Below are 109,633 nucleotides of genomic sequence, written 5' to 3'. Positions count from 1 at the left end.
GATGAAGCTAAGGCTTCTTGTTGTGCAAACCACTCACTAAAACCAGGCGATTTGCATTTAACTTGCCCCTGTAGATGCATTCTGTGTTCCAGAGCCAGATGACACAGCTTTAAACCAGACAGCCGAACCCCAAGCCAGACAACTGGTAAAGTCATCCACTCTGTAGCCAAAACTGGATCCTGAAATAGACTGACCGCGCCAGAAAGAGAAGCACTTCTCAATAAGGTGCATCGGCCTGTGGCAGTACACAGGCTTCTCTGTGTGTGAGCACCAAGGAGAGAGAAAACCTGAGCCTGTATTTTTATGAATTGACATCATAAGATTTCCTTCCTGCCACGGCAGCGTTTGCCAGAAAATAAGGTGGGAGGAATGGATCCAGAAAGGATCAGTTTGGGGCTCTGAGAGTCCTTCCATCTCAGTACCATTAAGACAAGGGGAGTCAGAAAGTCCTTTTAACACACACACACACACACACACACACACACACACACACGTTTCTACTTAGCAGATTATGAGCCCAGAAAGAGAACCAGAGTCAAATATTTTAATGAAGTTCTTCTCTTCACCTCTGGGCCTGTCCTGCCTGATAATTAGGTATGAAGAATCCCTGTCCCATCACAGGGCACTGGGAAAGAACAAGGTCGACTTCACGTTCAAAATCAATCATTAATCAGAATGAATCTCCCAGACCCTCTATTTATCCTTCACCATTTTCCAAGTCAAGTTCTATATCTGATGTAGAAGAAACTCAAAGTAATAGAATTGATGTTATAAAGGATTTATTAATAGATTAGCTTAGGAGACATTAAGTCACACAAAGTAGAATTTAGCTAAGGGAGCTGCCTCCAAAATACCCCAAAAGAAAGTTGTGTGCTAACCCTGTGTGAGATAAGTGAAATATTGGAGTCTAGGATGCAAATGTTTATTCACCAGAAGTCAGGAACCCTTAGGTTCCATTCCCATAACAAAGGAGACAGCCCTGACTCAAGAGCAGCCCATAGACTCAGCCTCTTTGTCTAGGCAGCTTTGAAACACCATGACCAAAAAGCAAGTTGGGAAGGAAAGGGTTTACTTGGCTTGCACCTTCTTCCACATTGCTGTTCATCAGGACAGGAATCAAACCAGGACAGGATCCTGGAGGCAGGAGCAGATACACAGGCCATGGCAGGGTGCTACTTGCAGGTTTGCATCTCGGGGCTTGTTCAGCCTGCTTTTCTTATAGAACCCAGGACCACCAGGCCAGGGGTGGCCCCACCCTCCATGGGCTGGACCCTCTCCCACTGATTATTAATTGAGAAAATGCCTTAGAGTTGGATCTCACGGAAGCATTTCCTCAACTGAGGCTCCTTCCTCTCTAGTTTGTGTCAAGTTGACACACAAACCAGCCAGTAGACTCATATCAAAATAATGCCTCTCATAGACAGCTCCAGGGGACAGCACAGGGTCACAATGCTGAATTCTGACCTGCTATAAAGCACCCAGTTCTCTTCTTGAGAAAAGCATAATTCTGCCAACTGGGTAAAATGATCTCTGGTAGTAGCTATTTGAAAAATAACAACACTAGTGTAGTTAAAATAATTCTGAAACTCTGCAATAAATATATTTTTGTTGTGTAAATCTTCCATCAGCCTAATTGAACAGACTTCAGACTCCTGTCTCTGTTTAAATAGTTCAAAATGTGACCTTGACATGGGGCCAGGACCTGAAGGAGAGCTAAGGGTGATTGAGTTCATGAAATGTGGAAGCCTGAAGTGTATGTCAGTCAGCAAAAATTCCTATTCAAGTCCGGCTTTTCTTCGGGCATTAGCCAGCGCCAGACACGTGCTATATTAAAGAGCCTTTCCCTACATTAATCTCTCAGCAGATAAAATGATTTCCCACTGGGAAGGCACATAAATTCTAGAACGAATCAACCTCTCTGCAGGGCATGGAAGACCCCAAGTAACAATGACCTGGCCTGTGCCCTGCCAAGTAGAAGGCAAGTGAGCTATCTGCATGCTGGGCCACCATGTGGTACAAACGGAATAACAGTACACACAGCCCCATACAGACTTTGAAGGTATCGGAGAAGAATATCTTTTTATGTAGGTGTGGAGGGCCAGTGGGGGGAACCTCAGCAGAGCACTTGAAGCCAAATTCAGAAAGGTGAGTAGGCAGCTAGAATGTGCTCAAGTTGTTGTTTTAAAATGCCTGACGGGAAAGGAGGAAGATTTATTTTAGCTCGCGGTGTCTGAGGTCCCCAGGTGGCTAGCACTGTTTCTGGGTCTGTGGGAAAGCAGAATAGCATGTTAGCTGGACTGTGTTCTAGAAAAAGCTCTAGCTTTGTGGTGTCCAGGAAGCAGAGAGGCAGAGGAAAGGGTCTAAAACGTGATGTAGCCCCGATGACATGCTTCATTGACCAACTTTCTCCAACACGTCCACCCCCTTCCATAACGCCAGTAAACCATGACTCTCTCAGTGAATTAAGCCATTAGTAAAGGCAGAGCCCCCATGAGCCGATCCTTTCTCAGTGATTGGATCCAGCTGGGGACTATACCGTCAGCATCTGATGAGCCTTCGGGAGCCACTTTATACTCCAGACAAGGAAGATCCCCCATTAGTTTCACAAGCTGACAGTCCAAGAAAAAAAATTGATCCTGGAGTGCCCTCAGCACTAGAAGATCCCACTGAGGCAAGAGGTCAAAGCTAGAACGGCACTGGGAAGATGGCGCTGTTGAAGGCAGCTCCTACATCGTCCTGCCCTTGGAGGGATCCCGCTTGTAAGGGAGAGGAGCAGACTCCAGGAAGACTGATTTTGGAAATAAGTTCCCAGACAAACAAGGACAAACCATCGTTCTGGCTCTGCAGCCAACCCTGCTGATGCTGAGCTACCCCAGGGTAGAGTATCCTCCACTCTCAAACCCTGGGACTTGATGGCTGTGTGGACCATGGAGTCTCTCTACTGTGTGCTCCTATGTGTCTGTGTGGGCTTGGATAAGGAAGCCGCTATTTTGTATCTTCACATAGCGGTGAGCTAGTGTTCTGCATTGTATCCTAACCTATTAGGAAGAGGGGATATGAGTAGCACCCTAAAAATAATGAAAAGAAAAGGAAGTCACACCAGATGCCAGAGAGAGGGGAGCCATGGAGACAGCCACCACGGTCTTGCTTTTTTCCTAACTTTGAACCTAAAGAATATTCTATAGAAATAAACACCCAGAAACATGTGGAGGCCCCCGAGGAATGTGTGCCAATGACCTCTTTCAGCGGTAGAGGTTGTCCTTGTCCCTCAGCCTCCCAGGCAGCTGGGCGGGGAGCACTTGATAGGCGGTGGTAGCTGGCAACGGTGGCTTCAGCTGATCAAGGTGCACAAGGTTGATGGAGAGATCCTGTGGAAAAGAATCCCAAGGATCCCAGGCGCCTGCTGCCCCTCCCCCAAGGTCAGAGCCCTACAAGTCCTATGGAGTGCCTTCCTGGGGAAGAGTAGAGGAAGAGAGATCCCCTGACGACCTGGAAAGACTAATGGTCAGAGGACCCTGTGTGGGCTGGAAGACCATGACGAGGAACCTGGTCGCTTAGAGTTGGTCATGGATTCTTTCTCTCCCCAAACACCCTTCAGGGTACACAGGCTAGCCAGGAAAAAACCACTCTGCTGCAGAGTTAAGTCATCACATTTTTAAAGGCACGCAAGCAGAAGCCTGAGTAAAATCCACCCTGGTGTCCTCAGCTCCTCCACTGAAAGCTGGCTGGACTGTTGGCTTAGTGCATCAAATTGACACACACTAGAGCCATCAGGGAGGGAGGAGCCTCAGCTGAGGAGATGCCTCCCTGAGATCCAGCTGTAAGGCATTTTCTCAATTAGTGATCATGGGGGAGGGCCCAGTCCATGGTGGATGGGGCCACCCCTGGGCTGGTGGACCTGGGTGGTGTAAGAAAACAGACTGAGCAAGCCAGGGGAAGCAAGTCAGTAAGCAACGCCTCTCCATGGTCTTTGCGTCAGCTCCGCCTGCAGGATTCTGCCCTACTTGAGTTCCTGTCCTGACTTCCTCCAATGATGGGCTATGATCTGGAAGTGAAAGCCAAGTAAACCCTTTCCACTCCAACTGACCTTTTGGGCATGGTTTTTTGTCATTCCGGTAGAAACTCTAAAACACCATCGCTTTTTGTTGTTGTTACCATTACCTTGAAGAGTTAAAATCATACCGACAGACGTCATAGAAATACCTTAGCAAAGTACCACTAAGTGAGTTTTGAGACAGGGCCTCAAAACCCTCCTGCCTTGGCTTTCTGAGCACTGAGATTACAGGTATATGCCACCCTGCGTGGGTATAAACTAGCTGCTTTGTAAACAGAGATTTATTCTTTCGCAGTTTTAAAGCTGGAAGTCCAAAGCCAGGTATCAACCAAGCTGATTCCTTTAGAAGTCCTGGAGGAGACATGGCCTTTGCCTGTTGCCAAGCGCCAACATTTTAACCCTTTGTTGGCTGAGGCGTGGAATCTGCACTCGCTTTTGGAATGTTGGCAGAATGTGCCATTCATTTCTAAATGTTCCCAAGTTTGTCTACTTTAAATAGTTATTGACAAATTTTCATCATGTAAGTTGATCGAGGGGGTTGGGGTGGTTTGGATGAGAAGGTGACCACAGGCTCATCTATTTGAACACTTGGTCCCGTTTGGTGGCACTGTTTGGGTAGGTCGTGAAACATCTACCAGGAGAAGTTATGTCCCAAGGACGGCTGTTGAGAATTGATAGCCTCACCCTAGTTCCAGGCTGCTCTCTGCTTCCTGTGTATGACCAGAATTGTGACGTCTCGGCTTTCTGCTCCCGCACCGTGTGACTCAGCGCCATGATGGCCACTGACCACTCCAAGATAGGCCTTGCTACCATGCCTGGAAGTCTGAGCCTAGTCCCCAAAGCCTGCTTGGTGGAAGGGGAGAAATGAATTCTCACACACTGTTCTCTGACCGCCACATGTGTGCCATGGTATTCAAGCATTCAGCCATACATACAGACACACCCAATAAATAACTGTACGTGCTTTAAGAATGCTGTTGAGCTTCATAAAAATCAATGAATTGTTACTTATGATTAGGGCAGAAAGGGGCCATAAAAATAACTTTTGCCTTTTTGTGTTACATATGTATTTGAGGCAGTATTCTCAGCAATAAAATTATAAAACTAAAAATATCAATCAGCTCTTAAAAATACCTAAAATATTCTTTCTACATACCAAGAATGCAGTCAAACTTTAATCTTTTATTATTAATTTACTGCAACAATTTCATTTATGTATATAATATAGTCTGGTCACAATCACCCCACCACCATCTCTAACCCCTGGCCACCAGCTCACCTTTCCTCCTACCTGGTCCCCATGCCACTTTCGTGCCCTGTTCTGATTTTGGTTTTATATTGTGGCCAAGATCAAACACTGGGTTTAAGCAGGATCACGCATGTGAGCATGGTGTGATGTTGTCCTCCTGTGATTTGACTCTTACCTTCTGTCCACTCTCTCTTCCATGAGCCCCGAAGGGAATGAGGTGAGGACCCTGTCTCATGCTGAGCACTTGACAGTCCCTTGTCCTTAGCGCTCGACCAGCTACGAATCCAGCAAGCTTCAATTCTCTGTATAAAAGTAAGCATCAATCCATACGTGAGAGAAATGCCTCACTACTCCAAGCATGTGGATGTTTGGTCTCCAATTGATAGTGTTCTTAGGGGTGTTGGCATGTGGATGTTTGGTCTCCAATTGATAGCGTTCTTTGGGGTGTTAGGAGGTGTGGCCTTGTTGGAAGAAGTGTGCCGCTGGAGGTGGATTATGTCCTCATGAGTATGGACTCTAATCCTCTGGAACTGTAAACTCAAAGTCTTCTATAAATTGCCTTGGTCATGGCGTTTTATCACAGCAACAGTAAAATAACTCATACAATATGTAAGCTCGCTTTCATATTTAATAAGTGGCAAAATGACATGTATATGAAAGAATTGTTTTAAATTAAGCTTCTTTACAGTCTTTATTAGTGACCGTTTGATTTGTGTATATACCAGCGTGCCTGGGGCTGTACAGAATTCCTCAGATGTAAAGAGATCTGAGAGGGAGAAGTCTGGGAAGTCCTGCTTCAGCTGACCCTTCAGGGGCACATTAGGCAACACTCTAGACATTCTTCGAGACTCAGAGCAGCATGGGGGCAAACCAGAAACCCAAGTGCAAGAGTTCTAGCAGGCCCTTTACCTGGCAACCCCAGACACAGATGCGTTCTGCTAAGCAAGGAACTGAAGTCTACAGCCTCATGGACATCTTTTCGTAGGTTTTCATAATTGAAACCTGACGTACATAAAACTGTTACTAAATCCCAACGCCCTCGAGGCAGAGCCCCAGAAAGAAAGGCATCGCCCTATCTGATCAGGGAAACTTTCTGGCCAGTTAAAGGAACGCAGATGCGGCTTCAAAGGGCCTCGAAGGGAGTGCCGAATTCTCACTAATAAAGCCATATCACTCCGAAATTAAACTTCTTAATCCTCAGGCTTCGTTTTCAGTGCAAGGTGGAACCATTTTTATTTAACCCAGCCTCGAATGTGGTGTTCCTCCTCCTCCTATTGATGCAGGTGTGACATTTTAGTGCACACAAGCAGCGGCTGTTGGATGGCCTCCTCCCATTGATCTGCAGTTTGGGTAAACAGGACCACCCTTCCCTGCACTTACCTCGGGATTGCAACCTTTCTTGTGCTTCAGTCACGTTCACTTGCTCTTACAGTGATTACACACTGTGGGGAATGGAGAATTCCCCATTGAAGAAATCCACATTGAAGGAGAATGCCCCCACAGGCTCACATGTTTGGATGCTTGGTCTCCCCATTAGTGGACCTGTTTGGAAATGATTAGGAGGGGTGGCCTTGTTGAAGTAGTAGTGTCACTGGGGTGGGCTTTAAGGTTTCAAAAGCCATGCCGCACCTAGTCTGGTTCCCTCTCTCCCTGTAACTTTTGGATCAGATGTAAGCCCTCAGCACCATGCCTGCCTGCTTGCCACCGTGCTCCCCACCATAACAGTGGACTCACCCTCTAAGAGAGTAAGCATGATTCCAATTACATGCCTTCTTTTACAAAAATTTCTTTGACCGTATTGTCTCTTCATAGCAATGGAACAGTAATTAAGACATACGCCTGATATTGTCAGGTAATTTTCGGATCTTCCAAAGCTTCCAAAACCCCTGGCTCTCCATGAACTTGCTATCAGCTAAGAACTAAAGGGAGGGACAATGCACAGAAACCTCGGCTTTTGAGCGCTGGCCACAGCTTCCTATGTGCCTTAAAAACACGGAAATGCCGAGGAGAAGGATGACGAGGCCAGTCGGTCCACCACCTAGAGAGGAATGAAGTCCAACCAGAGCAAATATACCTTACATATTAGCTTGGGTTTTTCTAGAACAAAGATATTGTACCCTTATTGCTTCCGTTATTAGGGGGTGGAGCTTAATTAACTGGTAAGCCAAAATGGATTCATCCCCTGTTCTCTCAGTGTTCGTTTTGCTTCTGTTTTTTGAGACAGAATCTCTCTATGTAGTCCTGACTGTCCTAGAGCTCTCTATATAGACCAGGCTAGCCGCAAACTCACAGAGATCTGCCTGCCTCTGCCTCTTGGGTGCTTGAATTAAAAGCATGAGGCACTAAGCTGTAGCATGGATAATAAAAACCCAGAGACAGATATAGGCCTTAAAGCTGAAGATCAGAGAAGCAGAGCAGTCAGCCACTAGAGAGACCTTTTACCTCTGCCACTGCTCAGACCGAAAGGGCGATCCTCAGACTGCCTAGACTGCACTGTGTCTCCACCAAACCTCAGACTACACACTCCAGTGAGTTCCTGTCTCTTCCCCTTTATATTCCTCTCTCTGCCCAGCCATATCACTCCTGTCTCCACATCTCTAGTGCTGGGATTAAAGGTGTGCAACTCCAAAACACTGGGATTTAAGGTGTGAGCCTTCACGGCCTGTTTTTGGATTGATCTTGTGTAGCCCAGGGTAGCCTTGAACTCACAGAGATCCATCTGCCTCTGTCTCCTGAGTCCTGGGATTAAAGGTGTGTGCCAGCACTCCCTGGCCTCTAGTGGCTTAGTTTTGTACTCTGATATGCAGGCAGGTTTTATTTATTGAAATGCAGGTAAAATATCACTACACTAAGTCCGGCTTCTCATTTCTTGACTCATCTTTTATGATGTGTAAAGAGGACAGAGCAGAATCCATGTATGAGAGAGGACGAGTGTTGTTTGTCCTCTAGGACCTGAGTTTTGTCGCTTAGAATGTTTTTCCAACTCCTTCCATTTCCCTGAAAATTTCATAATTTTTTTCTTTACAGCTGAGTAGCATTCCATTAGGCATATATATAGTCATATATATATATATATATATATATATATATATATAATGTTATATATATAATCTTTATCATTTACTCTTCAGTTGTTGGGTATCTAGACTGACTCTGTTTCTCAGCTGTCCCAAACAGGTCATCAATAAATATGGAAGTGCAGGTATCCCTGTCATGGAGTATAGAATCCTTTGGGTATGTGCCCAGGAGTGATATAGCTAGGTCATATGGTAGTTTAATTTTAGTTTTTCTGAGAAACCTCTATATTTATTTCCAAAACGGCTGCACCAGTTTACACTCCCACCAACAGTGTACAAGGTTCCCCTTGCCCCACATCGGTGCCAGCCTTTGCTGTTATTAGTTTTCTAGTCTACCTTATTATATCTGTGTGGATGTTTTTCCTGCATGTATGTGCCCAAGGAGGCCAGACAAGGGTGTCAGATCCCCTGGAACTGGATTTACAGGTTTGTAAGCTGGAAATTGAACTTGGGTCCTCTGGAAGAACATCCAGTGCCATCTAACTTATTAATTAACCACTAAGCCATCTCCCCAGCACCATGTTATTAGTATCCGTGATGATAACCATTCTGACTGGGATAAAATGGGTTCTTAGGAGAATTTTAATCTGTATTTCCCTAATAGCTAAACTAAGGCCGTTGAACACGTTAAAGTGTTTCCTAGCCATTTGTCTTCTTCTTTTGAGAACTTTTGCTTTAGTCCATTGCCCATTTTGTACGTGTGTACACCTTGCTGAGTCTGTTTACATTGTTTATACAGAGATGACTTCAAGGTTGACTTCAAGACTTTGGACAATTAATAAGAAAGCTCACCGTTAGGAAGGGCAAATCCTGCTTTTCCCAGCTGTCAATAACTGTCAGTGTTCTTTACCTAGGGATAAGACCCGATGAAATTTTACCCCTTCCGTGTCTCATGCCCACTGATATTACAATTCTTCTGGTCTTGTTTACGCGGCCATTTCTAGGAAAGACTGCATCAAAGCAGACTTCCTGGTATTCTGGCTCCTGCGAGCTCTCTACCCCCACTTCCTCTGTGTTTCCTGAGCCTCAGATGCATAAGTTATGACTTAGATGTATCTGTCTGGTCTATCAGGATGACTCTATGAGATACTGATTCATGCAGGAAACAGATGCATCCAGTTTCAGTATTCATACAAGTTTCACAATAGCATTCGAGTCCTCTTTGATTTAATTGAAAAGGTTTAAGCTCTCTCTGTTCCTGAAGATCTGATCTCTCAGGCTCCTCTCTAGCAGTGTGACAGAGCCCAACCCACAGCCTTCCAACCCCCATCTTCTGTGGATCCCACAGACCACGTCCACCTGGCCTCCCTCCCCCAACTCATTGCTGTGCCCCAACCCCCATCTCCGGTGGACACTCCCTGTTCAACCACAGGCCAACTCTGCCAGAAGATCAGGTAGGTTGCCCACAGAACTTCCCCCACTCTCTCTGTTTCCCCAGAATTAATCCCTCAGACTCCCCCCTACTGCTGCAACAAAACCCCAGATACAGCCTCCCTTCCCCCATCCATGTCTCCTGTGGATCCCATCAACCATCCCCTCCTGACTCTTCCCCGCCCCGTTCATCCCTGCATCCCAGACTCTAACACCAGCAAGCATTCCTTGTGAACACACCAGCCCAGCAGATCAGTAAAACAGGCAACATACAACCATCATACTCTCTGAAAATCTAGAGAGGAAACAGAACCCTAGGAACAAAATATCTACCAACCAAGGAAAAAAAGAAAAAAGAAAAGAAAAGAAAAACCAGAAGTCAAAGCCTAGACTTATAATAACCCCCAGCCCAGATGCTTAGATGCCAGCATAAGAACACAGTCTATAACAGCCAGGACAATCCAGCTCCACTAGAGCCCAGCTATCCTACCTCAGCAGGTCCTGAATATGCCAACATAACCGAAGCACAAGAAAAAGACCTTAAAACCAACTGTATGAAGATGATAAAGGTCCTTAAAGAGGAAATTAATAAATCCCTTAAAGAAATCCAGTAAATCACAAACAAATAATTGGAGAAAAATGAATAAATCCCTTAAAGAAAGCCGACGGGGAAAAAACACAAACAAACAGAGGAAACTGTTCAAGATCTGAAAACAAAAATAGAAGCAATAAAGAAAATACAAACTGAGAGAATTCTGGAAATAAAAAATTTAGGAATTAGAACAGAAATTGCAGAGGCAAGCTTCACCAACAGAATACAAGAGGTGGAGAAGAGAATCTCAGGCATAGAAGAAACAGATGTGATAGTAAAAAAAAAAAAAAAATGTTAAATCTAAAACTTCCTGGCACAAAACATCCAAGAAATCTGGGAAACTATGAAAAGATAAACCTAGGATTAGCATGAAGGAAAAGAACTCCAGGTTGAAGACCCAGAAAATATTTTCAACAAAATCACAAAATAAAATTTTCCTAACCTAAAGAAGGGCATGCCTATAAAGGTGCAAGAAGCTTACAGAACACCAAATAGATTGGACCAGAAAAGATTTAAGTCTCACCACTTAATAATCAAATACTAGACATACATAACAAATAAAAAATATTAAAAAGCTGTAAGAGAAAAAGAGTAAGGAACATATAAAGTCAGACAGACCTATTAGAATTATACCTGACTTCTCAAGGGAGACTCTAAAAGCCAGAAGGACCTGGACAGATGTGCTGCAGACTCTAAGAGTCCACAGATGCCAGCCCAGACTACTATACTTAGCAATATTTTCAATCACTACAGATGGAGAAAACAAAATATTCCATGGCAAAGTCAAATTCAAACAATATCTATCTACAGATCCAACCCTACAGAAGGTGCTAGAAGGAAAACTCTGACCCATGGAGATTAAATACACCCATTAAAACACATGAAATAGCCAGGTAGTGGTGGTGCACACCTTTAATCTCAGGACTTGGGAGACAGAGGCAGGCAGATATCTGAGTTTGAGACCAGCCTGTTCTACAGAGTGAGTTTCAGGACAGTCAGGACTGTTACATAGAGAAACCATATCTCAAAAAAAAAAAAGAAAGAAAGAATTTCATACCAATAAAACCAAAAGAAGGGAAGCGCACATACACAAAACAACAATAGCAATAAAAAACAACAGGAATCAACAATCATTGGTCATTGATATCTCTCATTATCAATGGTTTTAATTACTCAGTAAAAAGACACAGACTAACAGAGTGGATTGGAAAACAGAATCCATCCTTCTGTTTCATCTAAGAAACACAAATCAACATCAAAAATGATATTACCTCACAGTAAAAACTGGAAAAAGATATTCCAAGCAAATGGACCTAAAATGCAAACTGGCATAACCATTTTAATATCTAACAAAATACACTTCAAACCAAAACTAATCAAAAGAGATAGAAAGGGACACTACATATTATCAAAGGAAAAATTCACCAAGATGGCATTTCAATTCTTAATTGATGTGGGAGGTGGTGTATGCTGTGAATATGTTTTATTGCCATTGGTTAATGAATAAACAATCTGACTTGGCCTGCAATAGCGTAGAGTAGAGCTAGACAGAAAAAACTAAACTGAATGCTGGGAGAAAGAAGGCAAAGTCAGGAGAAGCCATGTAGCCCTGCAAGAGACAGATGCCAGGTACAGAATTTTACCTGGTAAGTCATAGCCATGTGGTGATAAACAGAACAGTGTAAATGGATTAAATTAAGATGTAAGTGCTAGTCAATAAGAAGTTACAGCTAATAAGCCAAGCAGTGATTTAATTAATACAGTTTCTGTGTGGTTATTTCGGGGCTGAGCAACCAGGAACAAACAAGCAGCCTCCTACAACACATAATATCTAAGTCCTGAACACAAGGGCACCCATTTTTGTAAAAGAAATACAACAACTTAAATCACATATTGACCCTCCCACACTGATAGTGGGAGACTTCAATACCCCATTCTCACCAATGGGTCATCCAGACAAAAACTAAACAAAGAAATACTGGCACTAACAGACGTTAAAAACCAAATGGACCTAACAGATATTTACAGAGCATTTCACCCAAACACAAAACAATACATCTTCTTCTCAGCACCTCGTGGTTCTTTATCCAAGATTAACCACATACTTGGGCACAAAGCAAGTCTCAGCAGGTATTAGAAAACAGAAATAACATCCCACATCCTATCAGACCGCCGTGGATCGTTAAAGCCAGATATTCGAAACAACATAAAGCTTACAAGCTCACTGAAAGTGAACAACTCTCTACTGAATGAAAAATGGGTTGACTTTCTAGAATTCAATGAAATGCACACACTGCAAACCCAAACTCATGGGACACAATGAAAACAGTGCTAAGAGGAAACTTTATAGCACTAAGTGCCTACATTTAAAAAAATTAAACCTGTAGAAGGCCGCAACCACACTCTCCACCATAGATGGCGCTGCACCGCCAGGTGAGCTAGAAAGCTCACACGTGTTGGTATTTTTCCACTACTCCCAAGGTTTCACCTGGGACTGGGAGCAGTTGACCAATCCAGGAATGACACGTCCAGAGCAGGGTCTGTTTCCTTTATAAGGGATGGGTTCCATCTTATCTGGGTCCCCGGCCATGTTGGCTTATGCTCTAGCTCCCAAGAGGATTAAAGCCATTCCTGCAGAAGGATCCTAGTGTTCCGCGTGGTTCTTGCTGGCGAGACGGTAGCGTGGGACATAAACCAATCTCATACTAGCAATTTAACAACACACCTGAAAGCTCTAGAACAATAAGAAGCTAACACATCCAAGTAGTGTTGATGGCAAGAAATCATCAAACTGAGGGCTGCAATCAATAAAATAAAAACAAAGAGAACAATACAAAGAATCAATGAAATAAAGAGTTGGTGCTTTGACCCCGTTCAGCCTTGTGCCCCACCAGTAGCGGGAGTTCTGCCACCACCACCAGAGGAGACTGGAGAAATGGGCACCTCCCACCAACCCGGAGGAGATTTCGCCAGTCAGAGAGCACAGCTACTTTTTCTGCAGCCTGAGCCCTGGACCAGGTCAGGCTTCCCAGCGTCCCTACCCTCCTGCCTCTACCTGGCTCCTCAAAGCTCTAGGAGCCTTGTAGAGACTCTGGTCTCTGTCTGGACGAAGGCTGAGATGGCATGGCAGACAACAACCTACTAACGGAAGGTCTCTAAATCTACAGGGAGGGCCCCTGTAGACCCCACAGGTCTGACTCCACAATCTATGTGCTGAGGGGAGGTGAGTGCAGTTTTCTTTTTTTTCCCTTTTCTGTGAGTTCTCATGTAGCCCAGGCTGGCCTTCAGCGCAGTGTGGCTGAGGATGACCTCAAAAGTCTAATCCCCCTGTCTCAACCCCTGGGGCACTGAGATTAAAAGCCTAATCCCTCTGTCTCAACCTCTGGGGCACTGAGATTACTAAGGTATACCACCACACCCATTTGTAGATTTTGTTTGTTAAATTTTGATGGTTTTTGTTTGGTTTCTGGCCTGAAATTCCCAGTAAGTCTCTGACATCTGCCTGCCAGGGACTGGGCTGTTCAACCACTGTTTTGAGATTGTGGTCAGTTCCCCACCCCACTCAGGCCCCCCCGCCCCCACCACCAGCCCCTGTGAGGTTTTTTTCTTCTAACAGTCACCTTATTTGGTATCTTTAGGTTGTGTTTTTTGCTTCTGTCTTAGGGTTCCTCTTGCTTTCAGAGGTTTAGCCCATGATCATCAGGGCGAGAATGACAGCATGCAGGCAGACATGGTGCTGGAGAAGGAGCTGAGAGTTCTCCATCTTTATCTGCAGGCCGCAGAAGGAGTCTGTGAAACTGATCTTGAACATATAAAACCGCAAATCCCACCCCCACAGTGACACACTTCTTCCAACAAGGCCACACCTACTCTAACAAGGCCACACCTCCTAATAATGCCCCTCTCTATGGGGAACATTTTCTTACAAACCACCACATTCCACTCCCTGGCCCCCATAAACTTGTAACAATACCAAAAGACAAAAATGCATTTAGTCCAACTTCAAAAGTCCCCATAGTCTATCACAGTCTCAACAATGTTTAAAAAGTTCAAAATCTCTTCTGAGATTCATGAAATCTCTTAAGTGTGATCCCCTATAAAATCAAAATCAAAAAGCAGATCACATACTTCCAACATATAATGGCACAGGATACATATTAAACAGGATACATTCAAAAATGTAGGGAAGCGAGCATTATGAGAAAATACTGGGTCAAAGCAATACCGAAAACCAGCTGGGCAAGCTCCAAACTCTGCGTCTCTATGTGTGGTGTCAAAATGCTCTTCAGCTTTCTTCGTTTCAGCTTTGTTGGCTGCAACACACTTCCGTCTTTTGAGCTGGTTCCACTCCCTGTTAGCAGCTCTCCTTGGCAGGTACCCCATGACTCTGGCATCTCCACTATCTTAGGGTCTTAAGGCAATGCAGGCTTCAACTTCACAGCTTCACGCAGTAGCCTCTCTAGGCTTCTATTCAGTCACAAGCCTGGTCTCAGCAACTTTCCTTAGTCATGGAGGCAAATTGCATAGCCCCTTACTTCTATCCTTAACCCCAGAACCACGTGGCCAAAGCTGCCGAGTTCTGCTGCTTACTGGGGCTGGAACACAGTCCCCTTGTTCAATTACATCTCCATCAACTTTCTATTTTCTTTTCTTTTTCTTTTTTTTATTGATTTTTATTGAGCTCTACATTTTTCTCAGCTCCCCTCCCTGCCTCTCCCCTCCCCGCTTCAACCTTCCCCCAAGGTCCTCATGCTTCCAATTTACTCAGGAGATCTTGTCTTTTTCCACTTCCCATGTAGATTATATCTATGTAAGTCTCTCTTAGTCTCCGCATTGTTGTCTAAGTTCTCTGGGATTGTGGTTTGTAGGCTGTCTTTCTTTGCTTCATGTTTAAAAACCACCTATGAGTGAGTACATGTGATAATTGTCTTTCTGTGTCTTGGTTACCTCACTCAAAATAATGTTTTCTAACTCCATCCATTTTCCTGCAAAATTCAAGAAGTTGTTAATTTTTTCTTCTATGTAATAAGTACTCCATGTGTAAATGTACCACATTTTCCTTATCCATTCTTCGGTCGAGGGACATTTAGGTTGTTTCCAGGTTCTGGCTATGGCAAACAAAGCTGCTATGAACATAGTTGAGCACATGTCTTTGTGGCACGATTGAGCATCCTTTGGATATATACCCAAAAGTGGTATTACTGGGTCTTGAGGAAGGTTGTTTCCTAATTTTCTGAGAAATCACCACACTGTGATCCATTTTGGATTTTGGTACATCCAAAAGGGTTGTACCAGCTTGCGTTCCCACCAGCAATACAGAAGTGTTCCCTTTTCCCTCTCAAGCATAAGTTGTCATCAGTATTTTTGATCTTGGCCATTCTTACAGGTGTAAGATGGAATCTCAGAGTTGTTTTGATTTGCATTTCTCTGATGGCTAAGAATGTTGAACATTTCCTTAAGTGTCTTTCAGCCATTTTAAGTTCCTCTGTTGAAACTTCTCTGTTTAGGTCTGTACTCCATTTTTATTGGATTATGTGTTCTTTTGGAGTCCAATTTCTTGAGTTCTTTGTATATTTTGGAGATCAAACCTCTGTCTGATGTGGGGTTAGGGAAGCCAGCCACATAAAGCCAGCCACACTGAACCGTATAGAAGAGAAAGTGGGGAATACACCTGAACGCATTGGTACAGGAGACTACTTCCTAAATATAACCCCAGCAGCACAAAGAAACAATTAATAAATGGGATCTCCTGAAACTGAAAAGCTTCTGTAAAGCAAAGGACACGGTCAACGGTCAACAAGACAAAACGACAGCCTATGGAATGGGAAAAGATCTTCAACTTTTTATTTTTAATGGTTTCTTTTTCTGCCTAAGCTTGGCTGTCCTGCAACTCACTCTTTAACCAGGCTGGCCTCAAACTCCGAGATCTGCACGCCTCTGTCTCTTGAGTGCTGGGATTAAAGACTTGTATCATCATACCTGGAGCTAAACTGTTAATTCCTTTTCACAATACGGAAGCTAAAAATGGATGTGATTTTGCCCTGAGGTCACCATTCCCTTTCTTCCACATCTTAATTTGTTTATATCCTTGAACATAGGACTAGACTCTATTCTGCTCCCTCCTCGAATTGTACATTTTATATTTTTCCTTTCTCAGTTTGTTTCTTTTCATTACAGCTCTGCGTAAGAGTGACCACTAATAACCATACGACAGAGTCAATACTAGGCTGTTTTGAGATTTCCTCTGCCAAAGGAGTTAATCCAAAGCGCTTCATTTAAGCCTCAGGCAGACTTTTTGGCCAAGAGCAAAAAGCAGTCACATTTTTCATCAAAATATCACAGGAATAATCTCTAGGCAACATACTAAAATTCTTCTCCTCTGAAACCTCTTGAGCCAGACCCCACAGTTCAAATCACTCCTAGCACTGCTGCCTTCCATGCTCCTATCAGCATGGCCCATTAGAAAAGCACTCAACTGCTTTCCTAATCCAAAGATTCAAAGTCCACATTCCTCCAAATAAAAGCACTGGCTGGCCTATCACAACAATGTCCTAGCCCCGGGTACCAACTTCTGTCTTAATTAGGGTTTCTATCGCTGTGAAAAGACACCATGACCATGGAGAAGGAGCTGAGAGTCTTGATCCACAGGCAGCAGCAGGGGTCTGTGAAAGTGAGCATAGCCTGAGAACATCTGAGACCTCAAAGCCCACCCCCACAGTGACACACTTCTTCCAACGAGGCCACACCTCCTAATAGTGCCACCCTCTATGGGAACCATTTTTTTTTCAAACCATCACAATTTTGCTGTGCTTTGTTTTGCCTTTGGAGCTCTTTCCTGCACCACCTAGCTCTGGTGTTAGTGGGTTTGTTATGCATTAATGTTTTCCAGATTGCTTATTAGGGACCCGTTGTGTTTCGTTTCTATTAGCTACAGATTGATAATAAAATTTTTTGGCCAGGCTGGTGGTGGCACACGCCTTTAATCCCAGCACTCGGGAGGCAGAGGCCAGTGAATCCCTGTGAGTTTGAGGCCAACCTGGTCTACAAGAGCTAGTTCCAGGACAGTTAGGACTGTTACACAGGGAAACCCTGTCTCAAAATATATATATAATATAAATATATATATATATATGTTGTATAAATATGTTAATTGAAAGGCGTATGTGATCTTTGAATTGAACAATGAGTAACTGTAAATAATTCTTCCCTGAGAGCTATGGTGAATCATGTGAGAACAGCAGAAAGTGAGAGCCAGCCAGGTCGTTTCCTAAAGAATGACCAGAGAAACAACCAGAAGAATGAGAGTGAACAAGGGCCAGGGAAGGAGGGGCAGTGAGTACTGATAAGAAATTTGGAAGGAAGGGAACAGGAAGAGCCTATGAAGACAAGAGAGAAGCCAGGCATGGAGTGCATTCCTCTAAAGCTAGCCCGGAGAAGGTAAAGGCGGGAAGAGCGGAAATTAAAAGCTACCCTCAGCTACACAGTGAGTTCGAGAAAAGTATGGACTACGTGGGAACTTCTCTCAAAAAGAAATGGGGGGGGGAAGAGAGAGAGAAGAAAGTAGAGGAGAAAATTGGTACTATAGACAATTGCTCCGATCATTTAGTAAAAGCACCAAAGGGGCAGCTGAAGAGATGACTCAGCAGTTAAGCACACTGGCTGCTCTTCCAGACGATCTGGATTCAACTCCTAGCACCACGTGGCAGCTCACAACCATCTGTGACTCCAGTCCCAGGGTATCCAACACCTTTCTCTGGCCTCTGCAGACATCAGGCATGCATATGGTACACGGAACAGTCATGCAAGCAAGACATCCAGACATATAAAATTCGAATTTTAGAAACCTCAACGTTAAACGCGACTTAGCTGGCTAGGAAAACTTAAGTAAGGCTTTTTCCTCTGATGTCAAGGGGAGTCCAAACGCAGTGCAATGAGAACCAATGAGAAAGACAGACAAACACACGGAGCCTCGTGGATCCTGGGCAGATCCAGCTGGGTAACCACAGCAACAGCAATGGCAATTAGCAAGTTTCCACTCGGCAAAGCCCTCTCCATGTGACGGAACCCATGTCTGACACTGCTAGCGTGGCCAAGAACCTGAGACTAGGTAGGTCATGGGCCTAGCGGAAAACTACTATCTTTCTACTAAAGGGACACAGAAATGAAGTGACTCCTAATGACACATTGCTCCATGCCTGCCCAACCCTCGTCAGAGAAGCTTCTTATAGTGGATGGCAATCAACACAGAGACATAGACAGCAGGCACAGAGAGTGAGATTTGGGAACACTCAGCCCCAAACGAGGAAGTTCACTTCCTGAGTGCCCGTCCATGATGGCTGTTGAATGGGAACCTCAGATTCTCTCCAAGTGAGTCTTAAGACTGCTTTAGAGACTGGCTTCTCCAAGGTGACTGATCCAAGAGACTGCGCAGAAACTGCAGGGTTTGGCCGCCTGGGCTCAGCTGGGGCACACCTTTGCCCTCACCATGGCAGTTTGGCGTTGGGCTCAGCTCTGATTCAGTGTGAGAATGTCACAGGGTGTGGGTTGGAGGGATGGGGATTTCCGGAGGTCATCTTTGAAGACAGCTACTACAAAGATAAAAGGACGTTCTATGCACACCCTAGGGGCTTCCCGGGGGAACGGAAGTAGGAGGGGCACTCTGCACTCCTGATCCATGGAACAGCAGGTGTAACCGTAGTGCTATGAGCAGGTCTCTGCCAGTTTGGTTAAGGGCATTGATTATGGGTAGAGGTCCAAGCCTGGGAAATGCTGATGGACACTGTAGGCCGCCTTGCACGTTTGAAAAAGGAGCACAAAGTTTACATCGCTGTAAATGGGATTACACGCGCTTGCTCGGCAACACGCAGACAGATAAAAACCCTAAAATGTCACAATGGAAGGCCTTCTCAAGGCTAACCTTTCCTCAAGAGACGGCTGCGTCCTGAAGCTGGACCCTTTGCGGGGTGACGCAATGACGGAAGCACACGTGTTCAGCGTCATGTGTTAGGAAGGCAGCACCAGAAATAGCGCGGCAGCCAGGTGGGAGAAGGAATGAATAGCTGGGAATGTCAAAGCAACATTTGAGTTTATTTCAAGGACTGGGCATCCTATAGGCTGATATAGAAGAGGAGAGATGCGAACATCCTCCAATAACTCGATGAGTAAGACAGGCTTTTGCGTTCATAACGGAGCCATATTTTTTTAGTTTATGGGGGGTTGGAATAGCTTACTTGTAAACGACGGGATGACTTCAGTTATATGAGCTGTTTTACGTCTTCCTATTCACGGTGTCGCCTTTTCCAACCACGAGCTCATTTGCTACTCCCTTCAGTAACACTTTCTCTTTTCTCTCTCTCTCTCTCTCTCTCTCTCTCTCTCTCTCTCTCTCTCTCTCTCTCTCTGTTTTTATTGAGCTACACATTTTTCAGTCACACTTTCCAAACCCACTCCCTTCTGAAGCCTTCCCGACACTGCTCTCGTAACATCAGACCGCGTCACCGGCACACGGATGGGAACTGTTGGTGCCATGTCGCGTCATGCTAATAAATAGTGCGCCCTGTCTTAAACCATTTCTTGAAACTGTGGTGGCATTTCCTCAGGTTGAGGTTCTAAATGCCCCATCATCCCACCCTAGAAAACCCAAGCATGGCCCTTAGCAGCAGGCAACACAAGGCAGAGCCGGAGAAAGAGTAGGGGACCATAGGATGCCATGCGATTCTTAAGCAGCAGACGGCTCCTCAGACCCCCAGAAAGGCTGTTTATGAGGGAGGGTGAATTCTGAGTCCCCTTTGATGCTGAAGGGAGCTTGCGCATGAAAGGCCCTTGGAGCCTGCACCTAGCAGAGCCACCAAGGGCTCAGACAAGAGGGAGAGCTGTGGGCTTAGTCAGAAACGTGGTATTTCTTCTGTCATTCCTGAAAGGGTGGTGAGATTGTAATCTCAGCTGGAAAGAATCTTGATGTTTTGTTTAATTGGGGGTCTTATTTTCTCACTAGTTTTTAATATTGAGATCAGAGTTGAAATAAAAATACTTTAACTGAGATCTTGATTAAGTATTAAAAAAAAAAAAGACAGCTTGGCTAATCTAATTTGGTAACGTCTGCTGTTGGTAGCAACTTACCTGATGTGGGAGGCTATCAAATCCTGAATCAGTAATAAAATGGTTCACAAGCAATCTTGTTTTTTCCACTATAATAATGTTTTTGAAGAATGAGAAGAATTTACAGATAAATCTTCACAACTTGAAGAGTGCGTGTTTTTACAAGATTTCTGCACAGGGGAGCATTGTCCCAAGCATGCTGCCCAGTTCCTCTTTTCAAGAAGATCATCAATCATTTTTTTCCAAGCCCCATAGAAAGGCTATTCTCAGAGTGTTGCTGCCATCTAGTGGACAATAGGAATAAGTACAGCTTACGGCTAATGCTCTCCACCCTCTCTACTTGCGTCACTGCTACCTTTTTTCTCTCTTATCTGTTCCTTCCTTTTTGCTCTAACACATGTAAAACAAAAACGGAAAATATTTTTATCAGTCATTGGAAGTTTCTTTGAAATCTGGAATCTTGGTAGTTTCTCAAAAATCTAACAATATTTCTCGCTAGCCAAAAACTTGTTAGAAACACATATGAGTCTGGGCGGTGTAGGCGTACACCTTTAATCCCAGCACTCAGAGGCAGGTGGATTTCTGTGAGTTCGAGGCCAGCCTGGTCTACAGAGCGAGTTCCAGGACAGCCAGGACTACACAGAGAAACCCTCACTCAAAAAACAGAAACACATAGAAGAGGAATTCAGAATGAAAGTGTTTTTGTACAACAAAATGAAAATGAGAAAAATAAAATGTGCTTATTTTTGCAAAGAGAAAATGCAAGAAATTTATGCAGAAACTAATGGGATTGGTGACTTTCAGGAAAAGGGTGCATAGTGTGCAATGCAGGCAAACGACAGACTTACTTTAACATACAGTTACTTTTAATCCATTTTAATCAAAATAGAATTGCATCACCTCCCTCTTTCCCTTGCCTCCCTCCAATCCCTCCCATGCCCCCTCCTTGTCCTTTCCCTCACTCTCAAATGGATAGCCTCTTTTCCTTTGATTATTATGGATGTGTGGTGTGTGTGTGTGTGTGTGTGTGTGTGTGTGCATGCGTACATATATGCAAAATATATAAGTAAGTCCATGTTTGTTGTTTGGGTGGATGAGATTTCAGGACTGACTTCCTTGCATTGGGTAACCACTTATGGGACCCATCCCAGGGAGAGGCTAATTCTCCCTCTCTTAGCAATTATTGTCTGTAGTTCTTTGCCTAGGGGTGGAGCTCCATGAGCTTTCTCCCTTCTGCATTAGCACATCTGCGAATATCGCCATTGTTCTGGTCTCTGCGCAGCCCTTTCTAGGGAAGACAGTCTCACAGCAGACTCCCTGGTATTCTGGCTCTTACAATCGTCCCACCACCTCTTCCTCCGCATTCCCTGAACCATAGATGCAGGAGACGCTGTGGATGTTTCCACCGGTGCCAGGAGTCATTGTGGTTTTCTGTGATGTCTCCATTTGCAGCAAAGAGAAGTTTCTCTGGTGGTGGTGGTAGCTGTGCTCATCTGTGGAATAAGGAAAAGATTTGGAATATAGTTAGAAATTATGCTGGTTTAGTAAACTGGTGGTACCAGTTTCTCTTCTAAGGCCCATGATCCCATTAGCCCCAGGAAGCTGGCTATGGAAGCTAGCCCACAGGAAGGAGGCTTTCGGTTTAGATCCAGTTCAAATGATGCTAGTCCTGTCCTAAGTGTGTAGTGTCTTCAGCATTAGGGACTCACTCTCAACCCCGAGAGGTCTCGTTGATAATCTGTATTGTTTCGGGAGTCATTTGCACTACTGAGCTCCTCTTAAAGAAGGTACTGGGGGTTGTGTTAGTCTATGGTTCTTGCAGTGAGCATTGTCCGCCCAAGTAGCATAACTTCATTTAATATATGTAATTTTAGGCGACTATAGAATGATATGGTTCCTTGAGGCTTTATCAAGCAACCGTAGTGTAGAATCTGTCACTCTTCCCTCTCCCTCTGTAGTGACCTCCCTCCCCACCCCAGTTGGCGCCCACTTCCTGTTTTGCCAGTTCCTCCTACATGTCACCTGTATTCTGTCAGTCCCGTCGAAACGCCCACAGGCTCCCTTGCCACCTTCCTGGTCTCTGTGATTGCTCCATATTTCATTCACATCTGAGGCCTTGGAGCCAGGAACCACAAACCAGAGGGAGCATGTGCTGTTTGTCTTTCTGGGTCAATATAACCTTTCGAGATCCACCCATTTACCTGAAAATTTCATGATTTCATTTTTCCTTAGAGCTGAATAGTATTCCTGTGTGTGTGTGTGTGTGTGTGTGTGTGTGTGTGGTGTGTGCGCGCGCACATGCGTGCATTTTCAGTGTCCATTAATCTGCTGAGGACATTTAGATTGTTTCCATTCTCTAGCTATCATTCACAGGGCAGCAATGACCATAGCTGAGCAAGAGTTTATGGGGTCAGATGGCGAGTACTTTAGGCACGCCCGGGAGTCATCTAGCTGAGTCAGATGATAGATTTATTTTTTTGTCTTTTGAGGGTTCTCCATACTGATTTCCAGAGTGGGTACACCAGTTGTGTTTTATCACACAGTGGGTGAGGGGAACTCCTTTCCCCCGGCCTCATCAGCTTTATTTTTTATTTTCTTTTGAGCTCTTAATTTAGATTCTTAGCCTATTTATATCTTTAATTGTTTCTTTTCTTTGAGATTATAATATAATTGTATCATTTCCTCCTTTCTTTTTCTCCCTCCAAAGCCTCCCGTACATTTCTCCTAGCTCTCTTTTAAATCCATGGCCTCTTTGTCATTAATTGTTGTTATATGAATATGATATATATATACATACATACATACATATGCATACATATTCCTAATTACATAAATACAACCTGCTCAGTATGTACAATGTTACTCATATCTATGTTTTCAGAGCTAAACATTTGAATAGCTAATTGGTATGCTCTTCCCTGGGGAAAACTGGTTTTCCTGTTATCTGCATTCTTTAGTTGCCTGTAGTTCTTTTCATAAGACTGAGGCCTCTGGTCTTCCCTCCCAGCTACATTAGCGTGTCTATTGTTGTCCTTGTCCAGCTCACGTTTGGGCAGTCCTGTAGATTAGATTTTTGGGGAGTTGGTTTAGTAAAGTGGTGGTTGTAGGTTCTCCTCTGAGATCTATGAATTCACTAGTCCTGGGTAGTGGCTAGGATTCCAGTACCAGAAATGATTTTCCTCCTGTGGAGCAGGCCTTAAGTTCAACTAGAGAGCCATTGGTTACTGCCAAGACATTTATGCCACTATTGCACCCTTAGGGTTACTGTGCCATGCTGGGAGTTGATGTGGTTCATAGGTATCGGCCTTAGTTAGGGTCTCTATTACTGCAATGAAACACCATGACCAAATAGCAAGTTGAAAAGGAAAAGGTTTATTTGACTTACACTTCTATATTGCTGTTCATCACTAAAGGAAGTCAGGACCGGAACTCAAACAGGGCAGGATCCTAGAGGCAAGAACTGATGTAGAGACAATGGATGGAGGGGTGCTACATACTGACTTGCTCAGAGTGCTTTCTTATGGAACCCAGGACAACCAGCCCAGGAATGACATTAATTAAGTGATCTGTGGGGAGAGTCCTTAGAGCTGAATCTTGTGGAGACATTTCCTCAGCTGAAGCTCCTTCTTCTCCAATGACTCTAGCTTACGTCAAGTTGGCACACAAAACCAGCCAGTACAGCATCATAGCTCGTTAAGACTGTTGGTTGCTTTTCTCCTTTGGAAGCTTGCTTGGTGCTTTCTGGTACCACGAAAGCTAGTACTTGGGGAGGAGACATTCAGCCCAGTTCCAGCTCAGGAAGCTCTGGGTCTTGTGTCTGAAGTTGATCGTGTCTTCAATGAAAGGAACTTAGCTCCCACCTCTGGGAGACAAACAAGGACAACAGTGATGGCATGCAATATTTTGGGAGTCTCTTGAGTAACTCTGACAAACAACTCAAAGCATGGCTTCTCATGCCTGATGCTGGGGTCTTTGTTAAATGATCTTTGGCTCTTGGAGGGAGCATTGTCAGTCCAGGTGAGATTTCATTGAAACTGTACATGTATATTTATATACAAGCTTACATGTATTATAGGCTTTTTAGGTAGATGGTAATAGTATGGTTCCTTAAGACCTTTGTAAACATCCTTACTGATGTTTTACGTTCCCCGCCCCTTCTTCTGTATTTATCTCAATGTGCAGGGAATAAAGGGGCTGTGGAATGCTCAGCCCTAAGTGGGATGTTCATGCCACACCTCTTCCCACAAGAAAAGGGGGAAGGAAAAACAGTAAGATCCAGAGGTGGTGGGTAAGTTCAAGGAAGCAGTGTTCTCCAGACATAGCAGGGCAGTTACACATATGAACTCATAGTGAGAGAGACAGTGTGCAAGTGATGGGCACAGGCTCAAACGAGACAAAAGCCAAGAAGGGAGGAGAAGAGGTAGGAGTGAACTCCCATCACTTGCTGAGGATACACTGGCATCTGAGAGCCGCTGGGAAGAGGGGGAGTCACTCTTCTTCAGCAGTAGGACCCCTGGGACACTGGCCACACTCCAAGGCAGGCCCCACCAAGAGTAGTTGAGCAACACATACCAAATAAAAAAAAGAGAGAGAGAGAATGAAAGGAAGAAAGGAAGAAAGGAAGAAAGGAAGAAAGGAAGAAAGGAAGAAAGGAAGAAAGGAAGAAAGAAAGAAAGAAAGAAAGAAAGAAAGAAAGAAAGAAAGAAAGAAAGAAAGAAAAACTCAAAGTTGGGTGGTTAAAGAGGTGAGGGTAGGTCTGAGAGGAACTGGAGAAGGGATAAATATTATCAAATGTACATTGTATGAAATTCTCATATAATTAATAAAAATAGTACTCAAAAATAAAACCTACAAAATTGTTCAACCTAAACATATTCCACATGAATAATGTAGATTGTTCAGATCAAGTAAAACAATTAATGGAAATCATTTTTGAGTGTGAAACTCTAACGTACACGCTGGAGAATATCCTGAAGATAATATTGTAAGATCTTTGTTGTGGTATAATCTCTATGTACATTGTGAAGATGTGTCTTTGCCAAGGAGCCTTCTGATTGGTTTAATAAAGAGCTGAATGGCCAATAACTAGGCAGGAGGAGGTTAGGTGGGACTTCCAGGAGAGAGAGGAACTCGGGGGAAGAACTCTAGGTGCAGGAGGTACCAGCAAGACACAGAGGAAGTTGGACACACAGAATGAAGGAGAAGTAAAACGTCATGTGGCAGAATGTTGATTACTACAAACAGGTTAGTTTAAGTTGTAAGAGACAGTGGAACAAGCCTAAGCTAAGGCCAAACTTCATAATTAATAATTAATTATTAGCAATAATTAATAATGTCATTATTTGAAGGCTGGCAGACCTGACAAGAATGTCTGACTACAGATCTTGAACTTTAGCTAAGGTAAATGTGTTGCTATCATTGTTATTGATAAAGGAACATTGAACACTGCCTTGTGCACCCTCGGATGTCAAACAGACAAATACAATGATGCCCCAGGTTTGTTAGCTTTTTAAGATACAGAACAGAGGACAAAGCAACCCCTGTGATCCTAGATTAGGTGATGGGAAATATTGTATTCCCTAGCTTTGAACCCTGAAAGAACCCAGTACAACGGCCTTTGCTGTGGCACACTACAGTGAGAATACAGCTGACAGAATCACTAGCTAACGCTCAACTTGCAAAGCTTTGGGAATATCTGCCTTCTGAATAGTCACTGTCATTTCTGTAAAACTCTTGTGAAGCCATAGTGCTCCCTTTTCTATAGTGGGACTCATCCCAAAAAAAAAAAAAACCCTTAGCAGTGTATTAATCAACTATTGGGCACAACTCCCTAATGAACTGTTATATTGAATGACTTGGATGACATTTCATTTGGCTGTAAAATTTTGATATATAGACTATATACTGGGTGCCTTGAAAAAGGACCCAGAGGAAGGAAATTCTTCTCCCTCCGTTGTCAGTGAGAAAGAAGATACTGCTTGGCCTAGAGGCTGGAAATGCCAGGCTCTGGAGTTTACACTACCACAGCTTTTCCCTTTGATCTAGCCACATTATCTCTGGGGCTAAGAGATTCCCTTTAATCTGCTAGCATTTGGAGAAAATACCAATGTGTATCAAGTGCCATCCATTTTTCTCTCACAGTTTATGCTGGTTGCCATGGCTGCAACAAATGCTGCATTCCCAGCCGCCATGGGAAGAGAAATGCTTAGAGAGTGCACAGCAAGGCCGCGTTTTTTTCTTCCCTTTTCCCTACATTTATCAATTACACACCTCTAGCTTAACTAATCACACAAATGTAGTTAGCGCATAAACTCCCTCTCCCCGTCTTAGAAATCATAGCTCCGTACTCGATTTATCCTTTACAGATCTGCCCAGGTCCTTCACAATCACGCCCCCTCAGAGACCTACGTAAGCTAACAGGCACCTGCTTTGTCAGCCTTGTCTGTCTTTTCGGACTCTGAAACGCGTGGCTGGTCTCCTTATTCCGTGTGAGGCACAGCGCTCACCATTCCCTCCTAGAGGACCCCACCCTTACTAAATGGCCAGAACCTCTGTCTTACCCCTCCAAGCTTCATGAACTATGAGAAAATAAAATTTTTGTTCTCTCTAAGTTATGTGCTCACAAGTATTCTGCTGCAGCGGGCACAAAAGCAAACATCACTGAAGTAAGGGAAATGTGAATAATGATGTATGTTAAATTTGATACTAAAATTGCATCCGTTTTAGATTTCTCAAGTGTTGTAACTATGACTGAAGAATATTCTTGTATTTGAGTGATATGTACTGAGATGGCACGGAGCAAAAGTATCATAATGTTACAACTATCTCTCAAACGATTCAGTATCGCTTCTTCCATAAATAATTTCCAATGGGACTCAGAAAGTGAACCTCTCCTCCTAAAAACAACATATGAGCCAGTCTAGCTTCCTGACAGAGTTCTTATCTACTATGTAGAGGACCCTGGTTTTGAGCAGAGCCCAGCCAAGAGAAGTAAATAGCAAATAGACTGCTGTTTTCAAAACATAGATGATGGGCAGAACCACTATCAACAGTTAGGTCTGATGCAACATGGAAAACTGTGATCATAATTCTGACACATGCTTGAAGGTAGCCTCGGAGGATGTTGTGGTTGATGGGTTAGGTCTGTCCTGGTATCCGTTTAATCCCTATTACTGTCTGGGTCATCACACCAGTGTAAAACAGATGAGGAGGTAAGCGCTGGTCCAGAGGGTAGATAGGATAGATGGGGGTCTAGTCTGACCTTAGATGGCTGACCTCTCTGCCTCTTGAGATCATGACTAGACCTGATTTCCTAGTACAATGTTAATATTACGATGAAACAAAAATCAAGGGTGGGATGCACACCCATGTGCCCTAAGCCTTGAAGAAGCTCTGGCTACGATTCAGACCACTCGTGCGGTGGGAAACAGCTACGGACAGGAGCTTGTTAGTGTCATCAATAATGAGTTCAAGAGGGAAGTTGTTTTAATGAAAACCTAGTTTATTAGAAGGAAATTCTATTACAGGTATTGAAACCGCAATTTCAAATAAGTAGATATGAGATAAAGAAATAGAAAGGGCGATCACAGAGACCGTGTTTGAAATGAGCATTCACATTACCAATGTCCATGATGAAAAAAAAAAATCTGCATGATGGAGAAATTCATACTTTAAAATGTACACAAGGGGCTGTGGAGATGCTGAGTAAGTGAGAATTCTAATCTGCAGTTATGAGGACCCAAGTTTGAATCCCCAGAATCCATGTAAAAATGTAATGGACACAGCTGTGTACCCCTGCCACCCCATCACTGTGGGCTGAGAAGACAGGAGAATCCTAAGAGTTCTCTGGCCAGCCAGTCTACCTGGAGCAGTGAACTTGTGTCTCAGTAAGTGACCCTGTGTGATGGCTATTCTTGGTCATCAACTTGACTACATCTGGGATGAACTACAATCCAGAAATGGAGGACACACCTGTGAGAGACTCTTCACTTGGTTTGAGGTGGGGAATTCCACTTCTGGTCCCAACCTTTGAAGTAGGAAGACACACACCTTTCATCTGGATCTTGAGGCAGAAAGACACAGCTTTAATCTGGGTCACACCTTCTGCTGGAAGCCTATGTGAGGACAAGGAAGAAGGAAGTTTTAGTTCTTTGCTTGCCCTCACCTTGCTCCCAAGTCCATGCCTTCCTTCACTAGCATTAGAACCTACTTATCCAGGATTCCAGTGTCTCCTGAAGACCAGCTGAGACATCCAGTCTCAGGGACTGAGCAAGCTCTGGATTCTTGGACTTTCCATTCGAAGTTAACCACTGTTGGACTAGTTGGACCACAACTTCTAAGTCATTCTAATAAATCCTCTTCCTAAAATATATATATGAGAGAGAGAAAGAGTTCATCCTGTAAGTTCTGCTACTCTAGAGAACCCTGGCTAATACATCTTGTGTCAAGGTGGAGGTAGAGAGCAATAAAGAAAGACACATGACATCTTGGGCTGGCCTCTGTGTACCCACACTCAGTCATGTGCACCGTATGTTCATATGCATGTAACACAAAAACATTTCAAGAAAACTTTTTAGAAACAGAGATGGGAGACTAGCAATATTTCTTTAAGACAAGGTCTCACTGTGTAGTCCAGATGGCAGGCATAGATTCACTTTGTAGACTAGGCTTGGCATTAACTCACAGAGATCCACCTGCCTCTGCCTCCCAAGAGCTAAGTGGCACCACCACATGCTGCTAGAAATTTAATTTTAATATAAAAGATTTTGTATAAAATTGAATTCAGTTAAAAGAATAGTTGTAAAATTAGTTGAAGTCCTACATGTCAGAATTCATGGCGCACATCTAAAGTAATAACACAATAAAAAGAGAAATTAGTAACTCCAAACACAAATCTGAACAAATAAAGAAATTAAATTAAACTTTCATCTGAAAGAGATGGGAAATACAGAACAAGTTTTATATTAGCACATGCTTATTGTTTTAATATGGTTTACCTCCCCTAAAGAGGAGTTTAATTCCCAATGTGAGTATCTTAGGGTGTTTAATTGCTGTGAAGAGACACCATGACCACACATCTTAAAAGGAAAACATTTAATTGGGGTGACTCATTTACATTTTCAGGGGTTCAGTCCATTATCATCATGGCAGGGAACAAGGTAGCAGGCAGACAGACATGGTGCTGGCTACACCTTGATCAGAAGGCAACGGGAAATCAACTCTGACACTGGGAATAACTTGAGTGTAGGAGAACTTTAAGCCCATGTCAACAGTGACACACTTCCTCCAACATGACCACACCTACTCCAACAAGGCCTCCTAATAGTGCCACTCCCTATGAGCTTATGGGGGCCAGTTACATTCAAACTCCCACATATGAGGTTTTAAGGAGGAGGCAGAAATAACTCAACAATGGTATGTAGAGACGGACCCTTTAGCATAAGACAAAGTCATCAGAGTGGGATTCCAGATTGAGTCCTGATGGTTTTATGAGAATAGGGAAGAGACAAGAAGACTCAGAAGTGCAATCTCTGTTTCCTGGGATGTGACGATGCCCTGAGCCACACTGAGACTCTGCCAGCAAAAAGGTCATCACCCTGAATGACTCTGTACACTTTGACCGGCACTGTGACCCAAAATAAACCTCCTCCTTTCACAATTGACCCCATCTGAGGTATTACGTAACTGGCAACAAAACAAACTTGAAAATACTTAAATAAAAGAAAGGTCAAGTAAAGACAGGCAGACAGACAGATAGATAGATAAATGGATGGATAGATAGGTAGGTAGATAGATAGATAGATAGATAGATAGATAGATAGATAGATAGATAGATAGATAGATAGATAGATAGACAGACAAATATAGATAAAAATTTTAGTAAAGTAAATAGAAAAAAATAGATCAAGTTAAAAATCTTAGTTTTCTAAATATAGTAGGTAGCCATAATCTAACTTAATAAGGGCAAAGCATGCTGGATCACTAAGAATATGCCACCTCAAAAAAATGGCTGTAGAAGACCAGAATACACCCACCCAAAACATGACTATTTTTAAATGCTATTGGCATATATTAATTATACATGATAATAGGTTTCAATGTGACATTTTCATACAAGTACATGGTATGCGTCAAGCATGCTCACTGCTTTGCCCTCTCTTGGACCCTCCCACCCTCACGAATCCCCTTCTTAACTAACTCTCTTCTACTTTCACATCTTTTTTTTCTTTTAACAGCCCAATGAGTTTCATAATGAGACTTACTGGAACATAGGTGAAGGTTTGTTTACAGAACCCAGATGCCTTACCAGGCATTCCAGCACCAATGAAAACCTGTCTCCCTCTTACATCAACTGCATAGAAGTCCTCAGGGAAAGGGGTTCCCCATGAGACTCTCCCCACTCCATGACAAGATGTTGACAAGCATCTCACGCAGGAGATCACAGCCGCTGGAAGCTTAAGAACGGAACATTCATGTCGTGCCTGGAAATCCACATGCCAGCCCTGGTCCTTACTTACCGCCTCTGGGTCTCACATTCTTTCTGCCCCTGCTACAACAATCCCTGGGCCTTGATGAGATGATACAGATTTTCTATTTATGGCTGAGCTTTCAACAGACACTTGTTCTTAGTGTGTTGAGCACTACTCTACGCCACTACCCACTACAAAAAGAACCTTCTCTGGTTTGCAAGGTGGCTCGGTGGGTAAAGACCCTTGTTCCCAAGCCCAACGATCTAAATTCCATTCCTGGTCCCACATGGTGGAAGGCAAGAACCAACTCTTGCAAGTTGTCCTCTGACCTTCACAGTCACGGGTCACACCTTGCCGCCACATACACACATACATGGCAAAATAAATAAGTGTAAAACAGTTTTAATATTCTTCAAAGATGCTTCTCCAACAATGTTGACGGCAGCACTGATCTGTGGGCGCCTACATACTTAAGAGGGTGCCAATTGGATGGGCACATCTTGTTCGTTTATCAAAGCCGCAGCAGTAGCTCTCAGGCTACTCATTCAGGCTGCAGTTCGCTTTCTCCATGACTTATGACCACAGGCTACTGGTGTCTTCAGCAGTGGGGTCTCTTTCTCTTGTTCTGCCTGGCAAACTACAGCAGCATCCATTGCCCGTCTTGTTTTGACAGCCTCAGACAATCTCCCGGACCAGCAGCTCTGACGGGGATAGCCCACCTCTAGTTCTGGGGTTTTCATTCCAGAGCCAACAGCTTCTAATAGCCGTTTTGTCCGTACCCAAAGGGCACCACCTCTCGCACTGTTTTGAATTAACTTACCAAGTCCAAGGTTTCCTTATGGCTTCTTCACACCTCGCTACGAACGACCCTCCCCCATCACTGCTTCTCTTCCATTTCCTTGCTCCTCTCCCAACTTAGACATTTCCAGCCCCCGTATTTCTTCACCAACTCACACATCACATCACTTATGTTCCACACCCTTCTGTCCCCCAGCCCCGTGGGGCCTTTTCTAGCTTCTTGTCTCTCCGCACACCCATCCGCACATAATGCACGTTGTGAGCAATAGGATCTAGGGCACATATGTAAGAGAGAATGTGGACGTTGTCTCTGTGACACTGTTACCTCACTTCAACTAGTTCCCAGCTCCATCCATTTATTTACGTGCTAGTTTCATAATTGTGCTTACCTTTGCAGCTAGGAAGAATTCCATTGCGCACCTGGACTCCTTTTTCATTAGTCATCCATCTGCTCGTGGGCATCTCTGCCGGTTCCATTTCCTTGCTGCATGTGAATAATGCAGTAATAAACGTGAATTAAATAAATATCTCTATAGGATATGGAGTTCTTTGGGTACGAGCACAGGGGTGGAACAGCTGAGTCACGTATGAGTTCTATTTTTAGCATTTTGAAAAGAAAAAGCAAAAACAAGATCTCCACACGGATTTCTGTGGTGGCTGCACCAATTTATACTCCTGCCAAGAGTGCATAGAAGTTCCAGTTTCCCCACATCTGCATCAGCGTTCTGGTCGTTTGTTTCCTTGGTGATCTGTTTTAATTCAAATGAGATAGAACCTCGAAGGACTTTTAACTTGCATCTCCCTGATGTTAAGGATGTTGAAGACTTTTTCAAATTTTTTGTGGGAATTGTTATTTCTCCTCTGGAAATTGTATTTTTAGTTCCCTAACCCATTTTTTAAAACCAGGTAGCTTATTTTCTGTTGTTTAGGCTTCTGACGTATATTGTGAACAATAATCGCCTCTTAGGTGGATAACTGGTAAATATCCTCTCATTCTGTAGGCTGCTTCGGCTCTTGGCTATATTCTCATTGCTGGACATATGCCTCTTCATTTCATGGAGAACCATTTGTAGAGTGTAAAGCCTTATTCAGAGAGTCCTTACCTATGCGTAGATCTTAAACCCTTTCCGTGGTGTCTAAATTTGAGTTTTCAGGTTTCAGACACTGATCCGCCTGGATTTCTGTGCCCGATGAGAGATGAGGGTCTAGTTCCTTTCTTCTGCACGCAGTTGTCCTATTTGACCGGCACCATTTGTTAAAGACCCTGTCTTTTCGCCAATGTGTACTTCTTACTTCTTTGTCAAATATCACATGGATCAATCCACGCTCTTGAACCTGAGTCCTTTCTTCTGGCCCACTGACCTACACGTCTGTTTTTGTGCCAGGACCATGCAGTCTTTATTATTATGTATAGCTCTGTAGCTTAAACTGAAATCAAGTATGCTGGTAACTTTAGCAGCATTTGATGTCCGGGATTGGTTTGGAAATTCCTGTGTTTCCATATTAATGTTTCATACATTTTAATTCAAATATAATTACATCATTCTCCCTTTTCCTTTTTCTCCCTTCAGTCTCCCCCAAGTCCCTTCCCTCCAACTCCTTCCATGTCCCTCCCTCATTCTCAAATTTATAGTCTCTTTTTATTGTTTTCATTATATATACATGTATATACATGTATAAGCATATAAATATAACCTGCTGAGTCCATCTTTGGTTTGTGTGTGTGTGTGTGTGTGTGTGTGTGTGTGTGTGTGTATGTATGTTTTGAGTCTAACTGCTTTGTATTAGATAAGCAGTTAGGGGATTCATCCCTGGGAAAGACTAATTCTTCTTCTCTGGGCTATCATTAGCTAACTGTGATTCTTTGCCTAGGGATGAGACCCTGTGAGATTTTCTCCCTTCTGTGTTAGCATGTCTAATGTTATTGTCAGGGTTTAGGTCTTGTTTGTGCAGTCACACGAGGAAAGATAGTCTTAGAGCAGACTTCCTGATATTCTGGCTCTTTCAATGTTTCAGCCTTCTTCTGATATGTTCCCTGAGCAAAGGTGCAGAGCCTACGCTACAGATCTAACTGTCTGCCCCCCCCGTCACACACACACAACACTGATCTCTGTCTATGTCCAGTTGTAGTTTTCTGTAATGGCCTCCAGTTGCTGTAAAGAGTGGCTTCTTTGGTGAGGAGTAGCTGCACTTATCTGTGGGTATAAAGCTAAGATATAAAATGTACTGGGGAATTATTCTGATCTAACAAGCTGAGGTAGTAGGCTTTTCTCTAAGACCCATGGCCTCACCGGCCCTGGGAAGTTAACTAGGTATCTGGTAACAGGAGTGGCTTCTTCCTTGTTGAGTGGATCATAAATACAATTAGACAGCTGTTGGTGACCACATGTAGGGAGTTGAGGAAGTCTCAAGTGAATTCATAAGGCACGGAGGAAGTCCTAAGCAAATGTGTATTATTGACAAGAACCAGTGCCTCAGACTCATGAGAACTGGCAACGCCTTCTCCTGTTCCATATGCAAATGTTGGCAGCGTGTCCAGGAAGCGTTGACTACAACGTCCTCATTCCAGATGTGGACAGCCTGAGACTGCTCACCTATAGAGACCTCCTGCTGAGGCTAGCCAACCCCTCCCCCATGCTGTATACAGGAGATTCACCGAGGTTCTGGTTTTGTAGTTGGTACCAGTCTATCCGAGTGATCACAGTCCACCTGACCCCAGCTTTCCTGTACATATGTCTGTCCTTTCCTTGGTCCCTCATCACTGCAGTTAAGCTTCCAGGACCAAGTTGTGGAGGACTCAGCAACCACCAACATATGAGTGTCACTTACTGCACTTTTCTGGGCACCTTGTCCTGCTGGTCATTGTCATTGGTAGGCGTCACCAATGCTGAGAAGGACAATTACTTGCTCCAGTCCCTTGGGAGCTTTATAGTATTTGCTGATCCCGTGGACGCTCGCCTGCAGAAAGGAGTCTTTCAGGGTGAATCCAGCTCACTAATCTGAGTGCACATCCTAAAGTGTCTTTAGCACTAGGGCCTTACCTACAACCTCCGACAGGCAACCAAGGGCAGCAGCAATAGTCGGCATTTGGGGCGAATCGGTCACGCTTCTTGGACCAACTATTTGAAGATTTCTCATGCCTGGTACTGAGATTTTTGTTAGGCTATGGTTCTTGTGGGGTTCAGCCCAATTAGTATGACTTCCTTTAAGAAATACACACATATATACACATACGTGTGTGTGTGTGTATATACATACATACATATGTGTGTACATGTATCATACACACACACACACACACACACACACTTACTTATTTGTAGTGTGAAAATCAGTATGGAGAATCCTCAAAAAACTAAAAATGAATCTGCCATGTGATCCAGCTGAAAAAACGCCTTAGCATATGTTGAAAACTCAGCACCCTGCTCCACAAACACTTACTTAGCTATATTTATTGCTGCTCTATTCACAATAGCTACGAAATGGCAACAAACTAAATGTCCCTCAACAGGAGAATAGATAATGAAAATGTTGTACACATGCACAATAAAATATTATTCAGTTCTAAAGAAAAATGGAAATTGTAGGTAAATGGATTTACTTAGAAATTTATATTACATAAGTATATATATTGTTATATTGAGTGAGGCAACCCAGACCCATAAAGACAAGCATTGCACGTTCTCACCTAGCTACATCCCCAGCTCCAAATCCTCAGTCATGACCATGTAATCGTCAGAGCCACAGGAACCAGGAAAGTATAAAGGGACTGCAGGGGAGGGGTGAGAAGGGAATGGCGAGATACAGATGATATGAAGGGGTGAATGGAGAAATGGGAAGGGAGCTCTAACTAGGGAACGGGGATAGAGGTCACCAAAGGAGGAGGGAGAAGGGACAAAGAACACAAAGGTTGTTGGATAAAGCCTCACGGAGCCTTATAATCTTATATTTGCCTAAAATTTATACATCACATTAATTTTAGGATAGTTTGTTCAAAAAGAAGATTATTCAATGTGAATGATGTCACTGGAACTTTGTAGGGATTACATCGAATTTGAAGATTGCTTTCGGTAGACTGGCCACAATGCTAATTCCTTCCGTCCACAAGCGTAGATCTTACCACCAGCCACCACCGTCTGCTGTAATTTCTTTCTTCGGTGTCTTGAAGTTCTTGTAAGAACCTTTCATGGCCTTAGCTGAGGTTATCTAAAGGTGCTTTTGTTTGGCTTTTGTTTGTTTGGCATTGTTTTGCTTTGTTGTGTTTTTTTGTTTTTGTTTTGGAGGCTGTTGTGAGTTATTTTTCTGATTTCTTTCTCAGTACATTTATCACTGATGTATAAAATGTCCCTGGTTCTCGTAAGTTAATTGTGTGTCCTATCTCTTTGCTGAAAATGTTTATTACTTCCTAGAGTTTTCCAGTAGGATTTTTTAAGGTCTTTTATGTATAGAATCATATCATCCACGAACAGAATTTTTGATTTCTTCCTTTCCTATTTCTCTTGTCTTATTGTTTTAACTAAAACTTCGAATATTATATTGAATAAGAGTGGGGAAAATGAACATCCTTATCTGGTTCCTGGTTTTAGTGAAAATACTTTGACATTTTTATTTAATTTAACATTGGCTATAGGTTTGTCATATCCAGCCCTTATTATGTGGAGATGTGTGCCTTTTAGTCCGAATTTATTCGGAATTTTTAATGTAAAAGGATATTGGATTTTATCAAAACTTTTTTCTGCATCTATTGAGATGATCATATAATTTCTGTTCTTGAGGCCATTTATGTAATTTATAACATTTGTCGATTTGTGTATGTTGAACTATCCCTCCATCTCTGGAATAAAGTCAATTTGCTCATATTATATGATCTTGTTAATGTGTTCTTGAATTTAGTTGGCAAACATTTTGCTGAGAACTTTTGCTTCTGTGTTTATCAGGGAGATTGGTTGTATTTTTCATTTTCCTGCGCATCTCTGGCTGGTTTTGGTATCAGAGCAGGACTAGCTCTGTAAAATCTTTGATGGCATTCCCTCCTTTCCTATCCCAAAGGAGAGTCTTTTTTCTTGTTTCTATCAGTTCTTTGAGAATTCTGTACAGTGTGCTTTTACCGTTTCACCCTCCCCACATCACACTCTCCCCAGATTCGTTACCTCTTCCTTACCCTCTCAGCTTTGGGCTCTTTTTAATTTTTAAACCCATCAAGAATAATTTGTGCTGTGCGCACATTTGGTTGTGTGGCTTTTCACTGGAGTGTGGTCAACCCACAAAGACCACACCCTTAAAGAAAACTGACTGTACCTCTCCCTACAGCTTTAGTGACAAATAGCTCCTTAGCTAGGGGTGGGGCTTCATGCCCACCGTTCCTTCGCCACACTAGGAGTTTGCTTGGCTTGAGCTTGCACGGTTTCTGTGCCTGATGTCTCAACTACTGTGAATTCTTTTGTACAACTGTCCTGCTGTGTACAGAAAGCCTGCTTACACACGGTCCTCCACCACCTCTGCCTCTTACAATCCACCACCCCTTCTTCCGCAATGATCCCTGAGCATTGCAAAGAGGAAGTGTGATGTTGCTGGTCCCACCTAGGCCTGGGAATTGCAAAGATTCTTGTTCGCTCCGCTTTGAGCAGTTGTAGGTCTCTGTTCATCACCATCTACCGAAGGTGGAAGTTCTTCTGATGCAGGCTGAGAGACACACTCATTAACAATATGTCATTAAAAGCCAGTATAATACTATATCCATTTACCAAAGTAATGGTAGTAGATTCTCTTCTTGACACTGTGCCCTATATAGCCACAGATTCCAACGAACATTGCTGAGCAGGTGTTTCTGTAGAAGGATATACAATCCTTTGAGTATATGCCCAACAGTGGCAAAGCTGTGCATATGGGCAATTTATTTCTAGCTTTTTAAGGAAACAATCACACTGGTTTCCACAGGAGATACACCCACTTGCACTCCCACCAGAATAAAAGTGTTCCACTTTCCCCACATGCATCCCAGCATTTTTTCATTGTTTTTGCTTTGATATTACCCTTTCTGACAGGGGTAAGATGAAGTTTCAAAGTAGTTTTAGCTTGCATTTTTTTCTCTGACAGATAAGGTTGCTGAACATTCTTTAAAATATTTCTTAGCTCTTGTATTTCATCTTTTAAGAACTGGTTAGTTCTGTGCTCATTTTTAAATTGGCATGTATGTTTTCTTGATGTTTAGGTTTTTTAGTTTCTCGTATACGTAGATACTAACCATCTATTAGATTATAAGTTTATAATGACATTTTCCACATTCTTTTGGCTGTGTCTTCACTTGAATGATGGTGTCCTTTTCTATATGGAAGATTTTAGTTTCATGTAATCCCATTTATCAGTTGTTGATCTTAATACCCATACTCCTGAGATCCTGTTCAAAAACTCTTTTTGTGTGTCTGTAAGTTGAAGCATATTCCATACTCCCTCCTCAATCTGATTCAAGGTATTACATCTTATTTTGAGGTCCATTTGGAGTTGAGTTTTATGTAGAATGAGAAATAAGGACACAGTTTCATTATCCTACATCCAGCTATCCAGTTTTATCAGCAATCTTTGTCAAAAATCAATGGCTGTATGGGTGTTGCTTATATGTGGGTCCTCAGTCATCTTCCATTGATAATTGTGTCTATGTTTATGCCAGTAACATGCTGGTTTTATTACTATAGCTCTGCAATATAACTTAAAATCAAGTAAGGTGATAGCTCAGACAGTTGGGGTTTTGTTTGTTTGTTGTTTGGTTTTGTTGAGTTTTTGTTGAGTTTTTATTTGTTTATTTGTTTTTGCTGTTGTTTAGGGTTCTTTTGGCTATTCTGGGTCTTTTGTGTTTCTATATCAAGCTTAAGTTTTTTTTCAGTTTCTGTAAAGAATTGAATTGGAATTCTAATGGGGATTTATAGTTTTGATGATGAAAGTGAGAAGCCTCAGTGGACTTGAAAGAAGGGATGAGGGGAAACCTAACTCCTGTCTTCCTAAAAGTTCATAGGTGACACTGGGGACTTTTCATATTTGAGATCTCCATACCAGTGCAATCTTGAGCTATATTAAAACCCAAAATTGTGCTCAATATCCATTTCAGTATAAAATTTATACTTTAGAATGGACATCATTGTATAGGAAATAAATTCTTTCTAAAAATGTTTGAATGTATAAGACAAACCTTGTTTGTTTTTTCTACCTTCAAAATTATTTTTTTTTCATTTGTACTTGAAATGGTAGTTCACTGCTACCCAACAGGCCTTGAGCTCAGCTGTGCCTCAGCCTTCTGAGCAGCTATAGTAGGGACTGTACAAACACATGGCTGTGCTTGGCTTCTATCGTTTATATGTTGCTATAATACATAATTTGCTCTGATAAAAATGATCATTTTAAGTGTACAGCACGGATATATTTTTTAGTGCTAAAATACCTTCTACTAAATAATGTTGTATGCTGTGGGGGTGGTAGTGGGAGACTTAAATGGACAGATATAAAGCTGCTTATCTTATCTTTAAGGTCCAAGATTTATTTTAAAATGTTGCTGGACTGAGAAACCTAAAAATCTAAGCACTGCCTAAGGCAGATTGGGATTTAGAGAGGTAAAGTTGAGAGAGGAACAGAGGTAAAGAGTGGGCTGCAGAAGAATTCTCATGGGGTTTTCTTAGATGTAACTGGACTTGTTGCAATGGTATTTCTGAAAGAAGCCACTGGAATTAAGTGTGGGTTCACTGTTAGATGTTCATTGCTAGTTATATTTTATTTATCATGAAATCTCAATAAGTATATGTTAATTAAGTTAACAAATGTCTGAGCCATATTCGGAAGAGTAAAACCAAATTTGAACTTTATATTATAGATTATAATGTCTCAATGGTGCCATGAATAGACCTTCAATGTACTAAGACACTGATAACTCTTTGAAGGAGCCAAATAGGAGCCGTTGCCTAGGCAGCTCCAGCCCCGGGTTATTCTAGAATGCTGTATAAAACTGATTGTCTCTAAATGTGTATATGAAGAGGGTGGAGAACAGTGAGATGCTGTTGGATAATGCTCTTACACACTGTAAAGATTTGTCATTCATATTGGCTTAATAAAACGCTGATTGGCCAGTAGCCAGGCAGCAAGTATAGGTGGGGCAACTAGATGAGAAGAATTCTGGGAAGAGGAGAGGCAGAGATGCAGTCATCAGCCAGACACAGAAAAAGTATGATGAGAATACCTTACTGATCAAAGGTACCAAGCCACGTGGCTAAATATAGACAAAAACTGTAGATTAATTTAAGTTGTAAGAGGTAGTTATTAATAAGCCTGAACAATAAACCAGACAGTTTATAATTAATATAAGCCTCTGTGTGCTTATTCGGGACTGAATGGCAGAGGGACTGGGCAGGACAGAAACTTCCATCTACAGTGAGAAGCCTCTAACATCACTGAGTAACAGAGCTGCCAAAGGAGAGACCCTTTCCCAGAAGTCCACGGGTGTTTGTGCCTCCTCCACCCTCACATCTTACTGAATTCAACCCCAAAGGTGGGTATCGGGGTAGAGTCTTGCCTGTGTGGTCGATGTCCTGATAAAACAGGTGCAAATCAGCCCCTCTGGCCCTTCCCCCATGAGGACACAGATTCAAGCAACATCTATGAAAGTGTTGCCTGTCCCCAGACACCAAACTTGGACTTTGCAGTTTCCCAAAACTATTTTCTGTTTTGAAGAAGCTACTAAGTTCATGGTGTTTTGTTATAATGATACAAATAAATGGAAAAACTATTAACTGGGTGATAGAGCAAAGGTGGATTCCAGGTTCAAAGTTAAACTCACTGGACTGAAGAACCCCAAGCCACGTATTGGTTAACTTTCTTCTCTATTTTCCTTTGTCTCCCCCGCACAGACTTGAAGGTTTATTTTAATTATGTGTGTATGTCTGTGTGTGTGCATGTACTCGGGTCTGTGTCTTTGTGCGTGAGTCAGGTGCCCTGAGAAGCCAGAGGCATCAGATCTCCACAGCAACCGACTTACAGGCAGCTGTGAGCTGACTGACTTAAGTGCTGGGAATCAAACTCAGGTTCTCACAAGCGTTTAACCCCTAAGCCATATCACCAGCTCTGTCTCTTCTTTACATGGTACTTCGAAGTTTCCCACAAAAGGTCTAGATCAGCAGTTCTCAACCTGTGGGGCGTGACCCCTTTGAAAGTAGCCTATCAAATGTTCACATTAAGCAGTAGCAAAATTACAGTTATGAAGTAGCAACAAAAATGATTTTCTGGCTGGGGGGGTGTCACCACAGCATGAGGAACCGTGTTGAAGGGTCACAGCATTAGGAAGGTTGAGAATCTAAGGCTGCTCTAGATAGACTTGACTGATATATACCCAGCTCTGTGGGTGAGCCTTGGTTAGGGTAAACCAGCCAGTAACTCTCTCCTCCAGTCCCCACAGAGGACTAGTTCAGGAATATAAGCTGGTCACAAAATTTTTAAATGCAGGCTTATAAGAAAATATATATATATTATTGTATTTCTCTGACACTGATCCAAGAAGCACATACCCCACGGGTTCAGGCAACCATCCTGGAATCGTGAGAGGTAGCCTGGATATGAACAGAGGCAGTAAACAGAAAAAATAGAGAAAGGGAAAATAAATTCAAATTCAAAACTTCAGTCATTTGAAGCCTATGTAATTGCTGGATTTGCCAGTTTCTGCCTAATTCCTGTCTCTAATTAAGCCACTTGGGCCTTGTTTGCTCTCACTCACCCCTGAACGATCGTCCAAGTGCAAGGTTAATATGAGGGGAAGGGGAGGGGAAGGGAGGAGGAAGGGAGGACACCTGTGGTAAGCTAACTTTCTGGGTAAAGAGCTCGAAGAAGAGAAGAGCGGTCAGAAGGCTACGCTGAAACGGGATGGAGGGGCTGGCAAGATGGCTCAACCCAGTCAGGATGCTTGCTATGAAAGCTTGGAGACCTGAGCTAGAGACTCCGAACCTATGTGGAGGCGGAAGGAGAAAAACCAACTCCACAAATGTAGTCCTGTGGCCACCACATGCATGCCAACACCACACACACACACACACACACACACACACACACAAGGACCATAAGTAACTTTTTTTTTTAAGCGATGGGATGGAAAAGAAGAGCTGACCCTGAGCTTCACAGGAGAAAAAAAAAGTGCACAGCAGAATGGCTCCACCACAGGCCCTCAACTTGATGATGGCTAGACCAGCAGCGGGGGAGACAGTCTGGACCCCGGCAAGGGCTGGTTGAGGTGGTCCCCAGAATTTAAAAGAAGTCAGAAGCCTATGAAATACCTTTTTTTTTCAATAGTAAGTCAATAAGAAGATGTGGATGGAAACCTAGAGACTAAGAGGACAAAATGGCACGGCGGCTCACAGTGCTGAGAGAGGTGCTAATGACCTGGAACCTAACAGATTCCTCTTGCAAATCTCATGCATGACTAGGTATCTTTTCAATATAATACTTTTATTAATTCTTTGATAATTTCATATACACATACAACGTATTTTGATGATAGTCACCCCTTCCAGATCCAATCCTCACCCACCCCCCAAACCTTGACACCCTCTTCTTTTTTCAATATTCCCCAGTGCAATTTGTACTCGTGTGTGTGTGTGTGTGTGTGTGAGAGAGAGAGAGAGAGAGAGAGAGAGAGAGAGAGAGAGAGAGAGAGAGAGAGAGAGAGTAGGTAGGAGTAGCAGCAAGTCGACCTACCAGGGCACACACCACCAAGGAAAACCGCCTCTCCCTCCTCTACTAGCCATCAATTGTCAATAGCTCCTCAGCTAAGGTGGGGGCTGGCGAGCCCCTTCCAGAGTTTGTGCGGAAAACCACAGCTGCCCTGAGTTTATGCGGCGGTCTTCTCACGACCAAAAACCACCACCTCTCTAAACTCCCTTTCTCGACAGTGAGCAAGCATGAAAGTACCATCTGAGAATGATTCGAGTTCCAAAACTGTGGCTGTCTTGCAACAGCAGTAAGATGAATGAGCACAAGACAGGAAAGCCTGACAGTCAAGCAAGTCTTTACTTAGGTCCTGGCCCTACTCTCAGTAGCAAGCATGCTTGGCTTTGTACTTGTACCCGGAGGCATTAACACAAAGATCACACTTCTTAAAGAAATGACTTGTGAGAAATGTCATTATTCACTTAGTTTGCTCCGTGTGCTTTCTTGGTAACTGTCTGTTGAACTGGAGTCCACGAGACTGTGAATGCTGGAAAGGGCATTACTTCTCACTGCTTGGCTTCTCACATCAGGTTAGTCTCGCAATGCCTAGAGGCAGATGCAGCAGCGGTGGCAGGGGCTGGAAAGCAGCTGGCTGAGACCTTCTCTGGTGCTTTTGTTCAACCTTGAAACCTTCGGCCACAGGAGACCGCCAGGGCAGAGAAGCTAATGTGAGAAACAAAGAGAGATCTGGCGGAAAGCCTTTGGGACTAAGGAGGGGAGGTAGAACTCTGGGCTGGCGGTGGCACCTGGTGCCCGCTGTTAATAATAAGGTCGCGGTGCGTTCATAAGATACTTGATTAAACAAAGGCGCTCTGAGATAAGAATGATTAGCAACAGCTCCACGTCTGAGTAGTCACCACCAATCTTTTCAACGCGGGCTGTTTGCGCCTAGCAGCATTCACCGAGAACTGGATCTCACCTGACTCTGGACGCTGAACCCAAGTGCTACGGAGACCTGGGCCACCCAGGCTGACAGGGGCGGACCCCTGAGCACACGAGGCGCCCCACGAGGAGGCGGGACCCACGGCCGACCCGCCCGCACCGCCACGCACGCCTCTGGCACCTGCAGCCCAGCGGCCACCAGCAGTCGCAGCCCAGGCTGGTCGCCAGCTCTTACTCCGCTCCTCGCCCGCCCGCCGCCGCGCTGCACGCCCAGAGCGCTCCCTCGGCCCCGCTGGGGACCGGGGACCCCGCAGCCTCCGCCATGCTGCCGGTACTCTACACGGTCCTGGCGGGGCTGCTGCTGCTGCCTCTGCTGCTCACCTGCTGCTGCCCCTACCTCATCCAGGACTTGCGGTACTTCCTGCGGGTGGCCAACTTGGCCCGGCAGGTGCGCAGCTACCGGGGGCGGCGGCCCGTGCGCACCCTCCTGAGGGTATTCATGGAGCGAGTTCGCCAGACCCCGCACAAGCCCTTCGTGCTGTTCCGCGACGAGACGCTCACCTACGCCCAGGTGGACCGGCGCAGCAACCAAGTGGCACGGGCACTGCACGACCAGCTCGGCCTGCGACAGGGGGAGTGCGTGGCCCTCTTCATGAGCAATGAGCCGGCCTACGTGTGGATCTGGCTGGGACTGCTCAAACTGGGCTGTCCCATGGCGTGCCTCAACTACAACATCCGTTCCAAGTCTCTACTGCACTGCTTCCAGTGCTGCGGGGCTAAGGTGCTGCTGGCCTCCCCAGGTAAGCTGCAGACCGCTGGCCCTAACCCCAGGGGGGACTCGGCGCCTGGGGTGCGGGGCTGCAGTGTGGTGGGAGACTGTGGGAAAAGGTCAATTCGAGATGAACGGCGCTCGCTAATAATCTTTAGAATCACCAGAGGTGAAGTGGCCTATCTTTGGAGGCACTGCGCTAAGCACTTCAGTCCTCTGCGTGGGATCTAGTTTACTTATAATACCTAGCATAGTGTTGAGTGCGAGGCCACTCCTTATGCTGTGTTGTTTAGAGACAAGAAGAAATGTGTGTTCATGTTCCTCACGAGGCAGTTCCCCCAACCCCAATATTTTCCCAGGGGCCACTGTGTTTGCGCAATGTTGCTTTTAATCCTCACAACATGTCGAGGTTATTATGGTACATATAGATGAGACCAGCGCAGCCCAAAGATTCAGAGCTTCGTGCCCACAGTGTTAGGAAGACTTGGGGTTAACCAAAGGGATTCACCTCCAAACTCATTCCTCTAATCAGTACTTCAAACATTTTTGTTAAAATTTGAGGGTCTTGGGTGAGAAGTGCTGGGGTCCCGCCTCTAGTCCTTGGTAGAGTTTCCGTCATGAGGAAAGCCGTTTCCCACCTCCATCCTTACATCCTCTCTGCCACGAAGCTGTCTTCAAGGCTACTTGGAGATCTTAAGTGCTGTTAGCGTGCCCTGATGCCCAGCTAGAAGGCTGGAGTTCTGCCGCTGCGCTCTTGCATCTATGAAACGGTGACCCCTTCATTTGTGTGGCTGCACTGGACCTAAATGAAAACTTCATGCCCAAGTGATACCCAGGCCAGAAAGAACCAGAACCGGCTCTTTCCCCACAGAGCTGTTGTGTTACAGCTCCCAACAGTTAGTCTGTGAGCTCCACCCTTGTGTCTCTGCGCTGGTGCTCAGTAAGGAGATGCCTAACCAAGAGTAGGCTAAAAAGACATTAGTGACGTTACAGATGGAGGGATCTAGGGGTTCCAACTCTCTGGGATGCCCATCTGTGCCAAACACTGCAATAGATGGTTTTGATACTCTGGTAAATTCAAAATCATGCCTCCATTGTATGGCTAAGGAAACTGAGGCAAAATTTCTAGCCTAGGTCCACCTTCAAAGCCCACGGTCTTTCTCGTATAGTGTCATCCGCCCTACGGATGCATGAGTTAGAGCTTCAAAGAACTAAGAATCTATCTGCTCTGCCCTTCCCATCACAGCTCAGGAAACTGAGGCAAGCCAAGCAGTTTGCCTAGGGCCCCCCAAAACTGAAATGTCCGTTTACTTCTAAGAAACTGGAAGTTCATAAGGCTGTCACATGTGACATAAAGTATGTAATACAAAAAGCAGAGGCTTCATACAAATTTTCAAAGGCAGAGAGGTGATGTTAAAGGTGCCAAATTATGGGAGGGGTCTGAACATTTTTCTTTTTCTTTTTTTTTGTTTTTTGTTTTGTTTTTCAAGACAGGGTTTCTCTGTAGCTAGCTCTGTAGACCAGGCTAGCCTCGAACTCACAGAGATCCTCCTGCCTCTGCCTCCTGACTGCTGGAATTAAAGGCATGCGCCACCACCGCCTGGCCTTAACCTTTTAAAATATGCCCCAACAATCTCTAAAGACTTCACTGTTCTGTAACTGCGAGGCTTGGGCAAGCCTGTTGTGTTGCCAACTTTCTTAGAGAGAAGGGATTCATAACCTGTGCTTACTCCACCCCATCCCATCCCCACCCTAAGCACTTTAGCATCTGCTCCACAGACTCTGCTGCCCTGTTCAGGGGACTTCATAGAGCTTGGAGTTTAACTGATGAAGAGACTGATGTTTAAATGACTGAGCTTAGTTTTACAATAAAGTCAGAAACACAACTGCTTATAGGTTGACTATCCCTGATCTGAAATACTCTGAACCAGAGGTGTTTCAGATTTCACCTTTTCCATATTTTGGAATATTTGCATATATATCATGGGCCACCTTAAGGATGGAGTCCAGGTCCAAAGAGTTTACTGCTGTTTCCTGGACACCATATTGCCTCATCATGAAGGTATTGTTATACAATATGCTTCATAATGCCTTGCAGGAAATAAAGCTGCCTGCCGAGGTGTTGTGGGATCATGGTCACACGCAAGAAAACTGAGATCCGGAGCACTTCAGTTGTCAAATTAGGGATGCTGGGCCACTACTTCCTGCCTTGTGCAGACAGTGGTGACCTGCTACAAGTCACCATGTTTACATACAGAATATACTGAAAGTCCTACGTTCAAATCAGTCTTGAGCCTAACTTGCCAGCAGACCTCAGCCCCTCACTAGCATTGAGATGAGACACAGCTTAAGACCCAAATGTCCTCTTTTTCCTTATCCGTGATTTCTCTCTATGTGACACCGAGTTGCGCTCTGACCTAAAATAGTTGCTGGGTGAGCAAAAGGCAGAGTCCAAAGTTGCATGTTTGGTAGCTAGGCCATGTGGAAATGTGTAAACTAACCTTTGAGAGAGGCCAGTACTTGAAAAACATTTTTTTTTCCACCAAATAACAGAGATAGATACCTTTGTACATCATACACTCTGGCCTGGAACAGTTTCTTCAGAGAGAGTCCCAAAGTCCAAAGTCATATACTGAGTAGATGTGCCCAAGTGGAAAAGTCGTTTGGGCTGTCTCTTAGAATTGCTTGGGGAGGACAAGACCTCAGAGATACTGTAGTCCTTTCATTTTTAGTATGTTTATGCCCACGAAACATTTATAAAAGAAACTTTTGCAAGCACAAGAGTTATCATTATAAAAGATAGATTCCAGTATCTCGCCCCCAACTTCTGGTTCAGTAGGACCCTAATGAGACCAGACCAGCCCTACCTCAGCCCCAAATGACCTGAAGATGAGTTTCTGAGACTCAATCAGAGTTCCACTTGTTTTATAGCCAAACAAGCCCAACCCAGAGGAGGACATCGCTTGCCCAGGCTTCTGTGCATAGCCAACAGCGGAGAGCTGGGGGCACACCCACCCAGGTTTTTTTTTTTTTTTTCAACTCCCAGGGCATTTGTTTATTCTATCAATAATATAGGCTTTGTACAGAAAGGTGAATTGATTTTGTTTCAGTGTTTAATTAGCACATGTAATATTCAGTTTAATTCTGACCTTTTTGTTCAAAATTTGTTTTCGTATGCTCGGTGTGGCAGTGCACACCTTTAATCCCAGCACTCAGAGACCTCTGTGAGTCTGAAGCTAACTTGGTCTACATAGCAAATTCCAGGCCAGCTAGTCTGTGTCATGAGACTCTGTCTTAGAAAAAAAATCATTGTAGTTCTCTTCCCCCCTTGTACAATATCTTTCTGACGCCCCCTTCTCCCCTCTCACCCCCACCCCTAGCCGTCTTTCTGCTTTCATGTCACTTGTGTCCTATTCCCCACCTTCCCAACTTTTTCCTCCTCTCATGATCTTTCTGTTGCGCACACACACACACACACACACACACACACACACACACAAGCTAAAATCCAAATGTGAGAGAGAATGTGTAATTTTTCTTTTTCTGAGTTATCTAACTTAATACTTTCCAGGTCTATATATTCTCCTGCAAATTTCATGATTACAGTTTTCTTTACTATTGTGTATGACTAAGTTTTCGTTACCTACTCATGTAACAATGGGCACCTAGGCTGACTCCCTTCCTTGTTATGGTGGATAATGTAGCAACGAGCATGGAAGCTCATGAGTAGATGCCCAGGAGAGTTGCATCTGGGTCACATAGCAATTCCATAAACTCCACGCTGACTTCCATAGTGCCTTTACTGGCGCCCATTCCCAGAAGCAGTGAATAAGGGCTGCTCTTTCCCCACATCTTGTCCAGAAAGGCACAGTCTTTCCAAGACCCTCCCAACAATTTCTGGTTTTTCCGAGAGAGGCAACTTCTCTGCTCCACAACCAGGAGACTCTCGCAACCCGATTGTTTGCCCAGCGTCGCAGAAGAATGTATTAACACAGTGATCTGTGTTAATGGTGCGTCACCTATTGTCAGGAAGTTTCGTGAACACATGAGACCTTTTTTTTTTGGAGGTGCTATGAGGAAAGAGGCAGCTAGAAGTACTCCTTCCGTCTTTCTTAGTTCTTGACTTCTGAATGAAGGTCAATCTGACTGGGATGAGACAGAATTTCAAAGTTGTTTTAATTTGCATGTCCCCGGTGGGTAGGTTGTTGCTTGCACACTTTTTGGAATTCTTATTGACCACTTGTGTTTCTTCTTTTGAAACCTGCCTCGTTGATTGACAGGGGTTTGGGGTGTTTCAGTTTTGCCTCATGTCTAGATAGTAGCCTCATGTCTGAAGTGCAATGGGCAAGGACTGTCTCCTGTTCTGCAGGCTGTCTGTTCAGTCTGTTAGTGATTTTCTTTACTGTACAGAAACTACTTCCCTCCGTTCCATTTGCTAATTCCTGAGACGACTTCAGTCCCATTGAGTCCTGTTCAGAACGTTCTTGTCATTCGGCGGTTCTCTTCAACAGCTTCAGGGCTTCAGACTTTAAGGTCTTTTGATCCACTTTGATTTTTGTGTAAGATTAGAGATGTGGATCTAATTTCATGCTTCAGCAGATGGATATCCATTTTCTTTCAGCAGCATCTTGTTGAACAGACTATCTTTTGCCAGCATATTTTCAATAACTTTGTTAATATTAGGTGGTCATAACTGCGTGAGTTTGTTTTTGAGTCCTCTGTTCTGTTCTGTTGATCTGCATGTCTGTTTTCGTGCCAGGGCCATGCTACCCTTGTCACTATGGCTCTGCAGTATAATTTGAAGTCATGGATCATGCGATACTTCCAGCAGTGTTCTTTCTGCCAGTGATTTTCTTGGACTATGTGTGGTCCCAGAGAGGTGAATTTAATTCTGCATTTTAAATCTCAGCTTTTAAGCTGATGAACATCCTTGAACTCTTCGTTTCAAAAAGCAAGCACATGGGCTGGAGAGATGGATCAGTGGTCAAGAACACTGGCTCTTTTTCCATGGGACCCAGGCTCAGTTCCCAGCACCCACATGGCAGTTTACAACCATCTGGAACTCCAGCTGTAGAGGAGCTGAAGCAAAGACATGTACATAAAAAGCATTCAGTTTGAGAATTAACCCAGCCAGCTTGACTTTTGGAGACTCTTAAAGCTAAACAGGCTCAATTCTCAAAAAAAAAAAAAGTTCCCAATTACTTCTTAGAAATTCTTTACATGTTCTCTATGTTCTCTTGTTCTCTATATATGGAGAAAATCGAGGCTCCTGAACCCTGGTCTGAGTTATCTCTCAGAGAATGTGGGTTTTCTCTATGTTGTACATCCCAGGAGTCCATTGGCAGAACGTAACCTTGCGAACCACATGGGGAAATGCTCTTCAACTATGTAAACCTCTACCGCTGTTGTAGCTGACAGAAGACAATTTTCTGGGCCAATTGTCTTTCATACAACTCTCATACGAACTATGAAGAGAACAGGAAATCTCTCTCTCCCTCTCCCCATCCCTCCCTCTCCCTGCCTCCCTCTCTCCCTGACCCCAGATAAATTAGCAGCACTGGTTTATCTGTGTGGAGGAGAACCCAGTTGTCGGCCTGTGCATCCTTGGCTCCACGGCTAGGTCTACGCTGCCTGTGCTCAACGTAACTTAGTTCTGCTCATTAGTAACTATTCTTATAAAGACGTAGGAACAGTTCAAAGAACTCTGTTGTAAAACTGAGATCCAGAGAGACCACTGACTGATCCAGATTACCTTTCACCTGTTTTGGTTTTGTTTGTTTGATTGGTTGGTTTTTGGTTCTTCGAAACAAGGTTTATCTGTAACTTTGGAGCATGTCCTGGAACTAGCTCAGTAGACCAAGCTGGCTTGAACTCACAGAAATCTGCCTGCCTCTGCTTCCAAGTGCTGGGATTAAAGGCCTGAGCCACCACCACCTGGCTGTTTGTTTGTTTTTAAGCTAAAAAAATAGTTGGACTTCTTTTAAAACTGTGAAAAATGCTTCCAGTCGCTCTCAAAGATATTCATCCCTGGAGCTTCTAAAACAAGAGGATTTTACCATGAAAGTAGAATTAGACAGGAGAAAGTGGTTCACATCTGTAACCCCAGCACTGTGGAGGCTGAGGCACAAGGGTTGCAATGAGTTTGAGGGTGAGACCCTGCTTCAAAACAAAAGGGAAATAGCTAGATAAAACTAGTGCTGGGGTTAAGGGTAAAGCATGCCATATGCACTTCTGCTGCCATGGTTGGGTGGGGTTAAGATGAACTAGTTCGATAATCTTACAGTCCTAGGAAGGAACTAAGCCATGTCCACAAAGCCTGTGGCCCTCGGGAGAATTTGTGAGTCTTTTGAGGGAACTATAGAGTGTGTCTGAGGAGGAATGACAATGGAGCCAGACAAACACAGTGGGAAGGGCATTCTGGGAAAGAGGAGGACCAGAGGCAATTAACTACTCAGTAGTTTTCCTGTGAAAGAACAAAAGCGAGATAGACTTTATTAATGATGAATTTCAACTGATTACTGAAAACTTTCTAATAGAGAGAAAATAGACTCGGAGAACCAGTCACGGTCAGTGTCCGTGGCCTCCCTTGTGTGGGAATAGGTCGTGTTCTAATCTGCCCTCGGGCCGGGAGCCGGTGCAGTATCGTAAATTGCTTCAGCGCACTTTGTCTCGAGGATGAGATTTGCTTGTGCGTCTTTAAATAAAGCCCGAGGGAGAGGGAGCAGACAGTCGCCTTGAACAGGACAGGTCCTCGCTGACTTGAAGAGCGGCAGCATGCTGTGAGCAATAACAGGTTTTCCTCCCTGCGGCCTGAGAATCACGGAGTTGAGCGTGAAAGCGTGAAAAGTGGTGCAGCACAATCAGAGTCACCCTGATGTGAGAAAAGGTCTTTCAACCCAATCGCCCCAGGCTCAGCCTCATAGACTTCCCTCCCCAAGGTCCTGCTAACAACCCAGTCTACCCTGCCCCTCTGCCAGTAATCCAGGGGCCCTCTCTGAGTTTTAGGGCAAAGAGGGAACGGGTGATGAGCCCGGAAAGGACTGGGCCCACACCGGCATCGGCGCACGGGATTATGGAGGACCCTGTACAATGATCTAAACTCAGACACCCAGTGAGCACTATCTTCAGAAAATGAGACTCTTAGCTCAGTAGCGCAGGGTCTGAATGGAGAACTAACTTGAAGATGTTCTCAAACAGATTTCTTCTCTCGGAATTCAGGTTTGGGGGGAGGGGTTGTGTAGCTTCATTCCACAATGAACTCGTGTGTTTCCAGCATATACAGGATTGCAGTTCATTTCCGTGAGAAGCAAGAGGAGGGAAGCGATGTTAAAACAGAGTGATCCCTAAATCGGCCATTAAGGTTACTACAGCTGAAGGGAAAGGGTTGGTATTTTTCTGGATAATGAAATGTGAGCAGCCAGTGTTCGAAAGACCCGCCCAGACGTCTGGTAAATAAGAAAGCAGATGCTTGATAGATAAGTGATATGGTCGCTTATGTCCGTATAGTAATTCTGTAATGCCTGGTGTGACCTGGCGATCTCACAACAGGAAGTACCCTTGATGGGGGGCATGACTAAGAACAGTAGCTTTAATTGAGAGAATGAAGAATGAGCTCAAGAAAATTAATTGCACAAATGTGAGATGGAGTATGGTTTTCTGTTTTCTTTGCTCCTGTTAGAATTTGTAACGTTAAGGAAACACCTTTTTACCTAGGGTGATTTGCTTTGTGTAGGAAGGAAAGTGGGGGTGTCTCTGCCGGAAGAGTTCTAATACGCAGCCCTCTCCACAACTGACCATGTGTGATTACTGCTACTCCAAACCACTGTTAGAGATGCCAGGATCAGGCTTACCCACCGGCGTTGGAAAAGCCATAGCCACAATGTCTCCAGGGTCACTATGAGCACCACTTTGAAATGTTCCTGTTGGGTTTTTTTTGAATGAAGGAAAGGCAGAAGCCATCATCCTGAGCTGCCAACCCAGCCACCCCCGTACTCATCCGCACACCATGGTCTCGACATTCTTTCAGTGACTTTGTCTGTAAGCATCTCTGGGATGTGTCACCTAACTTAGTCGGTCACCTCTTCAGCCAGCCGCGCTAGTGGCACATCAGGCTACCAGAGTGGATGTCTGATTCCTATTGTGAAGCTTCAGATTTAGCTGTAGCACACTGACACCGGGGTAAGGAAGGTTGGTTGAGTTCCTCACCCTCGTTTCTTTCTGCTTTCCAGGGACAGGCATGTTTAGTCAGATAATTCTCTTCTTTCATTATTCAAAAGAAGAGGAAGTTGGTGGGAACTGATGTACAACTTAGGTTTTTATTGTTGTTTTGCTATGTTTTGGTTTTGGTTTGGTTGGGTTTGGGTTTTGTTTTGTTTTTCTTTGTCTTGTTTTGTTTTGTTTGGGTTTTGTTTTGTTTTGTTTTGCTTTGTCTTGTTTTGTTTTGTTTTGTTTTTGAGGTGGTGTCTTGCTATACATCCCTGGCTGGCCTCAAACTCAGAGAGATCCACCTGCCTCTGCCTCCATGTGGTTTTTAAAACTTTTCTCTCAAGATATTGAAATCACTTGATATTCTTCTCTCTCTCTCTTCTCTGTCCCTCCACCCCTCCCTGCCTCTGTGTGTATGTGATATTAGCTGCTCACCTCGGTCAACTCTGTCACTCTGCCTTGCTTCTTTGGGGCAGTTTAAACTTGGAACTCATTGGCTGGCAGCCAGCAAGCCAGAGGCTCCTGTCTCCACTCCCAACCCTGTCCCAGAGGCTCGAGGGTTAGTAGTGAATGGCTTTTATGTGGGTGCTGGGGTCCACCCTCCAGTCTTCACACTAACCCAGCAAGCACCCTTAACCATGTACCCATCTCTCTAGCCCAACACTGGATTTTCCCCCACCCTTGTGTATACTGCTTTCTCTGGGAGTGCATTTCCCTCTACAGTGTAAACCTAGTCCAAAGAGGAACTGATGGGTCTGGTCCACAGCCTTCAGGCTTCCCCTTCACCTTCCCAAGCTTTCAGTGAAGCTTGAGCTATGCTCTCCGCCAAGATGCACAGGGACTGCCTTTCTACTCATATCAGAAGTACGCACACCTTAACACACACAGAACAAGTCAAGAGGACATCCTCTTCTACAAGGCAAAGGCGCTTTGTCAAAACTTAAGCCACAATGGCAAATGCAAAGACATTGGAATTCCCGGTACCTGGTTTTATTTTTATTTTGTGTGCCCCTGTCCCTTTGTACAAATGGGGTTGCTGGTGTGTCCCTGCATCACAAGGTTTATGAAATCAATGTAATGTATATCTTATAAAAAAACGTAAACAAAAGAGAACTGTAAAACTTGTCTGAGGATGACAGGGACAGCCAACGCTGTGTTGTGCCACCTGATGCTTCCTTTGGGCCTCAGGTGCACCGTCCTCAACTGCCAGGAGCCTTCAGCTGAGACCCTTTCCAGGGCTTGCTTTAATTAAAGAGAGTTAATCGCCACATCCCGCCCCCCACCTCCCGGCTGAATGCATACAGTGAGTGAGCCTGTCTGACTGGCTGATGGGCAAGCTCGGAGGCAGGGGATCAGCTCCCTTAGTTTGAGACAATCCCAAAGGCCCATTCTAGGCTCAGATAAGGACCTGCTTGGAAGCCACTCCTGTGACTGTACTGGTTCCACCTCTCCCTCTATCCAGGCTCTGTCCCCTGGTCACCCACAGGTACAGCCCCCAAGAGCAACTCCTACACCAACTCCAGCTTCTCGGTGCAGAGGAACGGAGACTATGACAAAGAGAATTATTTGAGTTAATGTGTCCTAGTTGGTTGTCACATCAACTGCATAGCTAACAGACAACATTCACACCCAGACTTCTTTATTTCAGTCTTTAGTTTGGACCGGTGGGGGGGGGGTCTCTAGTAAGGAAAACAAGACCCTAAAACCTCAAGGTGGCACCTACATAAATCATTGGGCGGGAGCAGTAGCTACTACCTCTTCTATCAAAGAGAAGGATCATAGACCATGCAGGGAACCCTCACACAGAAGTCATTTCGTTCCACCGTGTTAAAGGCATAGCCACTCAAAGTATTCTGGGTTGCCAGTCCTTTTAAGTAAGCAGTTTCAGCTTGTCCCTGGTCTTCCACACTGAATTATGATCCCTTAATCTCGAGGATTTCATGGTTGACTACACTTGAATCTTGTCACACTGTGTACTAAACATCCCGGGGCAAGTATGCTCAGACCTGGGTGGGAGCCAGGGAAGAGAGCAGCCAGTGGTCGAGAAGCGCAGGTGGCAGAAAGAGTTACCTCTGGACTGTCTTAAAGGAAGACCTGGATTTTCTGGGTGACTAGGGATTCGACACAGGCCAAATGGTCTGGGCAAAGGATTTTCAATGTCAGCACGTTTCACAGGGGTTTCACATGGGTCAGAGCGGGTAGAGGAAAAGGGTAGAAGGCAGACAGTCCGAGATGGCATCAGAAAGGCTGACAGGGATGGGACTGTGAGGACCCTGAGGACCTCCCAATGAGGAGAGCAGGATTCCATGCTAAGGGGTGCACAGCCCCTGAAGAACCATGAATGGGGGCACTGGACAGTGAACAGTAGTGAGGTAGATGATGCTGGAAGCAGAGGGAGATTGACAGTGAGGAAACTGGTCAGGAGGCACTTACTGGTAACACCAGTATACACAGAATACAATCCTCTCTTCTAGCCTCTATAGACAGCCGGCATGCATGTGGTACATGTGCATATACGCAAGCAAAACACCCATATGTATAAAATAATGGCAAGTAAATCTGTTTTAAATAATATATTTACTTCAGTTATGACAACTCAAGACAGGTTAGGTAAGCTTACAAGAGGTTTCATTTTATGGATTAAGGGCAGAAAATCAAAATAACAGGTATGAAATAAGGATGCACATTGAGTCAGAGCTTTTTTTTTTTACCTTATCTATGAAAAAATAAATTTGTTTGTGGCACCTGTATACTTGCATGGCTGACACAGACTTTACAACAATGACAACCTTTAATGTGTGGCATGTTCTGGAAATGCCTATTTCAGTGTGTTAACATTTTGGTGCTACACACTTACTGTTTGGTTTTTCTCAATGCTCATTTCTGTGACGTCTTCCACCAACCATCTGCTGTGCTTATGAAACCACAGACTCAACCTTGTTCTATCAGATATTGGGATCGTGTGTGTGTGTGTGTGTGTGTGTGTGTGTGTTTTCAAACACGTCAAATTCCTTTCTAAAATTCATTACGAGGGAGGCATGGTAGTACACCCTTTAATCTCACTACTGGGGAGCAGAAGCAGACAGATCTCTATGAGTTTGAGGCTAACCTGGTCTATATAGCAAGTTCCAAGACAGCCATGACTACTACATAGTGAGTCTTTAAAAAAAAAAAAATCTTAAGTATCACTTGTACCCATCCATTTTAACAAAACATAGGTTGATGGAAAGTATTATCAGATTAAGGCACTCAATACATGCTTTATCAGCTAATATAGTCTGCTTAAATTTTCCCACTAACTTCAGAGCTACAAGAAGCCGTTGAGGAAGTTCTGCCGACCCTGAAAAAGGATGGTGTGTCCGTCTTGTACGTAAGCAGAACTTCCAACACGAATGGCGTGGACACATTCCTGGACAAAGTGGACGGAGTATCAGCAGAACCTACTCCAGAATCGTGGAGGTCTGAAGTCACTTTTGCCACGCCTGCAGTGTACATCTATACTTCGGGTACCACAGGTAATTAAGAGAGGACTGCCAGGACACAGGCTTGTCTTGGAAGAGCTAACTACTGACTCGCCCGGCCTTTTAAATCTTCTGTTTCCCTAGCAAAACTTATCAAATAACTACTACTTTAGGGGATTTCTATCTTTACCCTTGAAAACGGATCTTATTTTATCACTCATGATCTCATTTCCTTTTCCCCAGCTCTACACACACCTACTCAGCTGCTATAAAACGTATAACTAGTTAACCAATAACTAAAACAATAGTTGGCATGATGGATAAAATTTGATCCTGAGTGGGCTGTTAGAAATTTTTCATGCGCGTTGTATTTTGACCCTTTGCTATCTGGAGTCCATCTGTAATATGTAATTTATATAAATGGGACATACCAGAGGACAGCTATGGGGTGATAATTATATAAACGCTTGGATTGATTTTTCCCATACAGTATTGATGTAGAGTGGTCTAGCACAAGCCCTAAAACAAGTCATCAAGGGTAGGATGCCTTCACTGTGCGCTAGCACTTTATGAACTGTGGAAGAAGCCTTTTGGTAACTGCTACTTGGAGCAAACAATGCCCTGTGTCACTGTAACCAGCATCCTTCAAGGGACCCCCAGACATAACTCTTTCAGCTCCCTCCTGCCCTTGCATCTGCCCGTTTCGTAGACTCAGAAACTTATAAAGACATTCAGGACTTCCTAGACAAGAAGTAGAGTGCCAAGACTCACTTTGTGGGTTAGCTCCAGGCTCATACAATTAAGGTAGTAGCACCCCCTGCCTAATATTGTAATAAATATTCAGAATCAGCCTTGCAAAAGCCAGGGAAAGTGTTACCAAAATGTAGTACTCTGAAACCTATGGGATATGTGGAAAAGGAGGCAGGAAGCCAGCCCCACACGTTGACAGTGATGATTATTGTTATTATTGTGAGGAAATTAAATTAGGAGTCATGTGCACACTCTTCTTATAATCAATCAAAGGTTAAGGGTGAAGGTTCCGTTGAGCCTGTTATGTCAACACCAGTCCACAGAATCTCTGTTGTTTGCGCCAACGGGCCCTCAGAAGCTATCTGACAGATTGCAGGTGCTAGGCCCCAGTTTAACATGAATGTGGGTAACCCTTCACACTGTCGTTTTATTTTAACTGAATATTACCTTTAAACAAATGAGAATAAGAATAAGGGGACTGGAGAGATGGCTCAGCCGTTAAAGACTAGGCTCACAACCAAAGTATAAGAATAAGGAACGTCTACCTTCATTTCAGAGGACTAACAATGCGTAGATGAGTTTGGAAACTTTGATTACAGTTGGGCTGAAATGAGCTTTTGGCTAACGATGGGGAAATCCAATCTTAACACTGGAAAGTATAGAACTTCTTCGCAATACGTGTTTTGGCAAGGAAATGGAAAACTCGTGTTCAGGAGTGTTTTCTAACATGCCAGAAGTTAATTCCATACTTCAGCACTGATATTTAACAGGAAAGCAGTAAGACTAATGTTTATCTTACTGTTTTACCTATGAATGAAATACCTGTATATTAATTACTCTTGTGTAAAGTAATTAAATGAGTTCATTTAGGCACTTAGAGACCAAATGTTTTTCCTCTTCCTCAAAGGGAACTGGTAATTCCCTTTATGTAATTGTTACAAAATATTCTTCTTGACTGATTAGTGTGAAATCTTAAATTAGGAAGGTTCTGAAAGTACTCAAAGCTCAGAAGGTGAATTTTTTTCAATGTAACTCTGAATTTTACTCTTCAAATGATTCTTTCCTGTGGTGAATACAATTGATTTGTTAATAGTTTCCTCTAGTTCTTTTTTTAAAAAAAAAATTAAAAATTTATTCTATGAGTTTTCCACATCATGGATCTTGATCCCATTCGTTCCCCGCCCCTTTGCATCCACCCTCTGCCCCGGTAGCCACCCCCCCAAGAAAACAAAATTCAAGAGAACAAAAGGAAGAAAATAAAATGAGAAAATTTAAATTAAAAAAAGTGGGATAGAATTAAAAATCTCATCATGGAAGCTGCAATGGTTTCTTCTATTTCTCAGTGTTAGTGTAAAGGGGGCATTACCTTGAGTTCTTTGCCCTGCAGCACCGACAAGAGATGGATTTGGAACTGTGTTTACAGTGATGGGCGGCTTGCTGCCCACAGAACAAACTGTTGCAAGGGCAATGCATGGCTAAGGGCTGAGTCCTTGGGGACCTGCCTTCCTTGTCACAAAGTAGAGTTGCCTACTCGGGTCTGAAGCTCTAGGTCAACCCCTGAGGGTGACTCTCTCCTCGCCACTAAGGCAATCTTCCATGAGAAGAAATGAAAGCATACATTTAAAAGAAAGTCTTTTTTAATTGTGCATATTATTATTAAGAAAATGCAAGTTCGCTTAGTTTGACACACCAAAGTCACAGTAGAAACCATTTACACTCCTCGGATTGGCAGAATGCCCGGGATTTGAGCACTCATTGGCAAGGCTATGAGGAAACAGTCTCATATTTTACAGGCCAGGCAGCGGGTGGGGAGCCCCCCATAACTGGCAGCGTCCTGTTTATGCACTCAGGTTACAAAGACATGTGTTTGGCCTGTAGCATCATTCATAGTGTGAATTGCCATGGAGCAAGGTAATTAAGGATGGCATCACTTGCAATAGCAAAATTATATAAACAAATCATAGCTTTCTCATATATCAGGTTTGAGGCAGCTGGGAGAAGAAATAAACGGTTGGAGATGTGAGAGACATCTATAAACGCGGAGAGCTCCCAAGGGAAAAAAAAAAAAAGCTACACTATATTCGTATTTTGAATGAAATTGGAAAATAGATATCATTAGTGGTCTGCACTACTGAGTCTCTTAAACTTAGCTTCCTCATCTGTGGGTTGGACAATGTAATTCGATTTATCTCTTAAATTGAATTTCTTGAAAATGCCTTACAAAGTACTGAGCCCAAGACAGGAATTCATTCTCTTAAAATCACTACTGTGTCCTCTGTCCGTCTCAGGACTCGTCAAACTATGCCTTGAGAACCAAATACAGGCTCCAAGTGTTCCTAAAACAGGGCCACCGTTAAGCCTTTCTGTATGTGCACAGCTGCTTTCAGCACACACTAGCAGATATGGGTCAGCACAGCCATGACCAAATGGTGGCCTAAAACTTAAAATATTTATTCTCTTTATTACTTTGAGGAATTAAAAAAATGTTCACACCCATGGTCTGACAGCTTATCCCCCCCCCCCCGCTCCCACACACACACCTTCAAGCAATTCTTCCAGCTTGATGGGAGGGAACTTCATACACTAGATCTCTACCTGGCCCACTGACACCTTCTCTTATGTCTTTGCAAAGGCCTCCCAAAAGCTGCAACCATCAATCACCACCGCCTGTGGTATGGAACTGGCCTGGCTTTGGCGAGTGGGATCAAGGCCCACGATATCGTCTACACCACTATGCCCCTGTATCACAGTGCAGCACTCATGATTGGCCTCCACGGATGCATCGTGGCTGGTAAGTTCTGTTTCTCTCAGCAGGCGTCAGGGGTGGACGTGCATTCACATCTGCTCATAAGGAAAAGCAGATCTGGCTGCTTTCCTGTCTACCAGAGACAGTATTCACTTGGGCATCTATTGTAAGGCTCTGTGGTTCACACATCATGAACAAGCTTCTAAAATAATTTCTCTTTCCCCATGCCTTAATTGTTCAATCTATCTAGGGAGAAATTCCTTCTCTTAAGTTCTGTAAATCATTCTCCAACTTCAGAAACTTGAGCGTCACTCTCCGACAGCATCAACAAGCTTCTCTCCCAGCTGTCCTTGCTCTGTGTTTGCCCTTACTTCCAGAGCTAGTCAGAGTAGCTGGCCTGCCATCAGCTCCTCTTCCCTTCTCAAACATCACCGTCCAAATGATGCGGGAGAATTGTCTATATTCTGTCAATCTGTTTATTTTGAATAAATACTGATTGGCCAGGCAGGAAGTATAGGCAGGTCAACCAGACAGGAAATAGGGGCGGGGGGGGGGGGAATGAGAACAGGAGAATGCTAGGAAGGAGGAAGCCTATTTCTCCCAGTCCAGCCCAGATCACCGAAGAAGCAACATGTGATCTGCCCCGCTGAGAAAGGTACTGAGCCATGTGGCTAACATAGATTAGAATAATGGGTTAATACAAGCTACAAGAGTTAACAAGAAGCCTGAGCTAATGGGTCAATCAGTTTTATAACTTATGGAGATCTTTGTGTGATTTTCTTTGGGGCTTGCCAGCTGTGGGGTACCGGGCGGGACAGATACCCCAACAAGCAGGCCCCTTCATGTTACAGTCCAAACAGGAGTTGGCCTTGTCTGTCCTTCAGGAGAATTTCCATTGCTTTTACCCATAAAGGTTCAGTCCCATATCCCCGTCTCTGAGAAACTAGTTCTTATTCTTTCACTGAGATAAATAACTTGACTTTTCTCCCAAGCAACATTTCATTTTAAATAAGCCTTTAAAATAGACACATTTATTTGAAATAAAACACATAGCACATGTAATAATGCATATACATATATGTGCATGTGTATATAATAGGCCGAATGTCTGCAATTCTGAGCCCTGGTGGGATAGTGTTAAAGGCAAGGCCTTTGGAAGTCTTAGGCCGGCTGTTGTGTGGACCTTTGAAGCACTGGATTGGGGCCTTGATAAGCAGGTAGAGCAGAGGCTATCCTGGCTGGCTCTGCCCTCCCCCCTGAAGAGGATACGGAGAGATGATGGCCATTCCCAGATCAAAAAGAGCACCCTTGTCAAACACCGGACTTGCCGATGCCTTGCTTTTGAACCTCACAGCCTTCAAAAGAAGAAGCTATTCTTTGTAGTGTAAGCTAGCCTGACTGCGATCACCTTTTATAACAGCTTGAGCTTAACTTATGGTCCAAGTATCTATTTATTCCCTTCATCTACGTGATGAGTCCATCAGCTCTGAACTTTGCCTGGCATCAGTGCCACCCTTCAGGAGCAAAGCACGCCTGGGCATAGGCGTACTGCTGGGTCTTCCGGAGCAGAGTGGTTGGGGGGCTCTGAAGCGGACAAGTCAGTACCTTCAGCACCACAGACACCAGCAAAAGGAGGAAAGATCTTTTTGAGTGCCTCTTCTCAACACCAGTCCTTGGTATATTTAGGAGTGAACACAAGCGAGTGACAGGAGGAATGGGTATGGGCTTCCTGTTGCTGCTGGAACAAATCGCCGGAAGCGCGGCGACTTCCAGCAACACAGGTTTGTTTTCTCATTGTTCTGGAAGTCAGCTGTCTCTGGCTGGGCTGCACTGCCCCCACATGCTGTAGATCTGTGTCCTGGTCTCCTCCATTATAGAGGCTGCCTGAATGCCCCGGCTCGTGGTCCCGTCTTTCATATTCAAGTCACACCCTCCAAGTCCCTCCTTTATCTTTCCTCCTCATTAGATACCCTTACAACTGGGCAAGGAGATAGTCTGGGAAAACCTTCCCACCTTTAGACTCTCAGCTTAATCATGTAATCACATGCCTTGCCACACAAGGTAATATGGTCATGGGCACTGATGACAGCGCTCTCTCGCTCTCCCCCCCCCACACTTCCTAGGATCCTTCTTCCTCACATCCACCTCATAAGCCCCACTAGGGCGCCTGGATTGTATTAGAGTGATCCCCCGCACATCCGCTCCCCTTTCACACATCGGAGGCTCACATGGGTGGAAGCACATCTCCATTATGCTCTGCATTAAATGGAAGAGGCACTCCACACGTTGGATTTCATTCATTTGGAAGCTTCTCATCGGAGAGATTTTTTTTTTTTTCTGTGCTCCCTCCCTGATGTTTTCTGTGCTTTTTACTAGGGGCTACTATTGCTCTGCGGAGCAAGTTTTCAGCCAGCCAGTTTTGGGATGACTGCAGGAAGTACAATGTCACTGTCATCCAGTACATTGGTGAACTGCTTCGGTACCTGTGCAACACGCCCCAGGTAACACTCCTTGTGTCTTAATATCGTTTCAAAATCGATAGGACATTCAAGTTTCCTTGGATTGTGCCAGGCTTCTGCTGACTCGTCTCTCGGTTCTCAGCTTAGATGCCAGTTGTCTGTTATAACACACTGATAGCACACTTACCATCTAGAAGGACCTGGATGGAGAGCAGTGACAGCTAATTTTATTGCAATTTTTATTCTCTGTTTTGGTACGTGTTTTCACACCTTCCCCTTCCCAGGTCCTCCTCTTTCCTTCCTGCTTGTGAAAAGCCACTGTCAACCCCAGCTCAAGCAATAGGTCATATGTCAGCCTATTTGAGTCTCTCCAGCAAAAGTCGTTCATCCCTTCTCCTATATTCCTGCCTCGCGTGTTGCACGTGCATTTCATACCTCCTGTCTCCCCTGGGCTCTGTAACTTGTTAGTCAAGAGACAAAACTACTCCACTATTTGAGCAGTGTAGTCTCAAAATGTCTGCTCCCAGCAGCCAACACTGACATGATACTAATGTTCCTTATGTAGAGTCTGAACACAAAACGAGATTATGGACCCAAAGCACAAAGTGAAGCATTTGTGTCTAGTAAGTGTGTAACAGATGACCCCCATCACCAACACTATCCTCACGTTCTGTGCCAGCTAGTACACATATCCTAGTCTCTACACACAGTCTTTGGGTGGATCCGTGACAGTGTGACTGCCCTTGTACACAGAAGAAATAAGAGACCTCTTCTCTTACTACACTAGTCAGTCTCTGTCCTCTGGGTTTAATGAGGCACAGGATAGCACAGTTATTGAATGAGTGGTGTTAAGGTTGTGTGGTTGAATCTTCTGTATCTGTTCTGCCCATTTTCCCTTGTAATGTCTAGATCTTGCCCTGCAGAGCCTTCATGTATAATGAAAGATCCCTCTGCTCCACGTCTTCAGTGTGAAGTTGATTCACTCCTGTGTTGTTTATGTGGCTGCCTGAGAGCAGTATCCTTTAAGAAAGAAAAATATTTTTTAAAAAAACTTCCCTTTTTAGACTTATTTATTTAATGTGTATGGGTGTTTTGCCTGCATGTATGCCTGTGAGTCACATGTGTGCCTGGTGCCGGCAGAGGTCAGAAGAGGAAATCGGATCCCCTAGAGCCGTCGTGTGGGTGCTGGGAACCAAACTGAGGTCCTCTGCAAGAACAGCCATTGTTCCTTAAGGCAACGCCATCCCTCCAGCCCCCTCCTTTAGGAAGAAGGTATATGTTAGTGCAAGATGCTGCCAAAGCCGAGTGTGTCAGTCCTCCAGTGGGGAACTGAGTGATAGCAAGGGTTTCTCAATGAGATGCTGTGTATCTGATATGGGGTGTGGCCAAGGAGAGCAAAGAGAGGGTGAGGGTGAGGGCATCCGGAAGAGTTCCAGTGTCTGTCTCAGAGCAGCAAGCTAAGGACAGAGAAATGGAATTGAATAAGCACCGTGGTTTTCACTCAAAAGCCCTTTCAGTACTAATTGATTTTTACGCTGTATTCTCTTTTTCTCTTTCTCTCACTTTATTCTTCTCTTCTTTCTTCTTTTTCTGTTTTTTTTTTTTGGGGGGGGGGTTGTTTTGTTTTGTTTTATTAGATAAGGCCTCACGTATCCCAGGCTGGCCTCAAAACTGTAAGCTGCCTGAGGATGACCTTGAACTTCTGATCCTCCTGCCTCTGAAAAATTCTGTCTGAAGCCAGATAGATGTGTGTTTGATTCCTGGAGCAACCCTTTCACCGTCTTTGTAACCCTAGGGTCTGCACTATAAACTTCCTGAGGCTCCACTTCCTCAGTTGAAATGTGAGGCAAATACTTCATGAACTGTCCTGTCTGACGGGCTTTAGTGACTGAAGGAAAACAATACAGGCCAAAAGCATTTACAAGTATGGCACACAGGCAAACCCTCGGTGGAAATAGTCTGCTTACTTAGATTGTCTGGTTCTCTGCATTTCTTCCAGGACACTCTGACCTCTTACCTCTGATTAGCCACTAAATCCCGGTGGGAACCTAAGCCCCAGGTGTGTTGGCATGTCTCATCTCGGCTCTAATGTAGAAAACAAAATAGAGGAACAAAGGAGAAAATGACCTGCAAGTCAGTTCCTTAGGAAAGTTGGCTTGGGTGGCAAAGAAGTACCATGTCCCTGGGGGAAGGCAGCGTGAGTCGCTCTCATCCACTAGCAAGCAAGACAAGTTAAAACTGGGCTTCTTAGGAGCTCCCGGACCTCATTTGTGTCCAGAAACATTACCAGCCTTCAAACCTCAATCCCTTCTGCTACTGTAAGAAGATCCCTGAGCTATACGGTGAAAACTGAGCCCATGGTATTATGATGCTAAACCCAGCTACCTGCCACCCACAGGTGTCCTGCTGCACCTGTGGGGCTGGCCAGCTGCCCACACACTGAGGCACCTGCCCCTTTACCTCCTCTGCCTTGGTGCGGACGCCCCAGCCATGAGCTGCTGAACAGTCCCTGGCGGAGGTTTACTTGTTTAACCACAGAGATTACACTGTGTGCAAAACACGGGCCCAAGCCCTGTGGAGGATTCAGAGATATGTTTGGTCTCCAAGGAGGAGGCATCTAACAAAAGAGAGACAAGCTATTAGACAAGGAAGTGAACAAGGTGTGTGGGTGGAGAACGGAGTGTGGGCGGCACATGGACCACGTAAGGTCTTGAATTTACACACGGGGAGGCCTCTCCATAGTATCGCATGGGCCTGGGAACTGGTGAGCGCCAGGATCAAGTGGTTCTTAAGTGAAAATAAGTATTTTTCAGATACTGGAATGCTGTAGTCTCAGAGTTCCCATGAAAGAGAGCAGGAAGGGAACTCTGGAAATCTGCCAGTCCTTTCTGAGGAGAATAACATTTTATGAGCAGGGGAACCCTATAATTAATGGTAACACTAGAGAGTGATCGGTAATCGGTGTTCCAGGACAGCAGCCAACATAAGCCAGAACTGGCCCTGGCAAACAGACACACTCTCTGCCTCCTGACAGGTCCTAGGGAATTGTGAAAGAGAATCCAGTGACCTGTGGGCCGGAGCTGATGAAGAGGCTATATTCCTAGCAGTCAGAACACCCAGGACTTACCCAGGTTCAAAACACCTCAGACTACTTTGACGTGAGGTCTCCGGCCGCTCTCCGTACATTCACTCGGGGAACCATTTTCTTCAGTGACAATCTCTATTTACCTCTCCAGCTAGAAAAGCCACAGTGACCTTCACCACCTAAGTCCTTTGACCAATCAAGTTACTTAAAGATCAAATCCATACTTACAATTTGCTGAGCTTCTAACTTCTTCTCCATGGAACTAATTTGAAGTTCATTTTGATCTGCCTTCTAGTTGCTACAGTCCTTTCCCTTTAGAGGAGAGCAGCCGCCTCCTCCCTCCCTCCCTTCCTCTCTCCCTCTTCCTTCTTCTCTCCTCTCCTCCCCCCCCCCCCAGGCAATATTCCAAAGTCCCTTCTCAGCCTAGGAAGTAATGAAAGATCTGGACAAAGTGGCTTACACATTAATGTCAGCACTTAGAGGATGTTGAGGCAGGTGGATTGCTGCAAGTTGAAGATCAGCCTGGATTGCAGAACGAGACCCTGTACCAAAGAAAAGCAAAGAAAGTATACTGGTTGGTTTTGTGTGTCAACTTGACACAAGCTGGAGTCACCAGAGAGGAGGAGATGCCTCCATGAGATTCAGCTGTAGGGCATTTTCTCAATTAGTGATCAATGGGGGGGGGGTCCCAGATCATAGTGGGTGTTGCCATCCCTGGGCTGGTGGTCCTAGATTCTATAAGAAAGCAGTCTGAGCAAGTCAGGGGAAGCAAGCCAGTAAGCAGCATTCCTCTGCATCAGCTCCTGCCTCTAGGATTCTGCCTGTTAGTGTTCCTGTCCTGACTTCCTTCAGTGATGAACAGCAATGTGGAAGTGTAAGCCAAACAAGCCCTTTTCTCTCCAACTTGCTTTTGGTCATGGTGTTTTGTCATAGCAATAGAAACCCCAAGACCGAAGAGGGAGGGGAGGGGAAGGAGGAGGAGGAAAAGCAACAACAGCAGCAGGGCCACCAATGCCGTCTTGGCCATACATTTATTAAGCAAATAAATTAGCTTTTGGTGAGAGAGGCAAGCTCTTGCTAACAGGCATGTCTACACTGTCTTGGGCTGTTTTCTCTTCAAAGGCACAATTTACAAATAAAAACTTTATACCTTCTTTAGTAACCTGTCTTTTCCACCAAGCTATAGTCTTCCAGAGAAGATAAATTGCCTTCTATGCTCACCATTCACCCTAAATTGGTTGGGCCATCTCCCTGTTCTCTAACGAGTAAGCACAAGAACATGAAGGAAACAGTGTCGTCCCCTCAACGCCTCTGGCTCTCACTAGGTTCGCTTTGGGGCCTTACACACACAGCAACTTCTCCTTCATTTCTGACAAAGCCTCTTCCTCTTGGCTGCACAGCTAGGAGCCGCTTACGCCTTCCCTTTCCGTTTCTCATCCTTTCCAGACAGTTCATCCCATTGATTTAACTGCAACAGGTCTTGTGACCTTAGCCACACCAGGAAAATATGGCCCAGACTCCTCTCTCGTCTCTAACATTGTTGCTCTGCAGTGGTTTACAGGAAATGCCCCCGTTCTCCGCAAAGCCTGTCTCATCTCAGTTGGGTTCCCAGTTTTCTTCACTGCCACATAAAAGCTACTGCTTTATGAACAGAAACACCCACAATCCTACTGGTGCCAGGATGTGTTCATTTCTGACAGTCTCCCATGAGCACGTGCCTTCTGGAACGTCACTGATGCTGGCATTTTACACTGGGTGCAAGTTAAATGGTGGCATTACCTGGTTCATCTGGTTGTTTCTTCTTGCCTCAAATCAAAATGGAAAACTATCCTTTTCTTAAATTAATTAGATCAGCATCCCACCTATCAGACTATGGTGCTCATGTTGCAGAAAGAGAGGGTTGTGTCTGGGAGTGGTAGACTAAGATGAATTTTTAAAGACACAATTATGAAATAAAATCAGGGCAACTCTCAGCATAAATTAAATACATAGAATCTGAATACAGTGAACACATAAATCCAAGCTCTCAAAATGTTAACGTCCCATCTGCCTCCTCTCCTGTTACCACAGAAACCAAATGACCGTGATCACAAAGTGAGACTAGCCCTGGGAAATGGCTTACGGGGAGATGTGTGGAAAGAGTTTATCAAGAGATTTGGGGACATTCATGTTTATGAGTTCTACGCTTCCACGGAAGGCAATATTGGATTTTTGAATTATCCGAGAAAAATCGGCGCTGTCGGGAGAGCCAACTACCTGCAAAGAGTTAAGTACCCTGAAAAATGAACGCAGTGAAGCTGACTTTCAGAATAGAGTCCTTTAAGGCGGTCCCACAGTGTAGCATCCAAACCAGGCCCCATCAGTATCACCAAGAGAAACTTGACCACATCTATGACAATGGCTTTTTTGAGGTGATCTCATGCTCATCTCGACTCCTTACTTTTAATATCTGAGACCTGTGTGAAGTCATCCTCCCTTCATTCGTACTTGTATATGAGGGGACATCTGAAGGTTACTTTGCTCTGAGTGTATCGTATGTTGTGAAATGCAGCGTTTCCCTTTAATTGAGGTATGCATAAAAATCGCTCGGGGAGCTCTTTCTATATACAGGTGTAGGTTCCCACCCTCCTGGCTTTGGATTCAGTGGTTCTGAGATAAGGCCCTGGGTCCTTTTTAAAACTGTGCCATATTAAGAGCAGAAGCCCAGGCTTCAAGAGACTTGGGATGATGTGGTTAACATGTGTGTTCTCACAGGTCCACCAGAAAGGTGTATCTTATTTCTCTTCTCTCCCTCAGTTGTTTTATTGCCTAGTGACCCTGAAGCTCTGTGTTCTTGGTGGCCAGTCAGTCATTCTAAGGATAACCCACGAGTGCTGACCCTTGGCTGGCCAGTGCAGTCATTGTTGGCATCACGCCTCTACCTCTCAGGCAGCCTTTGTCTCCGGGGACTGACCAGTGAAGTAGTCCATGTACTAAGTGCTGTGGCACTGAAGGGCAGACCCCGGTGCCACCATATCCTAGCTGAGCGGCCCCCAGGAAGTCACTTACATTCCTTAGACTTCAGCTTCCCACCGCAGGCAAGTTGAGTGGCCCCAGGAAGTTGCTTTACATTCCTGAGGCCTCAATTTCAACATCTTAAAACAGAGATACAAAGAAAGAAATTGAGCCCACCGCCTTGCCCAAACTTGGTGTTCATGAGGGGAAAGACTTGCTGAGTTATTTCTGGGAAAACCCCTGTTGTACAATAACCTTGGACATTAAGACTTCCATGTCTTGTGCACTGGTGGGAGCACAAGGCATTCCCAAGTCCAAGGACCCTCTCCAATACTGGCACTAACCCCACCCTGGACAGCTCACTCCCTGACCTCCAGACGTCTAACGTCTGGCATGTTAGCCTCTAACTGTGTGTAAATATTAAATGCCAATAAAGCAAAGTTTTGAATCCAGTTCCTCATTCCCAGTAACGACCGCCTTGCAAGTGCTCAGCCAGCACCTGTCAGTGACACCACCCTGAGCCGAGTGCATTTCCACCATCACAAACAAGCCTACTGAGCCACACTGCTCTATGCCTGGACGTTAGTGCCGGGACGTTAGTGTTGGGCCGGCGTGAACTAGCCCAGCCAGAGAGATGAAGGCTAAGCGCAAACAAGCTGCCAGTGTCGCTTCTACAACCTCAGAGAGAGGGCTTTAATGGAAATGGTCTTCCACCAAACTTCTGCTTCCGTGTGCAGAGTTTCCGTGTGCATACAGTACTAGCTCTTCAGTTTCTCATCCGCTGGATGCCGTATTTTTGTCAGTTTTTGTACATTAAACAAACTCCTTTAAAAAGAAAAGAAAGGAAAAGGAAAAACTTTTTGAAGTATTAAGGTGTCCCAGCAGTTAATGCGGAAAGAGCATTAATTACAACCACAAGATTTTTTTGCTATTTCAAGACAGGGTAGTTTTTCTGTAGCTTTGGAGCCTGTCCTGGAACTAGCACTTGTAGACCAGGCTGGCCTCGAACTCACAGAGATCTGCCTGTCTCTGCCTCCCAAAGATTAAAGGCATATGCCACTATCACCGGCTGATTTTTTGATATTCTTATGAATTCAGTCAGTGTGCTTTCGTTGTCCAAAAATGCCACTTGGGGGTTTTGGTTTGTTTTGTTTTGTTGTTTTGAAACAGGATTTCTCTGTGTAGGCCTGGCTGTCCTAGAACTCACTCTGTAGATCAGGCTGGCCGCCCAGCACCACTTGGTTTTAATGGAGTTGAAGCTGGCATAGTAAACATGGCTGGCCGCTGTATCTGAACACTGATCTCCTTGAGTAGGGAAAATAATATGCTTAGTGTTATGATGGTATAAATGCTTACATCGTCAACCTGTGTCTTAACATAGAGTTGGAGGGTGTGCTTTAAATTTGGTTTTAGTTTTGTAGTACAGAGATTGAACTCAAGACCTTGCACATGCTCAACAAGCATTTGCCACTAAGCCACAGCCCGGCCCTTTTAAAAACTTTTATTTTAGGATAAACTCTTAGTAAGTTTCCCATACTTGCTCCAACTTGTGATCCTCCTGCTTCAGCACACACACACACACACACACACACACACACACACACACACACAAGCTATGTCGCTGGGATTACAGGTATATACCACCACGCCTACTTCTGATAGCTTTTTAATGACTTTAGAGTCATGCCTGAAATAATTTTTGCTTTGATTCTTAAATATAATGAATAATGTGCCCCTGGGAATGAGGGTACCAGCCATTGAATGGTAATATATTAAAACATTATCAGACATGACTTTAAACCCATTTGTAATCTCTTCACCAAAAGATATGCATGAGAATGATGCTAACAGTTTTATTTATAATAGGCCAAAATTAGAAATAATCTAGGCACTCATTAAAAGTACCCATTAACAGAATAAAGTGTAGTATATTCATACAAGGGAAAATTGAATGTAAATGAAAATGGGCTCTTTGTCTCCAGCAGGGCTGGAGATGAAGCCCAGAAGTAGGGCGCTTATGTGGCTTGTGTAAGGTCTGGGCTCTGTCTCTGGTACCATCCCTAGCAACATCACTGAGAAGAGCAGCAGCGTGGGCTGCTGATGTACACAGACATAGTAACTAAAATAAGACAGACATGCCCGCAGTTACTTGTCGAGTTTTAAGTTAATAGGAAGAGATAGAAATCAAAATGGTGATTGACTACACAGAAGGGGACAGAAAGCGACTTCCTCAGTAAAGTGGAAATGTTTTATATCTAGATCTGGGTGGTTATTACAGACGCAAAATCCCACCCATGTTGTGCACTGAAGATATGCGTAATGTGTCCTTTCTCCACTTTTTATAATAAAGTAAGCATAGAAAAACTGCAAAGCTCAGTTGATGTATTCAAATGATATTTTTTAACTTTGGCAGAAAGTTGTAACGTACGAGTTGATTAAATACGACGTGGAGAAAGATGAACCCGTCCGTGACGCAAATGGATATTGCATCAAAGTCCCAAAAGGTACTATGGACTTTTTATGCAATTAACTGTGCACAAAATTATCCTGACTAAGCAACATTTCAGAGATAACATAGTATTACCAGCTGGTACATTTTGTTAAAAATTAGCAAGGGGAAGATTTTTTTATTGGCATATTCTAAAAATACATATGTAAATTACAGAAGGTACTGGCTTACCATCACATATAATTATACTTTTAAGCTAGTTGGACACCTTGCTTGTGAGGAAGGTCTAGACAGCTCTGGGTGCAATGCTTCAGGTGAACAGTATCTTATGCTTTTACCCACTATGCATTTGTCTAGTTATGTATAGGAATCGTTACTGATAGCAATGGGGTAATTACAACTGGGTGGCCATGCAGAATAAGGCTTGGTATATGTGTCCATGACATGCATGCACACACACACACACACACACACACACACACACACACACGATCTGTGTCTGTGCCTTTTCTTGCTGCTGTGGCCAGACACCAGACAGGAAGCATCTTAGGGGAGGAAGGGCTTAGTTGGAAAGGCATAGTCCACCACGCTGGCGAAGGCGTAATGGCAGGCCTCTAAGGCGGTCACGTGGCATATGCAGTGAGAAAGCAGAGCACAGACAGGAAATGGAACCCTGCAGAGAGGTTCTACTTCATAGAGGGTATACAGCCTTCCAAATGAGCATCACCAGCTGGGGGTCAAGCTCAAATGCACAAGGCACTTTTAAACCACAGCATGTCAGATAAGAAGATGAATATAAGAAATGACACTTCCTACAGCCGGCTTCTTGTCTGTGAGCTGTCTGCCTTCAGTTTTAAGGATGATGATAAAATGTGCTTATCTCTTCCCAAAAATAAATAACAATGTACTCTCTTCTGTCTCAGGTGAGGTGGGACTCTTGATTTGCAAAATCACACAACTTACGCCCTTTAATGGCTATGCTGGCGGAAAGTCGCAGACAGAGAAGAAAAAACTCAGGGATGTCTTTAAGAAAGGAGACCTCTATTTCAACAGTGGAGACCTCCTAATGATTGATCAGGAAAATTTCGTCTATTTTCATGACAGAGTTGGAGATACATTCCGGTTGGTTTCTCTGAGTTACTGAGCCCCAAACAAATACATGCACACATTGGCCTATTCTTGAGTTGGAATCAGATGCCGCTTTCCCACGCTGTTTCAGCTCTGCCCGTCTCTTGGGTGCCATTTTGTCCCCTATATTCCCAAAGAATAGGGAGCGAACCATAGGCGTCTCTCTACAACACAGATAAACATAAAGGCAGGACATCTCTTCCTTGTTTCCAGAGCCTGAAGTGCACCCAGCTGCACTCGCGTGTCCTGCGTGATTTAGTGGATGCACTTAGGGTAGCCAGGGATTTTTCCCATATTTCTAATCAGATAGCTGTTTCGCTTTTAGATTAAAAGAAGTGCAAATTAACGTGAAGTTAATCTGGTTGAAAAGGTTCGGGACCTCCCCCACCCCTTTCTTCTGTCCTCCATCTCCAGCCAATGATTTCCAGGCTAGCATAAGGACGTTTGAAAGTCTTCTTGGTAAATGGTGAAATGACTCTCCGGCAATAGCTCAGTCTTCCGGCTCACGGCAGAGGCGTCCTGCATGTGTGGATTCCCTGAGATAGCAACTCCCCATACATCACTGAATACCTTGTCTGATACGGGTCACCACCGTTGACTGAGTAACTCAAGAAGTGTGAACTTTGGCTCACTCACCAAATTGAGGCTGACTCGCCCTCATTAAGAAGTTACTTCGAGAAGCTGGTGAGATGGCTAGTATAGTACTTGCCTGGCAAGCAGCAGGACCAGAGTTCTGTCCCCAGAACCCACATTTACAAACCTGGGCCTTAATGCTGCATGTCTGTACTCTAACCCCGGGGAGGCAGAAACGGGCAGATCCCTGAGCCTACTGGGCAGTTAGCCACCCTAGTCAACACATTGAGCTCCATGCTAAAGAGAAGAGATCTTGCCTTTTTGAAAGAGTGGACAGTACCTGAAGACAAACACTCAAGGGGTCTCCTCTGCCCACCCCCATGCACACATGCATTATGCACACCTATACAAATACACACACATGCATGCATACATGAAAGTACACACACACACACATACACACACAAAGATACTTTTGAGAGACCTACAGGGTATTTTTATAAAACCCCTAATTCTTAATTAAATGAAAAATAGCATCTGGCTAGACCTTAACATTACAATCTTTATGTAATAAAACTGTGATTCTTTTCTTTTCAAATAAAAGCTTTGCTTTTTGTGAGAACATGAAATATGACTATGAAATTCTGCCAACTAGAAGTTTACTGACTGAATTAAATAAGATGTTAAAGGGAAAAAGTGAGAGACCTAAACAAAGCTAACAGAAGTTGAGATGATTTCTGGCATCCAGTAACTTTCTCAGCCACATCTGGATTTCACATCCAAACACAATGATATCGATTACGTTTTGCATGACAAGATTGAAATTCCACATTCTATTAGCTAGGTCTATACCCTTTTGCTTCCAGTGGAATGCCACAAGTGAGCTGGGGGCCTTAGGGGACCAGTATGGGAATGCCACCTCACCATGGCCTAAAAGAAACACTGACCAGAAAGCAAGCATGGCCTCAGCTAACCCTTCCTTTTCTCCCAGGTGGAAAGGAGAGAACGTAGCCACCACTGAAGTTGCTGACATCGTAGGACTGGTTGACTTTGTTGAGGAAGTGAACGTTTATGGCGTGCCCGTGCCAGGTAGGTAAAAGACACCACAGATCTGTCTGAACCCAGGCAGACACTGGGCAGAGCCACAACAGCAAGCCACAGTTAGTCTTGCTTTCTCCCACTGCCTGGAGACTGAAGCCGCTGTCAACCCCCAGGGGTTAGGGTGTTTCTCTCTGCACCGCGCACCATTGTCAAAGTAATTCAGTGCACCTGATGTTGGCCTGCCTCTGTGCTTTAGCGGCTGCTTAATTTAGGGTTCTTAGGCAAAGGAGGCTTCCGATTTTCCAGGCCTCTGGTTGGCACGCTTTGAGAACTTGAGGGCTGTGAAGTGGTGTGTTGCCTCTGAAGAGAAGGCGCAAGGAGGAACAATTACAGTTTCTAGAAAGACAACAGGGAAGGGGCAAACTGTGTTCAGCCTCTTCTTGTAGAGCAGGTTCCTAAGACCAGACCAGGTCCTGAACTTCAGCATCATCAGAGTGGAGGCACTGAGGTATGCCAGCCGGGTGGGAGGAAGCCTGGCTCCAATGGCTATTTCAAGAGTCCCTCACACTAGAAATAACACTGGCCTTGCAGCAGAAATTGTCAGAGCTAATTTCATAAATACCAAATAGATTAATTCAAATGCATAGTAGAGCTGTGTTAAGTATCAGTCATTTTAATTGTAGATATTAGAGAGGATTAAATTCTCCCAGTCAGTGCCCAAACATAAGGTGCCAGGCTCTTATTGTCCCAAAAACTGAGTGTTTGGGATTCTCGTCATTTATCCAAAGTAGAAATCCAAAGCCCCCTTCCCTGCACACTGACAGTACCAACCGCTGTGTAACAAAACTTTGTCCAGGGAAATGCAGCAAGCACGTCTGCTCACCCCAGACAGGGAACCCCTAAGAGACCAAATTCCAATGCCACCAAAATCCAACCTGGTGAACCAATGAGTTTTACCGAGGTTACTTATAGGAATCTGGGGGAGGGGTTGCTTACAGGAGCAGAAATGACTCAGAGACAACTGCATCACCAAGGCCCACCCCAGCACAGGTGACAGCTTACCATGTTAGAAACCTGGAGTAACTGCGCAGCCTGCAGGCAGCCCAGCTGGTCAGAGAGGGTCCTTTGCTGGGAACTCAGTTGGTCTAAACCTAGTCCAGGCAGCCCAGCTGGTTTTTGCTTCTTCTAGGCTCATAGTCTGGCCTGAGTCTTTGCAGTTGGTGTGTCTAAGAGTGACTCTCAGCAGTCTTTATTGCTTACTCTGGCAACTCTGGCAGGGCCAGAAGTTCCTGAACCTAGTTTAAGTTGTTTACCTTGCTACATCATTTTATTTGTTTCTGTGAAAGCTTTTTTTTTAATTTCCATGAAAGTTCATATTACATGTAAAGTCCATATTATATGTAAAGCATATTCTCCCTACATCCCACTCCCCCTTTCTCATCCGCCTGCCACCCAGATTTCTAGGTCCATGTCATATATGCATACATGATTTCATATAAAATCTATAAAATCCAAGAACCACAGATGAGAGAAAATACCTTGAAGGTGCCCTCTTGAAGCTGACTTAATGCCCTTAGTATAGCTATCTCCAGGTGTGTCCATCTTCCTGCAGATATCCTATCCTCAGTCTTCATTAGGCCTGAAAATTGTCCCATCGTGTACACATACCACACTTTCTTATTCACTTGGGTTGTTTCCATACCTTCGCTGCCGTGACTGTGCTGTAACGGCACTGATGGGCAAGTGTCTCTGGGATGAGTTGGGATCCTTTGGCTAAACCCCTAGTCATGGGCTAGGCAGGTCACATGTTAGATCTGCTTCTACTTTTGCTCAAGAAACCCCCGTACTGATTTCCATAGTAAGTGGGCTGATTTCCATTCCCATCAGCCACAGGGCGGGCGTTTTCCTTCCCTGCTTCCCTGTGGTCGTATGATAATGATGGATAACAAGCACAGCCACCTCTCAGGTCACAGAGACGACAGCTGATCTGGAGGGAAATGCAGCAGACCCTTAGCCAAGGCAACACAAGGGTCCAGGTCACAGTTGTCAACCACCATGGCACCCGAGGCTGTGACAGCCCCCTCTTAGAGTGGGGGGGATACGCTTCTAAGTGCTAAATCTTAAAACTCTTCTTAAGGAGCTGAGAAATTCTGGAACGTGGATTGAAAGCCCAGTATCCTTCAAAGAGGAGTCTCAGATAGGCAAGGTCATCATAGCCGAAAACTTGCTAAAATCGAAGTGTGTCAGGTCCACCCAGATCTTGCTTAATGGGTGGGCTCAGGAAGCAGCACATTTTTAAGTCCCTCTAGTGACTCTTAATAACCCTAGGCTAGGGGTGTGGTTCAGTGGCTCTTGCCCAGCCCTGAGTTTGATCCCCAGCTCCTCCCCCCACAACACACACGGACATTCAAATCTTATTTAGACACCATGAAAATATCCTAGAATATATGCTAATTGGTCAGCATTGTGACTATACAAAACACCACTGAAGTGTTAAAAACAACATATTTTATTTTACACAGTTCAAAAAACAGTGCAGGCATGATGGTGCACATTTGTGACCATAGCATGCAATAGGCTGATGTGTCAGTTACTTCAAAGTCAGCCAAAGATACGTAGTTAGTTCCAGACCAGTCTGGACTATAGAGTGAGATCCAATCTTAAACCAAAAAGTACAAACAACAAAAATCCCGCTGAAGTATGAAAGGTGCTGATGTGACCAATCTCACAGTCACCTGGGGAAGTTTATATATCCCAGCGCTAAGCCATCAGAACGTCTAGAATTGGGATCTAGAGACTGCTGAGTGAGCCTGTCTGTTAGGGGTGGCAGTCACTGCGTAGAAGGAAGAGGCCCTCCCTGGACAGTCACAACAGGGAAGAGCTGTGTTCAGCAACCCACCCTAAACAGTTTGATGATCAGCAGAGGACATCAGCCCAGAAACTCCCGTCGCCAGAGGGACCAACCCTCAGATGGGCTTCTTTCCACAGCTGGGCGGCCATCAGCTGGGCATGTAGAAAGATGCCAGATCTTCTTCCATCTGAGAACCTGAAACACTTCTTACAGCAGTGAAAGATGAGAGATGAATTCTGAAGTCCCGTCCAGCCTCGTAGTCTCAGGGTCATTCGGTTTGCTAAGTTGCGTCTTAGCTGTCATAGACAGCCGACCTAAGCCTGGAAACGCAGCAGGTCCTCCTCGAGTCAGGGGTACATGCACGGGCAGTGACTGTGAGCCTCGGTTATCACCTTTGCCCCAGGGAAGAACTTCTGGTCTGGGACCTAGAACGGAGGCATCACACAACAGTCCCAGTACTCTCTAGAACTTCCTGGGTCTCAGTAAAACATTCTGTGTTGATGAAAACAGCAGGGTGACCAACAGTCACAGCATGGCTGCTGAGTACTGAAAATATAGGAATGCAATTTGGAAAATGTATTTTCCTTTCCCTTTATAACTGATACTTATCAGTTATAAAGTTTCAGCATTGGCATGTGGGCAATGGGTGTGCAGTAGGCAATACGGCTCTCGAGTGGACCAGATCTGATCTTTAGCACTAGCCTAAACCTGCTTCCTGGAGCTGACTTAGTCAAAACCACTGACTCTAGGCATCAGTGCAGAGGCCTGGGGCCTATCAGGCCCACCTCCATCTGGGTCAGGCTAACAGAGCAAGAATTAAGAGTCAGGCAGGACAATGTCCGTCTGCGGCACCAGCTCCCCATAATTCTGAAAGTAGCATGATGTTTGAGTTCCTGAGGCAGCTATGAGGGACCCCTTTTGGTTTGTTTAGGTTTAGTTTTCCGTACAGCATTTCTCTGTATAACAGCCTTGCCTTTCCTGGAACTAGCTCTTTAGACCAGGCTGTCCTGAAACTCAAGAGATCCACCTACCTCTGCCAGCCTCTGAATACTGGGATTAAAGACATGCACTGCCACCACCACCCAGTTCGAGGGACCCCTTTTTAAAAAGAGTCTGGCACCCTGCCCTCCTTCTTCAGGTCAGCGAGAAACAAATGAGCAAGTACCTCTTTCTTTAAAGTAAATTAAATAAATTAATAAATAAGTCCTTTCAAATTTTTTTTTTGCCTTCTTTAGGCAAACATAGGTAAACATATAATCACCATGGGAGAGATTTCAAATGCTGGAGCCCAGGTGACCAAGACTGGCTCCTTCCTCTCTGATTACAGCTAAGTAGTTCAGGGAAGTGGACCCGGACTCCCACTGGGTCTGCTGGATCAGGTAGAAAATATATTAATCTCTAATTACCACTGTCCTCACAAGCAAACAATAGTAATTGTTCTAATCACCTCTCCACTAACAGCCTTGCCGTGGAGTGCAGTTTTCTCTGTGCAGCGTAGGTTCTCTCGAGAGGACTGGGCATGAATGGAAGGACACACAACAGCTCACCCCTGCGCCCATCTTCAGCCTTCTGCCTGCAGCCTCCCTGAAATACAGAGAAGAAAAGCTGTTTGGAGCTTTGAGGGAACACATAAGTCTCAAAGGCAGTAATTTGTGCCCTCAGCATCGCAGACCCAGCATTGCAAACGAAATGGCAAAGCCAGCTCAGTTATTCACAATGGCAAAGCAAGACCTTTAGCTGGAATCAAAAGATAAAGCAGACAAACAAAATATTTCCTTTAGCCACCAGTTCAGCTGATGCCCTGCAGGGCTCTGTGTAGCTCACTATAAAGAATAGGGATGGCCGCAAGCACGGGAGTCCAAGCCGACCCACCTGGATCAGTCTCTGATGCCCCCTGGTCCTTGCTGTGTGACCTTGGACGACTTGTTGAATGACTTTAAATCTCAGTTTCCTCACCCTGGAGACGATGGGGTCACATCTGCCCCTCTTCATAAGGTCGTTGCTATGGTTAAATGAGGATACACCGAGTATAGGCCATGGCAACTACTAAAGAGTCAGCATAGATCTATTATTAGTTTTATTACTTAATCATTGGTTAACATTCCTAGTATGCACGCGATCGTCATAGAATAATGTGGGCCTATGTGTTTGAAATAAATATTAGAACTACTCATAAGAAATCTAGTGGTTGTTGTTGATGCAGTCCACAGTTCTTTGAGGTGGCAGAGTCTCATGAACGAAATTGCCAGCTAATGTCGTCTCACCCTGTTTCCAGGCCATGAGGGTCGAGTCGGGATGGCCTCGATCAAGATGAAAGAAAACTATGAGTTCAATGGAAAGAAACTCTTTCAGCACATCTCGGAGTACCTGCCGAGCTACGCGAGGCCTCGGTTCCTAAGAATACAGGTGAGAAAACAGACCAAGTTCCATTCTCTCCCAGGCACTCACTTAGGGAACTGACCCCTTCCTCCCTCCATGGTGACCGTGTTTGCCAAATTTTTATCGCAGTCACAGGACAGAGTTCAGGAAGAAGCACTGCGGTTCAGGAAGGACAGGAAAACCCCAGAAATAGAGCACACAGAAATCCCATCTCAATCTCTTCCCCACTAAAACGACAGGCCAGTTTATTAACCTGTAACCTTAGCAGATAAGTAACAAAATCAGTGTTTGATGAGGTACCAAAGACACTTCAAACAGAAATTATCCAGCCCTCCCATTTCAGGTTTACTCTTCTTGTTTTCTGTGCTAGGCAAGCACTCTGCCACTGAGATACATCCACACCCATATTGTTTCTAATTCTGAAGAATACAAAATCTGCTGGGCCCTACCCCTTTCTATGGGGGGATTTTAACTCAGCATCAGTAGTGACTTGGAAGTGTTAAACTGTCACTGGGCTTGGTCCAGTCTTCTGTTAAGTACTTTGAGCCCCGTGGTTATGTAACTGAGGAACTGACAAAGTCTTAGGGTCCTGAGTAGTGCTGAGTGCACAAGGCTACTTCTGTTGAACACATAAAGGGCTGGCATTTGCTTTGCATGCAGATGGTAAAGACAGAAACATGAGCGTCTTCAGACGTGTCTCATAACATTGAAGAGAGTCTTTCACTTTATTTTTATATGCATTGGTGTTTTGCCTGCACGTATGTGTGAGGATACCAGATCCGCTGGAACTGTGGTTACATACAGACGGTTGTGAGCTGTCATGTGGGTGCTGGGAATTGATCCTGGGTCCTCTGGAAGAACAGTCAGTGCTCTTAACTGCTGAGCCATCTCTCCAGCCCTGAAGGGAGTCTTTAGCCTAGCAGATAGACGGACTGGAAAAACAGAATCTCCTGTATATAAATGACCCCTCTCCTGATTCTACCACAGCCAGGATGGCCCACCTTACCCTGCTTCCACCACAGCCAGGATGGCCCACCTTACCCTGCTTCCACCCACAACCAGGATGGCCCACCTTACCCTGCTTCCACCCACAACCAGGATGGCCCACCTTACCCTGATTCTACCACAGCCAGGATGGCCCACCTTACCCTGCTTCCACCACAGCCAGGATAACCCACCTTACCCTGCTTCTACCATAGCCAGGACAGCCCACCTTACCCTGATTTCACCACAGACAGAATGGCCCACCTTACCCTGCTTCCACCCACAGTCAGGATGGCCCACCTTACCCTGATTCTACCACAGCCAGGATGGCCCACCTTACCCTGCTTCTACCACAGCCAGGACGGCCCACCTTACCCTGATTCCACCACAGACAGGATGGCCCACCTTACCCTGCTTCCACCCACAGTCAGGATGGCCCACCTTACCCTGATTCCACCACAGACAGAATGGCCCACCTTACCCTGCTTCCACCACAGCCAGGATGGTCCACCTTACCAGCGCCCCCTCTACTCAGAGTCTGCTTTCTGTTTCTCTTCACCCCACATGAATCTTCTAAGGCTCTCAGTGCTTGTCAACCTTCCTGTGACCCTGTAATACAGTTCCTCTTGTTGTGGTGACCCCACCCATAAAATTATTTTCTTCACTGCTTCATGACTGTAATCCGGCTCTGTTGTGAATTGTAACATTCACAACAGTATCTGATATGCAGGCTCTCTGATAGGCGGCCCTTGTGGGGATCTCAACCCACTGGTTGAGAACCACTGCGCTAAGGAACTAAAACAGATCCCTCACATCTCCATCCTCATGCAGAGCTTCTGCAAAATGGCAGCATGGATGCACATCCATTAGCCCTCACGACAAAAAGCCAGCATGCTGCCAACCCCCAGCATCTCCACCCTAACCCCACATCCTAACTTACTGTAAAGCACAACTAACGTGTGGGTTGTCTGACCTTTTCCAGGACACCATTGAGATCACTGGGACTTTTAAACACCGCAAAGTGACCCTGATGGAAGAGGGCTTTAATCCCACAGTCATCAAAGATGCCTTGTATTTCATGGATGACACAGCAAAAACATATGTGCCCATGACTGAGGACATATACAATGCCATAAGAGATAAAACTCTAAAGCTATGAATAGTCCCAGGTGACGATCTCATGACATTTCCAGGAAGAAACTCAATAGACCTAGCGTAGCCACTTGATATAATCCAACGTTAATTTGATTGAAGATTATAAGGTGCAATTTTTTTAGGAAATTATTCATTAAAAGAAGGACAGGTTTGTTTTTTTTTTTTTAAATTACACCAGAACCTTTGCAAGTAAAAAAGATTTAGAGACAATTATTTTTCACCGTACACCAGCCATTTGTCCTTGCAAACTAAACTTTTTGGAGAGAGGGCCTTATTTTTTTAAATACATAATAAACTATATTAACACTAACATATGAAATATTGCTGTCTCTTGTGGTTCTTTCTCTGTTCTAAATGCAAATTCCACATCTGTTGTTCCAAAGCAGAGAGAGCCATTGGCTACAGGTGTCCTGCTCATCTTGATAAAAAGTGGCAAAGGAAGCGGGGGGATGGGCCAGCAATAAATAACACAATGGGAATCCGGCTCCAGAGTAAGAAGCCTGCCTTCCCCTCATATGATCATCCCAGCCACTGTGCACACAGTAACCAAAGCTAGAAATGTCAGCTTTGTCCTTAAATGTACTGTCTTAGTTACTTTTCTACTGCTGAAACAAAACACCACGGTCAAGTCAACTTAGAAAAGGAAGCATTTACTTTGGAGGCTCGGCATTCCAGAGGGTTGGGGTTTATAAGGATCATGGTGGGAGCAAGACTGGAGGCCAAGAAGACAGAGTGCTGGAGCAGTAGCTGAGAGCTCACCTATGATCTATAAGCAGGAGACAGAGAACTAACTAGGGATGGAGGGGGGTTTTTTCCTTCTCATTCAAATCACCACAGGTGCCTAAGCCTGCTGTATCCTAATTCCACACTTATAAGATGTTCAGTAAGTCCTTTTTAGCTACTTCAAAATACAGACTGATTTTGAGGCAGGGTCTCACAGTGTAGCCCAAGTCATCCTCAGTTTCATCGTCCTCCTGCCTTAGCCTCCTTATTGATGGATCACAAGCATGCACCACCACGCCCAGCTGGAAACCCGAATCCTTTGGTTGTGACCATCTCCAATATTTTGAAACTTCCAAACATCTCAAACAAAAGGTAACGATGGAGCAGGAAAGCCTGGCTGTCCAAGGGCCACCCCAGGCTCACACGCACCTGGGACCCTGCCTTACCTCTCCCAGCTGGAAAAGCTGCAGTCAGTCTCCTGAGCATGAATCTGTCCACGGATATGAAGTCATTGGCCCAAGAGGGTTTGGGACTCTGTGAGGAGCTCTTTGTCCCCAAGCTGAGCTGCCTTCCTTCCTGTGTGCAACTCCTTCATTGCCACAGGTCCCAACTGTGACAATCTCAGAAGCAGGTCCTTGGTGATGCCCTCAGGATGTGTCCTTAACCTTACTCAGTACATCACGGGCAATGGGTTTTCATCAAAATAGTGAGACCTGGGTCACTGGGCCTGTTTAGAGGAAGCAGAGATTTCCTTCTGAAAGACATCCTCAAATGGCCAGGAGCTGTACCCAGGAATCCTGAATAACAAAAAGAGCAGCCACCCTTACCCCAATATGTTACTAAAAATAATGCTAGCAACTTCTCCTGTACTCTCTCCGCTCTTGTTTTTAGGTGTATTTTGATGCAGGAGAATTGTCTGTATTCTGTCAATCATATTTTAATAAAACGCTGATTGGCCAGGCAGGCAGTATAGGTGGGAAAACCAGACAGGAAGTAGAGGTGATGCAATGAGAACAGGAGAATTCTGGGAAGCAGGGAGGTTCCTCTGCCATTCCTGTGCAGACCACTGAAGAGGCAGCATGTGAAGCTGACAGCTGGAAAAGGTACCAAGCCATATGGCTAACATAGATTAGAATAATGGGTTAAGATAAGTCATAAGAACAAATAAGAAGCCTGACCTAATGGGCCAATCAGTTTATAACCTAATGTAGACTCCGTGTGATTTTCCTTGGGACTTGCTGGCTTGTTGGGGTACTGGGCAGGACAGAAACCCCAACAAGCTGGCCCTCATGCTACAGTATTTATTTATTTCTTTGGATGGGTATTTCACCTGCCTGTATGTATGTGTACTACATGTGTGCCTGCTGCTCGAGGAGGTCAGAAGAGAGAGTCTGATCCTCTGGAACTGGAGTTATGATGGCTGCGAGCCACCATGTGGGTGCTGGGAACTGAACCCAGGTCTTCAGCAAGAGCATCAAGTGCTCTGAATGCCTGAGCCGTCTCTCCAGCCCCTCTCTCCACTCTCACAGGTGACTTCTAGAGAAGTCTTGTGGCTCAGATCACTGACTGTCTCTATTATGTCTAGCAATACACATTTCTGGAGCCCTTACTACGCATAAGGAGCTCCAGGACTGTCCATTAGAATGAATATCTTACATCTCTGTGCATTTTCCCAATAATTTGGAATTGATTATTGTTATTTGCCAGCACCTAGAAAATTTTACAAAATCCTGCCCTTGCTTGATTGATCCACCAGTGAGAATTTTAACCCAAGACTATTTTTGAGAGTTTTGTGTTATGGAATCCTATCAAAATAAACCAGGTTGTCAGCAAAGGCAAGTCAGAGTGATGACATTACTCTCTGTCATGAGGGGCATCTTTTCAGGGAACAGGACGCCACCTGTCCCATTAGAACTCCTGCAACTTCAACCTGTTGGGCTCTGACCTCCCCAACCCATTCTTTAGATTTAGATACCCAGTTAGAAAGTAAGAGCTGATGTCCTCAGACGCCCACCAGTTGAGACTCCCCAGCCTCCCACTTCCCCCAGAATCCCTCACTCAGTCCAAGTACTACAGCTCCACTGTATGGATGGAGACACCAGACAATGACCTCAACCTCTGGGTTTGCATGGATAAGAGAGATAACCAGTTTTAAAAACTAGTCTTCCTCCTTTTATAAGGCCAGAACCATGCCTATATGTGCTGTATTAGTAGCCCTGAAAGACCAGCTCTCAAGGCTACCCCCAGGGTTTAAAAAAGAGTTCTATAGCATAGCAAAAACTAAACTTAAGGTTTTCTATCTAGAGGGTATGGAATAAATTCACACATGTGCTGTTCAGGTCATGTTCTTTATTTTTCTATTCTCTGATTTTCTTCTATGTTCTAATTCTTTCTAGGTCTCCTTTGTTCCAATTTTTGTTTCAATTCTTCCTGCTTCTTTGTTCACCTTGCTTAAATACATTTTTTACAGTACGCTTGAGGCAATAAGAAAAAAGTTACAAGAGTTCCATCTCATTGGTCATAGCACAGTCCTTGAGTAAATGATAAGGAGCTGAGCCATTTGCCATGGCAACACAAGGTTTCAAGGTTCCAGGCATAAAACTGTGACCGGAAGCTGGAGGCACAGTGCCCAGGGGACACAAGCTACAGAGAAATCTGTAGAGAGAGTCAGGTCTTATCCGTCAGACTTGGCAAGCAAAGAATTAGCCTGATTTTTTAGGTTGCTTTGTGTTAATAACATTGGTAGACATTTGCAACTCTGACCTTGTACATATCTGTAAAGTTTTTAACTTATGATCCATATACAGAAACCTTTAGTCTAGTTTGAAGTTGCTCTGAGGTAAAACCAAGCCAATTGTGTGTAGCTTGTCTTAGACTGGGGAGAAATTGTTGTTTTCTTGTGTTAGTCTGAGTAAAAGGAACAAGCAGGTTTATGAGTGTCTTACAGTTCTCATGGGGCAATAGATCTAGTTATGAAGCATATCCTAGTGTATTTTCTATATATCAAAATTATACAGATTATTGAGAAGTCATCTTCCTGACCATCCACAAATATATGTGCCCATAAGATTGAGATGCAATCATGAGATTACACATACATATCATATGAAATTATATGCTACAATGCAGGTATTGGGGAGACACCATAGCTGCTTTAGGAAATGTAAAATTACAGACAGGAGCATTTCCAGAGTCGCTGGTCCCATAGACCTTGCCTGGATGGAATTCTCCTCCCTCAGAGAATCACTTCTCTGGTGAGTTGATGTCTGAACACTAGTTGTCACCTGCTGCAACTCCCACCGCCTCCAACGTCTCTGCAACCACCAGGGCCCCAGAGTTTCAATTTGTGAGAAGCAAGAAGGAAGTCCAGTTCAACATGACTCGGTAGCCAGTGTTGGTTCAAACTTCAAGAGTCTGACACCAAGCAATTTGTTTCAGGCATATTTAAGTACAGTACAATTTGAGAAAAGGTTTCTTGATATAATACAATCCCATGTGCACAATAAAGCTTAAGGCATGACTACATCAAAATTCTTTGTAAAAGTATATGAGACATCTTCCATAAAGATGGGTTCTATAGATTGATTACATGTGACATCTTAAGGATCTGGTGTGGTTTCAGTCATATAGATAAGACAAAAGTCACTAGGTTATTAAGCATCTCTGCTCTCAGCATTCTGGGTGGAAAACAGGTTATACATCCCTCACTTTGAAAATACAACCCTGCATGGTTAACATTCTTGGTTTCCCTAAGTGCTTATCTGTGAGATCAAGGACCTCCGTGCCTCCTACACATATACCATCTACGTCACCCTCCTCAGGGCTTGGGGAACATGGTGGAAGAAAGAGCAGAAAGAATTTAAGAGTCACGGGAAGGGATGAAACATGGTGGAACAGCTGTCTTCCAGACATGACATGCTCACTGCACCCATGAAATGAGCTCACGATAATTGTTATCTGTGAAGACCTCACAAGATGGAGCCTGTCATGGTTCTGTTGTGGATGGGGAGGGCTCACAAAACTCCGTCCCTCTCTGAAGATTTATAGGTCTTATAGTTGGTGTTTGCTGGTAGAAAGAGTTCTTCATTGGTGTAGCTACTAGTCAGATGTTCATGCTTCTGTAAACAGATAACTTACCTGTAAGGTTCCTGCAAGAAGCCTAATTAAACCCCCCCACCCAACACACACATGGGGTGGGGGAGGGGTAGAAGGCACCAGTTTGGAAGAAAAAAGGTATCAGTCAGAATGGGAGGGAAACTGAGGAATAATGAGATGAACATTATATATATAATGGAAACCATTGTTATATGTAATTTTATACACTAACAAAGATTTTTTAAATTTGTCCATAGAAACAGCAGCACTACCTTCGTTTGAAAGCACAGTGGGTGTTTTTAACTTAAGCTAGTATTTATATACATCATTCAATAGGTACATCATTCAATTGGTGTATAGATGGACTGCTACATGAACCCAAATAATGTGGAGATGAAACCAGGAAGTGTCAACTCTAAAATGGAAGCTAATGAAAGTTGGTATAGAAATGGAGATGATCTAATAAAATTTAATAAGATGATTTAATAAACGTGCTTCTTACCCCACGTCTACATTAAAGCACTTACTGGGGACTGCTATGGCCTAAGAGGTGCTCTTAACACCAGTGTCACCTAAGAGTCTGGGAAAGTAGGTCAGATCCTGAAGGACAGATGGTTGGAAAGACCCTCGAACAAAGGTCAGAGTCTTCATCATGTTACGACTCTATCAATAATTATCATGATGACTGCATAGACTCCATCATGAGACAGCAAACAAGAAAGGCAGTGTCAGCTGGGCAGTGGTGGGTCATGCCTTTAATCCCAGCACTTGGGAGGCAGAGGCAGGCAGATCTCAGTGAGTTCAAATCCAGCCTGGTCTACAGAATAAGTTCCAGTACTGCCAGGAAAACCCTGTCTCAAAAAAAAAAAAAGAAAAAGAAAGAAAGAAAGAAAGGAAGAAAGAAAGAAAGAAAGAAAAAAGAAAGGAGGGAGAGAGAGAGAGAGAGAGAGAGAAGAGCGGGGAGAGCAAGCCACTCACAGCATCCTGCACTGTTCTAATGGAGGTAGGCTGATAGCCAACAGGGTTCTAGTGTAGCAGGCTTGACTGCAGGCTCTCAGGACACACAAGATATCAGACGGCAGTGCATGTGTGGTTGGTGCTATGTTCCACTCACACTGTTAGCTTCCTGTGGCTCAGATTTCATGCACCCATGAAGCTATGTCCCATGAACACAGAAGACTGCATATGTCACTCCTCAGTGCCTGGACCATAGTCGGGCAGTAACTATGTGTTGCCTGCTCTATTGAAGAAAGAGGGCTCATTGGATGAGCCTCGTCTCACTTGACGCAGAATCACCTGAGTTCTGGGTCGCACACACCAGAGTTGGCATCAGAATCTCAATTTCTAACAAATTCCAATGTGTGGCTGGTTTTGTTGATCAGGAGTCGTATATAGGGAACAATTCAGATAAAGAGACCCCTGAATGATGCATCATTTGTGTTCACTTAGCGTAACTCAGATCCCAGGAGCTGAATTCTCTCGTTCTGAGGCTCAACTCATAAATAAGGGCTCAAAGGGCAGACCCAAGAAAGGTCAGTGTCAGGATGTACCTTGTTCTTTTTTTAAGATTTATTTATTATACAAAAATAGCTAGAGGAAGGAAGGAAGGAAGGAAGGAAGGAAGGAAGGAAGGAAGGAAGGAAGGAAGGAAGGAAGGAAGCATTCTGCCTGCATGCCAGAAGAGGGCCCCAGATCTCATTATCGATGGTTGTGAGCCACCATGTGGTTGCTGGAAATTGATCTCAGGACCTCTAGAAGGACAGCCAGTGTTCTTAGCCTCTGAGCCATCTCTCCAGCCCCATGTACCTTGATCTTAATTAGGCTTATCTCTAAGATATATGCACGTGTGGTTCGCTATAGAAGAACTAAATGCAACCCTGTAAAGCATCTTGTCAAACGTCTTTGTTAAAAGCCACCCAGTTGGCCTAGCCCAGTCATCATGGGAGAGGCTTCTTCCCAGCAGCTGAGGGAAGCAGATGCAGAGACCCACACCCAAACACTAGGCAGAGCTGGGAGCTCAGGGAACCCTGAGGAAGAGGGGGAGGAAGGATTGTAGGAGCCAGAGGGGGCCAAGGACACCACAAGAACACAGCCCACAGAATCAACTAAACAGGGTTTATAGGGGCTCCAGAGACTGAAGCAGCAATCATGGACCCTGCACGGGTCTGCACTAGGGTCTCTGCATGTATGTTACTGTCGTGTAGCTTGGTGTTCTTCTAGGGCTTCCAGTAATGGGGGTGGGGGTATCTCAGACCCTTTTGCCTGTTCTTGGGACCCTTTCCTCCTACTGGGCTGCCCCATCCAGTCTTGATGTGAGGGTTTATGCCCACCTAGTCTTACTGCATTTTATTAAACCATATCGGTTGATATCACTGGGAAGCCTGATCTTTTCTGAAGCAAAATTGAGAAACAGTGGGTCCAGGAGAGAGGGAAAATGGGAGGGTGGTTTGTAGGAGGAAAGGGAGGGGAGGCTGCAAGAGTGTCAGCTCATTGACATTGCTCAGCGGCCACAGAGAGACCTGGATCCCTGGAGAGAACACTGCCGACCAGGATTTCTGTCTTGGCCTCACCAATGTCACTTGGGAGTTTCTTAACACAAAACCTTAGGTAGGCCCCACCCTAGACCCAGAGTCAAAAGCCCAGGGAGTGGGCTCAGCAACAGGTGTTGGAACAAGCCCTCTTGCTTATTCATACACAGGCTCAAATCTCAGAAGCTCTGGCTCAGCACCATGTTCCCAAACTTGCCTGTGCCTTGAAATCATCTGGGGACACATTGACCCTTTCAGAGCTAGTGAACTTAATGGTGGTCCCCTAAATTGCTGTACATTAGCATCACCTGGGGTATTCAAATCACCCTGAAGTCCAGGGCCACCCCATAGCAACCCAATATTTCTAGGCATCAATCTTCTATGAAGATTTTCACTTTTAAAGGTCTCTGTGTTTCACTTTATTTCACTTTTAAAGGTCTCTGTCTGTCTGTCTGTCTGTCTGTCTGTCTGTCTGTGTATGTGAGTATTTGTGCCTGAGGAAGCCAGCCGGAGGTGTCTGCCCCCCTGGTGCTAGAGTTATAGACAGCTGTAAACCTCCTGACATGGTTACTGGAACCTGAACTTGGGTCTTCTACAAGAGCAGGACATGCTGTTAGCCATGGAAATATGTATCGAATTCCGAGGAATCAGTGGGTTTTGTTGTTGCTTTGTTTTTAAGACTCCTCTGTAGGCAATTGCAAGGTAGTTTACAAACGAGGACACACAGTTTTACGTGGACAAAGTGGAAGTCACGGTACTAGATGAGAATTGAGGCTTTAAAAATACAAACTGCTGGTGCTGGCATGGAGGGAGGCGTACGCCTTTAATCCCAGCACTCGGGAGGCAGAGGCAGGTGGATCTTTGTGAGTTCGAGGCCAGCCTGGTCTACATATCATAAACCCCTGTCTCAAATAACAAGCTGCCTTCCTTGCTTGATACCAAGAGATCCAATTCTACTTTCTCATAGTTAGATTAAAATCTCCAACCTTCTGAAAAGCAGAGTCCAGGTCCGGGCATTGCACTTCCAGCACACTGCTTGCTTAGCCGTTGGTGTTTTGGAGGTCAATTAAGTCAGACTTGCTTTATTTCAGATATAAGCACAATTTATTTCTAGGTTGCATTTCACATTACAAGCTTAGCAGTTAGGACACCCCCCTCTTCGCCCCTTCTGTCTGACAGGCTGCTGCAAGGCTCTGGCGCATTTGGGCTCAACCCCCCCCCCCCAGTTATTGTCCACTGTGATTCACGAATCCCCCCCCCCATGAGGCTAGGATCAAAATTTCAGATTGGCTCCCCTCAAGATGCACACACACAAAAGCACACAAACTGCACATGATTTTGAGGGGTCCGCGTACTCCCTGAAGCACATCCTTGCGCTCTGATCGAAGCCTCTACACCATGGCCTGCAGAGGGCAGCAGGGCAGCTGGAGGGCGCACTGAGAGCTGCACTCGGGGAAGCTGGGCACGCTGTAGAACTTGATGAGCTTTTTGAAGGCGCTCTTCTTCATCACCATCATCTCTTCTGGAAACCTGGAAAAGATTCTGGCTCGGAAGGAGCCCCCGTTCTTTACTGGACCATCTGTGGGTAGTGACTTCTGGGCACTTGCTGGCACGCTGTTACAGCTGAGGGATCGCACTGTCTTCTTCCTGTTCTGTACCGACAAGTAACTGAACAGAAAGGATGACAGCTTGTGCTTGGTCGTCTCTGGGGCCTCTTCTGAGAAGCAGTCATCCAGTGGGTCCAGCAGGGTTTCGAGATCACAGGCACCTTCCCGTCTCCGCAGGCTGGCCCCCAGCCGCTGGGGCTGCTTGATGATCTTCCGGGCCTGAGCTGGGTCATCTCCTCCCTCGTTGACAGAATCCAGGGACAGCCCACTGGTCAGGTCCCAGGAGCCTCTGGTCGGCGGGATGAGGTTCTTGGCCCGAGGGCTCGGCTGGGAAGTACAGTGCTGGCTCAGGACAAGGGTAGCAGCCTCTCGGATGAGGTTCCAATCTCTCAGAATGTCCTCCTTGGTGGTAAACTGGGATGTCACAGTGAAGCGGATGATCAGCTTGTCCTGGACGGTGGCTGGGATAAGGAAGAGCTGGCCATCTTTGGCTATTTCCTTTAACACACTTTCTGTGAGACAATTGGGACCCTATGTGAAGACCAAGGACAAAGGAGTCTACATCATGCCACTTGTAAAAGCCCACCATTTATTGGTCTAAAGAGACTCAATTCCCACTCAACTCTGAAACGGAAACGCCCTTCTCAGGGAGCCATGGAAGAGCATATTACCTTCAGACGGAAAACCACCAAACCAAGGTGCCTCTTAGCAGGGATTTCAAAGAAAGGGTCGTTTCTGACCAGAGATTCAAAGTATTTAGCCATTTCTGTACCCTGGAATTGTAAACGTTAAAAAAAAATGGTTAATGGGCAAAAATCCAAACTGCATCTGCTTTGATCTTGTTCAACAGTTTAGACCGGTGACCCAGATGAATCCTGAAGCCTGTGTGGTCTCTGCCTGCCCGTCTTCCCCGTGTGGCCTCGCTCATGTTCAAGCTGGGAAGCCTCTACTGTTTCACTTCCTGTCCCATCACAGCCACCCAGACACCTTGGGTCTCCAAGTCCTCTTTCAGCTCAGTCCCAGAACTCGAAAGTCAGCCTCCTATTCCAGTGTCTCAGCTTCTCTGCTGGCCACAGGAGCCAGCAAGAGCCCAGTTCCATGCCCAAAGGAAGGCACAGCAGGCTGTGTAGACTGAGCCATAGCCCTGCCTCAAAAGACTCAACTGGACCAGGCGTGGTGGCACATACCTTTAACCCCAGCACACGGCAGGCAGAGGCAGGCGAATCTCTGTGAGTTCGAGGCCATCCTGGTCTAGAGAACGAGTTCCAGAACAGCCAGGGCTACACAGAGAAACCCTGTCTGAAGATCCCTCCCCTCAACACAAGGTTATCAACTGACTTCCCGTTCCTCACCATGCTCTCACACTCCATAGCTTTTTACTGGCACTTCACAGGGAGTTTATAGTTTATATATTATCCCCACCTAGACCACGGGGGAAAAGCTTGTATCTAGTTAACAGGAGCAGAGGTTCTTCTTGAGATGGTAAAATGTTCTGCCAATAGCAATACTCATTTGATATCGAGTATAGGTAATATCATACTACATCGTACCCTAAAACACCATTGTTTTATATGTTATCACCAAAAAATTATATCATGTTGATTTTTTACAAAGTTTATATGATTTTTAAATTTTTCCTGTGGTTTTCTTGAGTTTTACTTTTACATAGAACTTTTGAATTAAGAACTGGGCTGTGGTTCAATTGGCAATCTGTTAGCCCAAATACAAAATTCTGTGTTCAATCAACCACTGAATAAAGACATCGGGAGGTTGTGGCAGGAGGACCTGAAGTTCGAGGTTTCCAGAAACGGTGTTCAGGTCTTTAATCCCAACACTCAGGAGGCAAAGGTGGGCAGATCTCTGTGTGTGCCCAAGGCCACTCCCATCTACATAAGCGAGACCTGTCTTATGGGGTAGGGGCAAGCCTAGAGATCCCAGGCTAAGACTGCCTGGGTTACTTCTCTTTCACGCAGTCTCTACTAAGTGATTTTTATTGGCTCAACCTTCCACCTGATGTTGTGTTTCAGAAAACAAGAGCTTCAGCTATCATCCTTGACCGGGAGAGGACCTTTATGTGCTCTGCTTTCTTCTCTCTCTCTCTCTCTCTCTCTCTCTCTCTCTCTCTCTCTCTCTCTCTCTGTGTGTGTGTGTGTGTGTGTGTGTGTCCAAGCTCTCACCACTGCCCTATGAACTTTTTTCTTTTCTTTTTCATGAGAAAGTCTCATGTATCCCAGACTGGTTCAAACTCATTATGTACCTGAGGTTGACCTTGAACCACCGGGTGATCCTTCTACCTCCACCTCCCCAGTGTTAGAACTACAGGCATGCACCACTGGGAGAGATTTAAGCAGCCCTGGGGGTCATACAGTGGGTTTCGAGGATGGGGAGCAAGCAGTATACCAGTGAAGCTACATTCCCACTTAATCCCTAAGAACAACTGACCTGAAGTTGGCCCTGTCCAGGGAAAGCACACTGACTGCTCCCTGATTCATTTGTGTGCTCATGCAATGAGAGCAGCACTGCCAACCTGCGTGGGCACACCACTCACCAGGGAGCCACAACAGCCATAGGCTAACGTGGAACCACTCGTTTTTGAAATGAGATTTTTCTGGAAAACATCCAGCGCCCCCCCCCCCCCGTGTGTTCACATATTGTCATTGTGTTACAGTGGCAGGGAAGACCGCACGGCTGTTTGCAAAGGTTTTCCAGTCACCTACAGGTGACAGGAAATGGATAATGATAACTCATGGTCATTAAAAAAAATAAAAATACCATACCCAATCGTGGTGAGACCCAGTGGGCAAGTGCTGAGAGGACTGCAAGTCTGGGGTGAGCCTGGGCAACACCCTTAAAAAGAAAATGAAAAGCTAGAAGTAGAGGAATACTTCTCAGACCCTATGCTAAAGCCTGTGTGCTGTGCGTATTGTCTCATTTAACCTTTGAGAATGGTATTACCACATCATTTTATAGGTCCAAGAAAGCAAATGCAGAAAGATTACTCTGCCCAGGGTCAACAAACGGTAAAGCCAAAATGCAAATCTCTAAATCACCACTCTATAGCCCAGAGATGGCTTTATAGAAGCTGGCTTCAAGAGCTCGGCACAGTCAAGGGAAGACAGAACTATAAAGAAAACGGGGCTTTTGTAACTGGGAAGGTTGCAATAAAGTCCCAGGACTTTCGCTCTTGAGCAAGGTAATTCCTTGCTGTCTCTGAGTCTCCCCTGATCACCATCTTCAAGACTCTAGAAGAGTGAGTGGTACGGGCTCTCTAAAGTGCTATGTAAGTGATAATCTAATCACAAGCAACTCCAAGAGATGAGTTAGCTTATGCCAAACAGCTGCATTTTAACTCGGTCCTCACCCAGGGCTTCGCTCCAGGTCCTTCAAATGTGCTTGACCAGGTGTCCCTGGGAATGCCACAGAGGCAGAAGAGGGGAAGTGCTCAGAGACACTTCTGGGGAAGTAGAACTTGACACCATTTGGAAAGAAGAAGGGCAGGTGGGGCGCAGCTGTAAGCTGGGTTGGCAGTTTGGATTTGTCTATGAAATGCCTGAGCTAAGGTGCAGGCTGCTGATGGGAATAAAGCAGACCCAGGGCGTGGCTGGTGTGGTAAAACAGTAGGGAGGTGACAGGAACCCAAGGGCGAGCCAAAGGCTAGAGAGGCTAGAGAAGGTTGACCAGTGGAATATCCAAGCCCGAGCTGCAGACAAAAGAAGTTCTCATCACCTCCACCATCTCCCCTCCCACTCACTACCCTCCTAGCAGGAGGACGCAAGGTGGCACCTGCTCATTGGCAGGCAGTCCAGGTACCACCGTCACCATTTCACTTTTCTTGTTCATTGGGGAAAAAAAGGAATTTCCCGAGGAAAAAGGTGAAAAGGCAAAGATACATCGAGTGATGGAAGAAAAAAGAATCGTGTCTTTGAGTTTACCCGGGTGTTGAGAAACACAGCTGGCCTGAGTTCTCAGCTGAGTGCCTTTGCCGTGAAGAACACCAGTGCCCAAGTCACTTAACTGAGTCTCTTGACTACACAATAATTGTGTAGTTAGTAAAAAGAATTGGGAAAAAAAAATGTACCACCAGGCCTTCCGTGAATATCTGCTGGCACAAGGCAGGAAAGGGGTCCTAGGGACTCTGCAGCTGGGGAAAGCTGGCTTTCAGGCATCCCTGGAATCGTGACAATTTTCAACCAGCTGTGACAATCAGGGTATCTCCCCCAACGCCTTAACTAGAAAAAAAAAGATATGACCCTACTTTGACCTACACACTCCCTGTGACCAACTTTCCCCTTCTCTTTCTGCAAACTAGCCTTTTGAGCCTGCGCTCCTCGATTCTCAATGACAGCAACAGGAAAGGTGAGACACTCGGGGAAGGGCTGCAAAAAAATAAAAAAATAAAAAACCTCAAAAGGAAGCTGTGCTCATGTTGACGGCTTCGAAGATAAGCAACTGGAGCTACAAAGTGCGACAATCCACTGGGATTACGCAGTGCTCAGCGCTCCTCTAAATAACCAATCATCAAATCCCAGAAGCCCCTCTGCAGGCCCTATCTACCACCTGAGCCAGACACCAAGGATCCACTGGGGAGATTTCTAAAACCGGGACAAGTCTTCCTTCCCATGAACACGCAAAGCAGCATGAGCTCGGTCCCACAGCCCTCACACAACATACGTGTCTGACATGCGCTTGAAGATTCTTCACCCCGAAGGACCGAATCACGAACCAGAGTTTAATGGAGCGAAAGCGCCGACTCAGGGGAATCTGCCAGTGCTAGAAACAAGTAACACAGAGCTCATGGTTAGCAGCAAGGTGCCCAGTCCCTTGGGCACCCTTAGCATTATGTGTTGCCTGCCCAGCCCTCCAGAGACCCGTGGTGTCGCCATGACTCCCAAAGCTGTCGCTAAGGAGCAAACCAAGACAAGTTATCCCGGTGGTACTCCATGGAGTGGGACAAACGGAAACGAAGTCTGTGACCTGGAACCAAAGGGGACACCTCACTTCGACTGTAGCTTTAAGTATTTCATTCCAGCCTAGAAACTCGAGGCAAGTTTCTCGACTAGCAGAAATGAAAGGTCTGTGTCTGCCCCTCTGAACATGAACAGTGCCGTAAAGAACAAACATGAACAGTGCCGTAAAGAACAGTCATTAAGAGCTCAGATGCTAGGGCCTGAGAGCTGGGCTTCCCTCCTGCCTGCCCCTTACACTGTGTGACTTTGGCGGGGCTGCCTCGCTGTGTGTAGAACAAAAGGCACTTCCCAGGAATTGGCACAGGAATAGTGGGTGCAAAAGCTCAGAGGAAACTGTCCAGTTAGCGTGGGCTATTGAGATGATGAACATGTGAGTTCCATATTACATCTGTGTCCGGCACCGAGATGGTCCTCACTTAACCTCGCTGCCACCTTCTGGCTTTTGCCTGTGAGATTCTTGTAGCTCCAGATGCACAGCCCAAGCGTTCAGATTGCAAACAAGCGTGTGAACCTCTTGCCTCGGGCTGAAATCAGTTTTTCCCTGATACCAAATTAAACAGAGCTTAAAGTTCAGAGTTGCAGTTACCAAAGAGCTGAAAATTCCCGATCTAATGTCTCAGATGTGAAAACAGAGCAAACGGCGTGGGCATTCTCCTGAGCAAGATGGCTTCTCCCAGGCTCTCCCGCAAATGTCAGAAAGCCTCCACCACAATTTCTGCTCCCTAAAATATATTTGTCCTGTTGAACGTTCGTCTGCCTCTCTCCAGGTCTTCACTGATACTCATCTTCCTGGGCCACGCTGGTTTCCCAGGTCAGACCCAGCGGGGATATTACCCCCATATCAATGACACTATGTGTCCTTCTAGAAAGCACTAGATTCCCAGGCGTGGTGACGCACACCTTTAATCCCAGCACTGGAAAGGCAGGGGCAGGCAGATCATGGTGAATCTGAGACCAGCATAGTCTAAATATCAAGATCCAGACAGCCAGAGAGAACAGAGAGAGAGAGAGAGAGAGAGAGAGAGAGAGAGAGAGAGAGAGAGAGAGAGAGAGAGAGAGAGAGAGAGAGAGAAAGGGGAAAAACAGAGAAAGAGAGGAAGGAAGGAAAGGGAGGGAGGGAGAGAGACAGAGACAGAAAAGGACTGGGAGAGAAAGAGAAACCTTTGACTTGTCCGGTGGAAGGCCAGCTCAAGGACTTCTGTCAGCCAGCAGAGGGCACCAAAACCTTAAGAAAGGACAAAATCCTCGCCACACACTGCCCTATCTTCCTCCTAAGGACATTCAGTAGAATAGCTAGTGGGTGCTTAAAGTGCCGGTTTCTAGATTATGCTGATCTAACCACCTTGTTTGACCAGAAAATTATTAGGGAGAGACAGGGAGCATTTCAGCTGAGGTCTCTTCACGATGTCCGTTCCTGTTCTTATCACTCTGCTAAAACCAGACTATATGGACCAAACTATATGGACTGTCTTAGCCAATTTCAGCCAGGTTGAGGAAGAACTGCCTCAGCCAATTTCAGCCAGGCTGGAGAAGTTTATACTCATAGGGACTGGCATGGATCTTCCTTAACTGGAGATGTCTCCTAGCATCCTCTGTGTTTCCTCAAGGCATTATGGGTCTTCCTGCTGCTGTTGGTGCTCTCTGCCACTGGAAAGGCATAGAATGAAATTCGGGGAAGCTTCACTGACAGCAGAGACAGCGGCCCTGATTCCAGATGGTTCCAGAGGCTTCCTCCCCCAGATTAAACTCCTGAAGCACTGTGATGCATCTAGGTCCTCTCAGAACTGGACTTGGCTTCTACTCAAAACTGTAGCCCTCCTTGGATGCGAAGAAGCTTGGTGCAGCTCTAAGAGTCTGAGAACGATGGCAGAGAGAGCAGTCTCATGGCTTTAGAGACGTTCCTTCATATGCTTGAAAAATGAATCCGTTTGATCCCGCAGAGATGCCACGATGGAAGTTTCCCGCAGCAGCCAAGAGGAAGGCATTCCCAGAGATTCAGCTATTTCTAAGAAAGTATTATTGGTGGCCCTCAGACCACACTGGGACTTAACCAAGTCATGAGCACCTTCCCATGTACTTTAAGATACACTCGGGCTGCTAGAATCACAAATATAACAGCAGACCTTCAAGAACTCGCCAGGGGCCCAGTGGGTAGAGTGCCTATTTAGTGTATGTGAGGTTCTGGTTTGATCCCAGTACTACATAGACTGGGCATGATGGTGTAACCCTGGGATCCCAGCATTTGGGAGGTGGAGTCAAGACAAGAAGCTCCAAGTTCAACTAAACTCCTAGAATCACAGGCATTATTTCACAGGCAGGACTGACTGGTCGCTGTAGCATTTAATTGGTTTTTTTAATTTTTATTTTTTGAATACTCACCAGAAAGGGTAAGAGAGGCCATCTACCTTTATTCTCCTGTAGAAGGTCTCCCTCCCACACTGTAAGCTCACTGTCTGCAACCCCAAAGCCTTCCTAAACCTCAGGGAAACGACTTCACCGAAGAATCATCAGCGTAAGTGATGATGACGCCTCTACTACAGAGCTAAATAAAAGGAAAGGACACCTGGGCTGTCTAAGGAGAAAAACCAACCAGCTCTTCACCAGGGCGGCCAGGCTTCGCTGACAGTGTACCACTGTATTAATTCATTCAGTTCTCACAGCCAGCTCAGAAGGCAGAACTGCTCCTGTCCACCTTCACACAGAGAGAAACTTAGACAGAATGTAAGCCATTTGTCCAGGGTCACCCAGGCCAGCCAGAGGAGAAGCATGCTCAAGCACAGGTAGCCTAGCTGTAGCACTTGTGCATTGGGCCGTGTTTCAATCGCAAACCCTGCAGTTTATGAGAAGACCTTTCTGGAGTTGTATGCATGCTAATGATTGAGCATCTGCCACTCAGATGCTGTGCTAAGTGACTGATGTGTGTGTTCCCATGAAAGTCCCCACAAACCCCTGTGAAGTTGGTGCCATGTTCCCGAGGCTCAAAGACTTTCGATGGTTTCCCAAATGATTACGGATGCACAGAATTCCATGCCAAGCACACATGTTCTCCTTTCAAACCTTTCACTAGCCGTGTGACATGAAGAATGTTTATTTACATCCCAACCCTGCCTAAAATGAGGGACTCATCTTCAAACTGAAGAGTAAATCTGAAGAAATTCCTCTCCTGAGACGTGGTACGTGCTGAGAGCCTAAGTCTGAAAGAGTTGAGATGCAGGCAGCCTGGAAGGCCGGAGAAGGCCTTCTCCCTACAGGGCTCCAGCATGGCCTGTGTCAAGGATGGTGACAGGAAATTGATGTAGCAAGAAGGCTCTTTCCCACCCCAGGAAATGGTCCACACTCTCCTATATAATAAGCAAATACAAACAAACAAAAAACAGCCAAAGATGGTAAGAGGAGCTTGCTGTGGAACTTGTACACTGTGAAGATGTGTTGCTCTCATTGATTTAATAATGAGCTAACTGGCCAATAGCTAGGTGGAAAGAATTTAGGCAGGAGAGTCAGACTGAGAGAACACTGGACAGAAGGGCGGGGTCACCAGCCAGATGCAGAGAGAAGAAGATGTGCAGACGTTGAGGTAATAAGCCATAAGCCACATGGCAGAATGTAAATTAAATAACTGTGGGTTAATTTAAGCTGTAAGGGATAGTTAAGAGCAACCCTAAGCTATTGTATTGGCCAAGCGTTTATAATTAATAATAAGTCTCTGTGTGGTCATTTGGGAGCTGGCTGGTGGGACAGAAACTTCCGCCAAGAGAAGCTGATCAACCTGTGGTAGAACACCTCTGGGAGGAAAACAAGTCAAAAAGATTCAGGAATTGTGATTTTTCTAGAATTTTGGTTTGAGGGGCTTTGTTTTTGCTTTGTTTTCTGTGTTCTTGTGCACAACTTAGTGGCAAACTATGTGAGGAACTCATAGTTTGCTGCCTCTGAAGAGAGCAACCATGCAAACCCTCAAGAGTCGGCTAATAACGCCCATCAGAGAAGCCACAGGCTGCCGGTTCCTGGAAACTCACCATGAAGTCTGTGGTCGCCCCAGAGTTGGCATGTCTGAGGTAGACGGGGTTCACACTGAAGGTCTGCTGCAGCTTGTACTTGTCCTTCACCCTGTGGGTTTCCAAGCCGATATTAGAGGTGGCTGAGGTCTCTCTAGGGAGGCAAGGCATTTCCGCGTGCCCAGAGGGCGACTCACCAGAACCCAGTACAGTCAAAGTGTACCATCATCCACTTAGAAGGATTAAAGGTGAACGAGTCGGCATACTCGATGCCCGTCAGGAATCCCCGGAGCTCAGGGCACAGAAAGGCTGTCCCGGCATAAGCAGCATCGACATGGAGCCACAGCCCCTCACTGGCACCTGAGAAAGCAAATGCCATCTGCTGGAGGGGGGGGGGACATAAAAGAGCTACTACCAACCAACAGGTGATTAATTAAAGGCATTAATCACCTAGCCAACACCATGGCAGGCTGCAAAGAGAAGACCGGGAAAAAGAGGATGGTGCCCTGCTAAAGGAGTCAGCAAGGGTCATGGAGATGAGATGACCCCGCATTGGTATAAGGGAACAGAGTTGAAGCAGGCATTGCTGCCTCCTTATTTCTATATAGATTTTATATTTTAAATAGAGCCTGCTTTGAATAGATTTCAGCGTTACAAGTGAAAGAAGGAGAACCCTTGAGACTTTTCCACAGTTTGGATGCTCCGCGTCCCCTAAAGGCTCATGTGCTAAAAGCTTGTTCCACCAGGTGGCTATGTGGGGGGAGGGGGCCTTTAAGAGGTGGAGCCTATCAGGAGGTCACTGGGTGTAGTTTGGGGAGGTGGTGGGACTCTCACCTCTCCCCTCTCTCCTTCTCTGATGTGTGCTGATTGGTTTTGCTCCAACATACATCACATTTAGTGAGTCACTCTGAGCCCAATGGTGACAGGGCCAACTGATCGAGGACTGGAATTCTCCAAAACTTTGAGCCAAAATAAACCCCTTCTCTTCATAATTTCATTATTTGAAATTTTATTATATTTATAATTGTTTTTTAATTTTATTATTTTTATTTTGTTAATTTATTTTATATAAAATTACAATTTTATATAATATAACATTTAAATATTATTTCATTGTAATTTCATTATTTGTCACAGCAATGGAGAGTTGACTAATGCTTCCTCGGACGTAAGGCAAATACAGCATCTCTAGCTTTCCTCTCACCACTAGGAAAAAGCCCAGTGACCTTGACCTGCCAGGGAGTGACTCTCGTGACCTTTGATAATTTCCTTCATCACCAAATCTACCAATAAGAATAATTCAGTGGACCTGGTTTCCGTGGAGCTCGTTCTAGCAAGTATTCCAACCGTTATCCCTTATCTTCTCAGCCAGTGAGGACAGATACTTACAGACGGGGCCCAGTTCTGACAGCCTGTCAAACGCACACACCCCAGTGGTCCCTAATGTTGCACAGACCTAGAGAGAGATAAAGGGTCACATGACACATTGAGCCTGATCCAAGATTTCCTCCCTGACATCGTCGGCCATCTGCCCCACACCCACACCCAGCACGAGCATACTTCACACTCTTATTTTATCCTAATTTGCAGGAAGAAATCTACTTTACCCAGTAGCCTATTCCACAAGCATGTACATTTAAAATGAAAGTTTCATCAGGTGTGGTGGTGCACACCTTTAATCCCAGGACTCATGAGAGGCAGAGGCAGACAGGTCTGTATGAGTTCAAGGCTAGCCTGGTCAACATAGTGAGACCCTGTCTCAAAAAAACAAAGACGAAAGTTTCATAAAACAAAACATGCTCTAGGTGCACAAATGCAATTGGATATTTTCCATCTCTTTTTAGCACTGGCTACAACCCATTAATTGTATTTTATAACACAGCATGAAATAACTCCTCAGGCTAGGTATTGTGGTGCACGCCTTTAGTCCCAGCACTTGGGAGACAGAGGCTAGCCTGCTGCGGAATAATGCTATTGTTCACTGTAAAGATTTGTCATTCATGTTGTTTTAATAAAACGCTGAGATTGGCCAGTAACCAGGCAGGAAGTATAGGTGGGGCAACTAGAGTAGGAGAATTCTAGGGAGAGGAGAAGCAGAGAGTCAATCACCAGCCAGATGCAGAGGAAGCAAGATAAGAATGCCTTACTGATAAAAGGTACCAAGCCACATGGATAAACATAGACAAGAATTATGGGTGAGTTTAAGTCCTAAGAGCGAGTTAGTAATAAGTCTGAGAAATAGGCCAGTTTATAATTAATATAAGCCTCTGTGTGCTTATTTGGGACTGAATGACTGCGGGACAGAAACTTCCATTTACACCAGCCTGGTCTACAAAGGTTCTGGGATAGCCAGGGCTACACAGAGAAACCCTATCTAAAAAAAACCACAAAAACAAAGGAAGGAAGGAAGGAAGGAAGGAAGGAAGGAAGGAAGGAAGGAAGGACACCTCATAATTTGTAAAACACTAAACGTAAGGGTTTTTCTGCTTCTGTTGGCAGCACATTACTTACCAGGATTCGGTCAAAATCTCTTGCTTACTAACACATTCTAGCACACTGTTCTTAAAGATACATCCTGACTTACAAAGACAGGCACCAAGCCCCGCTGCTTGTCTTCCTCAATGGCTCTCTGAAGAGTTTCTCCTCGGAGTGAAAAGTTGTCATCCACAGGCAGAAATCTCATCTTCACAAGGGAAATCAAGCCAGCCTTCTCCACTGAGGAGTGAGCCTACGTGGGTCATGGAAAGCAGTCCACAAAAGGGCTGTCATGAGATCAGCATGACTAGAAATCGCGGAAGACTAAGACTGAAGGAATTGAATGTCCATGTTTGAAACTGGCATTCCTTGTAGTTTCGGGAGTCAATCCCCAGGTTGACCCTCCCTGAAACCCAGAATTCACAGGGTAGATGACAATCGCACAGGTACCAGGCAACTTACCTGGTCAGAGGCATAGGCGACGAGTCGAGCGTTCAGAGCGGACTCATTGGCATCGGGCTCAGATGTTTGCATTTCTAGGATTTTGTTCTTCCTTGCTGCCAGCAGGGCTATCAAAGTGGACTCGCTGACAGTGCTCTGTAGTGGAGAGGGATTACCAATTCCATCAGCCTCTCTGTGTCCTGTTCCCCAGGTCTGGTCTCATGCAGAGTGTGTGTATGTGTGATCACCATTAGTAAGGAAGTGGAGTGCTCCTCCCCAAAGGGCCTCTGTCCTCCCTGACTCCCATACCTGTTCTGCATTCTGAAAGTAAGTTCACACCTAATACCAACACCTTTCAGAGTAGCTACAGAAACAAGAAAAATACTGTTCCGGAAACAAGCAAGAGAATGTCCCATTTCTTGTGGATAGGTTTTCTCACCATGTAAAAATCACGAAAAGAAAAAACACACTTGGGGCCAGGAGTATAGTCAGTAGTAGACTATACTCAGCCATGTATTTGATCCCCAGCACAAAGAGAAGGAGAGGAAGAGGGAAAGACAGGGAGAGAGAAGACGGAATAAGCGAGGAGGGGAGAGCTCTGCCTTTTCCAGAATGAGAATGGAGTTTGATTCCACAAGGACAGAGAGAGCCCTGGCTTGTGCTGGGGCTGGTGGTTAGGGTCGGGTTTTGTTTTCAATGGTTCTTGGCAACTTGGCCCTCTGGAAATTCATTAGAAGCAGCCACATTAAAGAGATTGCCCCTTAAGATAGACAAGGTTGGCTGAGATTTTTCTCCGGACATGATTGTGGGGGTTCTGTGATAATCAGACGCTGAATTAATCTATTAGGCGATGTGCCGGAGACGGTGGTCCTTAGTGAGTGTGGCAGAGGTGCAAGCTACACGGTGGTGAGGGATACGATGGTGATGGTAGTGGCGATGGTGTGACTTTAAGGAACGGGGAATTGTGGGGAAGGATTCATCTTTACTTCCTGTGCCTGGCCCCAGTGTGAGAAGGAATGCTGTCATCACAGGCACCTGCAAGACACCTCCTCCCCGGCTGCTGGGATGGTGGTGGAGGAAGTGCTCAGGGAGCCCCAGCATCTTCGCCAGCCAGTCCATGATGCTCATCTCCAGCTCTGTGCAGGCTGGACTGGAAGCCTGAAAAATGGAAATGACCCAGGGTACCGAGGTGTCCCCGCCAGCCCCATTTGAAACGCCAGCCTCTCAGCCTCAATACCCACGGGAACTTCTGTAGAGGAGGGGTTAAGGCAGGAGGCCCAGTGTGCACACATCTGCCCCACCCACCCTATCCTTCCTTGTCAAAAAGGGCTTTGGATCCATGCTGCCCTCAATGAGATCAGTTCTCTGGGGCTCTACGACGAAACAATCTGGGAATGACTGGCTTGAATCCGGCTCTCCAAGCCTCTAAGACACCCAGCTGATATTTTAAAACCCAAGGGAATATTTTTACTAAGAAATTACTGTGTTCTTTCCCAAGATAACAGCCCTAGCTGGGCTCTCCCCAACCTCCGCTGCACTACAAAAGTTCAAGCCTAAGAGATAAGAATGTTCCATAAGGCTTCTGGCAGCACTCAGGGCCGGGTAGAGCTTAAGGAAGTCCTGCAGCATAATCTCTGACTCTTCAGAGACAAGAGCCCAGGGGAAGTTGTGACTCAATAGGCGTCAAAGTGTCCTGTTAAGGTCACAAACCGTAAAAGTAACCAGATATCGATTCAAATCTCATCAGAGTCTGAATAGGCTCTGTGAATTTAGCAAGATAAATGGCTTAAACCTCAATTTCCTCATCTATAAAATAGGGCTAGTACTCCTGATCCTATAGGATTAGATGAGATAATTTATATAACGCTCAAGTTTAAGAAAATACAGTCATTGTAATATTTAATGCTTTTATTTTCAATTAATAATCCATTACTAATGCTTGCTTAGACGTACCCACCCTTTCAGAGATAAAGAACAGAATACATCTGTCCTGAGATGCCACCCCTACCATGTGCCCAGGTATTAGTAGTCACAGCCATTTCTACTCACCCATGTGAATCCTAAGCAGTTAATGGCATCGGCCAGCATATCTCCTAGCAGGGATGGCCAAGAGGTAAGGGCCGGATAGTAGGCGTGCATGTGGGGGCTCTGCCAGTGGACCACCTAGAGACAGAGCACACACCACGGTCACGGCTGGCACCAGATGGCACGCCCGGAAAGCTCTCTCCTCCTCTAGACAACCTCTCTGGTAAGGAAAAGCAACTCTTAAAATCGAGAGACAGTTTTCAGAGAGAGGAGTAACACAGTCCGTAAAAAGGAGTGCTCATCACCCTGCTCTCTCCAAGTATCCCAGACTGAGCTAGCTCGTCAGGAGAGGACCTTTGTACACACAGGAAAGAAACTCTAAGAAATGAAGGTTGCTACAGTAACGTGGGATGTAGGACTCTCGTATTAGCCCCGCACTGATTCCCTGCCAGAAAAGAAAAGGAAGCAGAAACCAGAAGGTCGGAAGAGCAAACAGCTGTCTCCTTGCAGATCTTCTATTGTGTGTGGAGCAGTGGGGTCTTTGGGAAGGAAGCTCCTGCTGGGAGTCAGTCAGATTTGTTCTAAACTGTCCTGGGCTTTCCGGTGTGGAGAGGTAAGGATGGGGAAGAGAGACTAGCCAGCGAGTATAGGAGGTAACTCTAGGCTAACCCTGAGTCCACAGTCAGAGATATAAGAAGGGGCTTAACAACTGCGGAGAGCCCCGCCTATAGTGGACCACACACTTGGTGGCTCACATTCAGCGACCATTCACCTGCATTTGTCTCTGAGTGAGGCTGTGTTACCTGGCTTCTCATGAAGACATGGCCCTCCAAAATCTGCTGATCCCTAGAAAACCACCATGCGTTTCTTCATGAGTTCTTCCTCGGCTCCTAAGGCCCACTTTGATCCCTGAGCCGGAACAACACTCAGCGTGAATGTGCTGCTATTAACAACTCACAGGAGAGCACTTTGGTGCACCATTCTGTTTCATGTGAACAAATCCTTGCAACCTTTGGAGTGCACACTGCAAAATCCAAGGGCGCAGGACCCATGGCTACTCTTTTTTTTTTTTTTTTTTTTTTTGAGACAGGTTTTCTCTGTAGCTTTTGGAGCCTGTCCTGGAACTGGCTCTTGTAGACCAGGCTGGCCTTGAACTCACTGAGATCAGCCTGCCTCTGCCTCCCGGCTCCATGGCTACTCTTGCCCTCACTCGGCTCCTTGCTAATGCCCTGTGAAGTCTGGGAACTTAAGCTCCTAAGCCCCGTGTTTTCCTCAGTCAACTTTGAATCCATTTTTAATTTTTCTTAAAGTTGATCTCAAAATACATGTGTACCTCAGATCCTTATAAAGCCAGGAACCTCTCTTGTACCTCTCCATCATGAAACGATTCCTAGGACAGTTGGGTAGAGGCACATGAACAAGAAACCAGCCAATTGTAAGGTGGTAATATTAACGGGGAACTAATTACTGCAGGTAACAGAGACACCACGCAGCCTGACTCGACTCTCACTTCAATCCTCAACAAGTGGGAGACTAGCAGGTGGTTCTGATAGCCTCTGCTTCCTGTGCTCTATTGTATTTATCAATTCTCACAGCATTCCCATGAGGTCCCAGCCTCATCCCTGTGCTATTGATGTGAATGAAATGGAACTGGCAGAGAGAGGAAGCATCTCTTTGTCCCAAACATCATCCAGGCCCCGAGGCTGCCTGCTGCAGAATCCATCCAGACACCCAAGCAGAACAGGACCCAGGCCTTCCCTCACTGGGTTTCTGGCAGTCTCTAATATTCTTGCCTTTTAATTTTTAAATTATGGTTGTGTGTCTCTCTCTTTATCTCTCTCTTTATCTCTCTCTTTATCTCTCTCTCTCTCTCTCTCTCTTTGTGTGTGTGTGTGTGTGTGTGTGTGTGTGTGTGTGTGTGTGTGTCTGCCTGTGCAGGTCTGAGGGACTCAGTTCTTTCCTTCCACCATGTGGGTCCCAGGGTTTGAATGTTCTCGGGCTTGCCAGCAAGATCCTTTCCCCACTAAGCTTCCTTGCTTGCTCTTCTGCTCTCATTTTCTTGCCAAGATTGGAATTAAAACAAAATGAAACTTTTCTTCTCAGTGTCCAGGAAATGGCAGGAAGGAAGTACCATGCAGTTTTCAATGAAGCGCAAAGGGCCAGCTACTTCTCGACCGACTCTTAGGGGTCTAGCACAGCCTGGAAGATGAAATGGGAGATTGCGCCCTCGTTCTCCTGTGCTAAGAGACCTCCCTTGGAAAAGAGAGAAGGGTTCCATCCCCTGGCTATCAAGATGCAGTTACCAGTTTTTGTAAAATTATCAGATGAGATAAGCCAGAAGTGACTTTATCAAAGCAGACAGACCTCCGAGTCCAGAAATAAGCCTCCTTGGCCACGCCCCCGGAAACTGTTGCGCCTCCTTACCTCCTCAGCAGCGCTAACAGTTGCTCTCAGTATCACTTCTAATGACAGTTAGTCTCTGGGTGACAGCACCACAGAATGAAATGGGTGAGATAATCTTATCGGGGAGCTAGGCCTTTCGGGAAAAACTTGTCCTTTGCAGAGTTTGAGCGTTTTCTCATCCCAACTTCCTGACACACCTGTCACATCTAAGACTTGGGAAACTGACGGGCACAAACCTCAAGTTGACACTGGGAGGAGTTTTTAGACACACACAGGTCAGCATCAGAATGTTCTAAGCAGAGAGACTCAGGGGGCACTGGGTTTATGGAATGAGTGTTGCCGGGTCAGGTCCAGTTTGGGGGTCTAGTCACATGGCATGGAGGTGTCGGAGTAAGGGGAGAAAGCAAAGGGTTAGTTGACTCACGCTGAAATCCTGGATCTGCCACACAGGACCTGAGGCAAAATGTCTGTCAAATGGGTCACTAGGAGGACTAAATGAAACAGCTCATCATGGGCTAGTGTAGAGAGGGAAAGGAACTGGGGTGATATTAACAGAGGCACCTCAAGAGGACTACTCATTCCTGGTGACTAGAGATTCCCTCATAGCCCAGGGCAGTGAGTCCCAGCTCAAGCCTTGTGCATCATTCAGCTTCCCTCTATCCGGTCCCTGCCCAAGCCACCATCACCGAAGGCTGCTCCCTTCTCCTCTATCATGGGGCATATTAGTAATTCCAGAACAGCTCTTTGCTGCCCCTAAGAAGCAGCTCAATCACCAGACCTCCCTGCTGGGAACAGTAGAGGAAGGAGCCAGCGGCTAGGGTGCTCCCGGGGACTGGCATTTCATCCATTGGGTAAGAGTTCAGAGATTGGATAGGCAGTTCCTGGCCCTGTCTATTGGGATGCAGGCACTGTCCCTGGCCTCTGTTCTCCTTCCTTGCTCCACGGTTGTCCCTCTTCTTCACAGTCTTTATGTCCCCATCCATCTCATGAGTTGTGGCTCCTCCCCATCAGCACTACAGGTCAGCACTGACATGAGAAGCCTACCTGCAGGCAAAGCCATGGCCTCCCATTCCTAGAAGATGGGCTGTGACCTTGGGTGACAAGTACATGACGGACGTGTTGTCCCGCCACGCTGACTCAAGTGAGAGTTTCTTAGGATACCGCCCATCCCTGTTGTACCCTGAGATTTAGAATCTGCAGTTGCTATATCTCACCCCAGGCATGATGATTCGTTCAATGTCCCCAAAGATGCTGTCCCAGCTGTCGGGTTCCTCGGGAGCACTCACAGGTAGCTGGGCTCGCAGGTACCCAGGCTGCACACTCGGAGCCACCTGCCTCTCCCGCACAGTGCTCAGGTACTGGCAGATATAATCCACCATCTCTTTCCCTAGAGAGGAGCAGAGGAACCCGGTCACATTTCCTTGGGTTATGCATGCCTGTCCCTCTTGGACCCCAATCAAAAGACTTGGTTAAATTAGATGGATTCTTGGCCCGGGTAGATGTGATTCCCCAACAGGACAAGGAGGGGGCGGTATGAGTGACTGATGTAAAGAGCTTGTGAGAAAACAGATGAACAAGTGGGGAAAGTCTGCAAAACACAGAACTTCAGCACCAGAGTGAAACACTTCTTCTCTTTCCCCTTCTTTGCTGATATGGTCTGCTTCCCAGAAACAGAATAGCTATTAATTCATTACCTTAAAGGCTCACACAGAGACTCAGTAGCTCCTTGAACCACAAACTGGTTACACATTCTCTCTCTCTCTCTCTCTCTCTCTCTCTCTCTCTCACACACACACACACACACACACACACACACACACACACGTACTGTGTTCTTTGTCAGCACAGATGGAAGCTTCAAGGCTCAGCTCTAATAAAAGGAGAAAACATCTTGCTAGACTCATTAAATCAACACTCTCATCTTTTTGCACTTGACGACATCTTTTGAGTGTGAATGAAGCTGTAAGTTTACACACACACTAATGTCACATATACTTTCTGAGGTACATAGAATATGTCACAAGCCCAGAAAAGCTTGTGAACTACCCTGGAGCCCAAAGATGTGCAGCCCCCAACTCCCTGATGCTGTTTCTCAGGGCTTGTAACACACATTTCATGTTCAAATGAATGAATGATTGAAGACTAGATAAGAAGAATTTATTACAGGAAGTTATTCTTTCTTCCTTTTCATTTCTTCAGGGGTCTCAGTCCTCAGAGGCACTCTCTCACAGTCACTCCCTTCCAGCCACCCTTGTGTTGTGCATCTCCTGGCAACAACCGGAAACCCTCCCTAAGCCCCCTTCCTGCAAAGGAGAGAAGGAGCAGAGAAGACAAGGAGCCTGACTTCCTCTCTACATCAGCTTATGCGAAATTCCCGTACACAGAACCAGGCCTAGACAAAATGGAGGGGTCAGGGCACTTGACTCCCTCTGTCCTCTGCAGACTTGAGCACCTAGCACTGGTGCCCAGCAGACAAAAGAGAGCTGCCACTCCTCACGGCAGGATAAGGACCCTCGCTCTCGGCTAAGTGCACCTTTGAAAGGCGGTGTGACACTTTAATACACAATGCCTGCCAAGGCTGATAGCCACTTATTGCTAGGGGAGAAGAGAGGAAAGGTTAAATTTAAAACAGGAGATTACCTTACAGCCAGGAAATTTTAGGCAATCTGCCCTGGTAGTGGAGATGAGACTGTTAGAAAATTATAAAGACACTCAAAATTCTCTTTTGTCACATAGGCTTTTAAAAGAACCTTTAAGTCAATGTGTACTAAATGGAAGAAGCAGGACCAAAGCCATCATAGTCACAAGTGGCTTTGAGAGACGTGTCCTCCTAAAAATTCCCTTTAAGTAGCTACCCATTTCCCCTCTGCAAAACAGGGTAACTGTTTGGTTTTGCTTTTTCACGGAAGCCTGTATATAAGTGGGCACTTGGAGAATACTTAAGGAGTGAACACTGAGAGAACTAACTACTTCACAGAGAGAAATGAATATTAATTGTGCTAACAAATATTTGAGACTTTGTTTCTATTTCATTGAAAGTATCACAAATGCAAATAGTCGTTTTTATGGGCAGGTAGAGAGGGGATAAAATGCAAGATACAGGCAGTGTATATGTGGGACAGAGAATGGGGGAACCGCTTAGAACTCTGATCCACGTCCGGTTCAGGAGAAACTGAAGGAGCGAGGACAGCTCTCCCAGGGCAATTCTAACACTCACCTGCCCAGGCAGCCCTTTCCACAGCCTTGCCTCAGGGAAGACCCACAGGGTCCCCATCACTCACCTCTAGCTCGGTATTCGTGGGGTTCCATCATCTCCCTTGGCTTGCTCCTCCTGGCAGACGGACCGAGAAGACTGGAAGGCAGCTAGCAGCCCGGCTTCTTATCTACTACTCCTCCCTGCTGTGGACTCCCTGGCAGCCAGTGCACCTCTTATTTAAAGAGTTCACCATTCTTCTACTTTAGCTCCGCCCCCTAAGTCCCTTCCTGCAGGCTCAGCTTCAGCCTCTCTTCTCCTGATCCTTCTTGATTAGGACTTCGATCAACAGATCCAGAGGAAACTGTTTTTTAGACCAATCACGGCACCTACCAACCCACGCCCACAAGCAACTCCAGGTAGATGAGCGAAAAGAGCCCTCCATCATTTCTGTCCCTGCGGTCAGAAACTAGAGGCCCTGCCTCCGACAAAGGTTGGAGCTCAGGGACCCGAACAAGGCCAAGGGCATTCACAAGAAGTGGCACAGATAACTAGGTTGCTCCTCCTCTGGCTTCTCTATGAGGTGAGAGACGAGCAGGCTCAGAGAAGCCCATAACCAGCCCGGCTGAGTTCAGGAGGGATCAACAACAGGCAAGAGCTGGCAATGGATACAAAGGGTTATTTTTTTCATTACTACATAGTACTTGTTCTGGCTTTGCCTGGGCTACAGTTTAACCTAACATAAGACAGGCAAACTGCAGAAAACCCTGCTTAATGACTAAGTCGGGAAGTCCTTCAGCTGAGGGAAGCTTCCACAGCAAACAGAGCTGC

The 109,633-nt window shown here is 45.2% G+C and overlaps 2 protein-coding genes and 1 long non-coding RNA gene across 4 annotated transcripts; 1 reads left to right on the top strand and 2 right to left on the bottom strand.

Annotated features, from left to right (window-relative positions):
• Positions 1-21,289: 21,289 nt before the first annotated feature.
• On the bottom strand, positions 21,290-65,163 carry LOC125416832 (uncharacterized). Its single transcript, XR_007236991.3, has 4 exons — positions 65,028-65,163; positions 32,098-32,192; positions 28,413-28,555; positions 21,290-21,934 (listed from the first exon to the last, which is right to left on the bottom strand). It is a non-coding gene; the product is annotated as an uncharacterized LOC125416832 (long non-coding RNA).
• Positions 43,558-80,672, top strand: Slc27a2 (solute carrier family 27 member 2). The gene is made up of 10 exons (XM_048460109.3): positions 43,558-44,124; positions 55,604-55,813; positions 59,142-59,300; positions 61,632-61,756; positions 66,870-67,064; positions 70,207-70,297; positions 71,166-71,364; positions 72,935-73,032; positions 78,111-78,241; positions 80,181-80,672. The coding sequence occupies exons 1-10, from the start codon at positions 43,647-43,649 to the stop codon at positions 80,355-80,357; spliced, it is 1,863 nt and encodes a 620-aa protein (XP_048316066.3). The 5' UTR covers positions 43,558-43,646; the 3' UTR covers positions 80,358-80,672.
• An 8,108-nt stretch (positions 80,673-88,780) lies between these two features.
• Hdc (histidine decarboxylase) lies at positions 88,781-109,081 on the bottom strand. 2 transcript variants are annotated; one of them, XM_085696421.2, is made up of 12 exons: positions 108,891-109,081; positions 106,824-106,996; positions 103,231-103,344; positions 102,217-102,339; positions 101,203-101,337; positions 100,850-100,993; positions 99,655-99,721; positions 98,463-98,625; positions 98,287-98,377; positions 93,864-94,076; positions 89,978-90,079; positions 88,781-89,837 (listed from the first exon to the last, which is right to left on the bottom strand). In XM_085696421.2, exons 1-12 carry the CDS (start codon positions 108,919-108,921, stop codon positions 89,091-89,093), a joined length of 2,103 nt encoding a protein of 700 aa, XP_085552547.2. In that variant the 5' UTR covers positions 108,922-109,081; the 3' UTR covers positions 88,781-89,090. The 2 variants fall into 2 exon arrangements, with proteins under 2 accessions (XP_085552547.2, XP_048315773.2); XM_048459816.3 differs by having other exon boundaries at positions 93,978-94,076; positions 108,891-109,073.
• Positions 109,082-109,633: the final 552 nt, after the last annotated feature.

This window comes from Myodes glareolus, chromosome 10, assembly GCF_982192425.1.
Source record: "Myodes glareolus chromosome 10, mMyoGla1.1, whole genome shotgun sequence".
NCBI lineage: Eukaryota > Metazoa > Chordata > Mammalia > Rodentia > Cricetidae > Myodes > Myodes glareolus.
The sequence above is the reverse complement of the archived record's forward strand: the minus strand, read 5'-3'. Positions and strand labels throughout refer to the sequence as shown.

Excerpts from the sequence above, each read along its gene's own strand:
- Slc27a2 (XM_048460109.3), top strand. The coding sequence starts at position 43,647 with ATGCTGCCGGTACTCTACACGGTCCTGGCGGGGCTGCTGCTGCTGCCT. Across the intron at positions 67,065-70,206 it reads GAGCCAACTACCTGCAAAGA|AAAGTTGTAACGTACGAGTT; the intron begins GTTAAGTACCCT and ends TAACTTTGGCAG. Across the intron at positions 70,298-71,165 it reads TTGCATCAAAGTCCCAAAAG|GTGAGGTGGGACTCTTGATT; the intron begins GTACTATGGACT and ends CTTCTGTCTCAG.
- Hdc (XM_085696421.2), bottom strand. The coding sequence starts at position 108,921 with ATGATGGAACCCCACGAATACCGAGCTAGAG. Across the intron at positions 103,345-106,823 it reads AACGAATCATCATGCCTGGG|GTGGTCCACTGGCAGAGCCC; the intron begins GTGAGATATAGC and ends CTCTGTCTCTAG. Across the intron at positions 102,340-103,230 it reads ACTGCTTAGGATTCACATGG|GCTTCCAGTCCAGCCTGCAC; the intron begins GTGAGTAGAAAT and ends TCCATTTTTCAG.